At 38.7% G+C, this 126997-nt stretch overlaps 4 protein-coding genes across 10 annotated transcripts in view; 2 read left to right on the forward strand and 2 right to left on the reverse strand.

Annotated features, from left to right (window-relative positions):
• The first annotated feature begins 10900 nt into the window (after positions 1-10900).
• LOC146321161 (neural cell adhesion molecule 1-like) lies at positions 10901-20895 on the forward strand. Its single transcript, XM_084726200.1, has 16 exons — positions 10901-11171; positions 11982-12053; positions 12192-12386; positions 12649-12786; positions 13075-13218; positions 13489-13606; positions 14584-14738; positions 15328-15461; positions 15660-15795; positions 15927-16094; positions 16271-16390; positions 17325-17452; positions 17545-17713; positions 17819-18014; positions 18143-18271; positions 19634-20895. The coding sequence occupies exons 1-16, from the start codon at positions 11102-11104 to the stop codon at positions 19659-19661; spliced, it is 2100 nt and encodes a 699-aa protein (XP_084582326.1). The 5' UTR covers positions 10901-11101; the 3' UTR covers positions 19662-20895.
• Positions 20896-23573: 2678 nt separating this feature from the next.
• Positions 23574-50687, forward strand: mroh1 (maestro heat-like repeat family member 1). Of its 2 annotated transcripts, XM_084726201.1 has the most exons (44): positions 23574-23701; positions 23925-24070; positions 25473-25604; positions 25704-25866; positions 27338-27436; positions 27581-27732; positions 28445-28585; positions 28760-28852; positions 30860-30938; positions 31328-31441; positions 32526-32599; positions 32704-32826; positions 33286-33393; positions 33673-33817; positions 33938-33978; positions 34155-34296; positions 34469-34521; positions 34739-34846; positions 36437-36556; positions 36655-36777; positions 36877-37023; positions 38110-38136; positions 39753-39875; positions 39992-40071; positions 40389-40530; positions 40780-40875; positions 41871-41975; positions 42477-42612; positions 42792-42904; positions 43118-43270; positions 43451-43507; positions 43697-43794; positions 43932-44097; positions 44629-44798; positions 44890-45027; positions 45778-45892; positions 46148-46294; positions 46397-46463; positions 46703-46824; positions 47444-47593; positions 47723-47857; positions 48075-48177; positions 49191-49256; positions 49363-50687. In XM_084726201.1, exons 1-44 carry the CDS (start codon positions 23680-23682, stop codon positions 49437-49439), a joined length of 4911 nt encoding a protein of 1636 aa, XP_084582327.1. In that variant the 5' UTR covers positions 23574-23679; the 3' UTR covers positions 49440-50687. The 2 variants fall into 2 exon arrangements, with proteins under 2 accessions (XP_084582327.1, XP_084582328.1); XM_084726202.1 differs by lacking the exon at positions 38110-38136.
• A 3191-nt stretch (positions 50688-53878) lies between these two features.
• ccka (cholecystokinin a) lies at positions 53879-60676 on the reverse strand. Of its 3 annotated transcripts, XM_084726206.1 has the most exons (5): positions 60578-60676; positions 57824-57900; positions 57145-57325; positions 56466-56607; positions 53886-54224 (listed from the first exon to the last, which is right to left on the reverse strand). In XM_084726206.1, exons 2-4 carry the CDS (start codon positions 57896-57898, stop codon positions 56468-56470), a joined length of 396 nt encoding a protein of 131 aa, XP_084582332.1. In that variant the 5' UTR covers positions 57899-57900; positions 60578-60676; the 3' UTR covers positions 53886-54224; positions 56466-56467. The 3 variants fall into 3 exon arrangements, with proteins under 3 accessions (XP_084582330.1, XP_084582332.1, XP_084582329.1); XM_084726204.1 differs by lacking the exon at positions 60578-60676 and having other exon boundaries at positions 53879-54224; positions 56487-56607; XM_084726203.1 differs by lacking the exons at positions 53886-54224; positions 60578-60676 and having other exon boundaries at positions 54804-56607.
• Positions 60677-109844: 49168 nt separating this feature from the next.
• The window catches only part of trak1a (trafficking protein, kinesin binding 1a), a 46092-nt gene continuing 28939 nt past the window's right edge, over positions 109845-126997 (reverse strand). For all 4 annotated transcript variants that reach the window (XM_084726210.1, XM_084726208.1, XM_084726209.1 and 1 more), the window contains 14 exons: positions 126060-126136; positions 124828-124944; positions 124503-124603; positions 123936-124044; positions 123502-123580; positions 123229-123359; positions 123034-123108; positions 122366-122503; positions 122197-122273; positions 121842-122081; positions 120294-120622; positions 117130-117615; positions 114730-114832; positions 109845-112553 (listed from right to left, as the gene is read on the reverse strand). In XM_084726210.1, coding sequence (XP_084582336.1) covers positions 111482-112553; positions 114730-114832; positions 117130-117615; positions 120294-120622; positions 121842-122081; positions 122197-122273; positions 122366-122503; positions 123034-123108; positions 123229-123359; positions 123502-123580; positions 123936-124044; positions 124503-124603; positions 124828-124944; positions 126060-126110 — 3108 coding nt within the window. In that variant the 5' untranslated portion in view covers positions 126111-126136 and the 3' untranslated portion in view covers positions 109845-111481. The remainder of the gene's footprint in view (positions 112554-114729; positions 114833-117129; positions 117616-120293; positions 120623-121841; positions 122082-122196; positions 122274-122365; positions 122504-123033; positions 123109-123228; positions 123360-123501; positions 123581-123935; positions 124045-124502; positions 124604-124827; positions 124945-126059; positions 126137-126997) is intronic.

Genomic DNA, 126997 nt, shown 5'->3' on the forward strand with positions numbered 1-126997 from the left:
CAGAAATACTGTATGTGTGTTGTGTTGATCCCTGTTGCTACTATGTGCATTCAACATATTGTGGCTCTATATTCAGTTGTGACCTGAATGAACTGTTAAAATGTTGAACATCATATATTTTTCACCTGGCCATGTAGACTGTTAAGCATTTTCCTTCTTTTTTTTCACTCTGACCAAGATTTTTCTAAAAAACAAAAAGCATTTTGAAAGTTATAGCCCACTTTTAATGAACCAGATTAAACCTTTTAGATGTGAATCCAGAGCATTCTCAATGATAAATTTGATCAAAACACAATTTTTAGAGCTCATTTGAAAAAGCTACTCTGATAACAAGAGCACAAGGAAGTATAACATGCTCTACTACACACACACACACACACACACACACACACACACACACACACACACACACACACACACACACAGATTAACATATATCCAGACAGTGTGGTGGCACTGCCCTTTAGTTTACGTCAGTCATACTTTCAGTTGGGTGGAGAGGACGTGTCTAGCATTGGGCACACATGCACAGGGACCATTTTAGTGTCACGTGCGCAGGCTAAGCACTGATCATTATCTTTGTGTGTGAGCACTAAGTACTTCCTGCCTCTTAATGTTACAGTAATACTACAGAGTGACGACATGTAAGCAGTGTACAGGGAACGATGGCATGATGATTGCTTTTAATTTCGACTCGTTTTCTATTAGTATTTCACTTTGCCTTGACTCAATACATGTCTTCTGCAGAAGAGTTGGTACAAGTGAAGTTTAATATCTATAGGCTCATATTTTTTGCCATGATAAACCATGAATCTGAGACTAACTCTGCATCTGTGCATAGTCTTTCCATTCCTCAGGAGAGAATATTGCAAACATCAGTGTTCAGACTCAAAGGACCAATGTGCAGCTCTGTTAGACATCATCATTGGTCCATAAATTTGTGCGTAACTCAAAAAGTAAGATGTGGAAATGTACCCAGACTGTCTGTTTTTTGAAAGCTGGGACCTGCGGCCATGCAGAACTGTGGAATATGGAACCTAACCTAGCCAGGAAAAACTGACCTGATTGGCACTGATACCACAGCTGATTGCTATAAGAAAGTTAAAGTTTAAATTTACAAGTTGCCAAAAAAAAAAAACTTTCTTAATGTAACATTAGTCACCCTTTCTCCAGTGCCTGGCCATGACATAAATAATCCATCCTCCTGCCAGAACAGTTTGTAAAACACATCTTGGTTTTCTGGTTTTCCTCTTCTTGTTGAATGAAACAGAATGGCTAATTCACTTATTATTTCAGATTAAAAATACACCTACTGTTATGGGGACAGATGATACATGCAACCCGTTCAGAATCAGCTTTGTGTTGTTGTTCCATCTAGCATAAAAAAAATGAACGTTGTCTGTTTACCCTTTTGACCTATAATAAGGATTTGTTGTTCATTGCACAGCTGCTAATGTTAGCATTGCTAATTTGCTATAATCTTCGCTCTCTGAGACAAATCTGGCCACGAATGACTGACCCTATAAAACTTGGATCCAAACCTCTATGGGTCTCAGATCAGGTCTCAGATCAGGTCTCAGTTCAGGTCTCAGTTCAGGTGGATTGCAGGGTCGCCAAACAGCAGGACTCCACTTCACAATTTTTTAAATGATCTTGACCGGCTCAAGAAATTGCTACTCTAACTTGTTTTACATATATGTTTCCTGCACATATATTCATGTTAATCAGGATTTTTCATGAGATCTGGTGATTTGCATAATTTCCAACAGGGAACAAACTTAACTTACCTTACATTTTTTTCAGCTCTTTGTGAAACTGGCTACCAAATTGGCTACCAAACACTGAAAGAAAATGAATTTTTGGATTTGTTGGATCAGCTTAAAAGAGTAACTTCAACTGATAACACACAAACAAAATAAGATTATTCAAATCAAGTGAACAAGTTAGATTAACGCAACTGCTTTAAACCAGATGTATTTAATAATATGACTGCCTTTAAATAGTTAAACGGTTTGCATTAAAGCAGCTTAAATTTAAGGCAAGTCATCTTAAAAGTTTCAATTTTTCGCTTTACCTAGAAGTAAAATACTGCTCCTTTATAACATTATAGTATGGTTCCAGGAGAGGTAGTTTTTATAGTAACCTTAATGTGTTATTTTAGTTTGAATATACTATGTACTACTATACAATAACTACCATTAGCATGACATCATGTTAACCTGACTTAATGATAGCTGGTTCATTTCAGTTTGTTTACACATTTTATATCTACTATACTACATTATTTGATCACAAAATATAATTTAGTCTCATTAAATAGTTTTAGACAGTGTTGTGGCTCCAGTTACATAAACCAATAAGCCAAGCTTATCTGTATAGTAAGGTTACTTGAGGACATGCACATACACATAGTTTTGTTCGCACAAAGGGGAGAATGAGGGTGTGTTTTCTCCAGTCACGAGAGTCTGTCTGTGTCTCTCCCTCCTTCCTGCCTGTCTCGTCCTCATGTCTTCTGCTCTCACATCATTGTTTGTGTCAGTTTGTGTGGTACATGTGGCTGTATTTGTGCATACACTTTTTTCCATCCGTAATATATACACAAAATGTATTATGTAAATGTGTTATTTCACTCTATATACAATGTGAGTTGTGTATTGTCTGCGTGTTTGTCAGAAGTGAAAACAGACAACAGCACACGTGAACTGTCCACAAGCAAACAACCTGCTTTTGTGTCCTTTAGCAATTCACCGAGTCCCTGTTAAGATAGTGTGTCAAAGGAAAAAAAATCTGATATATTTACTGTAATAAATCATAAAATTCTATGTCATATGTCATCAGAGATTAAGGAAACATGATTAGTTGAAATGCCCACTTCTCTCTCAACAAATGATACAGCTACGGTGTTCTCATTTGAAATTTTCATTCTGTCCCAAATGTTTGTGCCTGTTTAATGTTAATTAAAGTTCATATTAATGCCAAATGTTCATGGAATGAGCTAGTGTCTGCTTATGAGTCAAAAGAAATCATTAATAGTTAGAAGGAGTAAAGTCTTGCTGCAAAATTTACAGTAACTTACTGCCAGCATTTACCTGGTAAGTTGTTGTAAAAAAAAGTATGCTTACTGTAAATCTATTCACCAGTACCACAGTGCTGTAATTGTTATTACAGTATTAATCACTGTGTTGGTGTTTATAAAGCACAGGGTGTGTGTGATGCGAAGAGTGCAGTTGAGAGAACAGTAGCTTAGCAGCAGCTTGCACTTCTGCTTCCAGCGACCTGTTTTGTGTATCTGCCACTGGCTAGCTCTTCATCTTTGAAGAGTGAAGAGGGAAGCCGAGTATGTAAGCCTTGCCCTGCCAGTACATAGCCTTGCCACCACCAAGACTTCTGCAGGGCCTCCCTGCGGCAACACATGGTAACTGGATATGTTGCGATCCCAGGCTCAACTGCAAGGGGATCTCAGAGCAGCAGGGGGCCAACCATTGCCCCACCTATGGGTTAGATAGTTATCCGCTGGGATGGAATAGGCTAAGGGAGTAAACACTGACAGAAAACATAGCTTGGACTCTGTCATACAGATCAATGTTTTCCAAAGCATTGTTCTGACAACTCCTGCAGCTGAACTGACGCCCAATGTTCTGGCTCACCATTCCTTTGGATCATGCCAGGAAGGCCAAAAGGGGAGCTCAGCTGGTTGGGCAACACAGGGCCTTCATACACCTTGCCCAGGCCATTTGTGCCCTGGAGTGGAAACTCCAGCTCCACTCTGCAGTGGAGACTCAACACGGGAGGTTAGCAGTCACCTGTTTTAAGCCCTTTTCTAAATTGGTGTAGAAATTGGTGCCAGGGGCTGCCTCTGATGGTGTGAGAGACATCCAGATACCACTGGACAGCTACTGCCTGCCTCAAGCTGGACAGCCCCCACAGCCTAACAGCCCTGCTTCACTGGGTGCATGAAGCTTATGGATATTTCTAAACAAGTGGGCTGCTAATTTGCGTACAAAGCAAAACAAAGAAAGTGAAGACTCGAGCACTACATCTAGGATGCTGGAATGTCAGGACCATGACACCCCAACTAACACACAATCTGCAAGAGATAAGTGATGTCCACAAGACTGCTGTCATAAACAATGAGGTCCAGAAGCGAGAAATTAATATCTTAGCCCTTCAGGAAACCTGAAATGATAATACCACCCACTGGAGGCTCAGAGAGAATCTTGGTCCTCTGCCGAAATACAGCCATAGGTCCTCTCCACCTGGTGAGTGAGTACGCCTCTACACTAAGTTCCCCTCAAGAAATAAGGACGGGTTTTATGATGAGCTCGAAATTACCATCAAAAACATCCCCAAAAAGAACAGCTTTACTTACTTGGTGACTTCAATTCAACAGGTAGTGCAGACTGCAACTTCTGTCTCTTGCTTGGGGCACTACGGCACTGATAAAATTAATAAGAATGGACATCCTTGAGTTCTGCACATACCATGACTTATCCAGCACCAACTCATATTTCCAGACTAAACCTCGTCACTCCTGGAGACATCCAAAGTCTGGTCACTGGCACCAACTGGACCTAATCCAGAAATGATGTGCTGATCTCAGAGGCATCCTCCAAACCCACAGTTTTCACAGTGCTGACTACAAAACAGAGCCCTCCAGAACACTTGTTTGCTGTCAGTCAAGCTCCAGACAAAAAATATTCACAGAGCCACACTAAAGTAGCCCCTCACACTGACAAATGCAAAACCACTGACCCATCCAAAATTGCTGCCTTTCTCTGTGCTTCATATGAATCCCTCCACTCTTTACCCTAACCCTCCTCTGCCCAGCAGTATTGGTACAGCTTATGGGATACCCTCTACAGCACAGCCCTGGCAAGCTTTGGTAAAAAGACGAGAAAATCCAGTGACTGGTTCAAAGCCAACTCAATGGAATTGGCACCGATCGTGGAAGAAAAACGTACTGCCCTTACCAACTACAAATGCACCCCAAACAACAAGACCATACATGCCCCTAGAACTTCAAGGAAGAAACACCAGCAAGCATCACAATGTTGTGCCACCAGTTACTGGCTACAGCTTTGCAGTGATATCCAATCAGCTGCTGACACAGCCAACATTAAAGGCATGTATGGCAGCATCAAGAAGGCACTTGGACCATCACCCCACACAATTGCTCAGCTGAAATCAGCAATGGGAGAAACCATTGTGGACCAGTCTAAACAACTTGACCGCTGGGTAGAACACTACACTGAGCTCTGTGCCAGTGACAATACTGTCTCTGATGCAGCACTTGGCCACACAGAGCGCCAGCCTGTAAAGAAAGAGCCTGATGCTGAACCAACAACCGAGGAGCTAGGCAAAGCAATCAACAGCCTAATAAAAGCACCAGGAAATCTGAAACCTGACATCTCTGATCAGATGGATCAGAGATAAACCAGGAAGTGAAAATGAAATAATAAAACTAGAAGGAGAATATTTTCCAGAGCACTTAATATAATTGATGGTTCTGCCCTTTTCTCTTTACAATCAAGAAATAATTTGAAGAGTCTGCTCACTGAACTTGTAATACTAGATGGATGGAGTAAAGCTAATCAGGCCACACAAAGCACAAACATAACTCACTGAACTCTACCCACTGGCATGTAGGAAGGCACAAAAACATGAAACATGAAACCTGAAACATGTTTGCAAATACTGTTTGGCTCAATTCATCAACTGAGAAGGATCAATTGTTTCTCTTTCGTGCTTCGGACTTTGATGTCTCTGCCTGTGTCCACTAGGTGGCACTACGATTATGTCCTGATTGTCACGTAAATGTGTACAGGGTTGTACTCTTATCCAACATGTGAAGTTCTGTGAAGTGCTGACCAAATCGTTCAATAACTTCTGATGACAAAATAGTCTAGATGGCACACGCCGATTTTGAAGTCAATTGAATTTTTTCTGTAGGAGGTGTTAAAACGCCAAAATTGAAAATGAAATTCAAAATGGCTGACTTCCTGCTGTTTTTTGCCTATGTGTTCAAGATATTTTTTTGTGCATCTGGTCATGATACATGTGTATACTGATTTTCGTTCATGTCAGTGAAACATGCCACCGGGGCTGCACTTTAAAGGGTGTGACCACTCCCCTCAAACCTCAAAACTAATATCATAAGTTCAGGCCTGGACTATGATTGAACATGTGAAGTCTAAGTTAATACATCTTCCTTTGTTTTAGCAAAACATTGACCTTCGCTGTGCCATCATGGCAACACCATTTGAAGATTCGTTAAGATTTTCACAATATTGCATTATCAAGGTCTTAAGGCCTTTCTGACCAGATTTAAGATGGATATGGTCAACCTGCTTGGAGGAGCATGGCAAAGTCTAACACATGACATTTCCTGTTGCCAGTAGGTGGCACTATGAATATTGTGGAATATTATCATGTAGATGTGTTCAGGGCTGGACTGTTATCAAACAGGTGAGGTTTAGAGCAGATCAGACCATTTATACTAAAGTTGTAGCAATTTCACGTTTCATGGCAAGACATCAAAACATCACGTCATGCTACACCACACCACACCACGCCATGCCATGCCTACAGCCTTGAATGATGCAGCAAGGTCAGGTGCCCAACAGCCACATCCAACAGCAGCCAGAGTTGCCTTGCCTTGCCTTGCTGTGCCGTGCCTGGCCTGGCTGGCACTGGATAATTTTTCACGACAAATACTTTCATAAATTATTCACAAGGCAAGAAATAAACCCTCTTTATACAAACCCACTGTCAGTTTAGAGTTAAAACGTTATATTAAAGAACACAAAACTAGGTCAGTCCAGTTCCATGTAATTCAGTTGAGTTCATAAGGTAACACAAAAGCTCCACTTTGGGATTTCCCACTAATGCAAATCATAGTCAAAAGGTTCACAAAAGATTTTTCTACAACCCTACCTGAGTGTTTTCTGTCCTTAAACCTACCATATTTATTTAACCATAGTATTTTCACATTTAAAACAAAATTTTGTTTTACTAGATGCACAATGAAGAAACAAACGCACAAACCTTGAGATAATTACACAAATCAGGGCTTCCCTTCAAGACTTTCAATAGTTCAGTTCAATTCTCTCTCAATCAGAGAATCAAATCCCAAAAGTTTGTTTTAGAAGAAAATAAATGGCAAGAAAGGGAAGAAGGAAGACCTGGCTTTCGTAGACTCACCGTGCCATGAGGGAGATTATTGATCAGCTGGTTCTGGAGATATCTGAACTTTTTCAGAGGACTGACTTGGCTTCCTTTCACCTGCCACACATTCAGACATGGTCATGTGATTTTTACCTATCAAAATAAAGGAAGAACCATGGGCTGACTACTCAAAAACCGGTAAGTGATTGGTTGTCAGGATGGGTTGTGGGGTTAATTAATTAGACTTAATTAATTAATGAATTTCCTGGGTACAGTACCTATTAATGAATATTACTGCCAGAATCAGCGAAAAGCCTTGTTTTTATTGGTAGTTCCTGGCCAGATATAAAGTCAGCAAACTAAAATCAATATACAAATGAAAAATGAATTAAATTAGTCCAAAAAAAATCTGCCTGAATTTGATCACCTGAGACAGGTCCCTTTGAAATCTGAACACTACTTAAAATCCCACATCCCAAACTCAATATCACCAACTATTCAGAGGCATTATTAAGAAAAGAAAGCTAAATAAAAATTTTTTTATATAATTCATAGAAATTTCATGAACTTTTTAACTGAAAACAAATAAAATGTCCTAATATTTCTTCATAAAGACTTTAAAACAAAGCCAATATCAGACATGGAATATCTGAATTTCATTAATGCAAAAGTATTTAGTATTAGTACTTAGTAACTTTATGTCAAACAAAACATGAAAATCCCTTAACACTGACCTTATTTAAGACAAATAATGAAACACACACACAAAAAAAACTTCAAGACAAGAGAACTGAAAGTGCTAATATGCTAACTCATTTCCAGGATTTAGGACTCATTCCTGTTTATTGTTGTATTGAGTTTGCAAATAATTTTCAGTGGGGATTTTTACCTGTTTCACATGAGAGTACGTGAAGGTTAGTTAAATCATTGTTTTTTTTAAAAAAAGCATGGGTTAATGCACCAGCAAATGGGTTTGCTTCATTTTTCAAACTTATACAGGTCCATTATAACTCATACATACTCACAGTTTACAGAAACTAGAGCTTCTTTAGTCACTTGTATATTTCCCTGTGATAACCAGTTTACAAACTAATAAATGACTGCTCACGCTTTAGCTGCCAACAAGCTGCTTCACTGTGTTGCATAGACAGGTTCTTCTGTCTTGCTTTGGACCTCTATGACTGTCCATGCTGGTTCAGTACAAAAGCGTATTTAAAAGTTTAAAATCGAAGAATGTAGATATGTTAATCAAAGCACTGAATGTTGCGTTTTCAAAATTGTGTAGAAAAGAATGAAGCACATAATGACTTGAATATGTCCTCAAAACTTAGAGCCCCTGTGACCCTGAACTCTAGAGACCATCAGTATCTGTGTCACTACATAAAGATGTTTAAGTAGTTGATTGTTGTTGAGTCGTGAGCCTGTTAAAACAAATGTTATATAGAGCAGCTGTCTGTGTGTGCCCACCCTTGTTAATGGCCCTCATTAACAGCCCTCGTTATGAGCACACTCCATTCTAATGAGCCATAATAACACCTACTGATAATCAACCTGATAGGTGGCCCCTTTGGACTCTCTACCCTTTGATTGGCTTGCTGGACGACGGCATTGAGACACTGATAGGCTATCAAGGAGGAGGTGGGAGGGGCAGGCTGGCTGCTGGCCAATAGAAGTGATAGGACCCAGAGGAGTGAAACTTGAGTGGCAGAGGGCACTAACACCACATAGATGAAACGGCGGTGACGTAAGTGAGTTTGTGTGTTTCAGTTGAAGGTGGTCATTTGGTTGACCCCTTAAATGAAGGCATGTTAAAGCATCAAGAATCACACTTGAATTGATGGAAAGAGTTTTTTTGATAAGCTCAAGTGTGTGATTTTTGTGGACATTTTGACACGTCACAGAGGGAAAAGCATTGGTCTAAATTATAGAAGAAATATGGGCTGAATTCCATTTAGCTGTTTTAGTTTCAGGGTCAGCTCAGTATTGTCATGCTGGCTCACTGTCATGACTTACTGGGGCACTTGAATAGAACAGAGCCATCACTGATAATGTTGTTATTAGTAATACCTGTGCTTCTCTTATTATGACAAGTCATAATGTCTGCTGCTTAAAAGGCCTTTTGTGTTTTCAGAGATTTAAAGTTTTGTGGCTCCTGGATCAGAGATGTTCACCATCAAAGCACTCAGCTGTTGTCAGATCCTGGGTTTGTTGAGCGTTGAGAGATGACTGATTAGACAGAGCTACTTTGTGTGTGTGTGTGTGTGTGTGTGTGTGTGTGTTTGTGCGCGCACTTGTGTGTGTGTGCGCACTTGTGTGTTTGTGAGTGTTTCCAGTGAAGTTGTAATCATGATCAGTGATGCTTTCCTGAAGTGAATCAGTATTGCACAACTGGCACAAAATTCACACTTATTCTGTTTTCATTCTGTTTTCTGTTTTCAAGTCTCTTGGTTGCCATCAGAAATCAGTAGCTCTTTCTCCTTGTGTCATTTTGTTAACTACATTTGACGCATGGTTTTGTTCTATTCAAGTGTCCAAGTGAGCTGTGACGGAGTGACTGTGAGTCAGCATGAGCAATACTGGGATGCTGAAACTGAAGCAGATAAATGGAATTCAGCCATCATTCATTTAATCTGCCACGAGAAGCTTATAATGGTAAAATGTTATATGTCTTTTCAGGCCAATTCATATGCTCTATTTTAGAACCCGTCCAAAACTTTTTGTTGCTATACAAATCATTTATATTTTTAAATCACTTTTAAATCACTTTTTTAGGACTTATTGAAATGTTTTCTTATATTTTCTTTCTTTTTATTGTTAACTATTGAGCTACACTGCACTTTAATCTTGATTTTCCATTGATTTGTACTGTTTTACACAAGTTTCTTGTTTCAGTGCACAAATGATAAATTACATGTACAGCGATACTGATATTGAGCCATATAGCTGTGATAGGCCTAAAATATTGGGCCAGAAATATTGGTTCTAGTACATTTCTATGCACCACTTACTTAAATCAAAGTTTTACATTAATTAAATTCTTTAAAGTCTATTTGTTTTGACTTTAACTTGACTACTAATACAAAACCTTCTGTCTGAAAAAGATTAAATGTAGCCCAAGTATATCTGGCATTCAAAGGTTGCAGAGAGGGTGTCACTGAGGTTTGTTGACGTCTGCATCCTCAAGGAAGTTCCTTTTTCGGCACAGATAAATTGTGGCTAACAATGTGGTGAATTTGGCATGCAGTGTGTCCGTGTTCTTGAGAAGAATGTCACCATTTTTAAATGAGAGAGGAAAAATGATGGAATGATAAAACTATCTTTGCACATCTCTTCTCTTTCCCCTGGGGGGGCTGCCTCCCCTGCTTTCATCCAGCTGCCTGGAGGGAGAATGAGGGAACGAACAGGAGGACGGACAGCAAAGAAAAACAGAGTAGATGCTGAAAAAAAGACAGAAAATATTGAGAAAAAAATATAATAATACATACAGAGATAAAGGTATGGCATGTGTGTATGGACAAAAGTGAGTCACAGGAAAGGAATGAGAGAGGGACAGACGTCATTCAGTCTTCATGAACGACCAATAGTAACTCTGTTGGGGTAAAAGGAGGGATGAAAGAGTAGTCCATCTCTCTTGTCCTCCCTCCCCACCCCTTTCTTGTTTCCTGACATGGTCTTGACTGTGGCCCTATATAACCTCTGACACAGACCCGCTCCTGTCACAGTTATGTTGGGACATGAAACAACAGGTCTCTGCATATTAATGTGAGAGTTACAGATATTTGAGGCTTTTTCTTTGTGGTGCAGTTTTTTAGTTAGTTTTAAATTTTATCAGACAACTTCTGTTCAAGTTCAGCATTCTGACTAGAAAACTCAGACTCAACAGACAAACTGCAGAGCATTGATTTGAATTCATTTAGGATTGGCAGCAAAGGTGAATATGATGAACCAATCAGCTTTCATCTTAAGAACGGCCTCATTGCTGCTGCTGCTGATGATGTATGGCACAGGTAAGATCTGTTTATATTATTTAGATTTTAATTAGAAAAACAGTGTTGAAATAATAAGTTTTGACATATATATATATCATGGCTGAAATACTGTGAGCAAAGGTTCAAGTGTAAGCACTCAATAACCCAGGAGTTGAGTTTCTGTTGGATTCTACATGTTTGAATGTTTTTTTTAAAGAGATGTTAAAATTTCTCCCTGCAGGTAGAAAAGCTGATAAATTTAGCTGTAAAAGTTCAACATGGTCTACATTTTTTTGGTTATAGAATATGATAAATCAGCATAATACACTAACTAAATGATTAGAAATTTTAATTTAAAGTTAACATTTTTGTTTGTGTGTTTATTTCAAATGATTATGATGTGCAGGTATTTTAAACCACATCTGACTTTTTTGCAGCATGCACGAGTTTTCTGTCATAATGTAATCAGATAACTCATGCCTGGATACTCATGATATGTCAGTCCATTTTCTATGTTTAAAAATGACAAATAACAACACTCACTGCTCCGTGGCTCTAAATGTTTATTTCTATTATGATGTGGATGTTAAATCAATCTGTTTCATCCATCAGCTTTCCCCACAGAGCACTAGAAAATTATTATTTCTACTGTCATTTTCAGGGTTGAAAGGTGTTGTGCATGTGGTTGAAAACATTACACACCAATGTTGTAGACCACTAAATCTAACAAACATTTAAGTGGTTGACCAAATGTGCATTACTAGATTAGTTTTCACTGCATGGTTTTTTGTAATAAAATGAAAGGCAGAAACAGGTGTCAAAGAAAAAGCTTCTCTTCTCTTCTTCTAGATGCAAAGATGGAGATCATCACCAGCAAACAAGATGTTCAGGTGGGACAAGAGATCTTACTGTTGTGTAAAGGTGAGTCATTTCAGTTTCATGTGATGATGAATTAAACTTCTTCATGTAAATGAAATGTTTCAGGAAAAAAAAAGCTCAACGTTTATTTTCCCTCCATTTGTTCCTCCTCCTTCCCTTCTCTTCTCCTGCTCCTCTCAGCTGGGGGAGAGGGAGACATAACGTGGCAAAAGGATGGTGAAGACATTGATGAAGAGAAGGTTTCCCCGAATGATGAAACCTCCTCCAAACTGGTCATTAAGCAGTCTACTATGCAGGATGCGGGCAAATATACCTGTCTCTGTGAATTTGACAGCGGCCACAGTGATAGCACTTCCATACAGGTGTTTGTTTATGGTACGTAACTGCTGGATGCACACACACACACACACACACACACACACACACACACACACACACACACACACACACACACACACACACTTGTATGGTCAGCTGTTGCTGAGCCTGTCCAGTGCAACAGATCTTTTATTTAGCTTTAAATTGGTTCATTGAGGTCTTGTCCCTGAACTAAACATAATTTATTTTGTTGATGAAATCACTCACTCACTTGCTGTGTTTCATGCAAAATAAGCACCTTTTTCTTTTTTTTTGACAGAGGGTCCATCATTTGGTCACACCACCACCTACTATGAGTTTCTGGAGGGCACTGAGGGTGAGGTGCCATGCCTGGTGACTGGCAAGCCAGCAGTGGATGTTCGCTGGCTCAGAAACAAGCAAGAAATCCCCTCCTTTGGTAGGACCAACCCCTTATCTTTAGATTTCATTCGTCAATATTTCCATCAGGTCATCTTCACAGTAATACAGTTTGTATTTGACTGAGAACTTGCTTTTTACCCACAATGAAATATTATTTTGACATCCTACAGAAATATATTTCAGATTTGTCTCTGTATGTTGTTGCTTTACAAGTATACTGGATGCAGACAGATAACTGTTATTTATTTTTTATTTGTTTGTCTTTGCCTTTACATCTGTTCATCACTCACTTGCCATCTGTTTGTGTGTCTTCCTCTCACCTCAGCGGGAAGGCGTGTGCGTCAGCAGTCTAATAACACACTCTATTTTGAAAAAGTGAAAAGAGAGGATGCTGGGACATATACATGTCAGGCCCAGATCAGAGGAAGGACCATCACTTCAGAACTCAACTTCTCTGTTGTCATCATTGGTCAGTTTCTTTTACACATCAGTATCAAATATTGAATCACATAGTGGCCAGGGGTTTGAAAGATGATTTATGACACAAAGATCCTTTCTTACCTTCTCTTGCAAAACCTGATGTGTTACATACAGTGAGAGTGTAATGTTCAATTCTTCTTCTTCTTCACTTGTTAATAAACTCATTTTATAGTTACATTATATACATTTTATTTACCATAATATATTATAAGTGTAATTTCAGTATAATTTTTCCTAAAATACACATTCCCTCCTGCAGTTCCTCCTACTGTGCATCTGAAAGAAGTGGAGAAAAAAGTGTTGGCTGGACCAGAAACTAATGTTTCCTTGTTGTGTTTGGTGGATGGTCTGCCAAAACCCAACATCACCTGGACCATGTAAGTCCTGACTTTTAGAGAGCTGGTTACATCTTTTCAGTATCTCCATAAATTGTGTTCACTAAAGCACACTAAATCAACTAAACTCAATTTAAAAGGTTGCTGTAAACAGCTTTCACACAAGACTTTTAATGTGAACAGTAAATCATTTTCAGATGGTTCAACCTAGAAATGTAAGGTCCTTGAACATAAAATGAATGATTAGTTTAAAGTCATGTTTGAGTTTTGTTTACAAAAAACTGAGTTAAATTTACTGAACTTGACAAAACATAGTTCAAACTATGAAAAGGAAGAGTCTTGGGAAAGTTTTAACTCTCACACAGTGCATGCTGGGAAGTCTGCTAATATGCTGCACCTGCACCCTAAAACAAACGTTGCTTCAACTACTTTTTCCTAAATTGTATGTATAAATAAATCAGAAGTTGGTAAAAACACTGGAACTTGCTGCAGTTTCACAGAAGTGATTTGTTGTTAATTGAACTAATTGAGTTTTATAGCCTTTATACATTTTGTAAAATGAACTCAAAAATCTAAACTTGTTGACATTTTGACAGTCCTTAACATTTATTTAGCATTATGCATCAGCATGTTGATGATGGTCAATTATAATTTAGCTGATCTAAACCTGTTTCTCTCTAATTCTTTTACATCACAACAAAAGTCTAATGATGTACAGTAAAAGTTATCTTTTAGTTTGCACCACAGTTCATTGCTATTTTTCATTTCAGAACAATCTATCATCAGAAACAAAACTGTCATTTTGTGCCGCTGACTCTAAGGATTGCTAATGTAGTATAAAATCTTTTCTGTGTGCTGGTGGGTGTATGGAGAAGAATTTCCTCATCAGCTTTGTTAATGTTCTGTGGTATCGTCTGCAAATATCTGAATGCCATAATGCTGTCTTTTAAATACATATAAATGACAAATTGCCACAGCATTACCCAGTGTGTATTTTGCTCTGCCTTTCTTCCTCCCAGGCCAACAATGTTTGACCCTTCACACCATCATTTTAACTCGGACCGCAGCCAGCTGACTATAAGGTCTGTTGTCAGGACCGACCATGGAGAGTACATCTGCACCGCCACCAACAAGATAAATGAGAGCAGCGATACCATCCTGCTTCATGTTTTCGGTTAGTTCTAGTTTGTCATTAACACCCTCAACACTAATCTGCTTTTCAACCATGATGACCTCCTACTTTATACAGCTGGATGTGTTGCTCAACATTTCTAGAGAGTTTTTCTTCTTAACACATAATACATGTTAGAAAATCATAACACAGGCTGAAAATGTGAAAAACTGGGAAATATGTAGCACTGAACTCTGGAGTTGCATTGGTAAAACTGTTGTTCACCATTTCTGTGTTAAGTTTTTTTTGGTGGGACCTGAAATATATGCTGAAGCCATGGTTCCTCAACACCATATAAGGCCAACTCCCCCACCCCCACAACCCTTCCTAACAGTCACTTATTAACATATCTTAAGCGGCTCTCGCAGTCCAAATCAGCCTAGCAGTTCACTTCAGTTCCAACAAACCAATGTATAAGAAAAAAATACCATCTGATTTTGAGACCTAATTTTCAGTATTTAGCAGTTCTTTCAATCATTCAAATTTGGCTGGGTGGTTAATACCACATTCCTGTGGTGTGACGAACTCACATGATCTTCAAAATTGTAATGAGGTGGTTATTGCTATAAATAAAAGAAATGTTTTATTGCAGAGGCACCAGAGGTGTTTGTGTCAGAAGAACAACGGAGTGTGTCAGTGAATGAGCGTGTATCTGTGTCCTGTAACGTCTCTGGCCATCCTCAGCCTGAGCTACACTGGCTCAACAAGCACAATGGAAAGTCACTGGTACGTATGTATGAACACTTACACACTAAAATGTGCAGTTTTTAGTTCTATGATTTGGCGAACAGCACTCCAGTCAGCTCCTTGTTACTGTCTAACTAACATTAGCACAGTGCAGCTACTCCAGCAACATGTAATATGAGCATATGTTTTGCCATATGCATGAGTGAATATTTTTTCTTTTGTGCCTCCCTCTGTCAGGACTCTACCTCTGGTCGTGTCCGTGTTGTTGATGGTGCATTGGTGATTGAGGAGATGATGCCCTCTGATGGTGGACTGTATTCCTGCATGGCTGTCAGCTCATCTGGAAATGCATCAAGAGATGTTGCAATATACAGTAAGAGTTTATGCCTATTAGTGTGTATTATGATGCACATTGAACTGCAAAATCAATTGCCCTTTGGGGACAAATTAAGTAGAATGTTAATTTTGTTTTTCCTTCTTTAATTTTCTCTTCTTAACCCACAGCCCAACCTGGCCCTCCTCACTACCCGCCAGTCTCACCTGGACCAACCTCAGTCCGCTTCTCCCTCAAAACCCCACCCATCAGTGGAGGGACACCAATCACAAGTTATGTTCTGCAGTGGAGGCAAAGTGCAAATGAAAAGTGGAATGAGATCGCAGTCCCAATATCAGGTAAAGCACATTTGCTCTTCAAAAAGGCCTTGCAGTTGTTTATTTTGACTGTCTTGAGAAAATCAGTCAGTGAATCGTTTCTACCATACCTTCATTCTGCTATAAATACCTTACCTATACATTTATTTATGTGGATTAGCTGATATTTTGTTTTGTGTGTCTGTTTGCTGTTGTAGGTCCCCTAGCTATCACCAAACTCAAGCAGTACACTTTGTACTCAGTACGTCTGGCTGCCTCAAATGCAGTGGGAGTGGGACAGTTCTCAGAACCAAAGACTGTCCGCACGGAGGGAATACGTAAGTGATACACATACTGACAACACATTAGCAACACACACCATAACAATATATCATGTATTTATGAGTGGACCATTAACTGGATGTGCAGCTGTTTTGTGTGTGATATTTGTATATTTGTATGAATGATGAACATTTATTTATGGACCATGTACAATATGTGTCAGTGTTCATGCATTCCACATGTGTATGTGTTAAATATGTCTAGCAAGTAAGGCTTCTCCTCCTTCTTTGTCATCACTTATTTTTCTTTTTCATTTGTCATGCAACCATCATCATCATAATATTTCCATGACATCATCATCCACTGCCTGATGTTCATTCATGCTGCTGATGACATCATGTAATCCACTGTGATCCATCCTCAGTGGGTAAAGAAAACACACAGCGATCTATTAAATATGAAATAATAAACTGACATGCTCAGTTGACCTGTTTGTAGCCTATTTCAGAATCAGAATCAGAAATACTGAGAGGAAATTGGAGGAAACCAGAGGAAATTGGGTTAAGTTACAGCTGTTACCGTAGAAATATATATGTGCATACAGAACGTATAAGAACAAAGAAATAATAGGTATGTAAAAATATGTGCATTATACTGCAATATATGACGATAATGTACATAAGCAACAAAGTTGAAAAAATAGGTCTATAAATAAGTAAATTAAAATTCCAGAATATTATAAACAAATAAGGGTATTAGTTGAAAATGACAGTATAAATGCAGTATTGATGTCGATGTATACCAAAGTATTGCAAAGTAGAATTAGTATTGCACAGTGCAATGTTTGCACAAATTTTGCACAGTTGAAGATATAAATGAAAATTAAATTATTGGTTTCAGCTGCTGATATATCTAAATCCAAAGATGAGGTGTTAGTTATTATTCATGACCTATGCATGGTCGTCTGTTGTCTCTGCTTCCTGTCTGTAGGTGAACCAGACAGTCCGGTTTTGTTGGTGGATAAGATGAAAGTGGAGAAGAACTCCTTCTCTGTCCCTCTTACACAGCTTGAAGATGGTGGAACTCCCCTGCAGAACTTCCACATACGATACAAACAGGTAAGAGTCTGTCTCTGTGTGTGAATTGCTCTTCTTTGGTCCTTTTGTTTCCCGTCAGTCCTCCTTCATGCTCTCTCCTCATGCTCTCTCAGGATAAAGAGGGGACTGACTGGAAAGAGATGCAACTGCCGTCCGACATTAACTCCATCTCCCTTAAAGACCTGTCTTTCGGCTCAGCCTATCAACTGGAAGTTACAGCGGTCAATGCTAATGGTTCCTCCATCCCTACCATGTTCAACTTCACCATCGGAGAAGAGCCTGGTATGTGGCTTCCCACACCACACACTGTCCTGACCTGAATTGTGCCTGAAACTGTGAAAGTTATTTGCCATAAATCATCTCTCTCACCTTTCCCTCCGTTCAAAGTGACCAGCCGCAGTATGACCAAGGGCAGCGTGATTGGCATCGTCATGGTGATCTTTCTGGTGGTGTTCCTGGTGGTTGACGCCACCTGCTGCTACAGAAATCACTGTGGCCTGCTCATGTCCATCTATGTGAAAGTCTTTGGACAGAAAGCCCCGGGCCTCAAAATGCTTGAAGATGGAGAGGGAGCCACTAATGGGTAAGTAGCTGTTGAAAAATGTTTTCACAAAATGTAATCTTTTTTTGTCCGTCACCAAGCTGACATCATCATATTTCAAATCTTGTGTGTGTGTGTGTGTGTGTGTGTGTGTGTGTGTGTGTGTGCAGAGACGTGAAACTGAAGGGCATATCCACTCCAAGAGGCAGCATGCAACAGGCGGGGGTTCAGACACTCACTAAGGATGGGGGCCAGCTCACAGAGGTCACCTGCGACAAAGCCTCCCTTACCAAACATGAGTATGTTCATTTGCTCCCATATTGAACTAACCACCTCACCTTTGTTTAAATACCTGCTATGGGCCATTTCCTTTTACTTTGACATCTAAGCAAGATCCATGCAGGAATGAGCAGTAAACCTATACTTCCATAAATGTTTTTCCAGAATCAATGTGAACAAATTTATGTCTCATCCCTCATACACAGAACTGTTGGATAAATTGATAACAGCTAAAAATGTGCAATAGAACATACAAAAAAGTTTTGAGGACCTTTCTGTTGAAGTCAAAGACTACATTTAATTAAGAGCAAAATATCACCACAAATATCTACTCAGTTTCTCTCTGGCAACAATATCCATATGGAAAAGATATATATACATTTAACTAAATATTTATGTTTTTCTGAAACTTTTAAGTAGTATATCATATAGTCAAATCAGATACAAGATCATATGTAAATGTATGTATTATGAAACTTCCAATAACTTAGAATAACCACATAAAGTATCATTATCATCATAATCAGAACAAAAAACATACACAAAATGGTATATATTTATAGAGGAAAAAGTATATGTCTTTAAACCTGAGACATGTTTAAATGTTTAATTAAAGGAGAAATATGCAATATATTTACTGTACTAATCACTGTACTAATGATCATGATATGTAGTCAGAGATTAGGGAAAGAAGCCAAGTTGAAATACTGGCTTCTCTGACTACAACAGTACAGCCAGCACGTTCTCCTCTGAAATTTCCATTCTGGCGCAGAATGTCTGTTTTTGTTTGCATGTCTCGCATTAATAAGAATTTAATAATCACCAAATGAGTTGTTGTCTGCTTATGAGAAATCCATAATAATCTTTTAGAGGGAGTAGATGTTTATAATGGTTAAAATGAGCAATATATTAATGGAGTCTGGCAGGCAGTAAGGCAGACAGTCACTGAACTCCAACTCCAGAGTATATATTTTCAGAGCAGTGGGCTTCTGTTTTCAGGATAACAGGCTGAACTTTACGATGACAGACAACTGACAGTTATAAACAGCTGATCAACTTATATTTGTCTAGTTGTAATGTTGTATGAGGAGGAGGGCAGGGGAAATAACTTACTTCAATCATAAATCATACATTAAATAGGATTCAACCTATTTAATAGACCTTCTATGGCTTCAAGTCACTATTTGGACAGCTGTACTCATTTTTGAATGCTTGAGTCTTGCTCCTTTAAAAACTACAAAGTAACATTTCTGCTTATTTAAGCAGTGGTATGAAGACCCAATCTATACCACAGAGTAAATTTCACATTGAACTGTGTTGATTTTTTTTTCTTTACATTTTTTATACCAATATCTCACTGATGAATTATTTCTTTCCCACAGGAAAATACAGCCCCATGCCGATGCATGAGGCCAGGAAACTGGAGAAATATGACGCGTGAACCAACTAGTAGATAATGTATAGACCACAAGAGAAGATATGAAACAATTGCTCTGACTCTGAACAACCAGCCATCTCTACATTGGATACAGCTGCCGTGGGAATGGTCAGACATTACCAAGAGATCGCAGGGGAAATACTGATGTTGTTGACGTCTGTTCAAAGTGGGTTGTGTCAGATTTTCAGTCTGTGGTGTTGGACCTCATGTTGAAAAATCTTCCAGTTAGCTGACATGAAGACTGACAGAGGCCACAGGCAGGATGACACATCGTCTTGCAGTCTTTTTGTTGTTCTGTCTGCTCTGATTTAGGTTAATTCAAGATACTAAGTCTCACAGGGTAATCTTGATGTCTGTGTTTTACAGGGTAAATCTATCAGTGTTATAAATTAATCCTCACATTGCTATATTTTCACAACAAATGTTTACTCCATTTTGAATGTTGTACACAGACACAAGGTCTCATTTTATTTTTACTTTCTCTGACTAGTATCATGGATATCCTGTGTGTCCTGTTTTTTTTCATATATCTTTTTATTGTTATTAATAGTGCATTGTGGCTGCTCCTCTGATGGTTATGCAGGGCTAGACATCTTATTTTTTGACTTTTAATAACACTGTATCTGATACTGACCAGTATTTTGAACCAATTTAAAAGGCATTTCAGCTTAAACTAAACCTAAACTAAACTAACCTTAATGTCATTTTTATGCACTGATATTTATTGTTTTTAAACTATACATGAGAGATATCAATGATGAGAGGCTTTGATCTTGAAGCTACATTTTTCGTTGTAACCAGCTTTACTGATCAGCACTTTTTTCTGAAAGAATTTTTATACGGTCGGCAACAAACACTGGCCACATAGGGGACCTTTTGAGAGAACCTCCTACAAAGTACCTGTGATAATAGGCGACATGGAAAACATATATACACCCAACAATTTTGACTAACATTGTAAGTTATTTTGTATTTATGGTCATATTATTACTGACAGTATTCAAATATGTTCAAGTGAAAATGTTTCAAGTCAAATATTTAAATCAGTTGCCGCTTTTTTATTTTGAAGTATGTCATGTTTGCAAATCACCTGACCATATTAATGAAGTGTTTTCATATTGTTGTAATATTGTTTTGAACACTGTACATGGCTGTACATAGTAATGTTGTTTATCTTTGTGTTTGATAAAATCATGGACTGTACAACAGCTTCATGTGTTTTGTGCTCACCAAATGAATGATTGTTTTCTCATTTTAGTCGCATCTCATCATCACACACAGTAAAATATTTAACACAGAGTGGAAAATGTTTTGGTTTTTAATGGCTGCACAAATTCTGAAAATCAGAATTGCCTTCAGTATCTACTCAGAGAGCCATATGTTCCTTTTAAAACAGCTGAATTTGTCCCGTGGGTGACTAAAAACAACAGAAAATAGAAATTATGCTATCATCATATTAAATTTTTAGCTGAAGCTGCCTGCAAACTATGCCGTAGGCCAGTTCTCAAACCCTGTCTTTACACTGTCAAACTTTTTTTGAGGTTGAAGCTGAAGGCAAGCTTTGTTGCCTCTGCATTTTGGTGGGTTTATAATGAAGCACTGCAAATGTCTTTTGAAAGGAGTGTAGATACAGTGGAAGAGAGGTTATTTAGTCTACTCTAGTCTAGTAGACTTATTGATCTTTTATCTGACTGACGTTTGTGCAAGTTAGAATCTATGGCCCCGACCATGGTTCTGAAATATCAAGAATTTTGCTGTGTTGATAAATTCATGTTGCTGTCCACGGTGCTGAAGTAGCAGCAGTCAAATCATTTTCTATCTATCTATCTATCTATCTATCTATCTATCTATCTATCTACAATTGTCTGTAAAGTATATACTAGAAATACTCAATTCTATCTTGTAGGTTATCTATTCTGTAGCAGAGGCTTTCAGTTTTTCTCAGCCAAGGATCCCTTACAAAATAGAAAAACATGACCTTCAAGCAGCCTGAGGGTGAGTAGATAATGTCTGAATTTTCATTTTTGGGTAAACATTTTTTGGTATACAATAAGAAATATAAAATATATTTGTCTTATGTATGCACTACGAGTGAAACAAACGCTGTTGATGTGTGTTTTTATGTATGTTATGGATGTTTTGTGCTTACATGGTGCAAATATTTTTAATACATGTTCCAAGGGACATAAAGAGGTCTCTCGAGGTATATATGTATTTTTAAGGGGCCTTGGCTGAGAAATAATTGGGATCCTCTGATTTCAAGCGAGAGAACTGAATAAGTACTACTTGGCGGCTGCAGCAGCTGTGATATGATGTGTTTTTGTGTCCGCCCCCTGTCTGATACGTTCCTGCTGACTAGAAGCACATGATCAGGCGTGTTTACACCTGCAGTGACAGACACACAGCGCTAACACTGACTGTGTCACTGATAGGGAAGCCCGCTCTTGAAAGAAGATAAGAAGCAACGCTGTCGTGAGACGATATTGTTAAGCGGACGCTGACAGGGACTTGGTAAGTTAGCTTTATTAGCCAGACTGTGTTTGTCCCTTCAGTCTGTGATGATAGGAGGCTGTCGCCTCTTCCGTAGCAGCAGCTGCTAGCTTAGCTTAGCATGCTACCGTTTGTCAGCTCGCTGCTGCAGCATCAGCACACAACCAGGTTAAGCTAGTTATTTAATCACATGACCAGCTACAAAAGACGTGACTCTAAGGGCCTTACCTTTTTAATGATATTGTAATGTAGTTTTGTCATCTTAAAAGTCATCATATGAGTTAGCCGCTTCGTATTAGTAGCTAAATAAGTGGCTTGAACAGGTAACTAGTTTACAGCGTAGAGATCTGAAGTGACAGTGAGATTTTAATGCAAAGTCTGTTCATCCAAGTAGACTACAGTAGCTTTGGTTGAAGACAGTAATGCTTGCTGTAACGGTGGTGAAGCTGTCACAGAGGTCAGTGTCAACTTTAGCCCTTCATCACCATCATCCTCTGGCTGGTCTGCTGTCATTAGTCAGCCACTGCTTCTCAGTGTCAGTCATGTGAAAGAGAGAAGTAATATGAAACTTGTATGAAAAGTTTGTCCTCAGAAAGCTGCTGTGCTTTGACTTTTCTAGCACATCATTCACCCTATACACACGTATACAACTACATTGGCATCATGTGCTCTTTGGCTTGGTAACAACCCCGTTTTAAAGGGACAGTTCACCCCAAAATCAAAAAATAAATAAGGTCTCCCTTACCTGTAGTGTTATTTATCAGTCAACATTGGAGCTATAGAAGAGATGTCTTAGCTATACTAATATATGATTTGACAGATTACATCAAAGCATTTATAATTTGAGTTCTTAGGCAAAATGCTATATAAAAGACCACGTATGTTTATTTATATATCTGAAATGTGAAAAGTCAGAATTGCACTTTGTTTTCCTTGAAATAGTGACATCAATTAGATTTGCTCATGAATATTAAATTGTCCATCTTTGCTCACTACATCTTAGACTTTATTATCCTTAAGTTAGCATACAGTACAGGTTATATGAACTTCTTAAAATACAAAAATGGGAAACTACTGGTTGTCTTAGTATCGGCTAGAGCAGCAACTAACAATTATTTTCACAGTCGATTAATCAGTTAATAGTATTTGCTTATAAGATGTTGAAATATGATATAAATGTTATATAAATATAAATAATATAATATATAATGTAATATAATATAAATATTTTTTCTTAAACAATCATTCAAACTGATTCATCATTTCTCAAAATAGTTGACAATTAATTTGTCCCTTTAAGAGAGATAATAAAATATGTTCATCTTTGAGAATAAGAACATGAAAGTCTGTAGAACCCTGATTTAAAGCGAAGGTATATACATCCACATTTCTCATATTATTCCTTAGCTCCAGCCAGGTAGCCTCTACCCATCTGTACCCCAGGAGGGAAGCTACATCCTTGGCTACTGGCTCTGGGAAGCCAACCCTCTTGCAGTCACCATGGACGAGACAGATGTGGAACGTGAGTCTCTTCTCTTCTCTTCTCTTCTCTTCTCTTCTCTTCTCTTCTCTTCTCTTCTCTTCTCTTCCTCTGTTCAGCTACAGTAATTTGCACTGTTTGAGACAGTTCTGAACACTAAGCGATGCATATTTTTGTAGTTTCTCTTTTCTTGGTCCATTGTAATCTTATGTGGTCCATTTTAATCCTTCTCTTCAGTCTCTGTTCTGTTGTGTTTTCCTTCCAGAGGTGACCCTGGCTCTACTAGATGCAGCCACCGATAAAGACCCAGAGGTCCAGGAGCAGGTCAGAAAGTCTATGTTGACCCTGGGAAAACAGCAACCAGATAGAGTATTAGCCATGTGTCAGGACTACCTTCTGAAACACCCAAAGGTAAAGAACACACCTTTATTTTATCAAACAGCTCTCAGAGTGTCGGCATAAGGGCAACACAAGAAAACATAGCAGGGTAAACTGAGAGCTTCACAGAAAGGCCTCCATTCCTCTGATTTCTGATAAGGGGAAAATGACCTTTCAAGCTGTTAACATTAAGCCAGATTGCTGCAAGCATTAAAGAGTGGCATCTTTGTGATGGAAATGTCTGGTTTTATTAGAGATTTGTCTTAACTCCAGTAACCATGGCTAACAATAGTCTGCTGCTAATCTGTTAAACCCAGTCACACTTAAAAGGCCTCACGGAGCCCCTCGCATGTGGTTTACTGGCCTGTTACAGACCGCATGCAAGTCAAGACATTTCCTCCAGAGGTTTCACACATATACAAGATGTAAACATTGTAAGAAGTAGCTGTATGAGCATTTATGCCACAGAGAGAGTCTGACCTTCAGTCTGAGGTTTTCAGATTTCACAGGTGTCAGTCAAGTAGCATGTATCCTTCTGGTCATTATTTTTTCAATTCATTGATCATGGAGTTGCCTATAAAATGTCAGAAAATGGTGAATATACCCAGTACATTTTTATAAGGCCTTAGATGACATACTCCTTGTTATGTTTGATCAACTGTCCAAACTGTTAAGTTGACAATAATATAAGTCATGAAAAACAGCAAATTCTCACAATTGAGAAGTGGAAATGTTTCACAGTTTTACTTGTATCAAATTAGCTAAATTGTTCTGTGTCAAAAGACTAATTAGTTGACTTAATATGTCAGCACTGGCGATGAAGTTATTTAATTTTCCTCGTACTAAATTTACTGGATTTGCCAAAAAACTACAATTCCCATTCATTTTTAAAATCTGATAATTTTTGCTGTTTTAAGTTCTAAATAATTTACTAGATTATTGAGATATAAAATGAGACATACTGCCCAACCTGCTAACGTTTCACCTGCAGATGTCTATAGAATAGAATAATACCGGCTCTTCCACAAAAATGAAAAACTGTCACTAATGTAGTTTGATTTTTAAAGGGAAAATATCTCTTAAGTTTAGTTATTTGCCCCTTTGCCTCTTAGAAGTTCATCACTGAGCTCTGAATCAGCTTGTGTCTGTATGATGCTGCAACTTCTTATCATACTGTCGCAGCCTTTGACTTTGCGATTAGCAGAAGATATCAGCATTGTACTGAGGAAATGTCTTGGGAAACCTCAGTGACATACAGTACAAAGGATGTCCTTTTTTACTGAGATGGAATGTAATTTCAGACATTGTGCTTGTTATTTCTTGATGTTTAGATAAATAATATCTAAGCCAGTATTATATGTTTTAGTATTGCATTTTAAATGTGCTCTTTACTCCTTCTTTTGTTCTTACTCTTGCTCTTCTGTTCCTCCTATAGTTGGTAGTGACCCACAGAGTTGTGATTCTTCAGACTATTGAGCTGATTGTTGGCTGCAGGATAGAGGAGATCAGTTACCCCAGGATAAAGAGCATCATCTCCCTGGCCTCAGATGAGATGACCCGCTCAAAGGTAAAATATGCTGCATTAATTATTCATTTGCTTCTTACAGAGGGCAGATGATAAATGATGTTCCTCACTGTTTTCTTTCCATCTTCCTGGTTCACTCAGGAGGTCATCCCTGATTGGCAGCAGGCAGCCAGTAATATTATGGTTGCTGTGGGTAACAAGCATATAAATGACATTATGGAGGAGATACTAAGCAAGTTTCAGCCCGGGCTCCTACCCCACTTCTTTGTGGTCCAGACACTAGCTAACCTTTCAGACTCCAATGGTAAGAAAATATTTCCTCACCCAAACACAAAGGAACCATACATTGACCGTGTTAAAGCCATAATAAAGACTGCACACACACACACACACACACACACACACACACACACACACACACACACACACACACACACACACACACACACACACACACAAATGCACGCACACACAAAGTGAAGTCAGAACTTTTGTTCACAAAGCAGGTATTCAGAGGTTGTTGAGAAAGACATAAACCTGTTAAACCTGTCCAAAAACAGCATTTGCAGGCCAAAGATTTTGCACAACACCAGAATGTGTTTGTTAAGAAGCAGTCTCTGGTGGCTTGGAAATTCTAAGACATTTTTCACATTGATTGTGGAGTGCTAGCACTCACACTTAGCCTGGGGACCAGACAAATCTGTTGAGCTCACGTTTTCATTTGCTCTGGCAGATTCACAATTGCTAATTAGTCCAGCGATGCCATGCCAACTCACATCTGCTGTGGTTAGGGACATCAAGAGCCCATGAATGGATCAAGACATTTGTAATCGATTAGTAATGTGTACATAAAGCCTGATTTGTTGCCAATCCTTTGTCCTTGGATAGGATAAAGTAGTCCTTTACTAATCCCACAATCTTCCCCATTTGAAGTATGCTGCTAAAGTTGCCCCAGTGCACTAATTTAAAACACTCCACCCTCTTACTAAAGGAATATTAGGATTAAAGCAGCATTAGGAACTGGACTGAACTGCAGGGGAATCCATGAACAACAAAATTAACTGAGCAGTTTCAATTATAACAGACTGCTCTGTTTCAGACACATTTAGCAGTTCCTTTAAAGTGCAGCTGATGTTATTAAATCTAAATTTAAATTTGAGTCTTTGTTTCATGCTGTGGATGAAGACAGGTTGTTCAGACCTCCCTGTCACAACAGTTCCGGGCTAGATAAGAGCTAATAAACTGTCAAACACATCAACGGTGGGTTTGCTTTACAAATTTAAATTTAGCTCAACTTCCTACTAAAGATGCATTTGCACAAAATATAGATAAGGAACATACAGATACAAGTGCACCTGGATGTTCAAAATATTGTTACTGAATCAGGACTCACTATGAGCATATACTAAATAACAAAATGGTATTAAATGACCCACCTTTATTTGCTTGTGCCTTGCTGTTGCATAGCTTAGTCTTTCTAGAGGAAGTACAAATTAAAGCCAGTTTTAGCAGCTGTAAATCATTGACCAGTAGAGCGATAAATTCATAATTTATTTTGATGCATAATGTGATTTTTAAATGTTGTCTGTTAATATACTGACTATGAATTTGCAATGTGCAAAGATACATTCTCTGCAGGGCTACTAAAGCCCTCCCTTACTTTGTCACAAGTATTATCCCTGCAAAAAAAGATTACATTGTGTGTTTCTGCCTTACAGAGGAAGTGGTAAGTAATAACATGCCAACAATGTTGTATTCTTCTCCTTGTCCTCTAGTTTATGGCATGGTACCCTTCCTGAATGCTATTCTGGGCACAATGTTGCCCATGCTGAGCATGGCCAAACAAGACAACATGAAGTGGGTGTTCTCTTCTGGTAAGAACCTCTCTGACAAGTCGTTGAAACATTACCTCTGGGCATTCACCTCCAAATTAAACTTCTCTCCTTACTCTTTCTTTTAGTTTTTTTATCACATGTATTATGACTCTCACTAATTCGCTTTTCCCTCTGTCCCTCCAGCTCTGGGTCATTTCAGTGACAGTATCTTGGAGTATCTCGCCAACCTTGACAAGGCTCCAGATCCCACAGTCAGAAAAGACACATTTTCCAGTGAAATCTATGCTGCTTTCGACACCCTCTTCAATAATTGGTTACAGAGCAGGGAGTCTAAGGTGAGGTATCTGGATCGGTGTTGGAGCTTTAAATGGTTTGATATACAGCAGACTATGCAGCTTTCAAAGAGGCAGTGCAATTAGCATTAAGTTGTATAGGGACGATGAGCCATCTGAAGCTTGAAATTCTGGCTTTTGGATTCAAAGATGGTGATGGCAGTCCAAAAGGCATGCTATGAAAAAAGCTATGGCCTAATGAAAATGTGCTGTAAGCATACTTTCCTGGTGTAATTTTGTTTCCAAATTAGTGAAACAACATGGTAATAACCAGCATCTTGGCAATGCTTTCAGTGGTAGTACAAGTTCTTGCTTGTGTTTGTACCAAGTCTATACTTAGCCATTTTAACCAAGTCTAACAGTTTAACCACTAAGCCCTCGTGCTGCATTACAGATGGCAGGGATCCTATTAGAGCTGATTATGTTTCAGCAACAGAACATTTGCTTGAATCACTTTTCTTTTTTGGATTCTTGTCCATTCTTCCACATGAATAGTGAAGTTTAGAACTGTGATGACAAGGTCAAAAGTGCATGAATTCAACAGCATATTGTTTTATCTTTTTAGTGCTTTTATTGTTGTTCCTCTTTTGGTTTCTTCCCTATCTACACACACCTACAGGAGATGATGTTTTGAGCTAGTGAATCTGTGTCAGCTAACATCTGTAATGTGTGTCACCTGACATCCTGTGTTTCTGTCTCTGTGTGTGTGTTCCAGTTGAGGCTAACAGTAGCTGAGGCAGTGGGCTCTATGTGCCATCTGATGGCCAGTGATAAACTAGAGGAGCAGATTCCTAAACTCATCCCTGCCATGTTATCCTTGTACAAGAAAAACAACGAGCACTATGTCATTAGTAAGGTGGGTGAGCTGAGCTCAGTGGACTGTTAATTATGGATTTTGTAATAAACAGGAGACTGTCACTCTCTGTCCAGCTCTAAACTGCTTCCTGGCTGTTGATAGGGATTGATTTGTCTGATTAATTGTCACAGTGTGAGTTTTTTTTTTTTTTATCTTTCCTCTGCCTCCACTCAGAGTCTATGCCAAGTACTTGATGCTTCTGTCAACATGGGCAGCAGGGTGCTGGAGACACAACTGGACAGTCTGCTCTTTGCACTGCATCAACAGGTACACATTAAGTAACATACTTCCTGCAGCTTTAACCTCGAGGGAACAAGATGATTCATGCATGACACAGATGCTCATAAAAAGGTGGAACGAGGCAGAAAACAGTCTCAGAGAAAATGTGCTTCTGCTGTATTAATAAATCCAAAGTTGGTGTTTTGTGCTCTTTCACACCATAATTTAATTTAAGAGGAACAATTTTTAAATTGTTAATAAGTTGGCAAGCAAGAGGAAGAATGTTCTAACAGTTGTTTCCTCTGTTGCCAAATTTTTTGGCATCTTGAAAACGTGTTAATGTGAATTCTAAAAAGTGATGAGAATAGAACAGAGGTTTTCAGAGTTTCTGCTCAGACAAAGCTTGGAAAAAAACGCCCACGCCTTATTGTTTACTTGTTTAATTTTGCTCAATTCCTGGATGTCCTGGATGTCTATTGGATTATGACTATGTTACTGGATCTCATAGACACTCAACAATTGTACCAATATAGCCCAATATAGCAGTTTTACATAACTTCACACTACACCAAAAAAGGAACAATGGTCTGTCCAGAGGCGTGTACTAGTTTCTGAATTGAGGAAAGTGTGAAAAACAGTAAACCCCCCCTAATTACTTTACCTCTGAAGTATGCCTTTAACCAAATCACTCACATGTAGGCTATGGGATCGCTTATTAATAATGACATGATAGTTTAATGTAATATTTTTTTCACTTCCATGTACTGAACCTCCACTGAAACAGTTTGAAACCCCTCTGGTGAGGCCCGTGTCTCCAGGGGGGGTTTCAGGGTTGGTTTTTCTCTGTTTGAAGGTTAAATGTTAAACAAGTTTAATCATATACATGTTCATCAGGAAGTTGTCAAAAGTATTTTGAAATATGTTTTCCAAATAAGAACTGATATATTCTTGGAATACACTGTTTTCTCACTGCAGCAAATCTGTTTTCAAAAGTGTAAAACAAATAAAATTATTTAAAAAGTCAGGTCAAGTAGCAGGATGGAGATATTGATGTGACTTTTGGGGTTGTTGGAGTGCCCATTTACAAACACTATTATGATAGTTGTGCCTGGATCTGTCAAGGCTGACTGCTGACAGTTGCTGCATGCCAACATTTTGTGTAACACTTTCTATCACAAGACTAGGTTGAAGTCATATCAACTGAACTTCTGTCCACGTGTCTCATTCTTCCTGTTTAGTGACAGAACTACTCGCCACATTGAAACTACAAACCAGTGTCTAAGTAGTGGGCTGACTGGATCACATCTGTTGCATCTTATATGCTTATATGCAGACCTTACACTGCATTCTTTAAGATATGTCAAATGACTGTCGTTGTCAGATGTCAGAGTCATTATAGTCAGATGTTTTTATAACTTTGTGACTCAGCTGGATGTTGGCCTGATGCCCTGACTATTGCAACATTTCACCACAATGACTCCGCCAATGATGTGTTTGAGTGATCTGTTCGGGACTGAGTGCATTTGTTGCAGCAGCAGTATCTGGTAAAACAACAGTCATGCTTATAATTTCTATCCCTAATTTCTTGCCAATAACACATATACTGTGTTTACAAACACTAAACTGTACATGCGTATGTGTGTGACTGAAGTTAACAGAAGTTCAGAAAATCTGCTGCCTGCCTTGAAAACACAACTTGTTCTCAGGATTTAAAAAGGTGGCTTTGAAACATGTGGTCCTTCAGAAATTTTCAGTTCACATTTCCAGTTCATAAACTTACCCCAGGTACGGGACTGTGGTTGTAAATGTGACTTCTCATGTGTGACCTGTTGTTACAAATGCAGCTTGTATGATCAGCCACTCCCTCAGACAAAGAAATGATAGTTACTACAAACTGTCATCACCATTTCCTCATTATTATTACTCTTACCGTGAGCCATTTTCATGGAGTCTGAATAAACTCATTCTATGATTTTGATTATTTTTCCAAGTAAGCACAATGTCAGTTCTCCCCACTAGTACTTGTAACAGTGTTTTCTTTGTCTTCCCCTCCAGGTGTCTGCTCCTGTTGATTACAGTAACCCTCCTACTGTTAAGAACCACAACGAGGTCCTGCGCTGCTTCAGCTTACTAGGTAAAGTCTTGCATTTCTGTTTAATTTGGTTTGTGTTCGTGTGTCTGTCCATATGTTACATTCTACATTAAATTGTGCTAATTTTTAAAACAGTTATTTAAGAAAGTCTGTCTGACTCTAAGTTACTTGTGGAGTAACAGCTGAACGTTGTCAAACAGCACCAGGCTTTTCTATCTGTTGGAGTCACAAGAACAGTAATGAGATCATCAATCAGTGTGCCAGACTGAGTGTCCACCTTGAGATAATCATATTAACTGTGACAGTTGGTTTACTTCTCTCTCCTGTCTCTGGTCTTCCCTGTTTTTTGTCTTCTCTTTTTGTTTTTCTGTGACAGTTTATGCATTTACATTTTTGTTTCTTTCTTTCTTCCTCCACTTCTCTCCCTGCAGCGAACTCTTTCCCAGACCGGCTGGTTATGTTTGTGCTTCAGAAGTTGGAGAACAGTAATGAGCGAAGCAGGGTGGGCTCGCTGGCTGTCCTGCGTCACCTTATCAACTCCACCAGTGAGAAAATACACATGCATCCCCAACTCATCCTGTACCTATGTATCTGTTAGTCCACATGCGTCAGTTATTGATTTGACGTAACGAGGGTGGCTAAAAAGTAATCAATCATTCAGTGGGCCTTGAATTATATCAAAGTATTCATTTATATATTAGCACAGTCATGTAGACCAGTGGGTTTTCAAACTGGGGTCTGGGACCAACAGGGTTCTTTGAATGGTTCAGTGGGTTCAATAATATTTGAATCTTTATCACATTTTTTTTGGAAGTTGAAACAACAAGGAAGGAACAGGATTGACTGTTTTGATTGATTGTAGTGATATAGTGATCCTAGTTTGATCGTTGATTGTCTATGAAGACTATTGTTTTAATCTTAAGACCTAAGCTGTGGTCTAATTTGCATCTAATGTGGAGTTCATTGCCCTTGACATGAAAATGTTATCTGTTAATCTTTTTTTTTTAATATATATATATATATATATATATGTATATGTATATTTATATATGTATATATGTATAGCTATTTCTGTGTTTCTGTCTTATACCATGCTTCCACTGGATGGCACAGCTTGACTTGAGTAGCTTTTGGTTTTCCATTGGCAAAAGTTAAGGGTAATACGTGGTACCTGGTACTCTTCTTGATATCACATTAGCTGAGGTTCCAAGCAAGCTGAGCCAATACTAAACAGTGGAATGAAAACACTGCAGGCCACTGATTGGTCCGATAGAATCATCACTAAAATTGTCAGTTGCACAATATTGACAGCCTGCACACAGACTGCAATTTTTTTATTCATCAATGACTAGGATCTCAAACGGAAAGGAAAGGATACCCTCCATCGTTCCTGCATGTTTGTGTTGTGTCAGTGTGTGATGATGTCATGACCGATTCACCTAGCAACGAACAAGCTAAAGAATCCTACCCACATTGAGTTGTACCAGCTTCAGTGGAAAATGAAATTGATGTGTCCGTGTGTGCGTGTGTGCGTGTGTGTGTGTGTGTGTGTGTGTGCGTGCGTGCGTGTGTGTGTGTGTGTGTGTGTGTGTGTGTGTGTGTGTGTGTGTGTGTGTGTGTGTGTTGAAGCTTCCACAATGGAGAGTAAGAAGCTGCTGATTCTGGCCAGCATCAGACAACCAATGGCTGACCACAGCAACAAGGTAAAGCACATGCAGACACACACAGTGTTAACAGTTTAGTTTCCTGAAGAAGATTTTTGTTCAAATGATCATGACATTTTTGTGTCTGACTCTCTTTGTCCCAGGTCAAGAAGCGTGTTGTCCAGGTGATCAGTGCGATGGCTCATCACGGCTACCTGGAGTTAGAGGGAGGGGAGTTATTGGTTCGGTTCATAGTTCAACACTGTGCCTTACATGACACATATCAGGTACAACTTCTGTTGTGCTTCATTTTTGTTTTGATTTGTTTTGAAGTTGTCTCCCACAACAAATTTTATTTATTAATATATGTGGCGTGTAAGATTATGATTGTGTGACTGATAGTTTTACTTAATGAAACTTCTAGAAAGAGAATTACTGATCAAGTAATTTTGATATTTTTATATCCTATGTTTACAAAGCTAAAAAAAAAAAAGTTGAGGATGGCAATTACGCTAACAAACACATTCATGTACAGAAATGACATCAATGGACAATATGGAAGATATACACCAACCAATAAGTTATCAGTGTAACAGATTATGCGGTAGACTGTTGTTTCATATCTGCTGAAGCTGAGGCTTGTTATGATCAGTTGTTGCAAACCAAGTGACTAAACCTTTTGCATGACAGAAAAACATCTGAGGGTTTGGAATATAAAACATGTGTGGTTGTGTCTGTATCTCCAGCGAGGCCAGAGGCCTACAGACCCAGAGGAGGTGACTAATGAGGCACTGAGGACGATGTGTGATAACACTCTTCATCTACTGACCACCACTGTTGGACAATTAGCTGATGTACGTTCATTATCTACTTGTTTACTCGTCTGTCCAGTGTATTGGTCGTTGATTCTTCTGTGTTCCCAAAACCATTTAGCGGTTGATGTCATTGCACCTGTTTGTTTCACTGCAGTTATATGTCCATTACAAAGTAGTGACCGACCCAAACCTGTCGGGTCCTGACAGATTCAGGCAAAGATATCAAGATCTATTGCAAAGTAGTTGGAGTTAAATTTATGATAAACATTGTCCAGAACCTTGTGTATTTGTGTTTAACGTGTATTGTGGTGTTTGTAGGTGCTTTGGCCAAGGCTGCTGTACTATCTAACTCCTCCACAGTACAGCAATGCCACCACTCCTCTTTGTAAGAGTATGATAGTGCTGGGCAACAAGAAGAAAAATAACCAAGAGCCCAGCTTCAAAATAGACTTTACACAAGAGGGTAGGAGAAATATTTACTGACCAGTATACATCTATGTCAAATTGGCAATTTGAAAGTTACCATTCTTATAGCTGAGTACCATGTACTCCAAGCTGAACATGTCTCATATCTCTCCTCCAGTCAATCTGCCCTCTCCTCAAACACTAATGGCCAGACTGCTGGTAAGTAAATCCAGTCCTGTGACACTTTTTCCTTTAGTGTTTCAGTCACAATCTGTGACTCTTATTGTATTAATATTTAGAGCTTGTTCTACTTTATATTTAACATGGAGCAGGGATGAAATGAGTTCTATTGGTAATTTTGTTTGCGTATATGTGTTTGTTTTGATGTGTTCCAGGTGAATGCAGCATTTCCGTTCAGTAACAGAGGTCATGGAGCTCCATCCCTCTCTCTCCTTCAAGTCCTCAGTATCAACATTCACCCCAACACAGAGATACTCTGGGAGAAAGAGATACCTCCTCTGATCTCAGAGCTAGAAGGTATGCAAATATGTGGACATGATGTTTTCTGTAATAGTTTTTGAGGAAGCCTCGCTTTCTTGTAGTGAGATCAGAGTTGACACTTAAAGTCTGGTCCTTTTTCCTTTTCATTCCTCATGGATACTACTTTCCTCCATGGGACAGTAGTCTGACTGTGTATTGTTATTTCCAGAGTCAACTGCAGAGAGCTTGGACAAGAAAAACTGGAATGAAAGGTTGCTGAAGGTGTGCCTGTTTACTGTATATTTCTAAATTATCTCATTAACATAATATGTCAGTATTTTGCAGTTGAATAAAACCATAATGGAGATTCTAGATAACAATTTTACTTATTCTAAATACGTAAGCAGTTCCCATGTATTCGCTTTATTAGTCGTAAATATTCAGATCTGACTTGTTGTAGTGAAATGTCAATCTAAACATGAAAAAAAAATGTCCCCAGCTCCTGTCTAAAACCCTGGCTACTATAGATGATGACAAGTGGGTGTGTCAGTTGGCAACTGAGGCAACAAGGTACCTCTCCACGTATAACACCGCCTTGGAGGAGAAGGTAAGTTAGGGCTGGGCGATATGGACCAAAAGTCATATCCCGATATATTTAGGCTGAATATCGATATACGATATATATCCCGATATTTTTTCCGCAAAGTGAGAGCAAATGTTCAGTCAAGGTCAAAGCTAAATATGACATGTCACAAGTAGTTTTATTGAAACTGGCTATTTCAGTGAACAGTGGCAAAATCAAATGAATAAATAATAAACAGGTTTCTTCACCTGGTTCATGAAAAAAATGCTCAGTTGTTCAAATAATAAAATTTAAACATAAATACTGTACCTTTTTTGAAATTAAAGCTCCGTGCACATTTAAATAAAAATATATCTTAAATAAAAATAGCCTATAAAATAAAATAGGCCAATCTTTTTCTGAAATAAATCTATTCATGAGAAAAGTACAATAAACATTTTTTTTAGTTTGACAACAATAAATGGCTTATTGAAATTGAATCCGACTTGTTCCACAGTTGCAACAGGGACCATATCTTTTGCAATGTGATAGGACACCGCTTTCGTTATAGTACACCACTTGTCACTTTTCTTTTCATAAGGCACACTGCGGGAAATGAGGCTCGCAGTGGGCTTTGTTTCGGGGCTGGAGCTTTTTCGGGTTGTGGATGGCTTGCGGCTGGGGCTTCTGCAGCGCGCAGCTTCACACACTCTTCGTACTGCAGTTTTGCCACTGTTTTAGGTGGTGAAAAAGATTTGTAGTGCTTCCACCCCTGGCTGTAACTTCTTTAGCGCATTCCCTACATATAACGTGATTTTGTTGCTCATCTGATACTTTAAAACCAAACCATCTCCAAATTACTGAGCCACTGCTTATTCGTTTACTAACCAATTCCTCCGTCGCGCGCTCTGCAGCCGTTGTTGCTTCCTCCGTGCTTGTTGAAGAGTGCGGAGTGTCTCTCCCTGCCCCTCTCCCCTCTGTGCACGAAAGAGGAGGGGCGCGCGGAGCAGTGCAGAGAGCTCCGGGTTATCAGCGCAGCAGAGCAAGGATCACAGCGCAAATTTGAACTATATCGATATATACGATATAGTCTAATTCCATATCACATTTAAAAATATATCGATATAATTTTTATATCGATATATCGCCCAGCCCTAAGGTAAGTGCTTAGTTTCAACAGCTTTTTAAAAACACAAATCAAAGAGTACGCTGATTGCAAACTATTGCTTTGGTACTGTAACCAAAGTTTGTCCAGTGACATTAAATGAATGGACATAAGAATGGACAGGTGTGTGGTTTGTTAACCCACCACAGCAAGCCTAATTCAATGCTTCATGTTAGTTATAATTAAACTCAGACAGCTGACTGTGTTGAACAGTGATCCTCATCCTTTTGAGCCCATGACTTTAAAGGCTCTGCTTTCTCAAGACCTAACAGCCACAGAGTGTATACACAGAGAGATGAACAGTTTAACTCACAGCCATCAAAGGGTGAAGTGTAGAGACTTTAAGCTGTTTAACAATAGTAGGTAAAAATCTTGAAAAAGCTAGGAAGAGAACCACTGATGAAGAAAACAGCACTACGTACAGTAAAGTACATACTTGACGATATAAATTTGCATTTGTTTCTCTCTAGAGTTTCCTGTATCAGTGTATAGGAGTGACTCTCCAACAGTGCTTCAATAAGGAGCTGGTTAAAAAACAGCTGCAGGAAATTCTCCTCACAGCGCGACACAATGACGCCATTGAAAGAGAGGTACCTGAAGCACTAATCTTTGATCATTTCTCTGGTGTTGTGGTTTTGAAATATTTCTCAATGATTGTTGTGTGTTTCACATTATATCGATCTATCAGGGAGTTGCAATGGGCGTTGGTCTGTGTGCCAACAGTCACTTAGAGGGAACACTGGCCAAGCTGGATGAGTTTGGAAAGTCAGACGCCTTCAAGAAGTCACCAAGCATCTTCAACCTTCTCAAGGTATAAGCAGCTTTCAGTGATATGACTTGGTTCCTTCAGTTGGTTGTGATGCTGTTAATGTCAAACTGTATTCATCTCTCCGTCCCTTCTTGCCCTCAGGAGCGCAATGAAGTTGAGGTGGAAAAGGTGAAAAGCACATTAATCTTGTGTTATGGGCATGTTGCTCTGAACGCACCTCCAGAAAAGATACTGAACCGCATTGATCAAGACATCCTTCGATGCATCAGTAAACACTTCAATACCAAGGTAATGTAAATATTAAGGTAACAGGCTTTTATTACTTAAGACAGAGAAAAATGTAACAAAACTATAGGAGTGACTGTCATGAAAAGCTATTACAGTTAGAATTATTGTAGTTTACTGTATTGGAACTAACTAACTAGGATTGCCAGGTCAGATTTTTTGCTTCAAATTAATTTTTATTTTGTATTGTATGTAATTCTAAGGTGAGACTGATCCACTGATGTCTGTCAGCCTGTTCATTTAAAATGGGGCTGAATTTGAAACAGCCCTGACCCATTTACTTGTGTATGTTGGTATTTCCTGACCATGAAATGTACCTTTCCCAGTGATGTGGTACTTTGGTGCTCAGAGCGGAGCACGCAGATATAAGGCGGAGTAAACCAAGTGGTTGTTGTTTTGATGACGACAAGAGCAAACTAAATACCTGCAGCAAATGTGCAACAATAATGGTTTAAAATGTAAATGAACTATTGTAATAAAGCACACACCAAACAGTAGATGCGAACATGTTATATGTTTAAAGCAGGAAGGTCAAGAAAAGCAGCCTACATTGATCTATAAAATAAAAAAAATATAAAATAAAATAATAACTGTTGTCCAAATATGCTTTATGCTGCATGAAAATATTCTTCAATTTGTTGAATTCCTGCAGCCATCTAAAGGCAGCAGGACACATTTGAGAAGTGCCATGCAAGAGCGCAGAGCAATTACACATGTAAATGACACCAAGCTGCTTCAAAGTAACCCCACACACCTTTATACACATCAGACTGGTCTATTACAACTTGGTATTCTGCCTGTTTATGCAGGAGACATCATTTAAGATGTGACTGTCTGAGAGTGTATTTATTAATCACCACACTGTCTGATCTATATTCACCTTCACCCTGCCATTTTGCACTTTGCACTGCATCATTTCCATGATCTAAAAATAGCAGGTGTGCTTGGGGTAACCCACACAGCCTGAGTGCACAAGACGTACTGCTCTTTGTGTTTTGCCATATAATTGGGCCCATAAACTTAATCTTGGAGGTAAGGCGGCTGTATATGTATGTGCACTCATAACTTTATCACCTCTATTTCATGCAGGTTCTGGGGATTAAAGTAGAGACAAAGGTATCGTCAGAGGAATACCGGGGCCTTTCATCTTACCTTACTCTTCTTTGTATCTTTTGCTCTGTTCCGCACACTTTTGGTGATATCATCACTAAAATCTTTACTGAAAGTTTTCAACTTGATATGATAAATCAACTACTTTTACTAAAAGTGTTTGCTGTATCTCAGCTATATTTCACAATGGTAGAGCACCAGATTCAGTGCCCATGTCTTGGACGTATTAGATGTGATCCAGTATTGAAATTAATCCTACAGTTTAATTTGAGGATTTTACAGTTTATCACAACTAGATCAAGTTGCATCATAATTAAAGTCGTAGTTTTGCAAAACTTGAGCAGTTGGACACAATATTGAGTAGAAATCACAGACAGTCACTGATGCTGCAAGTTGACTGTCGACTGTTTAACTGTGCTCATTGTAAGTAGTGAAAATGCTCTACCTCAGTGACATATAGCTTTAAATGATATGCTTCCAAAAATAATTTGATTATCAGACACTCACTCATGTAGGCTTCAAGGGTGGCTGTTTAAAAGTTTATAATTTCCATGTTAATAAGAACAGTGGCTGTGATCAGCTTGAACTGAGTCAGTTACTGAACAGTGGTTCAGAGTCATGACCAGTTTTCACCAAGGAAAAATATCAAAAAAATCTTAAATCACACCATCAAACTAGAAGCAGTTACAGTTACAGTCACCACCACAGTCAGTGAGTGTTTGATACTGTGAGCTTGATCAGGGATGGATTCTCACTCTAACGCACTAATATTAAACCAGTGACACGATTACTAGATTACTAAATGTGTTTGAACAGAAAGCTTCTTTTTAGATAACCACATTTATGGTTACACCATATTTGGATCTTTTTATAAAGCTGGTCTACAACAGTTTTGATACATTTTGATTTGTAAAATGCAAATAGTTTGGCAAAAATGTTGAACACTGTCACATGTTGCATTTACATTGAGACTTTTTTTGCTCAAGTTCAAGTGAAATGAGTTTATCATATAAAATAATACCTTCCTGTCTGTATCTCCCTATGATCTACACACTAGGTTTCTCATTGATTCATTCTTTCATTGAGGTGGTTTGCTCTTTAAATGCTCACCAGTGACTCACACTCGATATAAAAGGGCTTTTGTAATTTCTTGCTAAATCTTAACAGCTCTGTCGCTTCTTAGACCTGAGACTGCGGGTGGTTTGCTGTTGAAACAATCTCCTCTAATGACACAACTCTGATTTGAAACTTCTCTCCATCTATAGGCATGGAGGATCAATCTACAATAGTATTGTTGGATTGATTTGATTGTTTGATTGTTGGCCTGGGCAGATTGATCGTTTTTAAATTGCTAGAATGATTTTGGGTTGTTTTTGCTTTTGCTCACTCACTGCTAGAGCTGCATCTGCTGGAGGGGGCTGCAGTTTGCCGTGTTGGCTGCATTCCTGACAAATTGGAAAAAGCAATTATCCAATTTTCTTCATATTTTGCCTACTTTTCCTCTTGACCTGAATCTTTAGATTATCTTTTGATCTCTGTGTGTTTCCTCGTTTACTCTGTTATACGACCTGTGCGTTTGTCTGTATTTTGTTGACACGTTTGTGTGTTTTCCCCCGTTTCAGGACTTGACTATGAAGCTCAGTTTAATCCAGAGTGTCGGGCTCATAGCCAGAGCCATCAGTGAATGTGTGAAGAGACAAGGCTACGTCTTCTCTCGCAAACAGGAGCTCATTACTGTTATGCTGGTCAGAAACGAGTCATTCACAGTTTGTTAAAACAAGTCATGAATATTTGATTGCTGATAGAACAACAGCAATAGTTTTTTGAACCGTCTTCCTGCTGTTATGTTCACCCTGGTCAGGATTTTATCAAGGCAGAGCCAGCTGATTCATTGAAGACTCCAGTGCGCCATCTTGTGATGACCACCTGTGCCAACCTCATGTATCCTTCAGCTGGAAAAACAACTGGACACAATTAGGTTTACAAAATCACAGAATAATTACAACACACAGGTTGGGTTTTATATTACTGACATGGTTATCATACGTAAAGTTTGCATCACATTTTCTTTCATAAAACTTGAATCACTGAGTTGCAGCTGAAAGTCATACAGCAAAACACAGATACAAGCTAAAACTGAACTTAGTTAAAAATAATAACACTATTGTTGTCATGAAAGAATCTTTGTTTTTCCTGCATTTTTGCAGAGCAGGTTCTGTCATGTCCGAGTGTTTTATCTTTGACCTGTAGTGCTTCAGGCCTCTGGACCCTGCGCTGAGTGAGAATGAGAGCTTTGACCTGTTAAAGGTGTGTGTGAACAGTGTGTTCTCTCTACCACCTGAGACACACACTCCAGAGAAAACTAAAGAAGAGGAGATACTTGACCCCAAGCAGAGAAAGGTGACTCATGCACACATGTATATAGTATTGGTGCTACTTCACAAATCTTCTGTATACGTATTTTACCCAACTTTCGTAAATGCCACACCTTTTCCTTCAGTAGCCCATTTTAACCTGCTATTAAGTTTCCTTCTTATGTAGGGAGACAGACAAACCTTTGGAACAAGGATTCTTAATAAAACACTTTGTGCAATGTTTTAGAAATGCTGTCATGTTGTGAAACTAACATTTCCTGGTAAATATGTGCAGGCTTTGTACAAAGACACGATGGCTGCGCTGCAGGAGCTGCTGAGAAGTGTCCTGGCCAGAGACCCCACACCTGATGGCCTTCAGAGTGTCTTCAAGGTGAAGCATGGTGTTTCAGACTTATCAGAGACATGTTTCCCAGTTTCAATGTACCTTAGCGTTCTATGAAGGGTTCTAAGGTATACCTTAGCAAAGGAACTTCTTTTCCAAAGAGCATTTCCCAGATTATCCCTTAGTGGGAGCCCGGAAAGAGCTGCTAAGGTATCTCATACGCTGTAAACTGTCACAACTGTACTCATTGATCACGACCACTTGTAACTGCTCATAAATGTCATAACAAGTGTTGCCATAATCATTTTATCTCAATCTAATACTACAACAAAGAAAAAATATGTCTACTAAAGATCTACTGCTAATCTATTTAAGAGTCCAAATGAGACTTTGTGATAGTTCCAATAAATTTGTAACCTATAGCCAGACGAAATATAAAACAGAGTATGAATTGGGACAGATGAGCCACAGTCTGAGACTTCTTGAAAGGCCAGGATAAATGATAAAGCTAAATGGATGAATGATTTTGTTATCATACAAACAAAAAGTCTGATACAAATTTGTTGTTGTCATACAATAGGCACCTGTACCAGTCATTTTTATCATTACAGTCATTGTTGTTTTCTAATTATACATTTTTTAAAAACTAAGTAGTTAATACTGTATATTTACTTATTTCTTGGAAGTTGTAGGATTTCTTCTTGAAGCTGTAGCTTTATTTAGCGTCTTTCAGTCAGTAGCTTAAAAAAGTACATCAGACATTAAACAAATCAAGTATTAACCAAATTAATATCAAGATCAAATAAGTAATGTATTATGTTTTTCACTGCCTCTAACACTATATAAGTAGTGCTGCTATCTATGATCAAATCCAGCCACTTTCCCTTGTGTGTCCTCCTCCTTTATCCCCATGATTTATGGTTCAGCTGTCTAATGAAAAAGAAGAACTGGCTTCAGGAACTGCCATACATCAACAACTAATGTGTTGTGTTACACTGTAGCACTGTGTTGTCTGACATGAGGTGTTTTATTGCCCCGTGCAGCACATTGAGTCGTGGCTGAGCTCAGCACAGGACCACGAGAGAGAGAGAGCCGTCACAGCTACAGCTCACATACTGGCGTACTACCTGGATAACCTGACTGTCAAGGTACACAAAAACACACACGCACACACACACACTCATTAATGTCTGTTTGACTTGTGGGTTTGATATGTGACAACATAACTCAGAACTGGAGTTGATCTCTGGGTATTGTACAGTAGCTGCCCACTTCTCCCAATAATAAGATGGGTTAATTGCTGAAAATGAGCTTGACTGTATACTTTTATTCTGTATGATCACAATAAAGTTGGTCTTTACATTTAAGTACCCTGAACACACTACAGATGGTACCCAGGGGTGTCTAATTGCATGTCATCCCCTCTCTCTCAGCTGTCCTGTCTGAATAAAGGCTAAAATAATCATAATCTTTAAAAAAAAAAAAAAAAAAAGAAAATCAGTGATCCCAAGTATTATGCATATTTCTTTTTCTAGGCCGTTAAGATCACTAAATAACCACTTCATTGCTGATGTATTTAAGCATCACTCAGTGTTAAAACTGACATTTTTTGCCTTTTCTGTCTTTTATTTCTGTGCATCTTTGTGTAGAACATGGTGTCTTTCCACAACCTTGGAGCTCTGCTAGGTCGATTGTCTCCACGATGTTCTGACCCTCATCCTGCTGTACGCACTGCAGCCGTTGACTGTATATACACACTGCTTTATATACAGCTGCGCTATGAAGGTACAGAGCCCTGACCTTTCACCTTAGGCATTTAATAATATAATATAGAATTTTTATTTCTCTTAGCCTACATAGACCAGCTTTAACCTGAGATTTTCACGTTGACTTACAAGAACCATTTTTCATAAAGCTTGCTGTTTTGACGTGATTTTATTTTTTCACATTTTCTCTGTGTGTAGGTTTCTCTCTGGATTATAAGGATGAAGCTGTGGACAGTCTGTTGCCCCTCAAAGACAAGTTAGAAAACCCAGACCACTCAGTGCTATATAAGACTTGCTCTGACCTGACCAAGGTACATTTTGCACAACTAAGCTGTCTGAAAAATCCTTAAAATTTAACTTAAATTAATTTAAATATTACAAGTATTTTGTTTCCTTGTCAAAATAAATCGCTGTGTCCTTTAGTATGATACCTTTTTTAATGTTTGTGAGAAGTTAGTAGGCTAACCTATTGTAAACCTGAACAGTGAAAGTGTGTTAACAGTGTGTTTTCCTGTGTGTGTCAGGTGATGAGTAAGCGTCTGCCTCAGCAGCAGCTGACAACGTTGGTGTTCATGTTGTTTGAAGGGCTGGTCGACAGTCAGACAAACTGCTGCAGAGCTTCATCTGTCATCCTCAATACTCTGCTGAAGAACAGAGGAGGGGGACTGCAAGAGCTGGTAACACAAACAAACACACACACGCACACACACAGATGCAGCCCTTTGTTCCATCTGCTGAGATCCATAATTATACAGACATCCATTATTCGACATATACACACATCTGATGTACTAGACCAAACACAGTGCTTGATTGTGTGTTGTGTGTATGTGCTGTATGGTGTGAATGTGTGTTAGGTTCCAGAGATGCTGGAGGTGCTACATGTGCGTCTGCAAAGCATCACAGAGGAGCAGGTAAGAACTAGTGTTACAATATTCCTTTTAAGTATTTATCTGTCAATAAGTCTGTTATTTTTTGTTATTCTTATAATGTTTTGAATGATAAAAATATACCTAATGATTATCTATCCATCTTTGATCTATACCCACTTAACTTTTGATTTAGTGCCACTGAAAGAACTCTCTGATTGACCCTGTGTTTAGGTGAGAGTGGCAGCGGGACAGACGGTACTGATCCTGGCTTCTCAGCATCTACAGACTGTTGTCAATACACTAGTCAACCAACCACTTCCTTACGACAGGTATATATGCAAAACTTAAATGAACTACTCTATTGCTAATATTTTTCTTCATAGGTAAAAAAAATTCTCTTAGAGCCAATAGTTTGGTTTTTCAGTAGAAGACACTTATCATGAGGTTTTTCTGTCTCTGTGTCAAGCTGGACCAGTGAGATGTGGATGGCCCTGGGAGCAGATTCCATCGTAGCTGGTCAGATCATTGAGATGGTGATGGAGAAGCTTAGTATCATGGCGCCCTACGTAGACAGGAAGGAGTCAATGATCAGAGGAGGGACAGCTAAGGTTGCCACGAATCAGCCGCTTGCTGTAAGTCACAAACACTCACAGACATGTCATGTCACTGAACACAATGTATTTATGAAGTTCTATGTCAAGATTATCGTATTCATACATAATTACATTCATTTTGAATGTGCATAATTCCCACTGAGAGAAATAAGAAATCAGTGCCATAAAAAAGCACATTTTTGAGTAGCAAATGCCCGTAAAGGTTGAAATGTGTTCAATTTTATGTCCTCAGGGTAGTTCCTGTTGTTGGTTTACCCCGATCATCTTTTTTTTTTAGCAAGAGTAGTCTTCAGGCAATGTTGTGATTTTGATTTAATGTTCTTGCCATCCTTTTCGTTGATTACTTTGTGTTCTGCTGGACAGTTTTTTATTCACACATGAGTCATTGTCATGATCATTGAGTAGTTCGTAAGACGTTAGCCATCTTCAAGGTCATACACAGCATTCTTTATCTTGTTTCTGCAGCAGCTTCATACCAAACAGAAACTGCAGAAGAGGATGATTCTCCTGTGTTAATGTGTGTCTGTGTTTTGTTTGTTTTGTTTGCAGATGACATGTGGCTTGAAAGAGCTGTTATTAAACGGCCAGAGTCAAGAGCCAGCAGTCAGTCGGTTTCCTCAGCTCTTCTCGTGTCTCACTGTGAGACTGGGAGCAAGTGTTGGGGTTTCAGCACCAAAGGACAACAACACTAAACACACTGCTTCTGTCCATGTAGCAGGGTGGGTATCTTTTCCTATAGCTTGTAAAATTCAGATGAGGGAAAGTACTGACATATTAGCTTCATTAACATAAGATTTTTGTGTGTTTCAGGGTAGCAGCTGATGCCCTGCGAATCTTGTTAGCACGGGCCCAGTTAGATGAGGTGATGAAACGACTGGATGAAGATAAAGCCTGGGACGCAATAAGGGAACCGAATACACATGTTACTGGAGTTACACTACTGGCAAGGTACACATACAAGCTATGTGGGTTCAAGTTGAGATCTTCAGAAATTTATACCAGATAAATACTGGGACTGTCCACTAAAAATCATTATTGATTTGTAATTGATTTGTAAATGTCATTGGCTTTACAGTATACCCTGAGAACAGTCGAGTGTGATATAATGGCCGGCGGCAGCATAAAGAAATAAAGAAATACAAGGGGAATCAATCAAAAGCTCAGTTAAATCAATTTTTGATTTAATATTGAAATTGTGACACCCCTTGAAATGAGGGACATGTATGTTTAAAGCTCATCAGAAACTAAATGCGTGATGCTCATTACTCAGTATATTTATCAGGAGTCCAAAAATGTTCAGATCCCTTTGATAATCAATATGTCTGGAGCTTAACATTAAGAAGTAAATGAAACACAAACACCATCCTTAAGAAGCTTCCACAGCAAGAACCATAAATATAACTATAAAAATTATAGTTGTTAAAGTCAAGTGAATGGAGGAGTTCACATCGCAACCATAAAATTATAGTCTGGACACCCACGTCCACTTGAGACATTTTTTTTTATAGCTATAGTTATAGTTCATGGTGTGGATAGTCCTTTATGCTCTTGTTTTTGCCATATTCCTATCTTAAATCAAGGATTAAAACACAGCTCCTCTCTTGTATTCTCTTTCTTTTTCTCTCATAACTACTACACCTGTGTTCTAAATAATTAATCTATTCGGTGTACAGAAATTGTTTATTTGTCTGTCTGTAGGGCGATGTCAAAGCATGCTGGTCCGAGGTTGCCCGCCATTGTGGAGTGTCTTTGTCCCTCCTTAAACAACATCTACGAATGCCAGAGAATCACCGTCACTGCTTTCTTCTCTGAGGTCCTACACCAGGAACTATTATCATATTTATATTTAAGTTTTTCTGTATTGGGAGGGGTGCTCATTGTGTCATAGAGCCAAGAGAAATGAGCAATAAAGACTCTCAGCTGTTGTCATCATATCAAAATTCCTAATGCCATTTTTTCATATCCCTAAGCAGCCTGTAAATATCATACTGATCAGCTTTTATTGACCAGAAGAACTTGAATAACATGCAGTGTTTTGTTTCTCTCCTCTATCATGTACTGTGTCCAGCTCTTGAACCATCACGTAGTCACAGAGTTGATGTTGATAGACGTGCTAATGAACAACATGATGGAGAGGATATCAGATCCCTGTTGCACCGTCCGCATGTTGGCTGTGCGGGGACTGGGCAATATAGCTGTGGGATCACCTGAAAAGGTACAACATACATATACATACACACACACAAGATTGCTGACAGCTAACACCATCAACACCTTCATCTTCCTCTTCCTCTCCTGTCTTCCCTATTTTCACCAGGTGAATAAATATGCCAAGGAGCTGCTGGCAGCCATGAGTTCAGGCATGGAGGAGAAAGACGATCCAGGTAGGTTAATGGCAAAGTCATTTCCTTGGCTGATAAAAGAGAAGTTAAGAGTAATCTGTAGTCTGAATGATCTCATGGGGATTTATTGCATTAATTCCTAAAGCTCACAGTCTACTGGTCCAGGGTTTTACTTTACTTTCAACACATCCATCACATTTATATTACAGCATGTTCAGCCACTCATCCTTGTCATTAGTAGAAATGCCCTTTTTCATTCTTGGCCTCTAATCTTCCTGCAGGTAAGCTTATTACACTTGAAGCCATGTCAGGTCTTTCTAAAGTCCTCCTCTATCTGGACAAGAAGAACGTCCACTTACTGGTCGTCTACATCTTCATGAAGATTAAACCATTCCTGGAAAGTGTAAGTTTCTTAAGATCTTTCATGATTGTTGTTGTATGATAACACATATATTGTATGTTAAAGAGATAGTTATTATTATTTGAAGTGGGTTGTGTGAGATGGTCAGCCTGTTTTGGAGAAGCAGCAGGAGCACCAGTATACTAAGCAAAGCAATGTACTGCTGTGGCCAGGGTCAGCATCAACATGTATTTTAGCCACCTAAAAAGGGCCCCATAAAAATAATATCAGTTAAAGTGTATACTGTATATTTAGAGTATTTTCACTGCTTTACCTTGCTGTCAGACAGCCTTTTCCTATGAGAAACCACTGTTATATAAAGCCTGTCCACAGCACTTCATTGCTTTGTTTCTGTGTTGGTACTCCAATTTAGGGCATGTCAACCACCATCGTAAGTAATACACTGACTGTTATAATAATATAATAATATATAATCCAAATTATCCCTTCTGAATGTGTGTGTCTTTTAAATCAACAGTGCTGAAGTTATTTGTTGATTATTTCAGTGCTGAAACTTAATACAGCAGCCTAGTGACAGTTAGTGTCCTTTAGCTCTGTTCAGAAGGTAAAAATACAGACACATATAACACTAACAGTACATTCTGGCTCTGTGGTCATCCAGGAGAACGATGAGATCCGCTGTGCTTCCATCCATCTCATGGGGAACCTGTCCAAGTTTGGTTCAGGAGAGCCAGTGTTCAAAGACCAGATCCACAATGTTCTGGTCAGTCTGCTGTTACACCTGGTCGACCCAAACCCACAGGTGGTCAAGGTACGGACAGAAGCGCACACACTACCTTTAAAAAGAGCTCATTTCTTACTGTGGATATGTCTTAGACCTGCAGGGCAAACTGCTGCAATGTCTTATATAAATATGGATTTTGTGTTTGTATGTGTTCAGGCGTGCAAGTACGCAATGCGAGTATGTGCTCCTGTGGTGGGATCAGAGCAGATCACCACCATGTTTCAGAACCACCTCCACGAAGACAAGAGCTTACACTACGGAGAGTTCATCAATGACCTCACCAAGTACTTGGTGAGACACACATAATCAAACTTTTTATTAAGTGTAAAATGTTTTCAGATGGTTCTTTGTAAAGTTGGTTAGATCTGGATTCTTTCACTTATTTGTTGCTAAGTTCCTAGAACTTACCTGTGTTCCTGTGAGACTCCATGCAAAGTCTGAATAGATGATACTGTCGGGCTACAAATAGTCACATAGTTACTCTTGTATGATGTTCTGTGGTTCACAGATTCAGGACTTTCCCAACATGCTGAACTTTTATCACATCTCAGTCATCCAGTTCTTCAAGAGCAACTGGCCTGAGGTCAGAGCAGGAGCCGCCATGTTTATAGGTATGACCCAAACACTGTGTATCCTTGCTGCATGTCATGTACATTAATGTCTTAAACTGTCTGGGGTCTCATTATAGAAACTTCATAAGTCTGAAATCTCATCTTATCGCAATTTAGGATGACATGTTGGGCATGACAGAAACATGTTTCCTAATCTTAGGTAAAGAATTTAGCCTTTAAACAATGATCCCAACTGTAGAAAACTAAGTTAGGATGGCATAGACCCTGTCCCTGTCTTAAATTCAACAAAACTGCCAAAAATGGCAGCACCACTGTTGTTAAGTCTGCATAGAAATGACAATGAAGAGCAATGAAGAGGGGGAACAACATGAACACTGAAATATTATGACTAAAAAGCTACTGAAACCGTATGATGATACTTTCCCAGACCATGGGTATATATCGACCGCAAAGTCGATTAATCTTGAATTGTTAGGGTTTCCTCTCTTCTATAAATATGTTTAGTGCCTCTGACTCATTGAATGCCAGTCTTTTCTTGTCTATTATAGCAAGCTAGTCAGCATATGGCAACTGATGTGAGACAGCCATTGTCAAGTGTACAGACAGTTAAGTGTACCTACAACACACAGATGCAGGTATGACAGGACAAGTGACAACTGGTGAATCAAGTTTACAGCTGTAGTTAGGATTTCTTAAGATAAAAGAAGAGGTCTGAGATATGGTAGGAAACAGCTGTGAGTTTAAGAATTGCTTCTGTAATAGGACAGTCTACTGTTTTCTATCTTTGAAACTTATCTTGAGATAGAACAAGCCATTAGGGTTTTTTTTTTCTTTTTTCTGCCCCTGGAGAAAAATATGAGGTTTATAATGCAAGAAGCTGTTTTTTGTCCACACAACATATTAATCATTGTACTCACAGTGTTAACAAAGTAACATCTACACTATTTGGCAACACACATGAAAGTGAAACCAGTTGATGTTCTGGTTTGAAGCGTGTGGTCATGTATGATGTGTCTTGATTATGGGGTCTGCGTGCTTTTTTGTGTTTTCAGGGTTTCTGCTGGGGAATCTTCCAGAGGAGCATTTCTCCCACCTCAACATGGGGACCATCACTAAAGGTGATCCACTGCACAACCTTGTTTTTCCTCACAAATGCAAATTCATTCTCTTTGTCTTCTGTAGTATTGACTCTGTGTGTGTGTGTGTGTGTGTGTTCTTCTTCAGGTTTAGTGATGCTGCTCCAAGATCCCGATCCTGTGGTGAGGGTGAAGGCTGCTGAGGCCATGGGACATTTCCACTGACACACAAAGACAAAGACCTACACACAAATTTCAGTGTTTCCTTAGTCACAAGTGGTAGGTCGCCACACAATAACATTTAGAGCCCACAGTGTAGATGTGCAGTCATTACAGTATAATAGTATTCAAATAAATAAAATTAAAACGGGGACCAACACGGGAAGAAATGTAAACCCAGAAGCCAAACTGTCAGATTTACCAATAGTATGGAATAATAGAAAATACATATTGATAATACACATTCATGCACATAAATGCACATATATTTTACAGCTTTGTTTAGCTTCTTTTGACACTCAGCTATGGTACTTTAAAGAAAGTGTTAATTCTTAACTATATTTTAGTGACCAAAGACTGTGTTGCTCCTGATAGAAGTCGTCTGTAGCGTTTAGTCAGTGTGACAATACCACAGACTTTCTGTGTTCTGTCAATGAAATATACGATACAACTAGAGGTTTCTAATGCAGAGGTTAAAAAATATGTGAACTTAAAGGGTTTTTTTAGAGTGAGCAAATGGTAACAATTATGTGTATTTAAAGTACATGAAAACAATTTCACAGACTCTGGCTGGTAGCTAAAGAGCGTGTGTGTGTGTGTGTGTGTGTGTGTGTGTGTGTGTGTGTGTGTGTGTGTGTGTAGTCATACCAGCATTTTGTGAAAGTGTTGTGCATGTTAGGTTTAAACCATCTCTTTTAGAGATCGTTCCAATGTAGTGGGCTTAATATTCTAAAGATTCCTCTGATCAACATGGTGTCATCCTTTTCACAAATTAGCTCTGTGCTTTAACTCTGCCCTCCATGAAGATCCACTGAAAAATTTTAGGCCAGTTAAAGCTGCAGTCGGCAATTTCAGCATACACAGTGCAAAACTTTCCACCTCTCTTTCTGCTTCCTCATATCACTCCACTAAGCCCCTCTCTCCCACCGAATGACATCCCAAGTCTGCACACGCATTTTGCTTTGCTTGAAGTGGAACGTCAAGGTTGCCCACTGCTGTAACTAACTAGCGACCTAGCATCTGTTCTACTTGACTAGACTCAGAATTAAGAAACCACAGTGAAAGCATCGCTGAGCCTAGCAGAGAGGGAGGAGCTGAGACGCATAGAACCTGGATTAACCTTGTTTGTACAGAGTTGCTGTTATTGGCTAGTTACATGCTAGTTAACCCTGAATGGTTGTTTTATTCAAATTAAATATTATTAGTGACATGCAGTGGTCAAAATTAGTTATTTCAACCACAGTTATAATGAAATAGTATTGCCTACTGCAGCTTTAAATGTCAGTAGCCTGAGTAAGTCTTGAAGACATTAATATGAAGTCTGTTATAGGAAAAAAAAAGAACACTGCTGAATGCACAAGCTCTACAGCACAACTTCACTTTGTTTTACGGTTTGTAGTCGTGTGTGAAGGATGATTACAGTTTCATTGTTGTGTCCAGTTGTCCAGATCATCTATGTGATTTAGTCCAATCATACAGCAATAACCTGTCAGTAACTACTTATACTTCTATAATGTCTAACAGAAGCACTCGTGCTTTGTGCGTTTGGAGCGGTACAGTAACAGCAGGTCAGAGCAACATGTAAACTGGCTCCTTCAGAACAGATCATTAATCTACCATAAGTTCTTAAACCTTATGGACTTGTTGGTGCCAAGCTCGCCTCCATCTCTAAGTCACAATGACACTGTTTATAAATCACTGCCACCGCTACAACTAAATGGCCACGTTGGACATTTCTTGAAGTAACATTAATTTCTTTGGTCCACCTCTGACGACTGTCTGTCTGTCAATTTCACATTATACGTTACACAAATGTTCAGCCATGCTCCGTGCGAGCATTAATTACCACAAGAAAATCCTGTGACAGCTGTCATAAACACACCAGCCAAATAACAGTTCAGATTAATTTTAATCTGGCGATCAGTTTTGCTTCATTCACGCTTTGCATCTACATATAATGCATGATACTAAGAGAGGTGAATATTACTTTGTGTTAGCAAGCCTAAACTGACTCTTTCAGCCAATTAAACCATTATTTACCAGTGTTGCTAGGCAGAACAGGCTAGTGTAGCCATGCTGAACACAGTGCCAAATATTCATTGATAATATATACTATAAGAGCACTATAGAGATGCCGTTAATGATTTTTGAATGCACTTAATATTGTGTCATTATTGCATTAAATGGAGGAGTTTGTACAGTTTTAGGGTACATTTGTGGGTTTGCAGAACTCTTACCATGATGTAAATATATGTGTGAGTGTTGTATTCTGTAAGGATGTCTTTACATGTAATTTTAATTGTAATGTCTCCAAAACAATTCACCCAAATGCCACCAAGGTTGGATGAAGAATATTCCATGATGTGTCAATCATTTGAATTCATTTGACGAAATAAAACATCCAATAGAAAGTGAGGTTAAAGCAATAGCTGTAGAATAAATGATTATATTTGTCCATCTTAAATATTTCTATTGCACTTTTAAGCTCTGACATGTAGTCCCTGGTTTAAGAACTGAGAAGCAAACTAGGAGCTGAAACAGTTTGGTGTATTTACCCACTTTATTTGAATCTTAGTTATAATTTTCTTCATGATGTGTGGAACTTTTTGTGTTTTTGCCCTTTGAGAGCTGAAACAAGCTGGTTTCAGCTATTGCCTATTGGTTGTATCAAGTGTACCAGAAAGACAAATATTTCCCAGTGGGTTCTTTGTGGGTAGAAATAAAAGCTAAGATTCATACCATAAACATATCAATCAAATATAAAAGGCTGCTCTTAGATTTGTCTTCATTGTGTTAAATGTTCTACAAACAGGGACTCATGGCTTCTAGCACTTTCTAACACTATGGCTTTGTGTAGGGTGAGAGGTAATTAGCATTGTTCTGAATTTTAAAAGCTGTTATGAACTTTATACCATTGATATGATTTTTCATGTCATCTAATTGCTTTTTTTTACATGTTGAATGTTGTGTTTAATGTTTGTCCCAGTGTGAAAGACACTTGGAGGCGTAGCAACATGTAATTGTTTTCAAATGTGAGCGTGTGCATGTCATGTTTCATCTGTTACTTGACCAAAAGAGAGAGAGAGAGAGAGAGAGAGGATGATGGCAATCAGTGTATTTAAAATGAAGAAATAAACGGACCCATCCAAATCTTTTGCCTGGGTGATTTCTATTATGTCATTGGTTTGCAAAATTGAATGTCTGACTTGAGTGTAGTTTTCTCTTTGTCCTCATGGATTCAGGAAAGAGCAACTTTATGGAGGAGCAACAACAAATGCTGATCAGCTTGCTTTACAAAGAGATTAAATACATAAGTAGATTTTTAAAAGCATGGAATAGCTTGATGAAATAACACAAACAGCATTGGACAAACAACAAAATAAAATGTAAACAAATAAAAAAACAGACTGTGGCCAGGTATGTCTTCATGATGAAAATTAAGAGGCAAAAGAAAAAAAAAGGGTCATGTTTTTTACAGGCATCGATTGAGGGGGAGATGTAATTGTTTTTGGAAAACTATTCCACAATTAAATGAGGTTCAACCTCTTGATTTTGTTAGAGGCCAAATTGTCCAACCAAGAAGTATTTTATTTCATGTCACTGTGTTCCTGTGTGCACTTCAAGTGCAGTTTGTCTTAACGCAACAATAGAATATATCCAGTTCAAACAGAGAGGTGAGTCAAAAGCCACCTCCAGTCTAACTGCAGCCTATTTCTCTCACTGCTCTTTATTAGAATCATTGAATCGATTGTTTGTTCTTTGATAAAGTTCTCCACCTAAAGTACATGTTCCAGAGTACCATGTTTTGGGAATTTATTATGTGATCAGCTGTGTGTCATATTATTCTTATGATGTCCCACTGGACCTATTGGTTCCTCTGCCTTTACTTTGTGTCTGTGTGGACAGACTTGTGAAACTAGAGCAGTGATCAGAACAGACAGAAAGTGACACTGGGAATTTGCAGCTGTCCCCTGTGTTTTATAACAGCAGCAGAAATACGAGCCACTTGAGCTCTTGTATAAGAGCTTAACGTACAGACAGTAAACAAGACTATTGTATGTTTCAGACAAGAGGACAACAGCATTATTATACATCATCCTTTGAGCTGTTTTGTGTTTGTCCATGTTGACCTTGGTTTGTCTGCATCCTGTCTCTACACAGTGGCACACTCAGACTGTCTTAGGGTCAGGGGCAAAAAAGGACCAGCTGCTGGTAATTGCTGTACTAAAAACATGCGAGCTATTAACTATTTAACCATTGAGAGGTACGTAGGACAACTAATTTTCTAGCATGAAGGGCAGACTGTGTGGCACGGCATTGTGTTTTGTCCACCTGCAGAGGTGAGTGAGCAGTGAGAGAACAGTGAATTTCCAATCTGTAAACCTGTCTGATGAAACACTCCATGAAGAGATGAACTTGTAGCAGGGTGTGGGCAGTATACAGCAGGACATGTGTGTGAAGGCAGTTGAGTTTTATTCATAAGATCACTGTAGTATTTTATTAATTCCCAGCCAGAGTGATTGATAAATCACAAACAAATAAAACCCAACAGAAAAGATTTTCATCAAAAATCATATACACATACATTTATATTGCTTCATATCCATTTTACAAATTTACATCAGATACATGATCATTTATTTTCTGGAGAGAAGAAATTGTATTTTCAAACTGAAAGCTTGATTAGATTACATGTACAACTGGGTGCATTCAGCTTTATGTTCAGCTGTGCGGCAGAGACTCCTTCACTTCCACTTGATGTCCTCGTCATTAGCATTTGATTTAATTTACCTGGAGGCATAAAATCATAAAATGACATGTTACAATCTGGTCATATGATAGATAAAGTCCTAAGAGTCTTAAGACCTAAAACAAGTATATTTTATCTTTATTCTGCAGTATATCAGAGTTTAGTTTCATTCCCCAAGAGGACAGATAACATGTTTTTTTTCTGTTCTGTCTGTTCTTCTGTTCAGTTAACTGGAGACTACTAATACAGATTAATCTTTTTTTTTTTTTTTTTTTTTTACAAAATTTCATTGCCAGTTCCAAGACAATATTAAACCTAGTTTTTACTGTATTCCTTGTTCAGGCTCATTAGTCCAAGTGTTAATCCTGGGAAAGCCTGATCTATGTTTACAACAGACACTAATGATAATATCCTGGCTTTCTTGTAATCTATGAAGCCCTGGTGAATTACACCAAATGCTCATGTGGAAGGACAGTATTTCTCTGTAAATTCTCCTGAACGCAGGCAGCGACTGCATAAAATACTTGGGATTATCCCCACCAACTGTGCCCTCCAAACATAATAATATCATTATCCCAAACAAATGCATTTGCATTTCCCACTGACATCAGTTGAAAATGGAGCTTTATTCTGAATTGTATTGAATCTGAAAGTTGGTAGAAACATATTTATTACAGAGACGTAACCTTTAAGAGTGCATACATACATTTATAATAATCTTTCCAAAAAAAAGAGAACAAAATCTATCTTCTATTCACATCTACAGTTCTTGTAATCTTGATTTGAATGTATCTGACTGCCACCGAGGTCTATTATGCAATGATACAATAATGCAAGGGAGACTCCCAAGCATCTCATATAGAGCAGACAACACCTTGTGCTTTTTTAAAACATATCTTGTGCTTTTCACATTGCACATTTTTTTAGTCCAGGGTTAAACCTGGAACAGGCAGGGTTGGAGATGGAAAGTTGGTGCTGTTTAAATGTTATATGTATGTTGTTTTCTTTAGTTGCAGAGGATGTGATATGAAGACGTTTTTACCATGCGCTTGTGTAAATTTGAAGTGAACTGAAGCTCTGGGCTGCAGCTGAATGCATTAAGGAATCAATCAAAGATACACTCTAATATCCCATTTGGTCCAATTTGCCAAAGACCCTTTAGTGGCTCATCTAATATAAGGCCTTCGATACATTCTGAACTGTCAGTAAAATGCAACACTTTAAACATTACTTTGAGTGACATAAATTTGAGCCCTAACACTAGTTTCTCATTGGAATGAGGCTGAAATATATATTTAAAGGAACAGGATTTTCAAATTTCAACGCCAACCTTACCTTGTGTTTGATGCTATTAAAGGATAGTTCTGGTGATGGTCTATATTTTTCTCATAGTCAGTAAATCTCATAAAAACATCAATACCAACAATTAACTGAATTAACTGACTTTGTGCCATAGAGCTCATTTCTGTCCAAAGACAATGAAAACACACCCATGAGCCACAGTGTTGCACACACTGACATCACCATGTCTGTATTAATGCACAGCTGAAAATAGTTCCCAACTAATGCAAGATTTTCTCCTGTTTGAGTAACATTTACTAACTCCAACTGTCGCTAAATTATTGAGTGGCAAAATTACATATGTAAATTCTGCTGCTAGGGGTCTCCTTAAAACAAGAACAAAAGACGTAGTTTAATGACGTCAGGAAGTGACGTGTGATAGTGGGAACTGTATCCCATCTTTTCTCTGAAGTTATAGCAACTAGTTTCTTGGGAAGTTACCTTAAATATATTACAGATTTCTCTGGGTTTGATGATTGTTGGAAACATTTGGGATAATTTATGTACATATATACCATATGTATAACATTTTTAGACATTTTATTGTGAAGATGGGTTTGAGACTGAGAGCTATTGACAGAGTACAGAAGTCAAAGTATTGAGAGATGAACTACCACACTGTTGGTTTTGATTTTTCTATAGGATTTCCTGCAATAACAACCGTATAGAATATTTTCAGCCTTATTCTTTAAATTTTGTGCTTAAATATATTTCTGACATACAGTAGGGAGCGATTAATTAAGTGCTCTTTACTTCAGCATGGAGATTTCAGGATCTTTTCTTCCCTCTCCTTATGACACTAAACTCACTCTAGGGTCCGGTCAAGTCAGCCCTTGGTTACAGTAAGTGAAGGGTGAAAAGGGCTCATTATTTTGTAGAGACTTTTATTGGTGAATTTAGGGGTTGTTGTAATTCGGATTTGCGGCGGAAGCAAGTCATGCCTTTAGGAGGAGTACTCGTACTCCTCTGCACTGCGTCGTCCAAAGTCCATCCAGCCGATATAATCTCTGTCCTTTATCCTGTGGCTGGGGGCGAGACCGCTGGCTCTGCTGGTGATGGAGGATCTGGTCTGGTAGTTAGTGCCTGGAGGAGACAGAGAAAGACTCTGGTGATGTAATGAGGACAAGACGATGGTGAAAACATGACTGCTGTGCACATTTCTCTACCTGTATGATGTTAAATGTATAACTGTTGAATTAAGTCTTGCTGACTTGCTCTGTTTCTACTCCCGTCTGTGTGTGAGACCAGTGAGCTCAGCAGGTCTCCCAGTCACAAAGACAAACAGAGATATACAGTGACAGAGACAGTGATGTCAGGAGGTAAGGAGACAAGCGAAGGAGGGTGAAATAAAGGCAGCAGGCTGTTAGAGGAAACAAGGAGGAGGTATGGAAAAATGGAGGCAGGAGAGAGAAACCTAGAGGGAGGCGGGAAATGCCAGATGGTGGGACTAAGACACAGCATGACTGACAGCAGATTACAGAAGGATGGATGTTGGGGAAGAGAGAAAATAACATGACCAGGAGGGAAATAAGACGACTATGTGTAATAAGATGAGAAGACCGAAGGGAAAGACTTTCGCTCCAGTTACACTCTCTACCCCTCTGTGATCTCCATACTCACCTTTCCTGGAGATGAGTCTGGCCAGTAGCTGGCTCAGGCTGTTTCGAGCGTCTGCGTCCCCCTGGGGTTGGTTGTAGTTGGCGAGCTGCCCTGAGGGGGGCGCTGGAGCCGAGCGGGCCTGGCGTGTGTGCTGTTGAGGCAGGCTGTCTGATGGGAGAGCCTCACCCTCAGCTCTGTGTGACTACAAGACAAGACAGAATAGAGCTAAAATCAAAACCTGAAATTTCAACACTTTATTGGATTTTTAATTTTTTTTTACAGCAAAAAGTCACTCAGTCCACTTTTGTTTGACTTGAATTTAAGCGTCATATTCCCTTCCAAACTAATGGCACACATGCAAATGAGTTACATAGTGATGTCACCAAGTAACAAAACAGAGACTGGATTACAAACGAGGTGTTTCGGGCATTTCAGGTGGACTGTTTTCTGTGGGAAAGAATAACTTCCTTTGGTATGAACTTAGGGCTTTGTAACTTTGCAGACATTTCCTTTGCATCAATAAGCTACGTAACACATTGAAGGAAAGCGAAATCCCCAAAAGGTATAATACAGCCTCTTTAAGTGAAATTGAAACCTCCTAGTAGAAATTCCTTAATGGTGTGAAAGGTGATGATTATCATGAAAACATTTTTTTCCCAAATTCATGCAGATAGGGTGTGTGTGTGTATGTGTGTCTTACCACAGCAGAGGGCAAACTCAGGGACCCACTGGACAAAGCAGCCAGGAGGACACACACACAGATACCTACATTCATGACTGGAGAGAGAGAAAAAAGAGACAAAATACAACCAAGTTAAAAGAAATCCGCGACACATAATGTGATCACTTTCATATCAGGTCATTGTCTCTTCGTTGCCCACTGTTTTATTGTCTCCCATCAGCTCAATAAATATGTGCTTCTGTAAGGGAAGAACTTCGGGCGATGAAGGTTTCTGCAGAAAACACCAATAACTCATTTCACGGGGGCTGAAAACCACTGGCAGGTGGACGAGATTAACCTTTGATGGTTCATTTGGACCCTAAGGCGAACATTATTTTGACTTCCTTGCTTCTGAGTGGCACAACAATATAGTATTTAACACACACACACACACACATGCAGAGCTGGTGTGTGGTGTAGTTGTAATAAATGTAGACTGTCAGCATTAATAGAATCCCAAAGGAAACACCAATTATCTGTAAATCTTCATTTTGCTCTGTGTGCTGTTTTTGAACAGGATTCTCATGAGACTCAATATTAACATGGCAGCACTTAGAGGATAAATGACATGATTTTTCCCCATTTCTGTATTCTCTTGCTCATAAAAGGCTCAAAACAGATTGAAAAATCCTTTTCTGCAGCCCTCGTCTTCTCAGAATCTGCACTTGTCTATCTGCTTCAATAGCCGACGTCAATTGCAAACTTGACATTAAATTTTCCATGAACACACAGATCAACAGCAGAGTGATAATATATGCATGTGCAAAAGAAAAAAAAACACCAAAAAGATGCTTTACTGACACATTTGTCAAACTGATTTGTTCATTTCCGATGCTGTATTTATCTTGGAGCCTGGCAGAGCTGCATATTATTAGCTGTGATGAATGCTTTGTGCCAGAACATTCTTCCAGAGCAAATCATCCAATTAGATAAAACCAGCAGCACCAGTCCCTCTGAGGCTCTCAATCTCCAATCATACAAAGCCCGCTCTCTTTGACTGTCTTTGTGTTTCCACGAATGGTCCTGATGTTGCACTTACGGACTGGAAAGCACACACACAGGAGGATCTCAACCAGGACAGGTCTCATGGTGTATATGGACTATTTCAACGATTGACCTTCTCTGTCCACACACACACACACACACACACAGCATCAACACATAACGAAATGTGGACTCCAAGCACTGCGTGTTCATCCTTCAGTGACCTGGATGATATTAGTACAGTGAGACAGAGCTTAGTTATTGTTCACTGGACATGATGATTATATACATAATGAGCTCTCTTCATTAACATGGACCTACTGTACTTTGTAGTATCTGGAAATTATGTCCATGTCTTGTTATCACTGTAACTCAATACAACAGTCCATTTGAATAATTTGCTTAAAATTGACACAGTGGTGGTATAAGTAGTCATTCTCTTCATGCTAATATAATTCCTGTTAGCAGCTGGTCATTGTCTCCAATTCATTATTCAGTGGGCTGGTAATGATGCAGTACGGTAATATGTGTGAAAGCCCTCTCCTCTCCTCAGAGCAAAAAATTAAAATGAGAAGAATAAAAGGGCATATATTTTACATTTATTTATTTCGACCCCCTATTTCTTCAGTTATTGTACATACTGTATATGAATATTTTGCCTTTTGGGGACTGCAATTTCTATTTATGAGTACAATCCTACCGCAAATATTTATTGCAATATTGACTATCCAGCATGCCTGGGCAGTATAATATACAGAAATATTATATACACACAAAATTTAGTCTCCAAACTTATACATTTGACATTTCCAGTGCCATGATTTCATTCTTTGCACACTCAGACAGTAAAATACATCTTATCAAACGGCTTGATTATCCTGCAACAGTTGTGAATCAGCCACTCACTCATTCATTCACTCATTCATTTATTAATAAAGGTATTATATGCAACATTTTCCTAAAAATATATATATATATATATATATATATATATATATATATCCTTATGTAAACATAATAATTTTCAATCATCATTTATGACCTACTGGAAAGTGTTTAGTGGTGTTTGTATGTACAGAGACCCTACCCTCCACCTGTATTTCCTTATTTCCTTTTTATTTTTCTTTGCTCAGGACGCTTTACAAACAAAAAACTCAATATTTGACGTTCTGGGAATGAGATTCAATCATTTTTGTGGTACATTTACAAACAGCTGGAACAAATAGCACTGATTCTACCTAAAGATAAGGAACAAAACACTACTGCCATAATATGATAGTATGCACAATTAGACTGTAAAATATACCATTAAACAGCTTAATTATCCTGCAACAGTTGTAAATTAACCACAGCCACCATTCATTATTCACTCATTCATTATTAATTATTTCAAATGTTCTTAACATACTTCATATTTGTCAGTTGTGTCTCATTCATTACGCATAACATGTTCTAGAGTTCCCTTAAAGCTACAACTCAGTGAACTAAATAAAATGGGTTAAAAAAGAAGAAGAAATAAATTGTTAAAGGTTAAAAAAAACAATTTTCATATCCCCCATACCCCTTGCTCTCAACTCATTAGATTAAATGTACTTTTTCTTGTGTATGTTGTGATGAAATAGAAAGACAAAATAACAAATAAACTCTTAAAGAATCAGTCACATCACACAAAAAGCATGTTTGATTAATGTATGTTGTTCCCTTCTGCAAAGGAAAAACTGGAAACAACTAACAGTTTTCTATTCTTACCTGCAGTAGTTGGTGTAGACCAGAAGAGGATGAAGGAGTCTGAAGATGTTGGTCTTTGCTCCTGTAGTGTTCAGGCTGAGAGTGAGTGTGTGTGACGGAGAGAGGAGACCATGCTTTATACTGACACACAGGAAGTGGGTGAGGCCTGAACAGATGGGAGGAGCCTGCTGCTGGCGCAGAAACTGACAGCACTGACGCAACTGAGGACGCATTCTGCAAACGCATTCACACACACACACACACATGCAAACATGCACACACACCGAGCTATATGGAAAAAAAAGGTTCAGGACAAATGTGACAGCTTTAATTGTGTTGCCTCTTCCTTGGTCACCTGTGTGAGGAGCAAAGAGCAACACACACATCCTTTCACACACACACACACACACACACACACACACACACACACACATACCTTCCTACAGATTAGCAGTTTGAATCAGGGGTCTCCAGTGAAGAGAAGCTGAGAGGCTATTTAAAACGAATTATGATGCATTGCTGCATGTCTGAGCATTTACATGGCACACACACACATGCACATACACATACACACACACACACACACACATGCATTCATACACACATACACAGAAACAGAGGAAAAGAAAATCTATTGTGTATTCATATATGTAGATGGGGCTGAAAAACATACAACATGAAAAGAAAAATAAAGTATGTCCTTCTCTGCAGCAAAGTACTGGAAAATATTTCCATTCTACTCCAGAGACTGAGTCTTTTTTTTTTGTAATAGACCAGAAGCAACATGCAGTTCAGTGTCCTTCCAGTTCCAGCGAGGGCGAAATGACTCCGGCTGATCAAAGGGCATTGTTTAGGTATGACAGGCCATTGCAGTTTCATAAAGGAAACATATTGCTGTCTGGAGTTTTCTTTTTTCACCACCAATGATCACTGATCACTGAAAATGAGTGGGTCAGAAAGTAATTCTGCGGCTTTTAGTACAACTTCATTGTGTCTGATGCATGTGCAGCTGCTGGCACGTTACTGAGAAAGGAGTTCAGAGAGAAAATGTTTTTGTTTTGCAGCCTGAACAATCTGTCCAAAGATTTTTGTTGTACTTTAAAAATATGGAATAATCAGGCAAATGCATGATGTTGTGGTTATGTAATTGCTGAGTCCCCACATGAAATTGCTCACAAGATCTGTGGCCTCTCTGGGTCATGACTTGTAGAAAGAAACATTGCTGTTGAGTTTTTCAGATGCATTTTTGGCACTTTGAGCACCACAAGCAGAGTGCCATCTAGTTCCATTCTAGTAGAGAGAAGACAGACATTTTTATGGCCAATACCTGCACAACACTTCAATCCATCTATACAGATGGGTAACTAGAGCTACAGATAAGATAAAAAAATATGCATTTTTGATTTTGTGGTGAACTGTACTTTTGATTATCATTCATGATCTTTCATGCATTCATCACTGAAATTATATGTAACATATGTTGCTATGTAACTTCTAATGTATATGAAATACAGATCCACTAAATATGATGGGTATAAATACTGTTTAACTTTAATAGAACATCATAGAAGTTAGCTGTGTAAGAAAGAAGTGTTGTAAAAGATAGTATTTGGACAGCTTGAATAAAATGTTGAAATGTTCCATGAGTTTCAAGGTCAAAGTTAACTAGAAGACTTTTTTAAACTGGCATTGGCTTTTTCATATCTGATAAAAAAAAAACAACTCACTGGAACTCAGAACGTACAGTGCCACAAAAGAAAAAGTAACTGCAAGAATGTGCTTTATAGGAAAAGGCTGAATGCCATTCATGCTTTAAATGGTATTACCCAACTAATAAGTGGTGAAGTGGTAATGAAATTGTTTGTTAATGCTACAAGGACTGGCTTTGAGCCCATTGTTCATGGTAAAATATCAATTCAGTGAGACTTCTTTATTCACATTATGAAGCATTACCACTGCAATATTCAAACCATGAAGCAATTTTGAGGGAAAAAACATTGCATCAGTTATAAGGAGGTTTAGGTACACATCAGTCATGTAGAGTGGAGACACACAATTGCGCTGCCTCCACTCGGCAGAATCCTATTGTGTCTATTTAAATACTGATTTGCTTGCAGAGCTGGTTTGGATCTTTTAGAATTCTTCAGTTGCTGCTGGCGAGGTCAGAAGAAGACACTGAAGCATTTCTGAGAAATAGTTTTGTGTAGTTCAGGACCTGAAACTTGAAGTTCCCTGGGGATCTTTGCTAGCTTTTGCTCAAGATTAAAAAAATAAACTTATATATCGTGGGTCTATTTTGTGTCCTTAAAGTACACTACTTACTGGAGACCAAGTTTTCAAAGTGTGAAACTGAAAATGAGTCATCACCAGCCAATGAGAAACGATATTGGTGTCAGGAAACTTCGAGGAATAATGCATCTCACACAACTCTGATCAGATATTTTCAGCTGCACTAACTGACCCAAGAAGGATATTTAACTGTGTATTTTTCAGCTACGTTGCAAAAGATGTACTTCCTTACATCTTATCCGTTTCTGTCATTACTAACATATTTTCATTAAACCTAACAAAGAGCAGTAAATGTTTTAGTTAGATGTCTTGGCAACTCTGCTGTCACTTCTAAATGGTCATTGATTGATTAGTTCTAGGGGTAGTTTAAATTCAAACAACTAGAAAAAATAATTACATTAAACACAAGAATTTTGTGTGCCTGATTATATTATATTTTGGACATCAATTCACAGGAAGGAGGGAGGGGGAGTTGCACTGAAGACGCACAGTGTTTTATCTTTAAATGTTTTGAGAAAGTGAGTGTGTGTGTTTGTGAAAATAAGTGAGTGTGTTACTGGAATATTTCTGTCACTGGTGTGTTTTTAGCTCCACTCCAGTACGTTAATGAGGCTAACATTAGCCTCTTTCCTAACACTGTCATTTACAGCTGCTAGCTTTTGATGGGACATTCACCTAAACACTGTCAGTGGCACCTGCTGATTTTCAAACCTTCTGATTGGCCAGAGGGGTGCACCACAACATGTACCATGTCTCTGCTTTATTGATAACATCAAGTGAGGAACACCAGCTCTTCCCTGCTGCACATGATTGAGAAAGTAAAACATTTCCTGTTCATGGCTCCACAGTGTCTTCACCTTTTATTGTTAACATTTTGCTCCACCATGTTTCAAAATCTACCCCTTGGTGTCTGACTTATCAAGTCTATTTTTGGGCAAACAGAGAACTGAACAAGTTATGCTCTTCTCCCACAGGATTTCATTATAAAAGTGCAGCTGTAAGCCTCCTCAGACAGCTTCTGTCTGCTGAAACAAAGATGAAAAGATCTAAAATAATTGACAGATGCGATGAAGCTACAGTCTTCTCACTTCTCTGTTACCTGGATTCACACATCCCTCTACTCATGTCCACATTAACCCACTAGAGGGCCACAAGGCCAAATACCACACCCATCCCTCTCCATTATACACAACTCACCTGTTCAAATTATATTAAGGCTCAGACTTATGGATGTAAGTTACTGCAGCCTACTTAAGTATAATTTAAGAATTTTATACTTGTACTTTACCGGGATATTTCCATTTTATGCTACTCTATACTTCTCCACTGCAGTTCAGAGGTTAATATTGTACTTTCCACTTTCTACAGATGATGATATAAAATTAAATCAATAAATACATTAAGGATTATGGATTCTGTATAAAGATAAGACCTGGCAGTATATGAAGTTGTTAAAATCAGCCCCAGCTTTACCAGCTGCAACATTAAAGTGATGTTTACACATTAATGTATCACTAATTATAATTCAATAACATAATGTACATTATTCTTAAATGGACCATTCTGCATATTGAGTACTTTCACTTCTGGTACTTTAAAGGGACAGTTCACCCAAAAATAATGATGTGTTGCTATTTATCTATCCAGTTTGTTTTGTGAGTTGCAGAGTTTTAGAGATATCAGCCATAGAGATGTTCAGAATCAGAAATACTTTATTGATATATGCATTATATGTGCATTATGCATTACATTATATAAAACAATAGAAAAAATAGACATAAGAGGTGTAAAAATATGATACATATATGTAAACAACAATATATACAACAGTGGTACACATCATAGCATAAAACAACAGCACTACTAAAGATAAGTGTGTTAGGATGCATGTATTATAATAAGTGTATAGGTTGATTTAAGTGTATTTTTATACAAATACTGTTATACCTTTTATACTTTACTTAGGGCCTAATGCAGAACTCACTTGTAACAGAAGCTTTCAGTGAAAGATCTCAGTAGGCTACTTCCTCTACCACTGGTTAATTCTTACTGCTCAATCTGTAATAAGAGATATTTTTGGTTAAATTTTTCATGAGTCACAAATGCTTTGTGAATATTTTTGATGTAAATCCTGTCTATGTTCAAATGCACCTGCAGACAGTTTGCTGTTTGACAGATCTGCTGCTCATCAAACTGACCTGGAGTCAGAGGTCGGACAGTATCTGCTGTGTATTTTAATGCATGTGTTGTCGGTTTATGTGTTGACTCTTTTCACTTGTTGTCGTGTGTTAATATAATGCTGTCACGAGCTGTCGTCTGCAGTGTGGGTCGCATGGAGACATTAAATGCTAACTGCTAACCAGCAGCTGCTTTCTAACACACCTAGCTCTAACCGTGTGCAGGTTTTGTTTCGGTATGAGCTGGGAGTCATTTACTTTGACTGTTGTATTGTTTTTCTGGATGGACTTTATGGTATTTTTATTCAGACTTGTGCAATAGTAAAATATGAATCCTCATGTTGGAGCGTCATAGGAAATGATAGAAATGATGCAGAAACATCCTGTATTTCCCCTGAGGCTGTTGTTGCTGTTTGATGGAGGATAATGGGGCTATTTAAAGTTGGCTGTAGATATGTAAACATGACTTTAATCTTGCTCACAGTTCATTCACATATGAATTGCTCTGTATTATTGTTTTCTTGGGGGGCTCAGCATGGCTTTTGTCATACATGGATACTTAGTCACATTGACAGTGTCTCTGTGGCTGCAGAGCTCCTGGTTCATGCACCTGGTTCATGCTACTTACACTCAGCTGTATTCATTACCGGTCTAGGCTGAAGTCCATGTGTTATTTGCTTTATTTGTGATTTTAATATGTCTAATTGATGTTGCTGCATAGCTGACACCTTTTTGTATACTGCTGCATATCAGATAAAATGCTGTATTAATTTTATTAAATAAAATATAGACCTTTTTCACAGCAGCAGTTCTGACACAAAATGGCAGAATAAACACAGGTGTTACCAATTGTACTAATTAAGGTTCTGTTCCATTCGGGTCAAACAGAGTCAGAGAGCTGCTGTTTTGCATGTTGGCTCACTGGAACGGCTCGGCAACCCTGAATGGAAAGGGACATTCATTTGTATCAGTAGTAACACCTGTGTTTACGAGGGATGTGCGTGATTAGTTGACTATATGATTAAATGTTGCCACCCTTGCTTGTCAGCACCAGAAATACCAGTTGGTTAAACTATCAATATTTCAGTCATGTACCGTGCCAGTTAACTGTTCGCTGCAAGTCTAATGCCAAGTTTACTACTTATAACTTGCATTGACAAACCCTGTGCTGGAATTGATGATCAATCTCTGTCTGAAAATATCCAAATGTGGCACTACACAGTAAGCCTCTTAATGACATCATGGCGATCATGAAAGGAAACTTGCATGTAGATACAGTTATTTTTTAAGGAATGCATTCATGTTTATTCTCTCAGTTTTTCCCTCTCAGTAGTGAGTCACGGTGCTCGAGTTAATTGCAGTGTTGTGTTGTGTGGGACAGAAACCTCTTCAGTAGATGGAACCTTTTTTGTGCTCTAATCAACTGGCTCGTTGTGTATTGTCAGACATGAAGGGAGGACCAGGGGCAGAGATGAAGACAGACAGGGGGGCAGGGACAGAAATTATGTTCATGATAAAGACATTAATCAAATCATCTTTAAAAAAAAAAACATATTTAGTTACCAAGTCTTCAGAGCAATGAATAATCTATGGCAGACTGCCTGAGGCCAGTGGATAAGAAAAAGTTCAAGATAAAACCTGGAACTTTAGGAAAGAGTGAGGTTGATAAATTATAGAGGAGAAAATGAAATGTGCTGACTGTTCAAACACAGTTCAAAAATAAGATTATCACTTTGACTGTGAGGCAAGGCTACGCCAAGAGCTATTTAGCTTGTGATGTGATAATACTGATTATTATAATTTTCTAATTGGCTTTTGTCTGCTGGATTGCTTTGATTGCAGATATTACATCTGAAGTCTCTCAGCTTAATAAGACTGATGGACAAAAGATTGCCTACATTGTCTAAAAAGAAATATCAAAGGCTTTAGTCCAAGACTAAAATTTAAAAAGACATTATTCGGTGCTTAGATTTAGTTAATCCACACTTTGACAAGAAAAACATACTTTGCTTCATTTAAGAGGACTTTCTGTATGAACTGAATTGATTGAAAAAAATGCTGTGAGTCAGGTACCACCAGAGTCAGTGTACATCATACAAGAACCATTCATTCATACAGGTACCATATTTTGATAAGCGTTTAAGTCAATTTTGAAGATAAAAGTAAAAAATAAAATGACAATCATTCTATAGTTCAAGCTTCTCAGATGAGGAACTTTGCTGCCTTTCTTTTACTTTTACATCTTTACAAATGACATATCTTTGAATTTGGAATTGTGATTGAACAAAAAGATGTGAAGATGTCACCTTGGAATCTGAGAAACATTTTTGACATTTCAGAGACTAAAAAAATAAAAATAAAAAAAAGCAGCAAATTAATTCATAATGAAAATAATTGTTAGTTGCAGTCTTGAGGTATTTCCACCTGGACCAGAATGGTGGACTGACTGACATCATCCATAGAGTTAAGCTGCTAGCATGTCTACATATGGTGGCCAAACTGATAACATCATTAGTGGATCTCTGTGCAGGGAGACAGGAGGAATGCAGACTTTATGCTAAGAAATTATATCCCATTTATACAGCTTGAATAAAATTTAACAGGGACCACACAATCAGTGAATTAATTTTGTAATTTCTGGTTTGGAGCAGTTGATTAATTAATTTCATATTGGACCTCCTGCAAGAATATTTTTGTATTCTTTCTTTCTCCTACTGTTATTCTTAGAACGGGCTTGTTCAGATGCACCACGTCAGATTCAGCAAACCCCTATAACTTCAGTTTACTGTGTAAATGATCCACCTCCGTGTATTTGAGTGCACATGATTGTAAATTAGCATAATTAATGCCCCAATAAGACCATGTAAGGCCATGCTTCCTGCCCCGTATGTCAGAAAGGATTATTTTATTTTATTTTATTTTATGGCATCAAAGAATAAAAAAATAGAACTATATGAGTTTGGAGATTGAAGTTCTGCTTTCAGAGATCCAAAAAGGAAAGTTTATCATTTTAACAGCACCAGCAGAGGACTTAAGGGGACCTACTAGAGCCAAGAAACGGAAAATATGAGTGCTGTTAATGTCGTGTTACCTGAGGCTCATACTGTCACTGACATAAAGAAGAAATGGTGCCATGTGCAAACTGCTTAAAAAAAAACAAAAACAAAAAAATACATCTTGCCACAGTAGGTGATCGATGATTGCAGCAGGAGGAGGGGATCACAGGGAAGCCTTCGTCACAGAGAGAGAGGACAGTATACGTAAGGATGTTCCCTTAAACTGCGATTTGCATAAACCTGCATGTAAAGACACTGCCAATATGCTTTACAATATCCAGTAGATTAATGACATGCTTTTTGTGGAAAGATAATGTCAATAGTGGAAAAACTTTGGTTAGGATGACAGAAGACTAATTGCCCATGACTCCTATGTCAGATCTGGACCACTCATAAATTGTGAGCGCACTTAAGAAAGTGCTCCTGAAACACCTGAAACCACTTACAATGAGAAAAAAACTGTTTCTATGAGATATGATAACATATTGTTGGATTAAGACCCTTGTTTTGATGTGTCAGAATTTAACATCTTAAATTAAATCAAATGATTGTTTTTTTGTTTCTCTTTTTTTTTTCCAGCGCCACAGTCATGCAGTGGTTAGCACTGTCGCCTCACAGCAAGAAAGTTCTGAATTCGAATCCCTGATTGGGGTGCTGGGGAGTTTGTGGCTGGGGCAGGACCCTTGTGTGCAGAATTAGCATGTTCTTCTTGTGTCCACGTGGGTTTTCTCCAGGTACCCCGGCTACCTCCCACAGTCCAAAGACATGCAGCATAATGGGTTAACTGATAACTCTTAATTTCCCTTAGGTGTGAATGTGAGCATGAGTGGTTGTCTCTATGTGTCAGCCCTGCGATGAACTGCTGGCTTGTCCAGGGTGTACCCAGCTGCCTCTCGCCCATTGTCAGCTGGGACAGGCTCCAGCCCCCCCTGTGACCCGTCAGGGATAAGCAGTTATGGACAAGGGATGGATGGATGGGTTGTTGTTTTTCCTAAAAAAAACAGACATTTATCTGACTTTTCTCAGGTGTCTTTCTGTGAGGTTCAGCAGCCTAAAAAGCTATGAAAGACTCAACATCTGGACATTAAAATTTCAACCTCAGAATTCATCAGCTATTATCTGATGACACTTTAACCTTTGGGGGCAACAGCCAATCTTTAAAGACTTCTGGTGTAACCAGTGTATATCGAGGCCTTGACTTTGGCGTCATTGTTTTAAGCCTGATTAGCAACTTGAAATGTGAGAATGGAGTTGAAGATGACATCTGTGACCAAACAGATATCTGTATTTTAATGCAGAATTTAAAAAAAAAAAAAAAGGTAATAAAAAGCTTAATTGTCACCAGGCGATAAGATGATACGTTCTGCTTTTGTATTTCAGCCAGTGCTCTCTGCCTTTTTTCCTCTTAACACAGACTGTTTCAGCCAAAGCCCACATGAATGTTATTGGACAGTACTACTCAATACTACAGATGGACTGCAGACAGACATCAGAATGCTTCCAATAGCAAAATCTTGCCCCTTGCCTAAAATTTCTGCATTGAGATATCTGTAGCAGGGATGCACAATATGGATTTTTTTAAAAAATAATTAATTCATAATAATCACATCTTTGTTTTTGTTTTTTTTAATAAATTCATATAACCTGTAGTTTTTGCACACACCTGAGGGTAATGCAGGCTCAGATGTAGTGAACAAAGATGGATGGATGGATGATTTAATGTCACACAGCTCTGACTGAACCAAACCTGACATCACTATGACAACAAAAACAAAATTCTGACTCTTCAAATGTTCAGTCAGTTTTTATAGTGACATTCATCAGAAACTACACAAATATACATTGGCTTTTACAGAGCATTTTGGCTTAGAATTAAAATGAAATGCTTTGACATATGTCAGTCTGTCAATTCAGATATTACTAGAGCTGATATTTTTCAGCTAAAATACACTGATAACAATATCAACAAATACGGCAGTGATAGGCCTACATTGGCTGATTACTCAGTACTCAGCCCATATATTTATCACGAGATTAATGAAATGTAAGTCTTAAGGTAAATGGCAGGTAGAATATACATTGAGATTAGATCACATATGACATTTGCCATATTTTCCTTGACATGATCTTCTTAAAATTTAATGATTTCAATGAACAGATGGATTTGCACAAAGGTGTTGCTGTGTGATATTACTTCTTGAACTCTGCTTCCCCTGAGGAAATTATGTTACTGAACTTTGCTGCTCTCTTACTCTCTACAGTATCAAGAGAAACTTTCTAACTAACCAGTACATTTAATTTGTCATAGACAGGATTATCAAAATGTTTACATTTTTACTGTTAGAATCTAATGAAATATCCGTAAGCTATTTGAATTAAAACAAACAATCTGTGAGTTCAGGCCTGCTGCAAAGAACTGTGAGGTCTAATTGATGCACAGTAAGAATGAGTTTCTCAGGGGAAATAACGCAAGACTACATTCAGCTGCTTTTTCTAATAGATCCTTTCATCAATACTAATGCTTCTCTCTGGGCCATAAAAACAGTGTGTGTTTTGTGTGTGTAACCTTTGCAATATCAGTTCCACATGCTTCTTTATCTGTGTTTCTGTGTGTGAGAGGCAGCAGTAATGATAGAAAGTTCTGTGGTTGTTGGTTAAACAGGCGAGAACTGTGTTGTTATGAGGAGAAATATTCCTTCTGAAATGTTATTTAATGTTCCCAGTTGTCTGTGGAAATATCCTTAACTGTTCTGAATTAGTGGCAGACAGGAACGGCAAAATGCTATCCTGGGGTGGACTGATTTTGTCTTGCATAACATACAATAAAACTGAAGAAAAGTAGAAAGAATAAGGCAACTATGTGATCCAAAGTACAGCCTATAGGCTGTATGGATATAGTTCAACTAAAATCTTTTTGCACAAAAAATGTGCTTAGTCACACTAAATGGATCAAGCAAACATCAAATTGTTTGCATTTTGTCTTAACCTGATTTGTGTGTCAATGAACATGGTAAGCAATGTGTTACTTGTAAGAAAAAATTGCTCCCCTGGTTCTATTCTTGTGATGTTTTGCACACTTTTTTTCACCTCCAACCTTTGTTCACTGGTCAAAATTGACACTGACATCCTTAACGTTTCCATTTCCCTTACAGTCAGCAGTCAACATGGACGACAAGAGACTTAAATACAAGGCTGAAAGGTGGTGCAAACTAAAACAAGCTAAAGGAACGATCAGTATTGTGAGTTCTGACCAGAATATCCTCTAAATACACTCATTACTCGATAAAGCGGCTGGCAGGAGTGCAACATTGCTACCGTGTTTTTTGTTTCCCTAGTGTGGGGTCAAAGGCCAAAATAAACCTTGTTGGTCTCGTGCCAGATATGGCTTATAAATAATATGTAGATATATGATATATATCTTCCACAATATATGATACATGTCTTGATATAGACCTACACCTAATCAACAGGATAATCAATGCCAGGGTAATCAATGCCAATGCACAAATTAATGTCACCTTTTCTAGACCACTTTTATCTGTGTCAAAAATTGACTTACTTAAGTGGCATCGTCCTGTTTACAGTGTATCTATATCCTGAATCAGCATTACAGTATGTGGTAGAGGTTTCCCTTTCTGTATTTCACAAAGATAGAGACACCTCTCCTCTCCTCTCCTCTCCTCTCCTCTCCTCTCCTCTCCTCTCCTCTCTCTCCCTCTCCCTTTGTTGACAGTTAGTTTAGACAGCTATATTGCCAGCCGGAGGCAGTCTGTCACTGGCAGGAAATAGAGGAGTTTTGCTGCTTGATTGAAGAAAATGTGTTGGAAACTATGTGATGAGAGGCTTCACATGCACTCTCTCTCTCTCTCTCTCTCTCTCTCTCTCTCTCTCTCTCTCTCTCTCACACACACACACACACACACACACACACATACACAGATGCACCTACTTACACATAGAAAAAGAAGACCAAGACCAAGAGAAACAGGGAGAATCTGTGTAATAATGCCAAACCACATTCACATAAAATGTACTGTATATTGTTTGTGAATGAATTTAGTGAGAGAAAAAGCTCTAGCTGCTGTTTGTAAATTGGAAAAACAATTGAGCAGTGTTGACCTTTTCCATGTACAATCTTCAGAAACTCCATCAAATGGATCCCTTTCTATACCTTCACATTGTTTTCCAGGGTCATGCTGTAGGTGGTCTGGGGCATATCCCAGCATGCAGTGGGGAAAAGGCAGAGAAATAACTTGGATAGGTCCAGCTGTATATTGGAAAGACCAGTGACCAGTAGGGTTGGGCCAATGGACAATGTCTGACAGTCACTACATATATATATTTGCTTTAAATTTTAATTAATTTTAATTATTGCCAGTTTTATTGCTGAAGCACATAACAGAAATAGAGCAATGATATCATCTGTTGTGATGTTTCACTGTGGTTATTGTCTTATGCCAATGTGGTAGACACTGGCCAACATGGTGAGGTGATTAGAGAGCGGCTTATTGAAACGTTGCACCTTGTCATTTTCAGGATTTATTTTCTTATCTGGCATAGCACCACTTCTCTAGTACCCTTGGCTCTGACAAATGTATCACTGCTACATTTTCTCACTGGTCTAAAACAAGCTAATGAGGCAGGTGTTTATGCTGTCAGAAGACATTAAAAATCATGCTTATTCAAGGTTCATTTATTTGTCATTCTATAATACAGAGTTGCACAACAACAAAGGCAAGTTGTAGTCCATTTATGTCACACAAGAAAAAACATATTTTTTCTGGAGTATGGTGAGTTTGAGGGCTTTGACAGCCAGAGTAAGGAAATTGTTCTGGGCCCCATTTCCCAGAGCCTTCGTAGCGCTACGTGCATCGTAAGTTGCATTTTAAGGTCTCCCGGGCTGTTTCCCAGAGTTGGGAAACAGCCTGTAAACTTAGGGGAGACCTTAAGACACAATTTACGACGCACGTAGTGCCACGAAGGCTCTGGGAAACGGGGCCCAGAAATCTAATGGTGCTGCAGTGGATACTTTATTGGTTTCCAAACAGGAGGAACAGCGGGTGAACAGGTCAGAGGCTATACCACTGAAAAGAAAATTAATCTCTTAATCTGGAATCTGACATAGATCCAATTTTCTGAGTGGTGTTCAGTTTAATGTACTTTGTAACTCTAAACTAGAGACTGAAACTATGTTGTGAAAATGTTAAACACGTAGATTTTCTTCCATTTAAAAATTGTGCTACAACAATCTGTGATGATTGTGCTGATCACAACCAATACATCGATTTTAATATAATAATCCTTGTTACCAACCTGTTTTCAAAGGTGGATGGCTAAAATGGTTCTTGTGGACAGAAGAAGGTATCAAAATCAGTTTTGTAAAAGTATTCATTCCCCACATGGAACATTGCTTTTTATTATGGAGGCAGACTCCAGCACATAAATCCAGATAAAAAACAAGTAAATAAATAAATCCAGAAGGAAAAAAACAACACAGGTAGAACATGTCATACATATAGAAAAAAGAGGAAAAAAAAGACAACACAGTATAGCATACTGGCCATTGTGTCACACTTGATACCATATAGCCTTAAAGAACATTTTGATAAGTAGTTACGGTATAAAACCAATGATCTGTTGAAATTACAAATTTTCAAATCTGTACAAAGAAAGACAGGACAGTCTAACAATGGTATCAAATCTTTAATTGTAGATTCGGAGAAACGTGACAACGCTTATACCCACAATAATAACAGAAAATGCACAGTTGGATATGTTTTATAACACCTGGACAAGTTCTGTCAGTACTATCAGAAATGAACTTTTCCTACCAAGTTAAATCAGTCTGGTAGACAATTGTATGGCCAGAAGACACTCACTTCAAATAAACTGTCAAGAGTGCTTTAACCACAAGAATTCCAATTCTTCCAATATTTTGTTTTCAAATACAGATTGCAGGGTTGTGCCATAGTTATGAGTATCTTTGTACAATATGTGTAAACTCTATGAAAATGATCCCGGTTATCAGTATTGTCTTAATGTTGTTTCGATAATTAAAATTTGGAGCAGTAGTACTAACTGTCTGGAATTTTACCATGATTTATCTTAAGACCAGTAATCGTTTCATCCTTGCTTGTCACTTTGAACATTTTATGAATTCTGGGCCAGGCATCTCTTGAGTGTTAAATCTGAGGCTTCAGCTCTGGACACAATATGAGAGGTGCTCTTTCTGACCTTTTGTCGTCATTTACCAGTAACCTTTCCCCACCTGCTGCCATGTGGTGATGATGACGATGATGATGACGATGTTTTAATGTTGTTCGTTCTGTACACTTGTCATTTGTGCGGTGTATGTACAAATACAATTATATCTCAGATGTTTTAGGAGTGAGAATGAGAGAGAGCATAAGAGAGAGCATATTTTAAAGATATTTTCATCAAGATATATGTGCTGTTAAATAAGGGAATCAAATGAAAGCACAATATTTCTGGTTGAACGTTCTGCCTGTACTGTTAGTAAACAGTAAAAATGTTAGTTGATATAATAGAATTATTGCCTCAGGGAGCCTGGTCACAACACTATAGTGTGGATTGGTCTCTGTAGGCTGGTTAGTATGTGATCCATCATCACATGGATAATGAAATAACAGCGAGAGAACAGATCACTGACTCATACACGCTCACAGCTTGCAATCCGCCCCTATAGCTGAAATCAATACGAGTCCCAACACCAACCAAAAGGTGCAGATCAGAGGGATTACTCCATCCTGTGATTAACCAGCAGGGACTGGAAATATTGTTCACCTCCCACGAGGTGTGTGAGGTGTCGGTGTGTGGGTCTGTCTGTATCTGTACCTCGATCTGTGTGTGTGTTCCTCCAGGCAGCATGGCACCAATAAAGAGGTGACAGAGCCACGTCATTCAAAAGAAGGACTGAAAAGGGGAAATGTAAACAGGACACCTTGGAGATCAGCAAAGGGGAGAAAAAGAGAAAGAGATGTATGTAATATGATAAAGGGCTCAGAGAGAAATCCACATGACATTAGTGCTGCACTTTGTTAAAAATGTAGGGTGATGCTCTCTCTCAGGTTTTTTTTGATAGAAGTGAGTATCTGAGTTAATCTCTGTAGGAGTGGCCATTGTTGGTTTTGTATGGTTTTTGAGTAATTGCTTCTTGCTGTCATCACACCTACACCACACCTGTAGCTGCCAGTAGTTCCTCATAGGATGCTGATTGGTCCAAATAAGTACATATCTTGAAACCTGGCAAGATGGATTCTTGTGTGATCTCATGATCTTGCAAATCCAGCTGCCTCTCACCACAAGTGTACCCCTGAGAGACATTCAACGAATATACTGCCAGTTGTTGGTGATGGACTGACAGTCGGTAGGAAAATTAATGCTATGGCAATATTGTTTATAAAACATTCATACCAGTACAGCATATAATTGTGATAAACAACGTTTGTGGGCCTGTGTAAAGATCAGAAAACTGCATTTTATCAACATCTGTATGATGTAGAGCATGTGAGCAGAATGGAGCGGTGAGAATTTCTGCTCCTCGCTCATGGAGCTGTTTGATCCCTCCCCGCTTCTCCGCTAAAAGCCGCTCCAGGACGCTCCGCTCATTATTGCTCTACACTCACCTCAGATTTCGTCCTGCTCTGCTCAGATCGCTCACTCCAAAAAAAAAAGACAAATCTGCATTGTAATTCAGCTTTAGTTTAAACCAAAGCCTGTAGGCACTTAAAGCTTCGATGTGCACACATCAGTTGAAGCTTCTCTAGTGCATACCAGGCTTCAGATTTAAAATTCCAAAACCACAGTACCAACAGTATTTTAGGAAGAGTTCACTAGTTCAACAGTTTATTTCTTTGATAAAATATTGTCCTCTGAGGGGAAAAATCCTCACCTTTAATAATGACGAAAGACAGCATGATCATTCTCATCAGTTTCACTCAGTTTACATTGTTTTAGACAACAGCACACAGGAAACTGAACACCGACACAGACCGAGACGAGCAGATGAAGAGGTAGACACAGCCCTGGACAGTTCAGTCAATCAATAGGACAGTTCAAAATAGTGTGGGTGTCTGTGCAGTGGGCACTTGGCCATGCGTGAGACTTGTGGTGTAAGCAGTACCTGAGCAAAAGTGGAGTGGGAGAGAACAGGAGATAAGGTGACGCTTCATCCTGTCAAAAAAGCCGCTCCACACTCCATGCAACCTTCCCTAGGTCACGCTATCTGCTCACTCCCACTCCAATCCATTCACACGCTCTGATAGGATGAACAAGGCTATGACATTCTGAACTGGGCAGCACAGCTCGCCCACCCAGAGGCATGAAGCTTACTGTTTCCAAACATGTTAGTAAAACAATATATACACACAGTAAAGAAAGTCATTAGGCTATAGTTTTAAAGAAAAAAATAATTTCCCAAACAGATCAAATGTACAACTGGTGGTAAAACACCGATTGCAATGCCACCACAAGTGCCAGATGCAACCTGCACAGATTTACAAAGTTCTTCCTGGTATTAGTTTTCTTATCTAGGTGTATAAAAAGGTTTCGTATAGTAGTGTAGTAGTCTCAGTTTAAATTTAAACGCTATTTATTATTTATTCTTCATTTTATTATTTATTGTGGGCATTACAAGCAACCAGGCTGCTTAACAACAAAATAAGATATAGATATCTACATTTTTGGACAAACTCACAAAAATTGAGAAAGTTGTGGCTGTTCAGAAGGTTAATACTTTGGCATAGAACTGATTATATCACCTGGTTTGAGATGAAAACTAAACTTTTCTGTGGGTGTAAGTTTTTGAGCCATGACAAAGACCTAAATGTAGCCTGCAACAAACAAGGTAATTCTTCTTTTTAAGCCAAGCAGTTGTTGATGACTTGTGGCCCTGCTGGCCGGTTAAGAGAAATGAGGAGTCAGCAGCCGGTATAAAACAAAGCAGTCCATAAAAAAGGTTTTTCAAGGTTTTGCTAAAATTGTGAATCACTGCAACGATGAGAGGTCCTTGAGCATACTGCCATAAATGTGCTCAAAAAATATCAGGGTCCAGTATTATGAGAGATTAGCTGTGGACAGCAGCTCCATCCCCATTGGTCATACATACACCCACACGATATATAGCAGGCCTACGCCTGGGGGAGACAATAAAACCAAACCAACATTCACATGAAATTAAATGGAATAATTATCATAGATAAGAATTGGAGATATAAACAACAACAACGACAACAATAACAACAATATGATTATTGAATATTGCCCCTTCCTCATTCGCTCTTATACAGTATGTGGCACGCTTATGTCCCCAGCCAGCAATTGAAACCCTCTGGTGTGTTCATGTTCGCCTCAGTTAGTAATATAAGATGCGACTGTATCAGTGTAACACAGGAGAGACATAAAGGTGACTAATAACACACTTACTTTCACAGTAGCTTTATGGTTTAAACATACACACTCATATATGCTGACACAGGGGTATTTGTGATGCCAGTGAGACGAGGAAAACCCAACAACCTCCATGAATGTTCAGTACATACATTCACAGCTCTGCAGCAAAATAATCTCTTTGCACACATATCACACACAGATACATAGACTATACAGCACACTCTGCTGTATTTACTGTCCTCTCATGTGCTATCTGGCTTATATAACATTGACCCACTGTTGATGGATATATTCAGTTTTAAAGTAGTGTACACACATACACATACACACACACACACACACACAAAGATGCACACTCTCAGTGACCTTTGTATTACCACAAGGGTGAGATATGCTCATGCACGTAGGTACTGTAGACTCAGTGCTCTTAGTCATGTATTCATTTTACATATGGACACACACACACAAATCAAGCGTTGTTGTCATTAGTGTGGGTTTGGTGATCAGTCATCATAATGCAGACAGCCGTTGTGTGTGAATCACTGGATCAACAACCTATTGTAACTCTGTTCTCTATGTAACTTGATAGAGAGCAGCTGGATGAGCAGCACAAATATTCCTCAATGGTCTGCTCTCTCATGATGAATTTGTTTTCTTAATGGGGTCATGGGACCCTCCAATAGTGCTCTCAACATCAGTGTTATTTATACAGCGTGGTATTTAATCAACTGTTAAGACAAAAGTGAATTTCAATTTTACTTGTATTTCATTGTAATTACATTACAGCATTAGGACATGCACGTTTGTAAGACCACTTCAACATTTTGGCAAATACACTTTTTTCCTGTTTTGCCTAGAATTGGATGATCAATACCAGTCATGTCTGTACAGTAAACATGAAGATAGAGGCACAAGACCGTTCGTGTTTCATAGCACAAAGATTTGAAACAGATGTAAATAGCTGGTCTGTCTCTGTCCAAAGCTAAAAAAACACAACTACCTGCACCTCACTAAGTTAACCAGTTCCTACTTGTTTGAACTATTCCTTTAAAGGCTGTTACTCTGCTTAGTAATCAAATCTATCAAAGTTTCATTCAGAATGGAGCATTTTTTTTTTCTCATGTTTATATTTGTCTAATAGTGTGCACTACACTGGCCATATGTACAGTTCTGCACATGAAAAGCACATGCACGTCTTTTCAGGAAACAACAGGTAGTACTGGTACCAAAAACTTAACATACAATAATACCACGATAAAAAGTCCACAATCCACACAATACTGGTATTTCTCCCAATATTGATTGAAGAAAAAAGACGACTCAAAAAAAGTCCTTTATTAAATAAAAAATATGATGATGGAGCTGCAGAAAAAAATTCCAGACAGAAACAATGTAGCAGTGAGTAGCAGTCCTGTTAAAAAAATAAATAGTATAAAATAATCACTGGTGGACAGTAACAAAGTACATTTACTTGAGTGCTGTACTTAAATACATTTTCTGAGTATTTGTACCTTATGTGAGTATTTGTGATTTTGGAAACTTATGACTTTCACTCCACTACATTTCAAAGACAAATATTGTACTTTTGACTCCACTACATTTCTAGGAAGGTTGTCGTTACTCGTTACTTTTAGGCTAAGCAGAATTTTGAAGTCAGCTGTTGCTGTTTTTTCTTTTCTAAAATGCAGTTGGCCACATGCTGTGTTCCTCACAGATGGAAACCAATCACAGTACCCGCTCTCAACTGGGATTGATGTAAAAGTAGAAATACATAATCCATGTGCGCTCTGTAACAAGAGCAAACAAACCCTCCCACTTTCATTCAAACAAAACTCGGTAACGATGACGGCAGGAGAGAGACATAATTAAATCTCAAGATGTTAATATAATTAGAAAAGAGAAATTAATTTTAATCTGAGTTTATACCAGATGTTTTATTGAGAAATGTAGTCTGAGATGGTAGCAACTGACCTGACTTTTGGTTTCTGTCCTAAGACATCAGAGGAGAATTTGATCATTTCATGTCAAAAGAGGGAGGAGGCTTTCAGGAGCCTCAAAATAGTATATAATAGAGTGCACTGAGCCTCTTTCTTCAGTTTAACTCCAGGTTTGACTCATGCTTGTTGATTTTTCTACACCAGAGAGATCAATAAACTTTGTATAGCAGAACTTGTTGCTCTTCCAGTGATTCTTCCTTTGACAATGATCTGAACTTTGGATTTTTTTTTTAAAATAAGGTTGATAAGGTGTTGTGGCACTAAGGCCACACCTTACTGGCCCATCTTCTGAGAACTTTTTGTCACATCATTTTACATAAATAATTTGCCTTGAGGCTTCATAGTAATCAAGTTACTCAAGCAATTGTTTCAACCCAAGTCCTTTTCATGGTAGATTGATTATATAAAATGGGCACTGCACAAACACAGATATTCAGATACATCATTCACTGTACATTAACAGGCCTGCAAGCTCTATTCACATATTATAAAGTCTAAATACAGCCAATGTTCAGGCCTAATTGTGCAAAAGCAAATGTCAAATTACAACAGGTTTTTACGTCTGTTCCTGCAGGAGTGGTCAGAGAAGGATGGCCTGTGTGCCTTTTTTTTATATTTAATTTTGTTAATTGCTCACCAGTAGTATCACATATCTGATGAGATATAAAGCACTGAAACAATTTGTTAATAAGGTGGGAAAGAAATAAAAAAAAAACAACAGAGGACACTGAAGTATTAACCTTTCTGGACACAAATTGACAGCATCTGGCTTTTGGTCACTGGAACTAAACAGATTTACATATTTCTGTCACGACTGAGCAGATTTCATCTTCAGCCATGCGTGGGCATCAAATATTCAGCTGGTATCTTCCCTAAACTTCATACGACCCCTGTTCTCCCAGTTAACCAAAGGCTGAATTAATCACAACTTTAATGTGACCTGTTTTACACTGACACACACATTTTTGAAGGAGGATTGCTGGTCTTAATTCAGAAGACTTGAGGCACACAGCCTCAGGTTCTGATTGGTGAGATGGATGATTGGAGGATTCTTGAGGAAGAAAAGCACAGTGAGAAGGAGAGAGGTTTAATTGGATCTGAGTCACTCTGCAGAGTCACTTGTCTTTCATTAAGAACAAAGAAACACTCATCTGACAGACAGACAGCGATAGTCATTTAAATCACACACACACAAACTGTGGTATAATCACTGCGCTGCCACATTAGGTTGGAGTGTTTGTGTGACCTTGTCTGCCTTTCAGTTTGACTAACAATCTCTAAGCATTAATACAGAATTACCCTTGTGGAACAGAAAGCTCACAAAAAGTGGCATTTTAATATTGTGGGTCAGCTTGTTGTTTCATTCATATAATCCGTGACCAATTAGCTGGTAACTGGTTTAGAAGAGACAAACAGCAGGGAGGGAGTGACGAAGGGGCTAAACGACAGACAGAGGAAGAGAGGGGACTCGGCACAGTCAAGGTTATCGAAAGATAGAATATGAAAAAAATACTGCAGTATAGTTTATTGGCTGCCTGCAGGCCTAGGGTGTATGTTGCGCAGCAAATCAATAAGGCAAGGCTTGAAACACAGTTCCTTACAGACAATATGTGAACATAGATTACAATTGTTCCTAAGGGAAAAGTGACAATCTATGTACAGAACAGTAAATCAAACAACACAACATGCCCCAAGCGTCTAATGTGATTTTTATGTCAAGAAAAGTCATGAGACAGGGCGCCCTAGTAGCCCACCGTGAGTTCAACTACTGCCTGTGGCCCTACGCTGCATGTCATCCCTCTACTCTCGCTCCCCTTTTCTTGTCACATCTTCAGCTGTCCAATCTAAAGATACAGTTACAGGACATAGATATTTGAAAAAAACAATCATGAGAGAAAAGAGAACAGGGGACCTGCCTCGACCACAGTCATCCAACAACCTCCCTGCATGATGATGATACGCAGGAGGTGCTACATGATCTCAGCTTGCTATGGGGATGGGCCTTCAGTGTTTTGGCATTGTCTGATGCTGGTGGCTGGGGAAGGGGATGTCATAAGTGGTATGCAAGGGAGTGGAAGAACATCAGAAAGAGAAGTGTTGATGCAAGGTTATAACCTGTACGTTTATCCCTCAGACCCCATGTATCTTAGCTGTGCTGCCATTACCAGCAGTAGAGGGACTGACCTCTGGTAGCATGTGCTTTGCACTCCAATACATCCCCTTAAAACAGCATCTTCTTATCAGTTTAACAGAGGATGTGAAAACACATCTATATATGCATCTATATATACAGTATATCTTAATAGCCAAGTATACTATAATACATTTATACTAAGCCTAGTTAAGAGCAGCAGATTCTTTGGTGTTCACCTGGTACAGAACTTCACCTGGACCTTCAGCACCCGCTTTATAGCTAAGAAAGCCCAACAGCATCTCTACTTCCTGCAAAGGCTGAAAAAAAGCCCATCTTTAGGCTTGGGCATGGGCCCAGTCCTCACCAGCTACAGAAGAACTATTGAGAGCATCCTGAGCAGTTGCATCACTGCCTGGTTTGGAAAGTACACCATGTCTGATTGTAAGACAGTGGATAGTGAGGACAGCTGAGAATATTGTCAGCGTCATCATCCGAGATGTGAGTTAAAGCTTGAAGCCGATATATGGGACAACATGGTCAGATCGCCAGAGAAAATTTAAGGAATCTTTATTTTAACTGAACACACCCAACCCAGAAATGAGTGAGTGTGTTAATATACAGACTTTCAAAACAAGGGCATTCACAGAGCCTGATGTGTTGTTCATCTTTGCAGTTTCTGTCTTTTTCTCAGGGAAACCCACCTCTCCACTAGTAATTTTTGCTCTCTCCATTCTGCTCTTACCACCTGTCATCTTGCATGACATATTACAGTTCACCATTAGCAACTAACAGCTTGTTGTCTGGCTATGCTGCTTTCTTAGCACAGAAATCATTGAGTTTTCTATCCATTAAGTAGTGATTTGTCACAATACTATTGGTGCTTGACAAGACAAATCACTTCCAGTTAAAGTGTGACTTTTTCACATTAAACAGTTGCTATCAAATATATCAGGGCAGTAATGAAATTTAACCTCTGTGACAAGAGTGGCTCAAACATAATTGAATATCTTGGTGTCACCAATCCTACATAACATGGTGCTCACTTGTCTAAATGTTTATGTATTCTGAACTTTTAAAAAAGTTTTGAAGTTATTATTTTCTTCCATTCAGCTGTTATAAATGTTAAGCTGAGAATTTATTCCCCTTGAGTAATGATTTCAGCCAGGGTTCCTTATTAAGCTGTAGATTTACTCTACTGATCCATCTGTGTGGAACTAATCTTTAGTTGTCATCATCCACTCACCCATTTGTGCAAGTTTCTATCTCTTATTCTAATCACCATCCAGCTCAGCAGATCTGTCCAATCATCTTATACAGTAGACTTAGAGTGTGAGATAATCACATCTGTGAAACAAAGTGCTTTGTGTCAGATTTGTCTGATTCGGTGTAAAAGCAGTCATAAAGTGTGTTTGTTTCCCCTTACAGGACATGTCAGTTTAAATAATTTTACTACCTTAAATCAAGAGCAGCCTCATTAAGTTTATTTTAAAATCCATTACATTATAGTGAAAAAGAAGTCACAATGAGTTTACCCTAATTGAGGGCTTAAAATTTATGTTGGTTGATATGTTGGCTTTCCTCATCAGCAGCATGTTTTGTACAGTCATCCAAAAAACACAACCTGCCGTTTGGATTTCTCTACCCGTGATTCAGTATTCAAAGCAGCAGGTAGTGCCGCGTGGAGGAGGTTGAAACTAACATGGTACCAAATGACGGCAGAACCAACCAGATGCACTTAAGAAGCTATTTCAAAATAACTGCATAAGTAGGCCTGTACATTAAATATTAGACTGTCGGTAACTCCTCTCACACAGGAGAATGAACAGATGTCTCGTGAGAATTTTGCAAATCAAGGGTTCCCTTCTTACAACCAAGAGAGAAAATAGAAAATAAATTTGTGGCGGCCCATGCTCTTATGGTGTCAAACTGCCGCAATTGAATTAATGTATGGGAGATGCTGGTCTATTAGACCTAAGCTACGTTTAAAACTACTAGTGCAGTGCCTGTTCAAAATGGCCTGTTCCAAAGCAGTTGATCACTTCGCCTCTGGTAGTGCTGCTTGCAGCTTTCTTGAGACCTGCCATCACAACAACAGCTTCCTTGGATCCTGAGCGATGCACCTGCCTTGACATTGTTGTGTCCCCCAGTAATGCTAGAGTATATGTATCAAAATGGCAAACTTGTTGAATGATGATGATGATGAATTAAAGATGGGCATTTCAAGCAAAAATAGCATTCAACAATAGTAAATGAGCGCTGTCACTGTAAACAGCTAGCTATTTAGGATGAGGCTATATCTGCTAACTTAAGTATTAATTCCAAAAGTTTCAAGCATCATTTATTCTTGAAATGTTTGAGTTTAGCAAAAGAAAATGGCAAACTTATGTGATACTGTAACATCTCTGGTCTCTGTACTGTACTGTGGCTGTGTGTATATGTATTAAAAAAAATCTCCAATGCATCTTATGTAGTCTTTGCACACTGCCACTGGCACTGCTTGTTGGCAGCTATGTCCTCTCAGACTCTCCTGACTAGATCCTTGCTTGTGTTGTATCAGCTCTCAGATCTCAGGGTGTCTGCTAAATGAAATTGTAAGAGAATTGTACTTCTGGTGGTAGTAACACAGACAAAAAATATGTAGATCTATGTAGATCTCAAGAGCTTGCACTTGACACTGAATTTCCTTGGGTCCACAGCAGTACACCCACTAAGTGTGAGGTCAATCAGATGAACAGTTTTTGATAAACAGACAGACAGAGTCATTTTTGTTTGATGCTGTTTTGTGTGGTCAGTGATACATTTAGTTCATTTCACTGAGTGTTATTAGTTCAGATTTTTAATTCCAGTCCAACACACTTACAGTGCAAACACCTTTGACCTGAGAGTGCAGAACTAATGAGAGCCACTGCCACAGTCCATTCATCACCAGGACGCCATGAAAAATTGACTTCATAATGCCTTAATTCCTGGTCTCTACAGGCGGGTTTAGACACACACAGGCTGATTAGCAGTACAGTTTCTTTCTGTAAGCTCTCTGTGGGGATTAACCATTTAATCATATTAAATCAGGACATACCATTATCCACGACAGTGAAAATATCCTTAATTGTGCTGGATCTATTCTTTTAAATGCATACCATGAGACTAAAACAACTAAAGGAGAGTGCAGGTTTGCATAATGAAGTGGTAAATCAATGTGTAGGATCACTATAGCTACAAATCTGCTGAAATTGAAGCTGACTGCTGTGAAAAACATTGAAGGAACACTTACATGGTACAGGGAGCACACTATGCTGTGTGACTGTAGAGAGGCCATCATCTTTTCTTGGTCCACTGCAAACCCAGTTAACCTCACAGTCTGTTGCCCATGTTGCCTGTTATATCCTTTTAGAATGGAGGCTTCTTGTTCTGTAGCAGAGGTGATCGCCCCAAATAAAGATCCGCTGACATCATGAAAATATATTAACTGTAATAAAGATAAACAAGAAGAGGTGTCACTTCACACACTTCACACAGCAAAAGCCATATGTGAAATCAGGTGGTGGCTATGGTTGAGCATTTATCTACAAATTAAATTGATGACAAGATGAGATGACCAATGAGGCTGTTTTTTGTGCACATCAGGACTGTATGCTATTCTCTCAGTTAGTCGACTAATATAACAACTAATCTATCATTTACTCTAAAGATTATTTTTTGTTACTTGATTTATATAACAGTTAATTTTTGTCAAAATAAATATCAAAACATTGTCTCATTAATGTTTTTTATTCATCATCCTGAATAGAGACACACAGATCACATTAGAGTAAAAAGGGTGACATATTTTAAAGTAGGTCTTATTTCCACCCTATTTAATAGACGTATTTGCCTGATTAGAAAAATACTTGGTCACAAAAGGATTACTGTGACAGATAGATTAATTTAATACAGTATGTCAACCCTTTCCCTGAACTACAGAATCAGTATTTTTACTGTGTACTTCACTTAAAACTTAATGTGGTCATGATATGGATTTATTTCCTCACCCCAGTAATATGCCATGAGGTAATCACTGGCACATGTCAGTGTGGGGTATGGAAAATAATTTACAGACTGTAACAACAGTCATAGACTGTAACAGTATTTTAATTATTATGCTTTCTCATACATGGCTAATAATAAATGGCTGCATGGTGTAATGTTTGTTTTTACAGTAACGGTGCAGAAATTACATTTAACATGGGGCCAATGAAGAAACGTTTATAAAATCAATTTTATATGACGATACTAACTGAAACACATTTCAATTATTGATAATTGTCATATATTGTTATATATCATATACTGGTGCATTCATTAAGCGTTCGTGCATAGCATTTGTCGCCTGTTGCTGTGATAAGCCATGTCCAGCTTGCAGAGCTACAGATCTTTTGGCTGCTGACTAAAATACTGCCGCGCTCTAGATGGTCACGAGCAAGATTCTTTAGCTGCTAGTTCTGTTGCTGAATCCATGCTTTAACCGGGTGCAGCCGTTGTAACACACCGATGCACATTATGGAAGTCAACGTATTTCCTCAATCGGTGACGTCGATTACATTGATGAATCACCCCGGCCCTAGAAATACTATATATAGTTCAGGTGAGACAGAAGAGCAGTTTCAGTTCAGTGTCATTTCTTCAGAGCTTGATTTAAATGAGCAACAATCTCTGTGTCCTAGACGAAATGTTTCAGCGTGTTTCATCACCATATGTTACTTTTTCCTCAAACTGCAAATTAGTGATGTTTTTACCACCTGGTTCAATTTTCAGCCCACAATCTTAACAGACGATCAAACCAGCCAGAGTGTTATTTGATATCAACAGCAGCTGTGGATCATTTTTAAAAGCTGAAGAACTCTGACTGAATTTTTAGAGGACAGCAAATGCTCAGACTGGGAATCCTCAAATAATAATCAATATCTTTTCTGTTGGTCAGTAAATATAGCCAGGAGCCTCTTATCAACCAGCCTCCAGCAGAGAGCACACATTAACATGCACACATGTACAGGTACACATAGATAGTAACTAATTAATCACAATTAATCACAAAACAGGAACAAAATCGTATCTTTGCCCTTTATATGTACATATGTATAATGAGAACCATCTATAATCCCAAGTACTGCTCTGCTGACAAGAACACATCAATGGTAACACACATGCACTCATGTCCAGCACACACACCAGCTTACACACAATCTGCTGTTTCCTATGATTATTACCATAATGGTTTCCTGTAAGAATGCTGAGCAGCATGATGGGTAAGGGTCATTAGTGGCACAGGTGGGATCATAAATCACATTTAACACTGTTGAACTTTTCATTAATGATAACCGCACACAAAAAATCAATAGCAGACTGCATGTGTCCACTTATGCAACATGCTGGAAATCTAACAAAGATAACAGCTGAAAATGGAGCAAAATGGGGAAAGAGGCTTATTTTCTGATCCTTGAAATCGCACATTTCTGCAAGATAAAAGGGAAGAATTGCAGAATGGCATGATAAAATCTTGTAGGATTTACAGTGTCCCACTTGCACATGTGTGATACAGATCATGTCCAATGTTACAGAAAAGACAAGCAAAATATTCCTCCACCCAAAAATGATCCAAAAACAAACATCATCAATTGTTTGCAGCTTATGTAAGTCTGCTCTGTTTTGAGTGCATCAGGTGTAAAAGGTGTCTTAATCATATCCACATGGGGCCATTTTGGGAAGTCAATAGGACACAACTGAATGATTAATTGCACAGACTGTGCAAAAAAGAAGAATAAATCAATACACAACTGCTTTTAGCTGCTGTTTAGATCATAAAAATGTTGTACTATCATCTATCAGATGTCTCCACCAGCACACAGCATGAGAACACACACAACTGTATTCAAGAACAATATGAATGTTTTTTTTCATTGCTGTGTAAATGTTGAATTTTAATGTTGACAATGCCGTATACAGAGCCAAAACAATATTATACCTAACATTATATATTATACCAGAGGCAGGTCCATGTGATATTCACACTAAAACATGTAGGCTTACACATATTTTACACATTTCTTTTTTTTATTATAAAGAGATTACACTGTCTCACTCACTGTACAGAAATGATTATTTAATCAATCAGTTAGATGATGCACAGGACATTTTTGATAATTTATTAATCATTTCATTAATTTATCAAACAAAAATGCCACTTATTTGTTGGCTGATTAAGATAACAGAAAATTGGATGATGTGTTCTGTAACAGTACGTTAACAGCAGCTGTGCTCAAATTACATTTACATGGGGTTTATGAAGAAACATTTAGAAAGTAAATTTTAAGTGCTATACTAACAGAAAGTCAGTCTTGCTGTTGTTGCCATTTTGATAAAGCACTGTGCTTTCATTTCAAATGTTTGTGCATGATAGTTGTAGCCTACTGTTATGATAAGCCATGACCAGTTACTCCCACAATTTAGATTATTGATTTTTCGCTACTACGTTCTCTGTGTGTGCTGCTTTTCTTCATTTCACACATCTTCTGACATTTTATTGATTTAGCGATTGGTCAGTTAATAAAATGTGGTAATATATTTATCAGTGATGAAGACGATGTTTAGTTTCAGCACTGCTGTGATGCACTGCATTGACAAAATGGATAGATGCACATTAAATAGTGATAGTAGCTGTAGAAAAAATTGATATGCTTGGTGGGTAGAAACCATCTTTCTTTCATAGAAGCAGACTTCAGATCTGCAGTTTCCTTCCGCTGCCTCATATTTGTTGCACGGTGGCATGGTGGCAATGAAACAAGATGCAGCAACAAGCTGTAATTCCTTCCCTAGCTCTAACCCATTGTTTTGTCTAACATCAACACAGTTTGACAGTTTGAACCACAACTTGATGTCATTTCATGGTTTCAGAATGTGAGTAAAAACTGCAGGTGTTTAATGAATGATGAGCCCTCCTCCACCACATATGTTTCCAGTGTTGAGCCAGTTCACCGTAAAAAGAGTGAGCTCAAAGTTCAGTTAACAGAGATTAAAATGAACTAGCACACATTCATAGTTCATATTTTTGAATTTTGAACTAAGTTTGCTATTTTTTATTTTATTTTAGATAGATCCTCCTCCTACCAGGGACACTAGAGTAATAACATTTTATGAAATGGTGTGCAATATTCACTTTTCTGTATTAAACCAAGAATATTGAATGGCCAGAATTAATTATATCTTTAGTTATTAACAACAATTTACAACACTTTGAGAATGTTTTACACTAGAGCAGATAACAAACGTGAACACCAACATACTGTTGAAATTTTCAACTGGCAAGTCGAAATTCTGAATTTCTAGTTCAGATTGAACGCAGCATAAAGCATGAGAAGCGCAGGGAGATGAAGACAGAGACGAGACAGAGGAGACAAGCATATATGATGCAGATCTATCTATCCTTTTCTGATTGTAACACAGACTCCAGTCTGCAGTGTAGTTCATACACTTTATGCTACATGATCAACCAGAGTTTTTACCTCACCTCACCATTTATGTCCATATTCGCATGCTCCCTCTGTCTCTGCTGTGATCACACCTCTGTTTTTATCAGCTGATGGAGTTAGCGCTGTTATCGCACTCAGGAGTGAACATCGCTCATGTTTACATACATTGATTGCAAACTGATCCGTTCAGTTCACCGTTCACCAATAATATGAGCATGTTCAATAAACGCCACTCTTTTAGCACACACATGCACGACACTGTCTGTTTCTGAGCATGTGGAAAGTTTTTGAAGGTTTTTAAAAACTTTGCGACAAAAATGATGATTTGGAATTCACTTGATCCCTGATGTCTCCCTCTTCAATGGGATACTGTGTGCAAAAGCACCCACTGTTTATTATCTTTGCTAATGCTAACAAGGGAGGAGGTTTTCACCCTTTAAAAAGATACTCCACTGTAGTGTCACGTTTGAGATGTTTTTTTTAAATTATCATATCATGATTTAGCCAACCTCTCAAAATTCAAATCCTCTTTATTCATAGTGTGTATCTGGGCAATTTAAGTGAAAACCACTTCTGAAATAATAGCATGAGCCCTGAGAGTGCTGATCCCCGGAGCTTTACACCGAGGACCCTGTTTGATTAATCCTCTCGACTGAAAATCATGAGGCTTTATTATTATTTTGCATGTGGGTGAATAGTGGAAGAATTTTAGCTCTCCAGTACACATTAAAACTTGGCACATATAACAGCAAAAGGGTTATGAAAGAAGCCATAAGTCACTATAAAGTATTTAATATCCTAAAAGAGACAGACACAAGGACACGCTGACAAACCTACGAAGCAAAACAGACATAATAAGAGAGGATGATGTAGGTTGTGGTTGTGAGCCACCCTGTTCTTATAAAGACAGATGGAGAGAGAGAGAGTGCACTCATGATGTGAGCAGTCCTGATTAGCAAAGCAGTGTGCCTGTGCATACTAACAACTGTCATGAACTCAAAGTCAAGTGGTCACACAAAACAATAAAACCACTAGCACAACGTTTGTGTGTTAATATGTGTGTGAGTCACTTTCTTTTTGTGTTTCTATGAATCTATCCATAATGGTCTGAGTTAAGTGTGTGTGTTTCAGTATTGTTTTGTATACATAAATGTGTCTATGTAAGGCCAGGGGGCGAGTGTGTTCACGTCAACACCATGCTTACGAACATACATAGCAGATAATGATGATGATAATGATGATGACATGCTTTTTGTGATGAGGTGCTCTCAAACTTGACACACACACACACACACACACACACACACACACACACACACACACACAAACATTCAAATGACTGCATCTTTTTTTTATATATTTTGTGGCATTTCTGCTCTATATGACCCTGCAAAGAATAAAAAATAGATGGGGAAGGAAAATATTTAACAACACTTCCCTAGTGGTATTTCTGTCAATGGGAGGCTTTAAATTGACAGTAGGATATTGGCATGATGTCGCTCAGTAGTTACACAGGGGACATTTCTTATTAGAATGCCACTTCAGGTTAGAGTCAAGCATCCTGAAAATGGTAATCATGGTACCAAAACTCATCATGCAGATAGTCCAATAACTGCTGCAGCTCTCAACAATTAGAATCACTGCATAAGGCCTTTGAGCTATTGTCTGGAACACACACACACAAATTCAGACCAACATCAACATTTTATTATATAATGAGGATAATAGGGTCGATGTCTGGTGGAAAGATGGATAACGAGAGATGGCACGTTCTAATTGACAAAAGAAAAAAAATAATAGGGTTGTATTTCATTGTATTTTAAAGGTCCTATATATAACATCTACTAGATGTCACACTAGAGCAGCAGTATATCAGACAGTGGTTTGGTTGAAATAAAGCCTGAAAATATTCTGGCTCTACGCCTCAGCTAGCAGCGACATAATTCTTTGGGGTAACTGAATTTGTCAAAGTAGCAGGGTTTTCTTCTGCTTTCTAATTTCAAGGACTGCCTTTGTATTATTGGCTGCTGCCTTTGTAATGCATGTTTTGCACTACACTCAAATGTGGTGGAGGGCGCAAGGATCAAGGATCATGGTGACTTTAATTCTGTTTTTGTCCTTTTTCAAATTTAACAGCCAGAAAAGGAAACACATAGCAAGTGACTTTGAACCAGAAGCCATAGCTGGCCTATGAACATGCCCTTTTCTACTTAAGATTCACTGGATCTGAAGAGAAAGGAGACATTGTGGTAAAATATGCATTTTTGTGTGAGAGATGTAAAGATAGGAGAGGTCGACACCAGGCCATCCTTCAGGTCACAGTAGAGAACAAACTACACATGGATCATTTTGCTTCTTTTGCCATTGATGGTGCTTCTGTCAAGATTGGTATGCTGTTGTTTTGCTGTTACAAAATGTCAGTGGAGCTATGAATTAAGTGATTATGAATGTGGAAATTAAACTGTAACTTACTTACCTTCAGGGCAGAAATCAGAAGTCAGAAAGGAACTTCAGGACATGTTCCCTGGCCTTGTAACTGTGTTGCTCACTGACTATACTTACCTGTCTCAGATTGTCTTAAGGAAAGGAGGGACATACTTACTAAGCTAAGTACAGCCCAACCTTTGGGACCACATTTTGATTTAGCATCAAGCATCAATTAAAAGCACAGCCATCCTCAAGACAAATTAATTCTTCCCACCAACGTTGTGCCTAAAGCAGGTTGTGCATGAAAAACTGAACAGACAATTTCCACTTGAAGTTGAAAAGCTGGGCTAACTCTACTTAAATCATTGATAATTATGATTGTTTTCAATATGTTCTTTCTTGAAAGTTTCTGTATTCATTTTATCCCTTCAAAGCACGAGGACACATCATGTGGTCAAGATGATGGATGCATTGGCTGATTTAATGCCCTTGTCAGAAGAGCTCTCTGCCTCCCTTCAAAATGGTGTTTGAGACAGATTTAAGTCACAAAACACAGTATTGTGAACAAAATATTGTGAATGAGAGCTAGACCTTCCTTTGCAGTTAATTAATAATATTTAACTCACTGCATTTCATAGACTTATTCCTAGTTGAAAACCTGAGAGAATATTCCCCCAGATGGGCAGCCTTGAAGATTTTAGAGTACCAGGTTAGGGACCTGGTACTCTAAAATCTCCCTACTATGGGGAGTACAAATGCAATCCATGGATGTGACTATATCAGGCTTTTTGGCTTTCCCAAAACTATCTTGATGCAAGGGGATGTCTTAAGAGTCAAGTCAAATTTGTTGTTCAGATCAATATATTTTGTGGATTTAAAATGGTTATTTGGTATATTCTTGCAGTCCAAAACTCTTGAGGAAACAATACTATGGCTCCCTCTGGTTGGGAGCTCTACCCCAGCTTACTCTGGCAGCAGCAATTGTCCTCACTGCATCAGAAAGACAGCAGATGTGGAGAGATGGAGAACCATATTCATGACATAAAGTGTTACAAATGATGGATGGAAGATGATATAAGACTTTGGCCACAGGCTCTTGGATAGCAAAGTTCCAGCCCAGTGACTTAGGCTGCAAAGGGTTTAATGCCACATCAAGGTTACTGCAGGAGAAGGGAATTTGGGGACAAGGCTCTCCAGCAAGCAGTCAAAGCACAGAGCTGCTTAAAAGAGCAGTCCGTGGCTTTGGATGTAAAGAAAAGGCTCTACCTGGACCCCAGAGTGAGCAGATGGCATCTATAGGACAATTCTGGGACCTTGGGAATCACTGCTGACACCCTCTAGACGTGTTGTGTACCTATTAGCAAAACACCAAGGGAAGAGGGCCCAACTTGATGTAGTTATGACATGTAAAGTTCTTTAGTCTGCTTGGATGACTGCAATATGAATCCCAAACTAACCAGACCAAATGTAAACAGTGTCTCAAAATAATGACCCGTGGTGCAGATCTTGGTCTGGACTTTAAGGTGTGAAAGCACCTGTAGGCATATCAACAACTAGTCCTATCATACAGATCAAGCTCAGCAGAAACAAAATGAATCTCACCAAAACTGTGATAGTCTTTCCACTGTTCCAACAATCTTTCATTCAGTGAGGTGCAGCAGATGGTTGTTTTCAGTGAAATAAACCCACTGCACTCTACCTACTCAGCACCAAATAGCAGACAGATATAGTCAGCAACCTGAGCTTAGTGGAGCATGTGGCTGCTAATCAGTGTTATTTTCCAAACAGGAGTTGGTGGAGACCAAAACAGAGTTGGAAGTGGACTTATGGACTTACCAGGTGGCTTTGAATGTGTTAAGAAGTCACTTTTTGCTAGCATTTTTGCCATAGAAACTTTATAAGGTGAAACTATGTCAGTGTTGTGTTTGCAGGTTTTTAGCCGTTCCTATATTGCCAGAAAAAACAAAAACATATTACATTGCATAAATTATTGGTATAGCCTGGTTACTCTCAGCAAATTATAAGATGGTTTATATTTATGTGGGGTTTAGTGGTCGTGGTGGTGCAACTGCAAAAAGCAATAAAAACAATGGTTGAGGTTTCTTTCTAGAGCTGTTTGACAGTGTTTACTTCAGGAAGTTACTTGTGTCTGGCTGTCTGACAGCTCACTGTAGGTTACATGCATCTCCTGCTATAAATAGGTGAGTGTTGGTCCTGCAGTCAGTGTAGACTTGGTGTCAGCAGTTGGTCATTAGATAGTCTGATTGGTTACTGAAGAGGTTTTGCACAAGACAGAAATCATAACTGTGTTCTGTATATGTGTTAAAACATATACAGAGCACTCGGTCCTCTTGTCTTCTCTTTTCCATTTTTCTTTCTTTCCCTTTCTCCGTTGTTGACCATTGCGCGCAGCCATAAAGACATTAGGGAGGAGATAGGAGCCATAAAACACAAACACGCCACACACATACAGCGTAAAATATGACCCTAATGTGTATAAAGTACACAGATCAGCAGCATCCGGAGAGGAGGACAGATAAGAAAACCAACAAGCTTCAGTTATAACCATATGAAGTGTAGATGGTACGCCTGAAAATCTGTGTGTTTAGTATACAATAAAATATCACCTTATCATTATTAGTTGGTCAAGTTTGGATTTATTGAATGCAACTGAGACAGTGTTATCATCAGAAAACTTCACTTATTTATTCTCAACATATAAAATAGCCAGCAACAGTGGAAGTTTAATTGTATTGACTTGCTTAATCGGTGAAAAATTAATTTTCCATGGTTAATGATGACAAACAACTGTATATATATATAATATGAAGATTTTATTGAGCACTTGTAAACTTTGAAACAAAAACAGTTCCTGGATCTTTCTTCTTTATCCCCTCATTTTATTGAGTAGATGTGAAACGCTGGACCCTTGCTGATTTTTATACTTTTCCAGTATAAAAGTTAATTTTTAAAAATGTTACCATGATTCTTGAGCACTGATCTATAATTCATAGTGGTAGTGATTTGTACAGTCAGGGTTCTTAAGGCTTTTAAAAGCTGCTTCATCAGTACATTGACTCTTTTTTTCCAGGCAGCATCGACCCTGCAGCTTTTCATTTTGCACATCGGCAAACCCTAACATCACCAAATAAACTTTTTTTATGTATAAGCTTTAGTTCAAGTTACTGGTGTTTAGGTATCCATGATGTAAAATGATCACAGTCGTGATGATGATAAACACACTATGAATCTTTTTAGGTTCTTAAGGCTGTTTTCATTTGCATCTGATGGTGCGAGTGGTCTCAGCAGCTAAATGGACGATTTACATTATTGTGAAACATTATGCACTGTGGGATAATCACAGCCTCTTGAAGCCAAGCGACTTGTGGCGTTGGCCATTTAGAAGATGGAAGGTTTGTCAGTTTCAGATGAAGACAAAGCTCTTAAAGATATTCAGCTTTATCACAACCTACAGCCACCCTAAGGATTAATTTGGCAAAGGCTTTTATTGTTATGTCCTCCCCCACCTCTCTATTTAATGGTAAAATCACAGATAACATGTCAGAAAGTACAGTGGCTCGAAAAACAATTCGACCTTTGTCTTACACTTACCTTCTTCAGTGCTATAGCCTGATGTGCAGCATCTATACAGTAGTTGATTCCAGTGTTTTGTCTGCTGTTGTCGTATCTGATTTCTGTACCTGCAACAGTGATATCGATGTGACCTGGCAGCCCTGTCGTCATGAACACTGGGGAGGTTGTTGTGGGGCGTAGAGATGGGAGACATGCTGACTAATTTGGAGAGAGCTGGGGTTATTACTTAATACAGTAAATTAAATATGCCTAAAGTTTCTGGCCTCTGCACACCAGATGCATTTTTTTTTTTTTTTGTGTGTGTGTGTGTGTGTGTGTGTGTGTGTGTGTGTGATTAATTTGCGAGTTGATAATATTTTTCAAGTGTCGACATGTTGTTGACAACTTCATGTTTAAAACATGCAGCATGATGGATTACTTGTTTCACAAAACTTTTACATTATCAAAAGGGAAAAAATGTGGAGAGGAATAGCAAATGAGCTTCAGTACGACAATGGTGTATATATCAAGCTTCAGTGGTCTAGACAGGATGGTATGTATGATGTTTGTTTTTCTAATTTATTCACAAATTGCATTAGTCAAACAAAATTCACCTCAGAAATATTTGCAATTTTTGGCCTTTAAGCTTTGATTTACAAATTAACACTTGTACTTTTATATAAGAGCCTGTTATAATTGTTTTTTGTTCTTTGGCTAAATAAACAAATGCAAAACAGGAGTTGAAGACACAAATAAAACTTGTATCTATAGTAACTGGAAAGATAGACCTGCTACTGTTTTTTTGTTTTTTGGCACACTTTTTGTTTGAGAATGAACAAAAACATGTCAGTAATTGGAACAATATTAAATGTTAATTGCAGCATCACTGAAATGGTTCCCTCGCTTCATTTGGTTACTAACTAATATCTGAGATCACTGTGTCTGTACCTCTGTCTGTAGTAAATGTTGAAAAATATTTGTTCCTGACAAACATAATCCACATCACACACACAGACATACACATAAATAAATAAAAGCGACATCTCCGTCTTCATGTCATGTCATCTTGTTCTACATTCCTCTGATGACGCAGGTGATACGAAAAAGACGGCTAAATATAACCTTGCACTGGAAATGTCATCACTGTGGCATTACTAAATAAAAACCTCACCACAGTGTCACATGTAGGCTGGTTACATCCTGATGACCCAAAGTAAGCCTACAAACTAAAATACATATCATCATCATCATCATCATCATCACCATTCTCATCTCTGTCTCATTCTACACCTTCTACTGTCTCTTCTGTGTACTGTTTAATAATACAACATTGAGAAATTATGCATAAACGTGTGATATACGATTAACAGGAACCATCCAATCAAGTGTAGAAAGGCCACTGACTTTTTTTGAGCAATTACTGTAACAGAACTCTTATGACAAATGTTCCAGTGTTTGGAATGAATCTCCTCAAAGAACGCAAGCACACAAAAACTGAAACTAGCAAACATTTTTTAAAGGTCTGAAAGTAGTGAAAAATGTCCATCATAACCTCCAAAGTCCAAGGTGATATTTTCAAATTGCTTGTTTTGTGTACAACCTAAAGATCTTCAGTCTACTGTCTCATAAGATAAATAAAAACAGAAATTCATTACAATTGGAAACCTGGAACCAATCAATTTTTGGATATGTTGTTTGTAAAATCACTTTAAATTTTGTTGATCAACTCAATTAAATTGATTAATTGTTTCAGCTCTTAAGCACACAGGGTTGGGTTTAATTCAGTACTTTCAGTTGTACTTCAGGTGCAACAGGGTTTGTGTTATATGGCAGCCATTTTGAAAGAAATTAAATATTCATAATGTCATTTTCTGTACATTTTCAGTTAATTTCCCATCGTACAACATGGTTATGAAAACTATATTTTATAAATGAGATTTTATGCTTTCTGACATGGATGAGCAGTGAAACCAAAGCTTACCTTCGTACAAGTGATGAGTATCTGTAGATTCAGGGTTGGCACTCAGTGTGACACTGCATCAGAGAAAGGATGTCTCTTTAGCCAAAAAATCTTGAGGAAGGCAACTGATTAAGCATCTTTCTAACAAACTATATTTATCATTGCTGGGTTGCATCATTTACTGTTCAGTATTGGCTGTTTTGGATTTTAAAAACAGGTCTTGGCCACGCAAAGATGCCACATTGATTCTGTACATACATGACAGGACTGTTGCAGACATTGCATGGCAGCCAGTTAAGAGTCCTCCTCCAAAATGATAATTTATGTGACTTCTGAAAGATCTTACCACAGAATAGAGATTAGCATAGTTGTGTCCTGTCTGTCTTGTTCTCATTCTGTGCTGCTCACATTAAAGTTAATTTACCAGGATTTAAATGTAACTTGAAGTAATTCTATTTTTTCACTTCATGTATGATCTCATTCACTGATCCATCCCTGTGGTGAGAGATTTTATTATAATTGTATTATATATATATGAATAATAAGATCATCATTTTAGGTGGCTTGTAGTTATTTAGCCTTATCTTTCTTTTTTTTTCAGAAACTGTCACAAGGAGAACAAAATGGTTTTAGTCTGAGAAGGCGGACGGTGTCTGATGTGATCTCCGCTAATGTTTTGTTTCCCAGGCTGACTGATAGAAATGCAATTCTACTTCATTTGACTTGATTCAATTTGCCGTCTTGCAAATTCTAATAACCTAATGTAAATATTGTTAAAAATGTCACAATGAAACTGTAATAAGTGGGGCAGGGGAGGAGGAGAGGAGGAAACTGGCATCCAGAGGCCACAGAAGTGGAAGACATTAACTCTCATTTAGTGGTTCCTTCAGGAGCCGCTGCTAATGGATCAATTGAAGATGGTTATCTGGTGCTCATATTGTCTCAAACAATCAAATATTACAGTGATTACATAAAACTGTGAGAAATGCTCTCTGAAGATACAACAGTGTTTTGGATAATGGCTTATGCTTTGCTTCACACAATAGGCAGTGGATAAACACTTTCATTATGAAGTCACAATTTCCTTTTAAAACATGAGTAAACTTGTAGGTTCAAGGTTTTATTGACATGACTGGTCTGTGTCATGGCTTGAAAAGTCTTGAGGGGAATATGTGCAGGATATTAGTAGGATTTCTTTTAAACACAGTGACTGAATAAACAAAAAACAAACACAACTAAATCCATGATGCAGTTCCAGCTGTAACAGCACACTGGTGTTGTGTGTGTGTGTGTGTGTGTGTGTGTGTGTGTGTGTGTGAATGAGTCATCATGGCAAAATGTGGTCCTGGAGACACCTACAGTGGCAGGAACTACCACAGAAACAGCGTTTATATGTCTTATATGTATATATGATTTTGTCAAAAGCGTCAAACTGTGGAAGATGCAGTCATGAAGATTAAAATTAAGACAGAGTTTGATGCTGGGTCTGGTCTGATTCTTGAGTACCAAGCACTCATGTAATAATGTAATAATGATTGTTGAGTAGGGTTGGGCTGATAGACATTGACAATCATCAGACACGGCCTCTACCATTGGAAGATTGTGATTTAAAAGCCTTCTGTATTTGAGATAATATTTCTCCTCAGAGTTGCCGTAGAGTTGTTGCTTTTGTTCAATGCACTATATCTCCATGTCACATTTATTATTTTCTTATTCAACACAGCTAGATTACGGGCATGTGGACATTGTTCTTATGCCAATTTGGTAGACATCACACAAGTGTCCCAAGTACCTACGTAGTTGGGACAGAAAAGCTCCAAAACAAACCCTTAAAGGCCGGGTCTTTGCTTATGTGCATGACCAGTCATGTGGTAATACAGTGGACTGTAATTAATGATGTCAGAATGCAGTAGGTCATATTGTATACACTATATAAATCATCACATTTGCAATTGTTGGAAATCAGTGAGAGGAACTGAAATTTCAAAGAGTTTTCTATTTGGAATGCAACAAAGTGAACTTTTTGAAAGAATGAAATGGCCAGTGCTTTAAGACTAAATGTGTTACTGTCAGGCCGCACTGCCTGGTTATACAGCACGTGTGTGGTGGAACCTGTTGTGTTTTTATTTTGGCGTCCATATTAGGGCTCAATTCTTTTAGTAATCGAGTAATCTATGAATTATTCTGGCAATTCATCAAGTAATCAGTTAAGAAATACTGCGCATTGTGCAATTTTTTCCATTCCATACTTTTGCTTTGTTTAAGAGCAATAGTAATATACAAAAGAGAAAATAAGGCAGGTCTCTTTAATGAACAAATTGCTAAAGTAAAAGTACTAAGTAACTTTGCTTTTACTATATTACCTTATTTAGTACTTTTTACTTAAGTACTGAGGTAAAAGTAAAGGTAGTAATGTCAGCAGAAAATGCAAACAGCAATCACAATCACAACATTTTTCTTCTGGAGGATGATGTCCCCAGACCCCCTACAGGGGACAGCTTTACCAACATTTTTTTTCCTCTTATGATTTTGTGGGTCTGTATCTAGTAATTAAAAAATACTGACAAGAGTGCCATTAAAGTACAACAAAAGTTAAGGTCTGTCTTGAAGAAACGTTGATTTGTCAAAAAAGGAAACAATTGCTTGCAATATTTTTACTTGCATTTTTACATTGTGGTATTAATTAATTATTTGTCTTAAGAGATGAACAGTGATCAGTGTTTCAGTTACTCTCTGTGGCTCAGTGAATACAGTGATTTATTTATGGCAGCTTGCCACATTAAAAACATGGGCATCACAACATACTTTTGGAGCTACACACCTTTTTTGGTCTTGGTCTAGAAGGGAACTCTCCATCTGCAAATCTCTCACGAGATTTATATCTGTCGCTTCTGGTAAAATAATCAAACTCACACAATCTTTCATGGGTCAGGTGTTCCCTTCGAGACATGACCCTCTCTCTGTCTCACTGTCACAAATTAATGACAGCAGACTGTCTGTGTGGTCACCCAGCCATATTTTGTGACCAATTTTGGCGTTTTATTTTTGTAAGATGACAGTATCCGCGACTGATCAATGATCAATCTGCTTCCCTCCCCTCCTTCACCTGTTCACTCTGCTCTGAGAAGGGTTGACAGTTTCTGACAGAGAAACACACAGACTCTTCTGTTTAATGTATGTGTGTAATGTTAACAAGCCGCCATTGCTGCGGTGGTGTCTCCTTACAGTATGAGCATGAATGAATGCGAGCCATCATAAGAAGTTTACAATTTTCTACTTTTGCACTTCCTTTTTATGCAACATTACTTTTGAAAACAATGTCTAGAAGTCTGGATGAACCTTTGCAGTTTGACTGAAAACTGAAAAAAAAAAAAATGTAATGCAAAGTACACAAACCTTTACGTCATGAAGAGAGCTGCTGTCTGAGACCAGAGACTCTACAGAGATTGACTGAGTGTACAGAGGACCATGATGTGTCACAGTGGAACAAAAATACTAACACAAAGGAACTTTGTTCCTGAAAAACTTCTGAATACCTGATTAAATATGTGAATTCACATATGTGTGTGTGTGTGTTTGTATTTTAGTATATATTACACAGTACTTCATCACTTGGTGGTGGAGGTGGTTTCTCTTCTTCATTATCCATTTCTGGCTATCGTCACAACTAACATCTAACTATGTAACATTTAAAAAAACGTTAACCGCTTACTGAGGGCCACTGTCAATCTAATTATCCATACTGTCACTACTAGAAAGTAACAGTAGACACAGTGTTTTGACCATGAAAAATCTTGTCTCACAAATTTGAGGTTCCCTTCTACACTCAACCAGCAGACACTGAGAGTGACACAAACGACATGCCACTGCAGCAATGGCAATGCTGCAAGATGGCGGAACACACAAAGCACTCACCAGATTCGTTTATAGGTGCAGCTGGTTGGTGTTGATATCATTCTGTACCACGTTGGTTTCGATTGTTTTAATAAACTTTAACTCATTAACAGCAAGCCCCCTTCACATGCAACTCTGCTGCTGTGAAAACTGAATCGCAGGTGAATATGTGGAAAAAACCCAAAACACAAGTTTTGTCTCTGGGCGACTTTATAAAACATCTTGCTGATGAAGAAAATCAACAGACACAGGCAGGGAGAGAGAAAGGCACTGACCTCGCTCTGTGTGTATGTGTGTGTGTGTGTGTGTGTGTATGTGTGTGTGTGTGTGTGTGTGTGTGTGTGTGTGTGTGTATGTGTGTGTGCGCGTGCGTGTGCGTGTGTGCGTGCATATGGAGGAGCCGTATAAACAGAGAGAAGAGTCGCTGCAGCCATATGATAATAAATTAAATTAAACCTTAAAGGTCAGAGCTTATCAATGCTCTGGACCTTAATAATTCAGCCCTGGGCTGTTTAATAGAAAGTTTCACTACCCATCTCTACGTACTAAACACAGTGTGGTGTACAGTTACCTGGATTTAAAGGAAGCTTCGAGGTATTTTAATTATCGTCCATATAAACAGGTGTGCAGCCACACACCACCAGAAATCCCATCTCTTGCATTCATTGTTCATGATTTCATTTTCTATAAATATTAGCTCATGTAAATTCTGGGTTACCTTTCAACAGCAAAAAGTAAATACCAATTTTCATATTATATTCCAATTAAATATCTCAACAAATTAAACCATCAATGTGATGACAGCGCCTGTACTGTAAACAAATATTTTTCTGTCCCCTTAAGGCCTGTGTCCGCATTGACTTTTCTTTCTGAGCGCCAGAGTTTTTTCAGTTGTTCCCAAAGAGGAGAGAACATCTGTGGTTGCATGTGGCTGCCTAGAGAAAAGGCACTGAACCCAATGTCTTTCCTCCGAGCTCTCCACCTTTTTTGTGCAGCCACTCTGAGCATTTTGAGTTGAAAATCTCTGAACTTTTCAGAAAGGTGCAGATGTCGTCTCGCTTTTTTTCCCCATGCAATCAATATATTAGATGGGAACTCGTCACCCTGGTAACCAGGAAAATGGGAGAGAGCTTACTTTTTTGTGTTTGCTAGAGAGCAGGGACTCAACACATGCCTGTGCATCAGTCTGAGGGAAAGACATTTTTAAAAGAGTCTGTGTGCTCATCTCTCAGTACTTCTGTAGCATACAAAAGCCTGTGTGTGAATTTCTGTGATTTGGAGTTTGGTTTCTCTCCGGTGTTGCTGTTTTTACTTCGATGTATCTGCTTTATTTTACTTTCATGTTTGCTTTCAACGAATGGGGTTCATGTTAAGTTACTGCCGATGAAAACCAAACAGAAGTGCTGATGAAGCTGATGCTGGTTCTGATAGAAAGGTGTCAGAATACACAGTGCATCACAGTTTGTTGCATATGGAGCTGTATAGCCGCAGACCAGTCAGGGTGTCCATGCTGACCCCTGCGTGCTGCCGAAAGCGCCGACAATGGGCATGTGAGCATCACAACTGGACCACAGAGCAATGGATTGAAGGTGACCTGGTCTGATGAATCACGATTTCTTTTACATCACATGGATGGCTGGGTGCGTGTGCATTGCTTACCTGGGGAACACATGGCACCAGAATGCACTGTGGGAAGAAGGCAAGCTGGCAGAGGCAGTGTGATGCTTTGGGAAATGTTCTGCTGGGAAAGCTTGGGTCCTGCCATCCATGTGGATGTCACTTTGACACGTACCACCTACCTAAGCATTGTTGCAGACCATGTACACCCTTTCAAGGAAATGGTATCCCCTGATGGCTGTGGCCTCTTTCAGCAGGATAATGTGCCGTGCCACAAAGCAAAAATGGTGCTTTGTTTTTTCCTGTACCTTTGTACATAATGTTTCTTTTCTGATTGCGAAAACTGATAGTGGAGAGAAAAAAAAGTTGCATTGTTTTACATATTTAAATCGCTAACTTTACTGGTCAGACGTGAGGAAATGTGCACTTTTACTTTTCTTAAATCTTGCCCTTATAAAAAAATAATTACACAGGCCTGATATACAGTATATTGCATACACTGTGTGTGTGTGTGTGTGTGTGTGTGTGTGTGTGTGTGTGTGTGTGTGTGTGTGTGTGTGTGTGTGCATGCCTCTGACCATCCTCCTCCTCGGGTCCACTGTTTGCTTTTCTGCTCTTTTATTTCTCTCCGTTGGTTTTTACCATGCAGCTGCAGTAAATGTCAGAATAAAAGAAACAAACTGATGAACTTAGTGAACTTTTGTAACCACTGTGTCTTCTACATTAGCTTCCTCCAAAATCAATAACACATTTTTGATCCATGATCTTCTATGCAGTAAAGATGTTTTATGCAATTGTAACCAAACTTACGTTGGTTATTCACTGCAGGATGTTCATAATGAATTGTTGCCAAAGGGCGAATAAAGTACTGACTTTTCCAAGCTTTAAGATTGTTGCATAAAACTTACAGAATGAAAAATATAAAATATTCATGTCCATACTATGACAATATAAATATGAATGAGATAGAGGCTCTGACTGAGATTAACTAACAAGATATCTCATTACTACTACAGTATGTCTGGATATGCATGTAGAATAGTTAGTTCGGGCAACTGCTGTTTACTATTTATACAAGAATTATTACTTGACCCTATAGTCCAGCACAGTAAAAGTACATGCATGTTTTTAAAATGAACTTATTTAAAATGCAGAACTGTAAAAATCCCAAACTGTCTTCGAGTCAGACTTTTTAATATATTTTTTGTATAAACAGAGAGAAGAGTCGCTGCAGACATATGATAATAAATTAAATCTAACCTTAAAGGTCAGCGCTTATTAGCTTATGTAAACACAGTGTGGTGTACAGTTACCTGGATTTAAAGGAAGCTTCGAGGTATTTTAATTATCGTCCATATAAACAGGTGTGCAGCCACACAGCACCAAAAATCCCATCTCTTGCGTTCATTGTTCATGATTTCATTTTCTATAAATATTAGCTCATGTAAATTCTGGGTTACCTTTCAACAGCAAAAAGTACATACCAATTTTCATATTATATTCTAATTAAACATCTCAACAAATTAAACCATCAATGTGATGACAGTGCCTGTACTGCAAACAAATATTTTTCTGTCTCCTTAAGGCCTGTGTCCGCATTGACTGGTGTTAAGTTACTGCCGATGAAAACCAAACAGAAGTGCTGAATATCTTTTTTTTCATCAGAGTCACATGCTGCATTTAGTGAGTCCAACTGAAAGAACCCAAAGTCACTGATAAACATTTAGTCAGGCTGGCTGGAAATGACCATGTTTCTGTGTTTTCTTTGAGTGTGTCTTTGTGAACCGTAATTAAAATGTTGAAACTGTGAAGTGTACAGTGAAACTTCACTAACATATTAAGTATATTTAATCTCTAGAAACTCTCCACAAAAATCAATTAATATGTAAGTATTAAACATGTAAGATTTTTCTAAATAGCTATACCATAATTATTTGACCATATTTTGATATGCATTAAGTGTGAATTGACAACAGTGGTGTTAAATTAGATTTTAAGTTATCTTTTGTCTGTCTAGTCTAGCTTGCATACTGACATTCACTCCCAGTAACACAGTTACATGTATGAATAAACTGCACTTGCTCTGAATCATTACTATCACTCAAAGAAACACTGTATCTCAAACACTCACTCTCACTGATTTATTACCTCTGGTTGTCCAGAGAACAGACATTATGTTTCATTTGTTTACTCTGGACTAGAAAACCTCTAATGGATACACTTTAAACCCTACAGCTGCTGTGTCTCCACTCGTATGGTGGGTGTTTCTGTGTGTGTGTGTGTGTGTGTGTCTCAAAGAAAAAGTGCGAAAGAGTGACCAAGAGAATCGATCAAGTGAATCTCAGAAGGCAGAACTTGCTTCACAGTTCTGAGTAGTCAGGAAAAAAACAAAAACATAATCACAAAAATAACAACAAAACACAATTCAGAAGGGAATGAATTCTTGAGAAATTACGCAAACTGAAAGCTTGTGTAGTCACTATAGATGTGTACAGTGCCCCTGTAACCCTTTTCCATACACATGTGCCGGGTTGGTTTGATTGGGTTTGATTCCAGCACATCAGCAGGGATTTACTGGACTGATGACGAGCTTAGCTTGAGTCAAGTGTCTGTAAAATGGTGAATAAGCAAAAAATTAATAAACACAATAAAAATGCTATTATTTTGTTATTCAAAAGTTTTTATGAAGCAGCTAAATCTAAACCACAGAGATTCAGTTAGAAGCTACAAAAGTGCTGAGAGCTGAACACAGACATTTTTAAAAATGTATTTCTCTCTGCTCTCCTGGACACGAGGTGAGTGGTCATCACGGTTTGGCTGCGGCAGACGAGACATCACCGCAAGAAGACTGGAGAAGATTCGTCTTGGGTGGGACCGGCACAGCTTGGCGCGTTAAAAGTGGTGATGGAGAAGCAAATTAGCACAGGACACTCTGACTCCGCATGACCTAAAGTAAGAACAGTGCAAATGTAGTCTTCAGCCACAATAATAGCTCTGTGAGGCTGTAATTAGTCACAGTGGTGCTTTTAGCTAAATATTGATGTGCTAACAGGCTTACACTGAAAATGCTAACATGTTGGTGTTGAGCACCACCACCATCTAATTTTAGTTTTTCTGATTAGCTCTAAACATGGGGTACAGATGAACTGATGGGAATGTTATTTGTTTTCCAGCTATTTGGTGATTTACAAACATATTAGAGGGATGAAACTAATAAGAACAAAATTTGAAGTAGATGTTGAGATATTTCACAGAATAAGAGAAAAAAACTCTTTTTGGTCACCATGTGAAGGATCATTGCTGAACTACGCTCTGCAGCTCATCATGCTTCACCTCTTAGGGGCATGATATCCCATCTTACCACTGAAGTGGACTTTCTCTCTGAGTATTACTTTGTGCCAAAGAGTCTCTTGAGCAGTGTGGCTTTTAAGAGCGCACAGTAGCTGTAGTAGAAGAGCGCAGTGAGGTTTGAGACTTTCTTTACCTCAGGGCACATACTATCTGTGAGTCAAGGCAGTTCATGGAGTATATTTTGTTATGCTTTCTCTATTATGTCCCCTCACTCTGCAGCAACAGTGATCTTCATAACTACATGGACTTTAATCTGTTTTAATCAGCTTTAATCTTTTAGTCTGCTGCATTCTTGTTAGTCCATCTGATCACCTTCCCACGCAGATGACAACATATAACAGACTGACCAATATTAATCTGCACAGAAAATGGCATCAAGCTGACCAAGACATGCCAGGGGGAACAAAAGTTTTCTCCTCCATTGTCTCATTTGTCCTGCTTGTCTTTAGACTTATCTTTCTCGACTGACTCAACTGTGCAGAATGTTCTCATTTTCCTCATGGGACCACATGCACCTGCTCATCCTCCAGTAAAAATCAAAAACCATTCCACAACAACTGAGTGCTGCCTGTATCCATCTGTCCCCTCACTTCATTTTCATCTACATCATTCAGATAGAGAGCTGTCTCGACTTCAGTCTTCTCAGTTACCTCTCTATCATCTCCCACTCTCTTTACTTTTACAACCTCTGATTTGGGAATCATTTTATTAAGAAAGAGGACTTAATACATAATTTATTTCCTCTGCATTATTAATATTAGTTTATAATTGAATAGAAAAGGAGTGGTGGTTCATTCAGTGTTGGTGTTGGTGTCTGTAGGAAAGATGGGATAGAGCTGAAGCCCAAGAGAAAGATCTGTTGAGCTTCACTCTAAGTCCAGGAGGACCACATATGGGTTTGCTAGACCAACAGTGGATGCGTTTCCTAATCTTTCGGTGCTGGTTTTCTTTCTTTGCTTCTCCAGGCTTTGACTTGGCCGTGGTTTGTGTTTACACCAGCTGTCAGTGCAGTTCTGTGAGACACTGCCTCCCCGTGGAATAAAGCTGTAATTGAAACGGCAAGGGCTGTAACAGTTACTGATTGAGCTCTAGCCTTCTGTGCTTTTCACAGGAACCAATAACCACATTATCAATGTACTGTATGTATGAATTGAGACATTTAATTAACCACAACTGCAAGAGTAAAAGTAAAAACTAAGGTGCAGAATAGCTAAGAAAACTAAAATGAGACAGAGGGACGATTTGGATGTAGATGGTATTTGAGGAGTGGATGATAAGAGAATACATGCACTGTGTGTGTATTGTAGCTGGTGAAGCATGCCATTATCTAGGTTAAATCTTTCCGGTGGAGTAACCACATGCTGCATGTTATAGTGAAATAAAGGCATGAAGGAAATCTGTTGTTGTGATATGAACAGCCTGGAAACTGAAAAAACAACAGCGTTGCGTTCCAGCAATTGTGCTTCAGTGTGCTAATGGTGGGGCAAAAAACAACACATCATTGGTTTGGTTGCACACTGGTTATTTCAGATGAGCCAGTTAAAGTTGTGCGTCACTGTCAGTGGCAGGAGAGTGGACCAATGTATCTTTGAGCTGTGACATTTTTCATGTAAGCTAGTCTTTCATCAATATTACAACTTATTTGTCCCCAAGGGAGTAGTCTAGTAGGAGAAATGGGGTCCCATGTCATTTTTGTAACTTGTTTTTAGGAGTCTAATGATGTCTAGTTAAAGGTATTTCATGTTGACAAGGAGTTGCATTCTATTTCTGACGAAATATTACAGTCTGCAAACACTGGACACAATGAAGTCGAGTCATGTGGGAGGACTTGCAGAATATTAGAGGACTGGAGTAGCTGCAGAGGTCTGGCAGCAGGTGCAGGGAGTCAATAATTCAATATTATTTATCACCTTGTAGTGGGAGTGCATCATGATGGTGCAGACATTTGCTGTATTCTGGCATGTATTGGAAAATTGTTCTTATTAATGTGATACTGATTTCCACCATATCAACCAGGAATGATTTATGGGTACTCAGTGGTCCATCAGGGTTGAAAACTTTATCAACATCCTCAGAGCAGAGGTATAAAATCAGCAAACCTTTCCCATCCTGTCAGAGTTAAGTTGTGCATCATTCTGGGCTGAATAAGATAAACACTTCAGTCTTTATGTTTTTATTTTTTATTGACAGTACAGTCCGTTCTGTAGAATAGAACACTTCAGTCCCTGAACAGAAAAGTTTCTTTCCCTTGTTACTGAAAATAAACAACTTAATTCCCTGTATTTTTTTTCTACTGTTACAATTTGTCTTTAAAAAAAAAAGTTAGCATGACTATATGTGTTGCATACATTTACAACGTAATAATAGATCCCCTTCTGAGGTTAACAACACAAACCAATAAAGATAAATCAACATACTGTACACAAATATATGGCCCTACAGCAGGATTACTGTTTGTAATAACTTACATTCAGATGATTCAGGTGACACACAGAAAAACAAGCACACACACAAACACACACCAACTCTGCTCGCTTCAATTAGCACTTGGTATTGTTTGTAAATACTGTTAATTGTCTGATTGTTTTTTCTCCCAAATGTACAACTATTATGAAGTCATGGCTTTAAATGAAAATCTTTCTATGAAGCCAGAGAAATGTTTATCATAACATAAACTATCCAATGAAAAATGATTAAAAATATCAGCGTGATGGTTCAAAATATAAATACAATCTGCTAAAGTCTTTCATGTACAATGCACATTCAGTTATATGCGTGCTTCTAATAATCCCAAATATTCAATAAATATATTAAATGATTATTAATCTCACACTCGCTAACATTGCTAGTTTAATCCCTTAATCATTAAGGATTTCATCAGATCACTGCCAGCATCAGAGCCAGCCATTTCCATTCATTCACTCTGTCAGTGGCCCAGTTCCAGTGTCCAACTTTAGACTTTAAATTTAATGATGTATCAGAAGTCTGTGGCCAGTAAAGTCACGTATATATCCGGAAAGTGTGCAAGATGTCTGATGAGCATTCCCAGGAGGTGGACACCGGCATTGGGTCAGTGATACTAAAAACATCCCTTCAGCAGCAAACTGACAAAAGATCAGTGTCTTGCTGTTAAAACCAACATTTTAATATTTCAAGTCACTCCTTTTACGGTTACATTCAGAAACATACAAGTTTTATAATACCTAATATTGCTAATTTTTCACCCACACGCTTGTTTTATTTTGACAAAATAAATTATACGGTGTCAGCATATATGATCCAGGTTTACATCGCCAATATGGTGAAAAAAGTAAATCTGAGTTAACGGTCTGTTTATGTTTTGCGACTGTTGTTGTGGTCCCACCCACTCTTTATTGTAACTTTGGTTTCAAGTGAAAACTGTGCCGCTGTGGCAGAATTTACTTCCTAATGTTACAGTTCCCAAATGCATTTAGCTGGATTAGGATGCCATGATGCCTCAGTTACAATCGATTCAAATCACTCAGTGGTCATCCTCCTCAAACATTGTTCTCTGCAGCCCTGCCTCTTGTTTTCTGTAGTCACAGTGTTTGAACAGGTGTTGGTATAGCTGGACCTGGCCTGTATTACTGTTTATGTGCTACATGTCCCTGTGGATTATAAATGAAGGGGATGCTTCATCCAAACTCATTAGGAGACGAAAACAAACAGCCAGAAATAGACACGGAGACACAAATGAGCATGTGAGGGGACCCTTAGCAGGTTCGGATGTAAATACATGAATGAATTCTCTCTACTGCATTAAAATAATAAAGAAAACAAACAGACAAACAAACAAAAGAGATACAGTATGATAGCTGTTTTTAGGCACATAAGAACAGTAAGTCACAGCAAGATGACAGAATAAAGCCACAATCTGGATTTTTGACGAAACATATTACATACAAACAGAAAAGGGGAATAAGAAGTTGCTGGTAGAAAAAAAATGTCTTGTGCCAACATCATAACTTCCACTTAATCCCAGTGCAATACAAAGCAGACACAAACAAGTAAGGGCTTAAAAATACCATAGTGGCCCAAATGTAAGTTGACAATGTTTTGCACTTTGAATGAAACAAGCAGGCAAAGAACCTTTTTTTTTGCCACAGATTGTGCATCTGTCTACAAGCATTACCAGCAAATACAGATCAGTTTTTATTTTGTTATAGCAGCTGGTATAGCAGTATGACAGGTCAGTTTAATAATAAGCCAAACTGCACTGGTAGTATTCAGTATTACCACTGGGTGTCACAGATGTTCCTGCAAATGTTTCACAATAAAAGCCTTGTTAAGAAATGGGTTTTGTCCACTGTAATGCTAGAGGGCTTTTAATTTGAAACATGTTGAGAGTGTTAAAGAATTTAAGGCAATACGGTTGAGTAATTCATTTACAAATCATGTTAGCGGTGAAGTGCTCCTTTTGGTTAGTTAGCATGCGACAGTTGACATCTACTCAGCTGAGAAGTGTGTCAAGAATTGTGTGATTGGAAACTAGAAAGCATTAATCCTGATCTTCAGATCGTATATTTTTACTGAATGATGACCAGTGGATCGATCTGGGCATGCCCAGTTGAATATATTGCCACACATAAATAATAGTACAGTACAGTATGAGTTTAAAGAAGGGGGGTTAAAAACCTTTCAGCTAAATAAAGGCTCTGGTAGTAGGCTGGCCCCGTTCAGGACAGCGGACAGCTTTACTTGTGTTGTTTGGCTGTTTTTTTTTTTTTTTTTTTTTTTTTTTTTTTTTTTTAAGAATGGGAGAGAATGTCTCCCAGTTGGCTGATAGCCTCTCGGTTCTTCACCCTTCGCCCAGTCTGCTTATACCACAGAGTGAATACGTCGTTCATAATAGTCTTTAATGGAGAAAATGCTTTCTAGACTGTGTTGACATCAAGGTTACAAATCGGCCTTGGTACAGCTTCAGTGACTGTAATCTTGTAGTCATGGGATATACAGCCCCCCCATTACAAAAATACTGAAAAAAAAACAAAAAACTTACATTTGGGCCAGTACAGTACATTTAAAATTCATGTGTTGCCTTTTTTCAAAAGTGCACTCATTCAGGCTGAGAATGAAAATGAGACTAAAAGAGGGTTATTGAAAATCTCTGCAGTACTTTCACCAGATTGGGTCTTTTAATAATAATCTATATTTGACACAGTATATTGCATATACTATATTATACAATATACAGTTACAGCAGACACTGAGGAAGGCAACATATTCCATCATTAGTCTGGTCTGACAGTATATAACACAGTGTAACAGTGTCAGCCACCACTGAATTATTCACCACCATTTCATTCAGTTATATTGATCAGACTGATGAGTATTGGACTGGCTAGGAAAGATGTCTGTTAATTTGAGTCTGTAGGTGGACTTTATTGTTCATAATGATGTCTATATAGTTATGTAGGGTATTTGGTTTTGTGAATTAACTTGTATGTGTGCACTCTTACATATATTTGTAATATTGTGTGTGTTGTACTATGGTCAAATGCACTGAATATCTCCCATTATGTCCCAGTTTTATCACCACTGTGTTGGTCATTGCTTGTTGAATCCTGTAGTCCTTCGTTTGGCAGGGTGTGTCTCTGTATTATCGTCTGTGGTGTGACACTTTCCAGTGCATGTAGTGTCTGTGGGATGTGTACGGCCTTTGTGACCAGTGTGTGACTCTTTTGCATCTTGCCCATTTGCTGTGTGTGTACTGCATGTTGGGTATGTGGGGTTTGCATCGTATGTGGTATGAGTATCTCTATCTCTGTGCTAGGGGGGCCTCCTGGGTCTTTCATGGCCATACTGGCCCCTACCATGGCAGGATAGCTTCGATTTCTCCTCAGACCTGCGTTCAAGCCTGGAAGTCCTCCTCCCAGTGCACTGTTCCCCAGTCCAGCAGATCCAAACAGAGTACTCCCAGATGAGACAGAGGCAGCATTAGGCGGGAGGGTGCGGAAACATTTAAGTTTGTCCACAAGTCGCAGCTTGAGCATCTCTGTTTGGCTATCATCATCCGTTTCCCCTGCTCGCTCCCTCTCTGCCTCCCCCAGCATTTCCCTCAGGATGGTACGAGCCGGCTTAGAGGCGAGGAAGGTGTCATAAAACGGTGGGTCTTCACTGGAGGGGCTGAACTGAAAAACTGGGCGGGTGCTGACTGAGGAGGCAGATTTAGATCGCGGGGAGTTGGGTGGGGTGGAGGGCTGGAGGAGGAGGCTGTCTGGGCGTTTTCCCTTTCGTCTTGGTTCAGTCTCCTCTGGTGCGTCGCTGCACCGCTGTGCTTGCCCTCCTCCCACAGGGGTTGAAGTTCCACTGGCATCCATCCCTCGGTCCCAGCTGCAGGGGTTGTACACTGAAGCAGAGATCCCATGCTCCAGCAGGAGGCGCACCAGGCCCAGAGAAGTGCTGGTGGTCTTGGTGGAGTCCCTCAGGTTGGTGGAGGACTCGGCCAGTGAGAGAGACAGAGAGAGGCGGCGTGGGGTGCAGCAGGGGGTGTAAGATGGTGTCTGTGGGGCTGAGAAAGGTATAGGAGAGGAATTGGGGGTAGGGGTGCCGATGCAAGCACTGCTTTGACAAGAGGCTAGAGCTGGGCTGGAGAGGGAGCAGTACAGGGAGAGAAGGGGTTGAAGAGAGGAATGGAGGAGGGTCGAGGAAAGAGAGGAGCAGTATGGGTAAAGAGACGGAAATAATTGGGCATCAGTTTTCAAGTCATAATACTTGGCTTTTGGTGACAATTAAAACACATTAGAAATTACATGGACACAACCTAAAACAAAACCATGCAGGAATATATAATATATAATATTTGTGTGACTGAGGTATGGAGATCAGTTAAGGCTTTATCCCAATGGTTAATGTGCTCAAGAATTTACACACAAAACATGTTTGTCTCTACCTGACGATATTATAATGATTGCTGAAGTGATATTCAAATATAACTTGTCACAGAAAATTTAGATTTGACATTTGTTATGTATGTCAATTCTTGATCACATATAAATTAAAAAAATAACTAGTTTTGGAAAAAAAAAAATATGCCCACTATTTGACATTACCGCTGCAGAGGCAGTTTTTTTTTGTTTTTTTTTTAACATTCAGAGGTGGAATCTTACAAAAGGTTGACAACCCCTAACTTAAATGATAGTAAGGAAAGACATACGCATTTCACGCACATTAGACTATTATTTACCACACAATAAATTAATTATTAAAGCCCTGATTAGGGCTGGGCGATATTAACAAAATCAAATATCAGGATACTTTTGACCAAATACCTTGATACCAATATGGATTGATATTGCGTCAATATTGTAGGGATGACTACTGGTGCTTTCACAAAATATTAGTGGATATAATTACTAAGTGGGTAAAGGCAAATAATAAGACAGCTTTAACAAATTACATCACTTTACAGCCTTTACACCCAGGAAAAGACAACATTTATGTCATATCACTATTCAATGATATCCAAAATCTAAGATGACATCTAGTCTCATATCATGATATTCAGTATAATATTGCCCAGCCCTGACCCTGATTATAAGTAGGTACACAGTGAAAAGTGACAAGCACAAAAGTTCACTTACTGATCTTCATTCAGCAAAAGAAGCAGACTTAGATGTCATCACATGACTTTTATTTGGTGCTTGAGTAATGATGGGCAGAGTGGTCATATAAAGGGAGGATATCATAACCCTTTTCTTGATTCAAAACAGATCTTTGGTATTGGATGTGAATGATCTACGTCTGGCCAAAGCTATGAATGGTTTTGGGTCTGGTGTTTGGACAGCTGCTGTTTATTGCTTCAGGAGTTTGTAAAGCCTCTGGTTCAGGGTCCAGGTCCACACTAGGTCCAGTATTTTGGGTATAGCAGCAGACACCGAATGGCCAGCTTTAAGTTAGGAGAGTCTCCTCCAGTATCTGACCACACCTGAGCCAGTTCTTTTTGCTGAAGGAAGAACAAAGATCAACTTCGTAGAGTCCTCAGCTTTTAACCATATCTGGTATCTTAAATTATTTCCACCAAATACTGTTTTCAAGGGCAAGAATGAATACCCATGCTCAAGTTAGATTTGATCAGTGATTGGAGTCACAGCATTGTGTCAGAAGCTGGATTGTTAAGTTAGGAACACGATGGCGGGGAACATTAGAGGCAAACTGCTGCTGTTATTCTGGTTTACACACACCCACAGTCTTTAGGAATGCACTCCCATGCATTGCCTCACCCATGTGCACCCCAGTGGGTGCACTCAATGGGTCTGCTTTACTCCGGACATGACAACCATATGATACAACTCCACTTCATCTTCCTCATCACTTGACCTGCTGAGGCCAATCAGACAGCAGGGATACACAGTATGAAGTAAGACAGGAGCTGTGACATCAAAATTGCCCTGATTTAAAATTGATCAGAGGGGAACAAAGAGGAGGAATGTGGTCCTTGACTGAGATGCTGCTATTTGATTTATAGAACTCAGTGGAGTTTTTGTTCAAATCATGATCAAGTAGCACTATCAGACATTAACTGTGACTACTGTAGGCAGTCTTTTATGTAAGGCTGCAGCAGTGCTCTCTCATTTATGTGTCTGGTAAAGCTTTAATGCAAAAATGGAAACCAGATAGAAAAATTACTCCATCTTGTGTTCACAATAATACATTACAGTACACCCAGCGGATTGAACTGTTGCTATAGATAGATATATAGATAGTTTTAAAATGAATACAGCACAACAGTAATAAAAAGTAGTCAGGTATTTAAGATGTTTACCTTGCGGACACAGAGGTCAGCTGATCAGATGGGTGGAGAATCCTGCAGGTGGTGAAGGTGTAGGTAGAGCTAGTATGGGACATACACTTCCCTGGGAAATTAACTAGAGGAAATGAGAGGAGAAGGCTGTAAGTACTGAGACAGAAGGTACTAAGCAACACTATGAAAAACACTGTATACAACAAAAGTGGAGAAGAAATAGGCCATGATCATAGTACAAGCCCCAAGCAAAAGCTCCAGCATAGATCAGCCCCATAATTGAAATGATAATGAAGTAATGATGGAGTGTGCTGATTGGATGAAACAGAAATAGCAAAGGAAAGATCATTTCATTACCGTATTCGCTGATTCACCTTTTCACTTTTTCATGTGTTTTGGTCATCGTCAAACAATAGAATTGAAAAATTATAAAAACCTGTCTTAAAAAGATTGTCAGGTGCCCTGCATGACCATTGACACAGGTTTTGCTTTCTGTTATCATTCCTCTTGTTCATCCCATAATAAAGCACTCACTATCATGCCTCCAGTGTACTGTGAGTGATGTGGCTCCTTTTGTCACTGCCTGTACTCTTCTTTCTTAAATACACAGGCATATTGAGGTGTTGCCAGTTATTTCTTCATTGTGTGTTGTGGGAAAGATCAGGAGTAATTAATGATCCCCTCTAGGACTGACTGTATTGTATTTGCAGGGGAAATGTAGCAAAACACAGAAATTTCAAGAGTTTGGTCAGTGTCATTTTGATTATAACTGTTCTGCTTGGTGGGGCTGCACAATTGAATATTTATCATGTTCACGTTTTTGGCTTCACACAATTAAATGAACACGATCAACTGTGATATTTAAAATATTTGCTCCACTCATAGAAGACTCTACTGCATGTCAAAATGAAGCACTTCCTAAACTAACAGCCAGCCACCCTGCAACAGCTCATGTAAAATTTCCTGGATGTTGTGGCTGCAGTCCAGAGCAGAAGAGTAATATATAACAGGCAGCAGATGGTCAAAACGAAATCAAATCTGGAGCAGAAAATGAAGAGCTAGTCTCTCACAGTGGATTGTTTGGAAGTACTTCAAGTTTACGGCAAGTGATGTTGAGCAAGAGCAAACTATGACTTGTGTCTGCGCTGCAAAGCAACACAACTGACGTGTTCGACCTCTTGAATAACACAAACACAAACTGCAGTACCTCACTGAATTGCTGTTCTTGTTTAGAATCAATAAAAGCGACCCTGCATAGCGTGTCATCATATGAATGTAGCTGAGTGGGACAGTGAAAGCAGTGCTGTGTTGATTTCATTTTGGGTAGAAAGTTTTGGTATGAATTTATTTATATTTTGCTTCTAAGAGATTTACTGTAAATGAGGACCAAGCTTGTTTTGAAGCACATATTTGCATATTAGCAGGAATGTAGCACAACATGGAAATGAAAGAAGTGCTGTTTTTTAAAGCGCAATAAAAAAAATTGTCTCCAAGACCAATGAATAATTGTGATAATCTTAAAATTGATCAAAAATAATTGTGATTGGCCATTATCGTGCAGGTGATCATTAATTACATCCCTTCAAACTCATAGCAATGGATTTAGAAGGGTGGGAAAGGGTAGGGTGTTGGTAATAAAGGTTTGAATTTTAACATGTTGTCCCTTGGACTTTCCTTGTGTCTGAAATCCATAGCTAAATATACCAGTATGTGTGTATAAAGCTATAGGCCAGCTCCAGTATTAACCACCCGTGGATGTTACATGTTCATGTGACTTGGACAGCTGCACTAATAACACCTCATATACATGTACGTGCCAACACACTGGATCTGTGATTGTGTGGTACACTGGTGTTTTAGTGTGTGTGTTGACTGCTAGACAAAATTAGTTCCAAAATATTTTCTGAATGAAATTTCTATGAATTACACCAAAACAAATAAAATAAATCTGTGCTGCAGGTCACCATTGAGAAACTGAGAATAGAATTATATTAGAAGAATAAAAGACACCCTGAGGTTATACACTTCAGCAGCTGTGTTGAAGAGGAAAGGCATCAATGAAGAAAAATACGTGTGATTGGTTGAAATGAAGCAAAGTGTGGCAGTGAAAGAAGGCGTGAACTGAGAGGGAAGATGTAAACTGAAGTAAATTAAAACAAACAAACTCTGTTCTGATGGGTGTCGATGGCTGCACACACAGGGACTGCCGGTGGGACGGGTGGGTGTGCAGGTGTATGCACATGAGCGTGATTGTGCAGGGAGGGACGTCACACTGGGGGTTGTGAGATGTCCTGTGAATGCCTTCCCTAATCCCTCACCCTCCCACCCTTCCTCTTCACCCCCCTCCCCTTTATCCCAATGCTCCAGGGTTACAAGGGATGGTGGATGCAGTGCAGTGACGTCAGCTAAGTGCTCCCTCACCAGGCTTACGGTCCATTGTGGCGGGCTGTAAGGCCTGGAGCTCCTTGAGGTCCACGTGCCCGTTCATCTCAGAAGAAGAAGGGAGAGGAGAAGAAGAAGGGGAGGGTCTGGAGAATGAAAGGGGCATGTTTGCAACATGTCCGTCTTTTACTTGAATCGCGTCTGTAGCCCTGCACGTTTCTCCTTGCAATGTTTCCAACTGGCTGTTGTCATCAGTGTCTCCGTTTTTGTTGCAATAGACAGAGGGAGAAGAGGTAGAGCGAGGAGGATCCATGGGAGCGCAGCTCTCTCCTGACAAACCAGTGAATGAGTCGCATGAAAGTTCGTCCTCCTCTGGTTGGTCCAGTTGCCAGCCTTCTTCCTGTTCCTGCTCCTGCTCGTGCGCTAAAGTGCGGAAGCCCTTTGTGACCACACCAGGCCGGTGATCGAGCAGAGCACCCATGTGAGGTTGGGCCAACTGCTGCCATGCGTGGAGAGTAGCAGAGCCTGGAAAAAAGACAAACTTGTGTTAAAGCGCTCTCTGCTACACATGCATCTCATCAAGTTGACTTATTGCCCTCAGAACTGTGGCAAAAACTTTTTTTCACTTTTTTTTTATGTCATCATACATACCAGTTTGTCAATAAATGTAAAAAATGTCAAACTAGATGCTCTTAAAATGCCTTTTCATTGTGACTTTAAGGGCAATATGTCAGTGTTAGTGATGATCATAGAAGCTGTTTATAAATGCATCCAGTGGAAGTACAAATGTTGATTTCCACACTGCTATCTTAAGTTCAATTACACCTAAATAATGTTATGTATTACTTCAGGCACAATTTATATGTTAACCTTTACTTTGGAGTAACATGGCAGCTCACAATAGCACGCTGCTGTACTCAGCTCTAGGCTTCCTTCCCTGAACTGAAGTATCATATGCTGCATCCAGAGAAAGAGCACTTCACTCTGTGTAGACAGTGACATCCTATCTGTTCAGTAAATGTCATTTCTATGTTTAAATGTTTAAAAATAGATCAAATATGCAGTTTACTGGCAGACATTATACTGTATATAAACATATAGTAGACACACACATACATACACACAAGGAACACAGTCATGCATACATACTGTCACACAATCCATGTCACATGAATATGTACTCACACATGATGGACGGGCAAAGTTATTTTCTGAGATCGGTACAATATTTCTTCATGCAGCACATGTAGACTGTGACACACACTGCACTGATAGTGAGTGACGTGCTCTAACAGGTCAAGTCTTTCTGATTATTATGCATTCCTGCACCTACAGTAGTAAATTGGTCTAATTTCAAGTCCAATGAATGGTTGTTTTCTCATGATACATGAAAGTCCTTTAAGAGATGTCAGAATACAAACTTAAAAGATGAACACAAAAAGAATGAGAGAAAAGGGAAGGTGAGAAAATTAGTGAGATTTTATTCAAGAAATCAACCAACCAAGAAAACAGACAGGCTGAACAGAAAAAAGTAAAGTGCAAAGACAAGAAAGACAAAACCTAAATGAAGAGAAGAAAAAGGCAAACAAAAGAGGAGTGAAAGGGGTAAACAGTACATGCAGTAGTATGGCACTAATGTATGTCGAATACAGTAAAATACTGTCAAAACCTAGAATATTAGTTAATTTCTGGACTGCTGCCTTTTTAAAGGATACAGGATAGTCACCTGACAGCAACTAGAATTATTATATATATAATTCTGAAGGCAGAACAATGTCATGCAAATAATCTGAGTTACCAAGAAATAAAATACAAATCTGAGAAAGATTCTAGATTATTTCTCACATCTCAACCAACCATCATCAGACTTGAAATTATACACTGCCATGTAAATATATACATATATATATATATATATATATATATATATATATATATATACATATATATATACATATATACATATATATATATATATATATATATATATATATATATATATATATATATATATATATACATACATATATATACATATATATATATATATATATATATTTTGTGTGTGTGTGTGTGTGTGTGTTTCACACAAAAAGCAAAGGACCATTTTCGACATTTCATCGATTGTGTTTTTGCATTTTTTCTAGTGTTTTGATACCATGCAAGTGGTATAACTGAGGTTGAACAGTAGGTGGTGCCACAAAACAGGAAATACACTGTGACAGTGTGAAAAAGTGAATACTTTAAAGGCTACATAATGCACATATTCAATTAAGAAAACAACTTAAGGTTTAAGGCTGCTATTGGCAAATTCATCAATATTAAGATAGGGGGAAAACACTGCAACCGAACCTGCTCTGTATCTGTAATGGCATCATAACTGACAGCAAATATATGAACAATTCAAGTCCACAAACTCCACAACAAATACAGTATGGAAATAAATGATTACAGCATAATAAAGAATATGTGTGCCATCTAAAAATACAATATGCTGACTCTCTCACTGCAAAAAAAAAGTAAAGTGCTCAATATTTGTGATGTATTTGGGATAAATATAACACTGGGAACATGTAATGTTCTCATATAATCTCCCCTAAACTAAAGTATTTTTGCAGTATGTATCCCTCTATGGTATAGTATATGTTTTCATTCCTGTTAAATGTATCAAATGTAAGAAAAACAATCACATCTGCTTTGAAAAAGATAAACAGCACAAAGTGTTTTCAGAACTTTTTAGCAGCACACAGCAGGCTGTTTGGTTCTCTATAGTTCAAACCAGCAGCGTGGCTGTGTGTGTCTGAAGTAAAATGAGTGCTGCAGATTTAAACTGCCTTCCTGTTGCTCCAACACCTCCAGCAGGCCTGTGACTAAAGCCAGCGGAGCTCTGAGGTGAGCCTGTGAGCTCAGCTCCATCAAACTGGAGCTCCTCCGCAGGGTCCTAGGACCCTGTGAGGCACTCAGACAGATTCTGGATGGACTGTGGTTATGGAAAATCAGATACTGATTCTGCTGCTGGTTCAGAAGGGCGTGTCTTTGGTTCTGTGATTGGATTTGACTCGTCTGAGTATATCTTTGGGGTGTATGTAAAAATATACAATTTGAATTTCTCTGACTTTGATTCTGTTGAGGTTTCTGATGACTTTCATTGCGCTCAGCATTTTGAGCATTACAGGACTTGTGTCTCTGAGAGGAATAATCACCTTCTAGCGGCTTTACAATTTGCAGCTTCTCCGGCAGGTAGGATCTCGCTGTGAAGGCATATCCTGACCAGACGCTTCCAAGGGAGGGATGCGAGCACAGTGACAGCAGGCTCTCTGTTGGCGTCCCTGGGCCTCCACTACACCCCTCACCTCCTTTTTCTTCCTCTTTGGCCAGGTAAGCCAGCTTTCTCTCCCTCTCCTCCTCGAAGAAGCGTTTTTCTGAGAGGTAGTTATCGCGGCGGAGGGACAGGCGCCGCAGGGCTGCCTCCAGGTCCCTGCTGCCCGGGGTCCCTGGGGTGCCAGGGGGCCGCTTGTTAGAGTCCTCTGACCTGAAGAGCGACACATAGTTAATGTTAGGTTTCAGTGATGATTTTTAAAAGGTACAGGATGAAACATTCACAGCCCTAGAGCACTAGCATCTTAGGCCAAAACAAGCTTGTTTAGTTGTAATACAAGAAAGTTTTAAACTGTGTTTAAAAAAAACAAACAAACTGTCAAACAAAGCAGTGATCAAGTTTAAATCAAGATTCTGTTACTGCATCGCCTATTTCTGTATAGATTGTATAATACATAGTGGATGGAGCTTTCATGACACCACCCAGAGGTGTCTGAGGAGTCATGGTCAAGCTCACAGTTTGGTGGCTTTGGCTGTCGCCATCTTGGCCGTGCCTGTCTCAAATGACTGCCAGCTAATCCAAAAATGGGCAAAGAGGTGGAGGCATCTGTGACTGGCCTGCCCTTAATGAGTTAACTTTTAACTTTAACATAATGCAAATGGTTGAGTTATATAAAAATTCACTCTTTGCAGGGTTGTCACAAAATGGGTATAAAAAATGAAATGAAATAGAGACCAAAACCGTTTTTTGTACCAGGCTATAAACATGTTTATTTCTGGTGTTTGGAAGTTGGGAATTTGAATATGGGTATTGACTTGTTTTTGGAGCCACTGTCAAGTGGCCACTTGGGGAACTGCAGTTTTTGGCACTTCTGTGTTGGCTTCTTTTTTCAGCCCTGGCAGATGCCACTTGAATATGATAGTCTGACCCCTGCCGCCATGTTGAAAACTCACACACTAACATGCACACTCACATGGAGGTGCAGTCGGACCGGCTACCAAAACAAAGAGGAAAGAAGCTCGGATTACAGCACAGACAGACGGAGCATGGCTTCATTCTCTGCTCAGCAATTACTCTACTATATCTTTACAGAGCAAATAGTTGTTTGCTGAGGCTGAATGTTGTATATAGAATCTTTTGTAAAGGTCACTTGGTCCCTTTTGTGTTAGATACTAACAAAAACACAGCAGCTAATGACCGAAATCTAAAACGTAGGCTTTAGTTAGTACTAGGCACCAGAACAATATAAAAGATAAACCATAGAAACACAATAACAAACACCAAGGATACCATAAACACAGAAATCAGGAATGGAGTGAGTGGCATCCCTTTAGTTATTGAAGAAAATGAGGAAGAAAGAAAATAAAAAAGCAAAGACAGAACTAAACTCCAGAAAAATCTAAGATGTGAGTTGCAGAGTTGATCTGCTTACCCATCATCTGGACTCTCCCGGATACTGCTAGTTCTGTTGTCCAGGATGATCCCGCTTCCCATATCACTTCCGTAAATGGAGTTGGAGCGCGGTGTGCCCACCCTGCTGGAGCGTCCTGAGGTGAAACATGATGTCTGATTGGAGCCTGGGATGTTGAGGGGGGAGGGGGCTAGCGATGAACGCTGCTGACGCATCAGGTTCAGGTTTTTCACTGTCTGGAACACTCGCTTTGGTTGCAGTCTGGAGAAACACAATCACATGAATCTCAAATTGAGGGTTTTAACGCATCGTCCCTGACGTTTCTCTATATTCAACATTCATCTATGTTTTCTTTTTAAACTGAGCCTCTTGATACCTCTGTTCTTCTACATCTGGATCGTCCATCTGAAGTTCCTTCCTCATGGTGCCCTCAATTTCTGCCGCCAGAGAGTCCTAGAAAAGAAGGGGAAAAAAAAGATTTTGTAGCTGCTGGGGCCATGGAGATGCTGTGATACTGACAGACATGTTCATGAATATAAACTCACCATTGGGAACAGACCCAGGGAGTGGAAACGCCTCGGTGTGCTGAGCGGTAGAGTTTTATTTCTCAGGTTCTTCAGCTCCTCCTGAGCCTCATGAAGCATCTCCATACACTCTGCATACTTATCTTGTAACTCCCGCAACTGGAGGAAGGAAAAAGAAATCAGGAAATCAAGAGACGAGATGAGAAGAAATTGACAATAAATACTATATGTACCTATGATATGCAGACAAATGTGCATTAACATTATAACATCATTAACTAAAAGCACTTTATAATATAGTTTTTACCTCTGGTGTGGAGGTTGTGTTTTGCTTGTTTGTAATTCTGTCAGTGAAATACATATAAAATATTGCAGGGAGGCTTTGGGTTTGTACCTCTGAACTGATTTTTATCCATAACTACTACTGTATCTGTATCTGTACTACTGTATATAACTATACTGTAATAAATAAGAACTCAATTGGGATTTGGATTGATATTATAGGTAAGTAATACCCCAAGTCTACAATAAAAAAAAAAAAAAATACTACATGAGCAGTATACAGATAACACCAAGAAACATGGTTTGGTCCAAGGCAGGCTCTTTAAGCAACATATTTGTAAGTGGAAGTTAACACTGCTGAAAAACAATGATGAAGCTACGGTCAGCAGGGGTGCGGACTGCCTGACCTCAGCAGTGAGTTGTCGCTGGGCGTCCTTTGCTGCCCCCAGGTGCTGAGTCAGCTCCTCGTTCTCCACGGCATACTACAAACACACCAGATAAAACAGATATGAAAAACACAGCATCCAGTTGCACTGCATACAGGCGTTAATAAGACTAACATACAGGAGACATTTAACATCATCAGTAGAAAGGCTTCATACCAGCTTGGCCTTCTTCTGTAGGTCGACTATCTGGGAGAGGAGGTGTGTGATCTCCTCCTGCTGTCTGGAGGCGTCATCACTCTTCCTTGCCAGCTCTTCAGCCAGGGAGGAAATCTGCAGGTTGGAATTACCTGGAAGGATCGACAGGCATTTATCAAAAGTGAGAATCTGCCAAAAAAAAAAAACCTTGCCTCACTGCCTTTAAGAGAGTGAGAAAGCAGTTGACAGATATAACACTGTGCATAATATCAGTCCAGTCAGTCTAACACTCACGTAGTTCTTTGACACAGTCACTGACAAGTTGCTGCTCCTTTTCTTCATAGGAGATAGTTTCTGTCTCCAAATGACTGGCCTGAAAAAAACATGATAAACAGATAATACTAATCAATACTACACACAAACATGCTTATCACCCCCTTAAATAACTTATCCTAAAAGATAACTAGAAGTCATGCTCAGATTGCACCACCTTCTCATGAAAACAAACAGAATTGCTGCCAATAAACTAATTAAAAACAGACTTCAAGATGGTTGCAAATTTGCTGTCAAGCTGAGCTAACCCCAGCACATTCACATTATTATGTATTGTGTTCTGCCTCATATAAATAAACAAATAAATAAATGTGACAGTTTAATTTTTTATATTAACAATTAACCATTTATGAAAAATATTGAGTGTGTTTGATTGCTTGTGTCTGAGTGTGTACCTCAGATCGCAATGATTTGTTTTCTTCCTCCAGATCTTTGAGTTTCTTCTGCAACGAGTCCAGGGGGAAAAAAGTTGGAGTTGACACACTGCTTTCACTGGGGCGCACACTGGAAATGCGCACACACACACACACACACACACACACACACACACACACACACACACACACACACACACACACACACACACACACACACACACACACACACACACACACACACACACACACAGGAGAGAAGCATGTGAATCAGTGTGTCAATCAATCGCCATTACTATGCTATACGTAGTGTGAAATACAGATTATATGCATTAGCAGGAACAGCCTCGGTAGTGTTGAGCTGTGTTATTATTAGTTAACTATGCTCATATACTCATATCAAGACGCATAATACATAAATTTGGTACATGTTTTCATGCCTCGCACCTGATAAAGCTTAAGAGGGTAGTGTGTTAATTTGCATTAGACTTAAATTTCAGTGATTAACTGCACAATGTAATATTTCATCTAGAAATAAAGAAGACGTGATGAAAGGTGAAGAGGGGAGGTGAATGAAAGGAGACTTACGGTGTAGATGTGACAGACTCCCCTTCACTTTCCTCAGCAGCATTGGTGTAGAACTGTAAGAGCTCATCTTTCATGGACAAGTCATGACGCAACTGAGAAACCTACACATAGAAAAAGTGAAGGAGACGTGCAGATAGACTGTTAAAGTAAAAGATGACTGCAAACCCACAGAGCCCATAACAACGAGGCCTAACCACCAGTATGGTCCTACAAAAATGACAAAGACATATATACTTAATTTATAAAGACTTTTTCCAAACATTGTCACGTTTAATTACCACCAAATATAGAAGCACACACACACACACACACACTCCCTGCGTACCTCCTCACGTATGTGCTCTACTTGCTCCTCCAGCAGTTCGTTCCTCTCACTGAGGGTTTTGTTTTTCTTCAGCAGTGACTGTCCAATACGAGCTGCTAACTCTAAGTCACGCTCTTTCTGCACAGAGACAAAGTGTTGTTTAGTGTTTTGACAGCACAACAGCTGAAAACATTACAGACCTTACAGGAATAAAACACTTATTTGCTTTTTTTGTCATGATTTGAGGAGAGATGAGAAGATTGATATCAGTCTTGCCTCCAGACAGAGCCAAGCTAGAAGTTTAGCCCAGTCTTGGTATTTAACAAACAGATTGATCTTTTCATCTAACTATTTTCAAGAACACAAATAAGGGTGGTTCCCAAACGGTGGGACTATCTTTTTTTTTTTTAAATATGGCAGTGCAATTGTGTCCTCTAGGAATATTATATGTGAAGGACATGCAGCAGAGGCAAATTTAAAATGTGAGAGTTGACCGCAAATACCTCCGCAAGGAGAGAAAAGGTGTAATGAAGACTTAAACAACAGAGAAACACAATGTCATGTCTGAGGAGAACAATCGTAGTGTCTTTAAAAAGGACACCTAATACCTCAACCTCTTATTATGAACCTGTGCAAATGCCTGCCAGACACTCCTGTTTTCAGTAAGTCTAGCTTCGGTCAGTAACAATAATACTGGTCTTAAAGTGCTACGAGCAACACAGAAGTCCACACCCATTCAGATCAGGAGGTTCAGCTTTGTGTTTCAAAACTGAATAGTGAATATTAATGCATTGTCATCCAAAGGAAGTAAACTTTTGGAAAATGGAGGTCAGTACAATGATGTCTGACGTAGTGACAACAGTTGTCTGGTCTGTTTGTTGATGGTATGACATCTCTGAATATCACATTTAGTCAATAACTGGATGGCTGGCTGTTGGATTTGATGATTCAAGTAACAATAACACCATTCTGTTATCACAGGTTTTATTTGTGCCGAGAGCGCTGGCTGAGGTCTTCACTGGTGACGTCCCGCTTGACATTCTAATGTGGACAAGTAATATTTGAATATCAGCTGTGGAAATGAGTTTTATGACGCAGTTCCATAAAACCTCATTTGTCACCAGCCTCATGAAGTGACCTGTGTTTAGACTATCAGATCACATTACATTTGACCAAAGCACCTCACAGTCTGCATACACTGCAGTGCTCTGTACTTCTTCTACTTAAACTGATTTTACTTGACATGATCTCACCTCTTCCAGTAGTCGAGTGACAGCATCAATGTCGCTGTAGGTCTTCGTCATCTGGCCCACTCGGTCAGCACACAGCACTGCACGGACACAAAGAAAGAAAATGCCTCATTAGAAAATTCCTGAAAGAAGATGACTGAAAAGTCGATGCACTTTGAAATAAATCACAACAGTGAGCCATGTATTCAATTTGTCACAATATCACATTCACCCAAGGTGTCACGGCTGCACAACAGCAACTTCAGCACTGCTTTTCACCATTTAAGGCTGTATAGATCACAAAACATGGTGAGTTTTTGATTTTCGGGTTGTTGAGAACATGATGAATGAGCTTACAATGTATTTTGGATATTGTATGTATGTATGTTATTTGTAATGCAACTAAAGGAAATACATGTGAGATAAATCTTGACTGAAAATAGACTAAAAATCTAATTCCAGATGACATAACTCAAGATTATATAAGATTTTAGTGCCTCCCTGTTTCTCCTGTTATCTCCTTTTTTCTTCCACTCTTTTCTCAGCACATTAATCACATTATATTCGTAAGAAGTATACACACCCACATATTCATCCACCTACATGCCAAATACTTCAGAAAAGATAAGTTACTGAATGTATACACGACGTGAGGGACCACACCCCAGCACTGCTGTTGCAGCTACATGAGTTGACATTCATTATCAATTCCTTTTGTCTTCATGAAAAGCTGTGACTTTTAATTATAATTTAATAATAATAATTAAATAATAATTTAAATTAATTTGCTTAAAGTTCAGGCTGGAACAATTATTCATCGAATTTGAGTTTTTCTGAGGTTACATTTCTACATCAATCTAGATAAAATGGCTTGGTCCAGATATCACCACAGCATGAGAGGGTTTATATTTGAACAGTCGCTGTTAGTCACTTTCAACACTATCAGCTGGAGAGAGAAGGTG

The sequence above is a fragment of the Lutjanus erythropterus genome, chromosome 9, assembly GCF_056507025.1.
Source record: "Lutjanus erythropterus isolate fLutEry1 chromosome 9, fLutEry1.hap2, whole genome shotgun sequence".
Taxonomy (NCBI): Eukaryota; Metazoa; Chordata; class Actinopteri; order Lutjaniformes; family Lutjanidae; genus Lutjanus; species Lutjanus erythropterus.

Excerpts from the sequence above, each read along its gene's own strand:
- ccka (XM_084726206.1), bottom strand. The coding sequence starts at position 57,898 with ATGAATGTAGGTATCTGTGTGTGTGTCCTCCTGGCTGCTTTGTCCAGT. Across the intron at positions 57,326-57,823 it reads TGAGTTTGCCCTCTGCTGTG|TCACACAGAGCTGAGGGTGA; the intron begins GTAAGACACACA and ends CTTGTCTTGTAG. Across the intron at positions 56,608-57,144 it reads CAGACTCATCTCCAGGAAAG|GCACTAACTACCAGACCAGA; the intron begins GTGAGTATGGAG and ends TGTCTCCTCCAG.
- mroh1 (XM_084726201.1), top strand. The coding sequence starts at position 23,680 with ATGGACGAGACAGATGTGGAAC. Across the intron at positions 31,442-32,525 it reads TCACCTTATCAACTCCACCA|CTTCCACAATGGAGAGTAAG; the intron begins GTGAGAAAATAC and ends TGTGTGTTGAAG. Across the intron at positions 43,271-43,450 it reads GAGGGGGACTGCAAGAGCTG|GTTCCAGAGATGCTGGAGGT; the intron begins GTAACACAAACA and ends AATGTGTGTTAG.
- LOC146321161 (XM_084726200.1), top strand. The coding sequence starts at position 11,102 with ATGATGAACCAATCAGCTTTCATCTTAAGAACGGCCTCATTGCTGCTG. Across the intron at positions 14,739-15,327 it reads CATCCTGCTTCATGTTTTCG|AGGCACCAGAGGTGTTTGTG; the intron begins GTTAGTTCTAGT and ends GTTTTATTGCAG. Across the intron at positions 18,015-18,142 it reads GGAGAGGGAGCCACTAATGG|AGACGTGAAACTGAAGGGCA; the intron begins GTAAGTAGCTGT and ends GTGTGTGTGCAG.